The sequence below is a fragment of the Puma concolor genome, chromosome C2, assembly GCF_028749965.1.
Source record: "Puma concolor isolate L17-30 chromosome C2, mPumCon1.1.hap2, whole genome shotgun sequence".
In the NCBI taxonomy this organism is placed as follows: domain Eukaryota; kingdom Metazoa; phylum Chordata; class Mammalia; order Carnivora; family Felidae; genus Puma; species Puma concolor.
Window position 1 is genome coordinate 611234 of NC_141675.1, and position 144179 is coordinate 755412.

General features: G+C 47.9%; 1 long non-coding RNA gene across 11 annotated transcripts; it reads right to left on the reverse strand.

Moving 5' to 3' along the window:
- Window positions 1-28988: 28988 nt before the first annotated feature.
- LOC147577027 (uncharacterized) lies at window positions 28989-88759 on the reverse strand. 11 transcript variants are annotated; one of them, XR_015255895.1, is made up of 10 exons: window positions 82764-88759; window positions 81757-81830; window positions 77698-77884; window positions 68192-68428; window positions 46433-46532; window positions 35756-35861; window positions 33289-33455; window positions 32808-32927; window positions 30843-32605; window positions 28989-29574 (listed from the first exon to the last, which is right to left on the reverse strand). It is a non-coding gene; the product is annotated as an uncharacterized LOC147577027 (long non-coding RNA). The 11 variants fall into 11 exon arrangements; XR_015255900.1 differs by adding an exon at window positions 30496-30549 and having other exon boundaries at window positions 33289-35861; XR_015255897.1 differs by adding an exon at window positions 30422-30549 and having other exon boundaries at window positions 33289-35861.
- Between the last annotated feature and the right edge of the window lie 55420 nt (window positions 88760-144179).

Sequence of the window (144179 nt, forward strand, 5' to 3'; positions counted from 1 at the left end):
AATGAAATTAGAAAAGAAAATCAATAGATAAATCTGTGAAATCAAAGGCTGGTATTTCAAAAAGATTAATTAGCATTTAGCAGGACCAAGAAAGCAAAGAAGAAAAAAGACACAAATTATAGGAATGAATGAAAAAGTGGCTATCACTACAGACGTCACAGGCTTTACAAAGAATACTATCGCAGGAGTTTTTACCACAATACCCGGGATTCCTTGTTTTGTTTCTTCGAAGAATGAAGAGGTGGACACAAAATGAGCAGCAGGCAAAAGTTTATTAGAGTATAAGATTAGAAAGTTAGGAATAGTAGGAAAACTCTCCTTACAGAGAGGGGGCATTCGAAAGTGAATGGCCACTGACAATAGACAAGGGTCCTTGTTTTATAAGGTTCTGGTCACCACCCCCCCATTGGCTCGTTTCCATTGTATGAGGACTGGTCTATGGCCATAACATTCCCTGTGGGTCATAGGTTTTATGGTCTACTATTTATTTTTAGTTAGGTCTTTAGTCAAATTCCTGAGGGAAACTGAGGGGGCAGTGGGTGGTGTCTGTTACATTCTTAAGAGGAACCTTTACACCTGCCGGGGGTGGGGGGTGGTTGCTGTGACCAGACACTCCCAGCATTCTTCCAAAATATGTTTTTCTCTACCCAGGGACCTCAGGTCCTAATCTTTCCCTTTCTGCTTTTTTTATCCAATTTTTTTCCTATCATAATACTACCAACTGCTCTAAACAGTTGGAGAACTTAGATTAAGTGGACCAATTCCTCAAAATCCACAAACTATCAAACCTCACCTTAGATAAAATAGAGAACATGTACCATCCTGTAGCTATTAAAGAAATTGAACTTGTAGTTAAAATCCTTCCAAAAAATAAATCTTCAAACCCACATGATTTCATGGGCAAATTCAATGAAATACCGATTTTGAACAGTCTTTCAGAAAATAAAAGACAAGGAAATATTTCCCAACTCATTTTATCCCAACTCATTTTGAGTCCAGCATTACCCTGATACCAAAACCAGACAAAGGTAGTACAAAAAAGTACATATCAACATTGCTCATGAAAGTAGATGTAAAAATGCTCAAGAAAATATTAGCAAATTATAAAAGGTAATATATAAAAAGGTTAATGCACTGTGATCAAATGAGGTTTAGTTTGGAATCCAAGCTGATTCGACATTCAGAAATTGATCCATGTAATTTACCACATTAATAGTCTAAAGAAAAAACACCCCATATGATAAAATCAATAGATACAGAAAAGATATTTGACAAATTCCAACATCCATTCTAATGAGAACAAAGGCAAGAGAAATGTAGATAAAATTAAATTTCCTTACAACTTGCAGCCCACTGATAAGTATCTGAGACATGCAGAGTGTGACATTCCTTAAGGTACTCAAGGCTGCCTTAATATTGATGTTTTGGGAGAGACTAAAAGCAACCTTAACTTGACAATAGCCAGACCTCCAGGATCCTGTAAGTGTTCTTTAACATATGGAAATCCCTTTAAAGACTTCCATTATCTCCACCCTTCCCCAACTTAAAAAGTATATAATCAATTGCTCCTCACAATCACAGGGCAGCTCTTTCTGCCCATGAGTCCTATCCTTGTGCCATAATAAAAGCACTTTTTGCACCAAAAGATCTCAAAAATTCTGTCTTGACCGTTTGCTCTGCAGCTCCATATCACATTCTTTATAAACATTTTCAACAAACTAAGAATAGAAGGTATGGTCTGTGACTGATGTCTCAAGTGGGAAGGGGAGCAGTCTTGTGGGGCTGAGTCTGTGGGACCTGATTCTATCTCCAGATAGTGTCAGAATTGCATTGAAATGTAGGATACCCAGCTGGTGTCAGAGAGTTGCTTGATGGCATAGGAAAAACACACATTGGGTGGAGAATTGTAGAAGAGAATTTCCTCAACCTGATAAAGGGCGCTTACAAAAAAATCTACAGCTAACATACCTGCTAGTAAAAGGCAGGATAATTGCCTTCTAGTATTAGAAACAAGGCAAGGATGTCCATTCACCACCACCATTCAATATGACACTGGAACTCTTAGCTAATGCAATCAAGAAAAAAGAATCAAATAAACAACAAAAACAAACAAACAAAACTAAAAAACCATATAGATTGCAAAGGAAGAAATAAAATGATCTCCTTTCACAGACAACACGATTTTCTGTGTAGAAAATCTCAGGGAGTCATCAAAAAAAAACCTCCTAGAACTAATAAGTGAGGCAAGCAAGTTTGCAGGTCAATATACAAAAACTAGTCATATTTCTATACACTGACAGTATATAGTGGAGATTTAATATGAAAATCACAGCAGGGGATTTTAGCAAACGTAGACAAAACTATTCTAATATTTATGGAAAACAAATAATTTGGAATAACTAAAACAATTTTGAAAAAGAAGAATATAGTTGGAAAAATTGCATTACTCAATTTTAAGACTTACAGTAATCAAGAGAGTATGATATTGATGAAGAGATAGATATATCAATCAAAGAAACATAGATTAGAGACTACAGAAATAGATTCATACAAATATGCCCAACCAATATTTTACAAGGACCCCAAGTAATTCAATGGGAAAAAGAATAGTTGTTGTTTTTTCCAGCAAATAGTGTTAGAATCAAACAAACCTTGACCTAAACCTCATACTATATATAAAAGTTAACTGAAAACAATAAAAATCTAAGTGTAAAACACTAAACTATAAAACTTTTAGAATTAAGGCACTTGGGTGGCTCAGTTGGTTGAGCGTCTGACTCTTGATTTCAACTTAGGTCATGATCTTACAGTTCATGAGTTTGAGCCCCACAATGGGCTCTGTACTGATAGCATGGAGCCTGCTTGGGATTCTTTCTCTCTCTCTCTCTCCCCTGCTGGCTCTCTTTCTCTCTGTCTCTTTCTCAAAACAAATAAACTTAAAAAAACCTTTTTAGAATAAAACATAGGACAAAGTCTTTGTGACTTAAACTTAGGTGAAGAGTTCTTAGACATGAAACTACAGTATGATGCATAAAGGAAAATATTGATAAATTGGGCTTCACTAAAATTTAAAATTTTGGTCTGCAAACAACTGCTGAAAGAATAAAATAGAAGCTAAGACTGGTAGAAAATAGTTACAAATCATATACCTGACAAAGGAATGATACCCAAATATATAAAGAACTCTCAAACTCAACAATAAAAAATTAAAAAATGAGCAAAAGACATGAACAGACATTTCATTGGTGATACCATACAGATAGCAAATAAGCACATGAAATGATATTAGACACCATGAGTCATTATTAGATAAATGTACTTTAAACTATAGTGAGATTTCACCACATCTACCAGAAGGTGAAAATGAGTAATACAATTCTGAGTGTTATGAGAATGTGGAGCAATTGAAACTCTTTACATTTCTGGTGGGAACATAAGTTTTGAAAATAGTTTGGCTGTTTGTAATAATACAGTTTCTTAAATAGTTAACCATATACCTATAGTATGACTCAGCAATCCCACTACTGGTTATCTAAAGAATTGAAGGGATGCCACCCAAAAATAAATAAAAACGTTGAAAAAAAAATTTTTTTTTAAATAAATAAATAAATAAAGAATTGAAGGGATGCCTGTGTGACTCAGTCAGTTGATCGTCCAACTTTGGCTCAGGTCACGATCTCACTGCTCCTGGGTTCAAGCCCCATGTCGGGCTCTGGGCTGGCAGCTTGGAGCCTGGAGCCTGCTTCGGATTCTGTCTCCATCTCTGCACCTCCCCTCCTCGCTCTCTGTCTCTGTCTCTCAAATATAAAATAAAACATAAATTTTTTTTTAAAAATTGAAGACCTATGTTCACATAAAACCTGTGCACAAATGTTTATAGCAGCTTTGTTCATAATTACCAAAAACTGTAAATAACCCAAATATAATTTAATTAGTAAATGGATAAACTACAGTACATGTATACTATACAATGGAATGCTCTGCCAGCAATAAAAAGAAACAAATTATTGATAAATGCAACAACTTAGATGAGCCTATAAAACACATTGTGTTGAGTTAAAGAAGATTACATACTATGATTCCACTTATAGGACATTCTTGAAAAGATAAACTATAGGGACTGAAAAACAACTCTATGGTTTCCAGAAATTGTGGGGGGACAGGGTAACTATAAAGGAAGAGCATAAGAGATTTTTTAATGTATACTTATTGTATTGGTGGTTACCGGAATCTACATAGGTATTAAAATTCATTAAACTATACACCCCCCCAAATTTTCTAAACAAGATTTTTTTTGAGGATCAAAGTACATGCATATATTTAGTCTTTTGAAACATATTTGGCTTTCAGAAGTGTTGCAATAATTTGCACCCCACTCAGCAGCACCTAAGAGCCTATGTTCCTGCACCCTCACTCACCATCACCAGTATTTATTGCTCTTTATCATCTTTTCCAATTTAATAGGTATAAATGATGTTAGGAGGGTTCTTTAAGAGAGAAAAAGAGAGAGGGAGGGGGAGGGAGAGGAAGTGTGTGTGTGTGTGTGTGTGTGTGTGTGTGTGTGTAGCAATCAATCATTTGACACTAGTGTGTTTTGAATTGCATGTATCCATCTCAGGCCATATTGTCAAGTGCTTTTTTACATTATGAAATGCCTGTACTTGTTCCTAATAGGTATGGAATAAATCTGGTCAGTATCATTCCAAATTCAGGAACCAGGGAGATGATTTCTGCTGCTGGATATTTTGAGCTGTGAGTGGGGAATAAAGGGTCCTGTCAGGAACCAGAATAAGTTTGTTATTCTTTCTGTTAGGACTTGCAGAGACCTATGAAATGCAACTGTGTCTCCTTGTGGCTGCCACAAAAATGCCATCTTAGGCCCTTGAAAACATAAGATACAACTAAGAGCAATGTGCAGGTGAAGGTAGGACTTGTTTCCTATGCAAAGGATCACACGAATTAGTGCCAGAAATAATCATGTGGGAACTCCAGGCAAAAAGTTTAGAAAGGGCTTTGTAAGCAGACCTTGTCAGCACTCTGGCCCATGTGCCCATGGATTCATGTACCATTTTTATGCACGTGGTCCCCTCAGTGTGCTTTCGCTCCCAATGGCTAACACCTGTCCACAGAATGCCGGACCCACTCTGCACAGGGATAAGTGGAAGGGCCTCAGAGATGAATGTCCGGTGCCTGTGGCAAAACTGCTTCAGGAGCTCCAGCAGTCTTTCCAAGAGAGTCATGGGTACAGGCATTGAGAGGCTCATAGAGGGGCAAACAGAACCAGTGGAAGGGGGTCTGAGGGGATCTGGGAAGAGCAGATCTGGGGATCTGAGCAATGTCTAATACAGGAGAGGTTTACCGACCAGCCATTCACCAATGCTGCTGTCCAGCATCATGGGGCTGGGGCTCAAGCGTTGTGGCAGTTCCTACATAGTCTTTTCAGGCCCAGATCGGGGTCTTTCTTTCAGACCCCTCTTGCTTACTTGGAAGGAGTAAATTGGGATGGATTCTTGAAAACCAGAGACCTGTGGGTTATAAGGAATGGATGATTTCATTCTCCACCCTCAAGGTAGAAGCAAATGTCATGACATTGGCGCTCCCAACCCAGGCATATCCCACCCAACGAAGCGGGTGGTTGATGCAGCTTAAGTGATTCTCCCATGTGGCCATTTCTAGGTACATCTTTTTAAATTGGTTGTGCTTAAATTAGCAGCGCTTTACTGTTAATATTCCTCTCTCGAAGCAGCCAGCATAGTTTCAATCAGGAGCCTGATTAATATGCAAAAAATGATTTGTTTTGATTTCAGTCTGGTGTTTTTTTTTTTCTTTGCCAGGCAACTTCTTTATCAAATTCCTCTGCTTTCAAGGGCTAGAAGAAACGTATGTTCTTAAAGTCAGAGGGCACAGTTTCCTTGAATTTGGAGATGGAAGGCCTCTCTGGGAGCTGGTGTGAAATCTCAACAGTGTAACTTTGCCAGCAGCAAAACCTCTCTTCATAATTTTCAGTGTACCTTCAGGTGGCATCAGCTCCCTGACACTGTCATGCAAAGTCTCGTTCATTGGAAGTCACAACTGACATAGTCATCCTATCAAAGTTTATAATATTTTGCTGCTTATTGTGTGACTTTGGGCAAGTTACTTAACATCTCTAAATCTGTTTTACTATCCTTAAAATAAAAGATAACATCTACTCCTTGGGGTTTCATGCAATTGTAAGTCTGTAATCCCTTATCCAAAAACCTTGATATATTTCTGAATTCAGAATTCTGGGGATCTTTTACAAAGGTAATTCAGCACATATATTATTTAACACCCCCAGTGGAGCCTGGGAAAGCACCCTGTAATCAAACACATTAATATTTCTGCAGCCAGAACTATGAATATTCATACTGAGTAGCATAAGACTAAAAATAGTCTTTCATCAGTCCAAGGTAAGTTTGTAACTAAGTTACAAATAAATCTTTCTGTTTTCAGGGCTCTTTGGATTTAGGGATTGGGAACCAGAGGCTGTTGTCCTCTGATCAGATGATCTCTGTGTCCATCCATCCATTTTCCCACTGGTTCCAGAAAGGACTGAAGACAGTATAGTGATACATGTGGAAAGGCTGGTTCCTTGATGGTTCTGTTTTCCTCCTTGTTTGCGATGTGAGTGGGCTCTTGTGAACTTTCTTTGACTTTTTAAAAAATGTTCATTTATTTATTTTGAGAGAGAGAGAGAGAGAGAGAGAGGCAGAGAGACAGAGAGAGAACAAGTGGGGGAAGAGCAGAGAGAGAAGAGAGAATCCCAAGCAGGCTCTGCACTTCCAGTGCAGAGCCTGATGTTGGACTTGAACTCACAAACTATGAGATCATGATCTGAGCGGAAGTCAGGAGTCAGATGCTTAACCAACAGAGAGAGGGAATCTTAAGCAGGCTACCTGCTCAGTGAGGAGCTGACATGGGTCTCAATCGCATAACCAGGGGATCATGATCTGAGCCCAAGTCAAGAGTTGGACACTTAACTGACTGAGCCACCCAAGTGCCCCTCTTCTCTGACATTTTTAATCCTGATTTGCCTCTCCTAGCAGTCTGATTTCAGGCACGATTCTACTCTTTTGACACAAATAGACAAGGACATGGTTTAAACATTTTTTTCTAGGGAGGGAAAAACAATAATATAAACACTTAATTGGTAGCCTCATGAAGCAATAAATGTCTAAAAATTGGTAAGGAGTGCTAAGAAACTCCTCACGTGGCAAGTGTCAGGACGTTCAGAACTACATATACAGCAAGTCTGTCAATAAGTGCACCGGGCTGAAAGTCTTAGCAAACCCTCAAAACTACCATGACACCATGTCTACTCCCCACACCCTCAGCAATCCCTGCCTAACATTGCCATGATAATATTTAATTTTTATTTACTATGTCAAAATAGACCATATTATTACTTAGGATACTAAACCTAACAAGACTAATCTACAAAATTTATTTTCACTTTATATGCTCCTGGGATTTTCTTGTGAACATTTGTTGGGGTAAAAATTTTGCCAAAGGGATATTCAGTCAGTGGTCTTGATCACTTCTGGGGGTGTTTTCTTCTTTTACTGCATTTTTATTTTAGTAGAAAATAATAATGGTTTGCATATTTTGAGGGGGGAGCAGAAGGAGGAGGGACAGAGGCAGAGGGAGAGAGAGAATTTTAAGCAGGCTTCATGCCCAGCACACAGCCCAATGCATGAGGCTGGATTTCATGACCCTGAGATCATGACCTGAGCCGAAATCAGGAGTCTGACACAACCGACTGAGCCATCCAGGTACCCCCAAAACTAGTGACATTTGAATGGTCACTAGTACCTACATTTATAGCCCACAATTCTTTATCCAAGTACCTCAGTATCCAAATACCTTTTGGGTTTTAGAAAGGTGATATGTGACAGATGCTGATTATACTGTTACACTCCAAGGGGTGTATCACACACAGAGATATTTCTGTAGGAAAATGAAAATTCCCACTAACTGGGAAGTAAGTTTTGCCACTAAATGATTTATGAGAGATTTCCAGTTTTCAGAGTATTGGGGATTTTGGAATTGCATTGGGATGCAATTGGGATGGTTGACTTGTAGTAACTCATTTAATAAGTGAGTTCACAATAAGCCCATAAAATAAAAACTGTTATTATCCCCCTGTGTATTGAAGAATGAACCTGACCCAAAGTCTGGCTCTTGGAAGTTGATCTTTAGACTCCTGGAATGTCTTGCCTGACAGGAGTGCCTTTGTTTGCCTGTGGACATTGGCCACGCCTTCCTTCCTTCCTTCCTTCCTTCCTTCCTTCCTTCCTTCCTTCCTTCCCTTCTCTCTCTCTCTTTTTCTTTCTTTCTTTTTTTTTAAACTTTTTTTTAATGTTTATTTATTTCTGAGACAGAGAGAGACAGAGCATGAATTGGGGAGGGGCAGAGAGAGAGGGAGACGCAGAATCAGAAGCAGGCTCCAAGCTCTGAGCTGTCAGCACAGAGCCGGACGCGGGGCTTGAACTCACCAGCTGTGAGATCATGACCTGAGCCGAAGTTGTACGCTCAACTGATTGAGCCACCCAGGTGCCCCTCTCTTTTTCTTTCATACCCATTTCACTGATTCCCCACCTCTAACAACCACCAATCTGTTCTCTGTATCTATAAGCTCATTTTGTTTGTTTGTTTAAATTGTGCACGTAAGTGGGATCATACAGTATTTGTCTTCCTCTGTCTGACTTATTTTACTTAGCATAATACCCTAAAGTTCCATCCATGTTATCACATATGGCAAGATTTCCTTCTTTTATTATGACTGAATAATATTTCATTGTGTATATATATATATATATATATATATATATATATACCACATTTTCTTTTATCCACTCATTTATCAATGGACACTTAGGTTGCTTTCATATCTATTGTAAATAATGTTATAATGAACATGGGGTGCATAGATCCTTTTAAGTTAGTGTGTTTAAGTTAGTGTGTTGGTGTGTTTGTTTCCTTCAGATAAATACCCAGAAATTGAATCACTGGGTCATATGGTATTTCTATTCTGAATTTTTTAAGGAAACTCCTTACTGTTTTCCATTTTGACTGTACCAATTTACATTCCTACATACAGGGCCTGAGGATTTCCTTTTCTCCATGTCCTCACCAACATTTGTTATTTTTCTTTTTTTGATAACAGGCATTCTAACAAGTGTGAGGAGATACCTCATTGTAGTTTTTATTTGCAATTTCCTGATGATTACTAATGTTGAGCATCTTTTCATGTGTCTGTTGGCCATCTGTATGGCTTCTTTAAAAATATGTCCATTTAAAATAAAATTATTCACAAAGATAAAAAAAATGTCCATTTAGATCTTCCTCCCATTTTTTAATTGGATTGTTCGTATGTGTGTGTGTGTGTGTGTGTTTTGCTTTTGCTTTCTATGAGTTCTTAATTGACCTCTTATTAGGTATATGATTTGCAAATATTTTATCCCATTTGGTAGGTTGCTTTTCATTTTGTTGATGGTTTCCTTTGCTGTATAAAAACTTTTTAGATTGATGTAGTCCTACTTGTTTATTTTTGCTTGTGTTGACTTTGCTTTTACTGTCAAATAAAAAAAAAATCATTGACAAGATATTATCAAGGACCTTATTGCTTATGTTTTCTCTAGGAGTTTTATGGTTTCAGGTCTTACATTCAAGTCTTTAATCCATTTGAGTTAATTTTTGTGTATGGTATAATATTTTAGTTCAATTTCATTCAGTTGTATATGGCTGTCCAGTTTTCCAAATACCATTTATTGAAGAGACTGTCCTTTCTCCATTTTATATTCTTAGCTTCTATGTTGTAAGTTAATCGACCCTATATATGTGGGGTTTTTTCTGGGCTCTCTATTCTTTTCCATTGATTTATGGGCCTGTGTTTTTTTTTTTTTCCCAATAGCATACTGTTTTGATTACTGTAGCCTTGTAGTATAGTTTGAAATCAGTAAGCATGATATTTCCAGCTTTGTTACTCTTTCCTAAGATTACTTTATTTGGGGTCTCATGTAGTTCCATACAAATTTTAGGATTGTTTGTTCTATTTCTGTGAAAAATGCCATTGGGATTTTGATATGGGTTGTATTGAATCTGTAGATTGCTTTGAGTAGTGCAGATATTTTCACAATATTGATTCTTCCAATCCATGAGCATGGAATATATTTTCTATTGATAAATGTCTTCTTCAGTTTCTTTTGTCAATGTCTTATAGTTTTTAGTGCATAGGTCTTTTACCTCCTTTGTTAAATTTATTTTTAGTTATTGTATTATTTTTGATGTATTTGGAAATGGGTTTGTTTTCTTAATATCTTTTTCTGATAGTTCATTATTAGTATATAGAAAAACAACAAATTTTTGTCTATTGATTTTGTATCCTGCAACTTTACTGAATTTGTTGATTAGTTTTAACAGGTTTTTGGTGGAGTCTTGAGGGTTTTCTATGTATAACGTCATCTGAAAATAGTGACAATTTTACTTCTTCCATTCTTATTTGGATGCCTAAATGCTCTGGCTAAAACTTCTAATACTATGTTGAATAAAAGTGCCAAAAATGGGCATCTTTGTCTTGTTCCTGATCTTAGAAACCAAGCTTTTTGCTTTTTACCATTGAATATGTTGTTAGCTGTGGATTTGTCATAATGACTGTTATTATGCTGAAGTACATTCTCTCTATACGCACTTTGTTCGGTTTTTATCATAAATGGATGTTGAATTTTGTCAAATGCTTCTTTTGCATTTGTTAAGATGATCACATGATTTTATCTTTCATTTTGTTAATGTGTATCACATTGACTGATTTATAGGTTGAACCATCCTTGCATCTTTGCATGGAATAATTATCACATGATCATGGTTTACTATCCTTTTAATGTACTGTTGAATTCGTTTTTCTAATATTTTGTTGAGGGTTTTTGCATCTATGTTCATTAAGAACATTGGCTTGTAGTTAGTCTTCTTGTGGAGTTCTTGTTTACTTTTGGTATCAAGGTAATGCTGGACTAATAAAATGAGTTTGAAAGTGTTCCTCCTTCTATTTTTTGGAAGAGTTTGAAAATGTTTGGTATTAATTCTTTAAATGTTTGGTAGAATTCTCCAGTGAAGCTGTCTGGTCCTAAATTTTTATTTCTTTAGAGGTTTTGATTATTGATTCAATCTCCTTACTAGTAATCCATCTGTTCATATTTGCTATTTCTTCATTATTCAGTCTGGGAAGATTGTGTTTTTTAGGAATTTATCTACTTTTTCAAGATTGTCAACTTTTGGCATATAATTTTCCATAGTAGTCTCTCCTGATCCTTTGTTATTTCTTTTTTTTTAATGTTTATTTATTTATTTTGAGAGAGAGCAAGCAAGTGGGGGAGGGGCAGAGAGAGGGAGAGAGAGAATCCTAAGCAGGCTCTGCATTGTCAGTGCAGAACCCACTGTGGGGCTTGATCTCATGAATTGTGAGACCATTATCTGAGCAGATATCAAGAGTCGGACACTTAACCAACTAAGCCACCCAGGTGCCCCTGATCCTTTGTATTTCTGTGGTATCAGTTGCGATGTCTCCTATTTCGTTGTCGATTTTGTTTTTTGAGTCTTCTCTATTTTTTTGGTCAGTCTGTCTAAAGTTTTTTCCATTTTGTTATCTTTTCAAAGAATAGCTCTTAGTTTCATTGATCTTTCCTATTTCCTTTTAATCTCTATTTCATTTATTTTCACTCTGATGCTTTTTTTCCTGCCTTCTACTAACTTTGGGCTTTGTTTGTTCTTCCTTTCCTAGTTCTTTGAGGTGTAAAGCTACGTTGTTTACTTGAAATTTTACTTGTTTCTTGAGGTATTTATCATTATGACCTTCCCTCTTAGAACTTCTTTTGCTGTGTACCATGAGTTTTGTTATATTGTGTTTCCATTTTCATTTGTCTCAAGATATTTTTTAAATCTCTCTTTTGATTTCTTTGACCTATTGGTTGTTCAGAAGCATGTTGTTTTATCTCCACATATTTGTGAGTTTTTCAGTTTTCTTCTTTTAATTGATTTCTAGTGTCATGCGACATGGTTGAAAAGATGCTTGATAGGATTTCAATCTCCTCAAACTTATTTAGAGTTGTTTTGTGGTCTAACATGCAGTCTATTATAGAGAATGTTTTATGTGTACTTGAGAAGAATATGTGTTCTATTGCTTTTTGAATGGAATGTTCTGTGTATATCTGTTAAGTCCATCTTGTCTAATGTGTCATTTAAGGCCAATGTTTCCCTATTGATTGCTCTCTGAATGATCTATCCATTGATATAAATTGGATATTAAAATCCTCTGCCATTATTGTAATGCTGTCTCTTTCTCCCTTTAGTTCTGTTAATATTTGCTCTATATATTTAGATGTTCTACTTTGGGTGCATAAATATTTACAAATTTTATATCCTGTTGTTGGATTGATCCCTTTACCATTGTGTAATGTCCTTCTTTGTCTCTTATTACAGCCTTTGTTTTAAATTCTTAAATAAGTATAGCCACCCCAGACTTCTTTTTGTTTCAATTTTCATGGAATATTTTTTCTCATTCCTTCACTTTCAGTCTGTATATGTCCTTACATCTGAAATGAATCTCTTCTAGGCAGAATATAGATGGGTCTTATTTTTTCATCCATAGAATAGTAGCTCTTTATGCCTGTGTCATGATTTTTAAAACATTATGGCATTTATCATTTTATTTTTCCTCATAAAATTCTAAAACAGAAGGTAGTACAGAAAACAGAGATGTTGGAGCCTGATGGAAATTGAGCTATTTCCTTGCTGCATAATGGGATTTGTTACCCAAGCTCTTTGGGCCTCAGCTTCCTCAACAATAAAATGATACTGATGGTAACTCTCTTAGGGGGATGGGGGTGGCATTGGCATGTGTGAATATCACCTGACAGCATCTATTTAGTAATGATGTCAGTATTTTGCAGATGAGAAGAGTGATTCAGAGATGTTAGGTAGCTCCCAAAGTTTACATACTTCTATGAGGCAGGAACCAGATTTTGTTCTAGTCCCATAGACTTTCAAAAGATAAGGATAGAAAAGGCCTTAAAAATAATCTTGGGTATAAGTTTTTCAAATTTTTTATTTTAAGTTTCAGAGAAAATCTTGGAAAACATTAGAATGAGAATCAGATAAAGGTGGGGTTACTCTAGTTCAGGTGGTCCTGGCCTCCTCTCCCCTTTCACACTTCTCAGTAACCTCTAAAAAGTCTGTGCACCCTAGGGTTCCTTGGAAAACTGTTTGAGAACCTCTGACCCAGCCTTGCCTCTGCTAATTAGTTTGCTGAGACTCATATTACTTGCCCAGGTCACACATCTGGTCTCCAGCAGGGGTTGACAGAATCCAAGCTTAGTATTCTCACCTTTCTACCTCACCACCTCTGTGGGGCAAAGACACCTGACCCCACATGAGACTGTGCCACCTGATGACGTTAAAAGGTTGCCCTCCATCCCAGGAGTCATCTGTGAGCCTTCAGCCTCATTCATATACCTCAGTAACTCTTCTTTCCAGTCTGCACTTTGAAGGCTGAAAATATGGAGCTGCATTTCTAGTTAATCTTGCCAATTGGGTTCCTGCTAGGCTTTGTTGATGTAAGATATTTGTAGGAAGGTGGCAATCAGAATGGTAGAAGCCACCTTACTTCTGGTTTTGGAACTTTGAACAACTGAGAGTGACTTTGCAGATTTCAGCAGCATTCATGTTTCTAGGAACAGCACCCATGGAAACTACTCAATGTGGTCTTGTGGCAATCTCCTCATTTTATACCTCATGGCATTTAAATAAGTCTTTTGAAAGTACCAGATACTTCCTCTGGCTAAGGATAACCAAGGGAATATGTTGCACTATTTAATGGTTTCACAACTAGGGAGAGAGAACACAGATATATTTTGTTCCTGTATCTCCTTGGCCTACTTCTGATTTCAGCACCACAGCCCTGGACAGCTCCACACCAACTAAATAGGGTTTTGAAAGCTTTGTGTCACTTCAGGTACTCTTAGAGGCTGATGTCAGAGCAGGGTGAGATGAACAAAAGGTTTATAAAGGGAAACTTCTGTTTAGGATAAAGGGGAGGAAGCAAAAGTAGGCAGGGAGTTCCTCAGACCACAGTGTAGTTCTGAGAGAATCTTGGCAAGGGCAACGGAGAGTCCATGTGCAGAGATTGCCCTTTAGACAAGTCCTGCACTGGGTAGGAGCGACCTGATTCCAGTGCCCCTGTTGTACTCTTGTTAGATGGAAGCAACCAGGGAAAGTATGGCTTTGGGGTGAGTGTCATGGCAGATCAGAGGGTGCAGCAGCAGGAGATGCATTGCAGCAGGTTCATTGAAGGATATCTGAGCAATGAACCTCCAGGGATGCCATGAGTGGACCCCACAACTTCTTTGTGCTTTTCTGCCTTTGAGCTTTCTCCAAACCTGAGAGGCCTGTAGGAATTTCACTTCCAGTCAGTCCAGAAGTGCAAAAGAGCTCATGGCTCTGGGGGACAGGGACCTAGGAACAATTGTGCAGCTTTCATCCAAAGGGATTCCATATGGTTCCCCAGAAGGTCCCCAGCAGGACTGAGACCAGTTACCCACACTAACAACCTGCTCATTAATGCACCCTTTATTGTCATTTTCTGTTTCCTACTACCTCATTAATGCTTCATATAACTCTACAAATAAACTACCCTTAAACAGACCTTATCTCAGAATCTGCTTTTAGGGGAGCTCAGAATACATCTGAGAAGCTGAGTGTTTGGGGGGGGGTCAGTACCTCTTGGGGGTCAGACTAAGAGCACCCTAAGAGGGGATGACACTCAAGGGTCCAGGTTGAAGTTCCTTCCAGAGTAAAACCCAGTGCCAGATTTGTTTTCATAAAGGATCCTGGGTTGCCCAACACACTCCACATTAGGGTGTCTTCTTCTTCTTCTTCTTTTTTTTTTTTTTTTTAAATCACAAGGTGGCTCTCATCCACTCCCCCAGATCCTTGGCTACATAGTGTTTAACTTATTGACCTTACTTACACTGGCAGTGTTTTCCAACCTTTTAAAACCTATGCTGCTAATTAGTAACCACCAAACTTCTCAGGATCTTCCACCTGTCCCAAGAGTCTATTACTTAAGGTTTATCAACTTGGAGGTCACTTCTGTGTATAGGAAACAGATTTTCCTGAACTTTTCTTTTTTTCTTTAATTTTTAAAATGTTTATTTATTTTTAAGAAAGAGAGAGAGAGGAGAGGAGGGGCAGAGAGAGAGGGAGACACAGAATCTGAAGTAGGCTCCAGGCTCTGAGCTGTCAGCACAGAGCCCGGCGCGGAGCCCAAACTCACACACTGTGAGATCATGACCTGAGCCAAAAGTTGGACACTTAACCAACTGAGCCACTCAGGCACTCCGCTATACTCATATTCTGAAAAAGCAGTACATTCTAGCTCCATGTGAAATTATGTCACAATGTTTTCATACCAGTTGCCTTGCTACATTAGAAATATGGTGACAAGAGTGGATTTTCTCTCCCTCCTTCCTTTGCTTCCTTCCCTTCATCTTACTGTCCATAGGAAGCAGTCTTTGATACAGAAAAGAGGCAAATAATTCTTAGACTGAGAATCTGTAGCTCTCCCTGCTGATATCCACATCCCCTTGCTCTTACCAGCCAGCCGTCAGACTTCCAGGTGCCTGAGTCTACATTTTGGTACCTGAGGACTCAGTCTGGTGGTAGAAGACATTTTTCCCACCTATGGTCTGCCTGAGTCTACCAGGAATTAACGGCCCTTGGGAGTAGGCTTCAAGTAACAAATACTCCAGTTCTTTCAAGTGTTTGTCCTATACCAGCTCCCAGAGTGGCCTTGGGGATGGCATTAAGCTCCATTGGCCCCCAGGGGTAAACTAGCTTGATAAGGAACCCTTCTGCGTCCCACTTTTCCATTCCCCTAGTCAGTGGAAATAGTATAGTAATGCAGTGCTCCCGGACACCCATCTGATGGGAACTGATGGATACGTGGTGGAAAAGTTAAAGTAATGTGCTCAAATCTTCTAATTATAAGAATGATTCCTTCCTAGAAGTGGGCTGGAACTATGCCTCCTTTAGGACTGAGCAGGCTTAAAGAGAGGTTATCTCCATGTTTGTGTGTGGATCTATGACTCCCTCCATAATTGTGACAGAATTGGTTGGTAAAGACAGAAATGTATTGAAGATCTCTTTCTAACTGGAATATCAGGGCTCCCTGACTCCCTTCCCTTCCTATAGTTAAATCTGCAACATAGTCTACAACAAGCATAGACTCTTGTCCCCTGAAGTCTCCCTCGAGATCCAGTGTGAAGGAGCAAGATTTTGCTTAGATGCTTATAAGGAACTAATAGATTAGCCTCTCTGGATGGTGTTGCTAGACTGGTTCATGATGAAAGGTGATCACCGCATCACTATGTGTGTGTCTGAAATTTTTGAAAAAATTCTTTCATTATTAGCTATTTTGATGCTATTTCGTTTCCTGAGTCTTGATCCAAATGGTGACATTGTGTGTCAAACAAGAAGCCTGGGGAATGTGCAGGTGGAATATTTCTGAGCAGAATTAACCAAGAATATTGGATGGAGGTGGAGATGTTCCCCTTCTGATGTCAGGAAACTTCGAAGGACTTCTCTCTGCAGGATCTATATCTGCCATGTCCATGCCAAACACCTCCAAGGGGCAGTCCGTGTGTTCTTTCTGTTACTATTTGAGGTAATAAATTTCATCTTGAGGGAATGTGCATGATAGGTAGCTCATAGTCCTAGGATATCTATAAATAATCATGGATTGAAAAAATCATATTCATGGAGAATAGAATAGAAATGAACAAACTGGTTCATTTGTGGGCTTTTAATCCTTGAGGTACATGATTCCTTGTGAAGCATCAGATTTTCAAGCTGTTTGTTTGCCTTTGACAGGCAAAGAAGCAGCATTCTCTGATCTGCTGAACATCTCTGGGAGCTTAGGGCAGAGGTGGACGGAGGGGTGTTCTAGGGACACCTCTCTTTGAGAAACTGTGATTTAAAGGAACAAAGTGAAAGTCCAAATATGACCTTTATTGGAATGACCAGCGTCCTGGCTTAAAAAAGAATCTCAAAGCCTAAAATCAGCCTCCTGGAGTGGGACTAAGGAGCTGCATTTGAAAAGCTCCTCCCTTCCCCGTGGCTCTCATCTAAACGAAAGTTTGAGGCTCTCTGCTCTAAATAGGAGAGGGTGCTGTGGGTGGACGAGAAAACCTCTTTTTAATTTTCTGATTCAAATATCCTGTCACATGTGTTCTGATTTCTTTTTTTTTTTTCTTTTCTGAAAACACAAAGCAGCCTGTGGAATTAGAGGACACAAAAGCCAACAGCTTAAATAAAACCAAGAGGTCAGGAAATGTGACTCCTATTCATCATGTTGGCAGGGGTGTGGCCTCAATTCTATTTTTCTAAGATATGGATACATTATGGAGTAGAATTAAAAAGGCATATGAAAGTTGCAGCTGAAAGCAGGATATTCAAAAGAAACGTGAAGCCTGGTGGAAGTGTGAGGGGAAGGAATGACCTGCTTCCAGCTGTCCCCTGGGCAGCCGGGCGCACGCATGCTCCCTCTGCTCCCTCTGAGGTGCCGACCGCGACGGAGAATATCAGTTCAAGCTTGTTCACGGCGTAGCTTTATTTCAGGTAAAGTGAGATCGAGGAAGCACAGGGGCTCTCCTGTGTCAGGGGCAGGTTTCTCTTTGGGCAGCAATAAGGCGCCATGAGCCTGCAGGGTGACAGAAGAGATCAATTACAGTTTTGTCTGAGGCCTTATCGACTCTATGCAACCTGTCCTTTGGGCTATAAGGAAATTTTACTAGAAAAACTGATATAGAAGGTAGTCTTTCCCAGTGATCCATGCGAGGAGGATCAAGAATTTGGTGGATGGTCACCGCAGCCAAACTGAATCCCAGATTAGGGATTTCTAGTTTAAGGAATGTACAGCCCAAAATGTACAAAGTAAATTCACAGCCAAATGCCACTCTATTCCCCAAGTACATATTATATATAACAAGAGATATTAGATGCCATTAAAGTGTTCCTTGTGCTCAGAGCTTGGCATGCATTCTCAATCTTCCCTGAACCACAGGAGGTCGTGTCTTACACTGGGTTCTCTGCAAAGCAGATCCTGAGACAAGGACTCAGGTGCTTTATTTGGGAGGTGGTCCCGGGAAACACGGTGACGGTACGGGGAAGTGAGACAGAGAAGGGAGGAAAATGGATATTTGGGGCATGAAGGTGCAGGTTACACAGTGGACACCCAGGGCTCTAGCCCAACAGGGAGCCTTTGCAAGAACCTTTACCAGCCCCATCCTCACTGGTTGAGGCTGCCTCTAAAGCGTTAACTCTTGGACACGTGTGGCCTGCCCCACACGTCCAGTTAAGCCCACCGCTGTGGCTGGAGGACACTGTCAGGTAGGAAGGAGTGGACTTGGGGAAACCATCTCTAGGCAGCCTGCTGAGGAAGCCGAGTGGCCGTGAGAGGGACACCGGCAGCATCGGCTATAGGCGCACATCACTTCCATTTGAAAGATGAGGAAACAGAGACTTTCTCTGCTTCCGTGCACACCTCTCTCTGCTCCTCTGCCGCCATCGTCCCGGTCAAGGCAGTCCCAGTCGGTTACTTTCACAGCGTGACGTGGAGAAAAAAGCACTTATTGAGGAATCAGATCTGCGTTCAGGTCGAGGCTCTATTGCATAGCAGCTGCTTGAGCAGGTTACTTAAGCTCAGTGATGGGGAACTGGAGGTTGTCATCTGCAGACTGTGTGTTACAGTGGTCCCTTGAAGGTCACTGTGAGGGTCAAATGAGCCAGACGCTCTCATACATTAAGTGTTCAATCAGTGTGAGCTGTTGTTATTATTGTAATCACTATTGAATCGCCTGGGGGAGGAGAAAGGTATGGTGTCCTTTGTCCAGTTGGGGGTCCTCAAGGGTGCCCACATGCACCCCACCCATAGTAATGTTAACAATTATGAATTATGCAAATTACTACACTGACCCGCCACAGCTGCGTGGCCTCTGGCCAGTCCCTGGCAGGTCTTTTGGGGACCCCTGGGTCCTCTGTGTCTCTGAGGGCCTCAGATGTTAACATTGCCAGCCTGGGATTATGCTACCGGGGAGGTAAAAACCCACTAAAGGTGTGCAGAGGCCGAAATGCCGCCCGGGTCAGGGAGGTACGCAGGCGGAGGCTGCTGTAGGATGAGCTCTCCTTCTGGTTCTTAAAAGCCAGCACTTTTCCCATGGTTTCCTTTTCTCCTTGCAGGTGCTCTACACGTGGCGCAGCAGGCCTTGCCTTCCCAACCCCCATTCTTCTGCCGCAGGGCCTATGCACGGCCCTGTAAACTCCCTACAGCCCGAGCAGGCAGTGGAACACTGAGCAGGGCTGGGCGCGGGTCCCCCTGCCAGCATCCCCACCCTGTGCCCAGGGCCCATTCTTAGCACACGTCTTGACTGGTGAAACAGGTCACTCCAGACGAAACTTCTGACCTTCCAGGAGGAGCTACGGCAGGTGGGCAGATGCTAGCACTCCTCACATGCCTTTACGCCTCTTCACTGATGGCGAAGTGAGAGTCCTGGAGAACTCGGCCGGGTGCAGGAGCATGAGCTCAGACACAGGAGCTGGGGTGGCCTCCTCTTGCCCAGGAGCTGCCGCTTTGCTGTTTGAATCCCAGAGCTGCACTGCATTCTCATGGGGCTTCTCTCTCTCCCTTCCCAAGGGTATTTTCTGTGTGACTTAGAATAAGTATTGGGTCATGTGGATGTTACCATGGCAACCGGTGTTTTAAATAAAAATAGTCCTACACCCCCGGTAGTCTGTCAGTGTGAAATACGCCTATAGGCAGTGAAGGGCTGTTGGCATCTGCACCCCTTCTATTCCCAGAAGCAGCCTCCTGGCTCCCCCCAGGCCTGGAGGGCACAACCTGCATCTGTGCTCGGAGGCGGGGCTCCTGGCTGGTGCAGGGGAGAAGGCGGTAGCTTGCGCGGCCGGATTTCCCCAGCTGGTGCGGGGCTCTGCCTAGCGCCTGCTCCCCGCACCCCCGCCAGCAGCGCAGGGGTGCTGCTGTTCTCCAAGTCTTTCTGAGAGAAACTCTAACTGTTTCAAAGACGGCTTTGTCTTGAGGTCTACCTCTAGGGGAACACACACTGAGACCGAGATTTATGTGCAAGCAATGTGGGGGGAGGCGATCCGAGGAGTCACCAGTAGAATGGGGAATGAGGCAGGGAAGGCGAGGCTGGTAAAGGTGAGTTGTCAGAAACGACTGCTCCCGGTAAGGAGAGCTCTGGGCAGGGGGTTGTCCCCCGAGGAGCTTTGGGAGACCGAGTCACCCTCCTAAGGGGCGAGGAGGCTGGTGGGTTTGTCTAGCAAATGCCCATCTTTGGGTGAGGGCTGCTCCCAGGGGTGTAACTCTCTACCTGCAGCTTGACCTGTGAGCGGTCAGAACGGAAACAAAACCCCACAAAAGTCCTTAGGCAGAGAATCGCAAGTGTTGGCAGGCAGCAGACTTCAGCATTTGAACGGAGTCCCTGCCTAGAGGACGTGGGCGGGGCACACATCACCTGCTGCCGGGCCTCCTGGCCCAGCTGGCAGCCTTCTGCATGGTAATGAATTTCCTCAACTCTCAAACATGCTTTAGGGTTGGGATAAGGAGCTTAATCTGAAAAGTTAGAGGAATGTGAAATAGCCTTTAAAGATGTTGTTACTAGGGGCGCCTGGGTGGCTCAGTCGATTGAGCGTCCGACTTCGGCTCCGGTCATGATCTCACGGTTCATGGGTGTGAGCCCCGCATCGGGCTCTGTGCTGACAGCTCGGAGCCTGGAGCCTGCTTCGCATTCTGTGTCGCCCTCTCTCTCTCTACCCCTCTCCTGCTTGCACTCTGTGTCCCTCCCTCTCAAAAATAAATATACATTAAAGATATTACTAAATCCAAGACCTTTCAAAGGTGGCAGAATTCCAGAGGGCCTGAGGATTCAGTTGGTGCTATCAAGAATGTCTTTCAGGGACACCTGGGTGGCTCAGTCAGTTAAGCACATTGGACTCTTTATTTCAGCTCAGGTTCTCCTGGTTCCTGAGATCAAGCCCCATGTCTGGCTCTGGGCTGATGGTGCAGAGCCTGCTTGGTATTCTCTCTCTCCCTCTCTGTCTCTCTGCCCCTCCCCAGCTCAAATGCATGCTCTCTCTCAAAATAAATAAATAAACATTAAAAACACATCTTTCTTCAGGGTGGAGAGTGGAGGGAGGGGTTGCATGGGGAGGGGGTGGTTTTCTTTCAGAGGAAAGGGAGGCAGTTTACTGTATCCCAGGCAAGAATTTTTGAAATAGTTTGCGCAGGCCCTTCTTGACTGCATCTCTGACACTTCGTGGGGATGAAAACGTTAAAATTAGGTGCAATGATATTGAACCCAAGAAACTCAAAAACACTGAGGGAAGGAATGGATGGTGGTTGGGCAGGAGCGAACAGGTGGAGATATGTATTGGCAACGCATTGCTTTTGGGCTCCTGGCATGATTTGGGGCAGGGTGGGTATTGCTTCTTCTCCCATTCAGTTATATCAAAGCTAACAGCCACATGGCAGACCCATTCACCTCCTAATGACACCTTGGTCTTGCTTTGGATACAGAGTCAGTGGTTCTGTCCATCAGTAAGAGAAGAGTTGCTTCTCAAGGCGCTCCACCACCTTTTGGGCTGATTAGACACCTTCTCCCCAGCATTTGAACCCTAAGTAGGGTGTTACAAAAACTAAACTTTGACTAGAACTTCTTTATGTCAACAGTGGTGTCCTGTTAAAAAAAAAAAAAAAGAGCTCATAATTCTAGGAGATGGTGAGCTGTTGGGTCCCTGTCCTTTTGGAGCCTGGTTCTTTATAGCTTTTCCTTAAATAACTCTGAGTATTCCATAGCATTCCAATAAACTCTTGTTCGTTTTCCTATTACATTAACTAGGATCTATCGCTTGCAATGAAAGAGTCCTGAGTGATCCTAATTTTTTTGGAACCAAAAGACTAGAGACCTTCACATGGAACCCTATGAAAGCCTCTCTTTGTTGCTATTTCCTGTAATAGGTCTATTCAGAAATGAGAGAGGAAGAGAAAGATGCCCTACCATCATCTCTTGAGAGGACCCACCTGGGAGGGAGTAGGAGTGAGAGACGTTTTGGGGGGTAGTGGCTGGGGGAGGGAAGGGGGTGGATAACTGTGAAGGGTAAAAAGGGGAGGCAGCAGGATTGGGCAGGAGAACTTCTGACTGTCATGCAGGTCTGATGGAGCTTCAGCTGGTCTAATGAAGAGCTCCTGAGCAAAGATTTCTCCTCAGAGAAATTCTATACCACAAGGAAAGTGCTGCCCTCAGGACTCTGCTGTGCTCAGTCATGGGCTGGGGGGCTGCCTGGAAAGGGCAGGGCCTCTGCTCAGAGACTGAGGCACAGCCGAAGGCACTACAGCTGGTTGCCGTCAGCTTGCTGTACTCCTAGCAACAGAGCAGTGAGTTCTTTCTGGAAGCCAGACCTGAGCAGTACAACTTCATAGCTGCCTCAGAAAGAAAGGGTGGCTTCCTTCTGCCGAATGCACACTGTGGGCCGGGCTCTTTTCCCACATTATCTTCCTCAGGCCTCTCATCAGTTCTGTGAGGTTGGTGTTATTTCCACTCCCACAGTTGATGATGTGGAGACCTACGTTGGTGTTTGCCCTGAGACGGCCCTGCTAGTGAGAGGCAGACAGAGCTGGGATTTGAAGACTCCTGGTTCAATGTTCTGTGGTGGTCGCCAGTGCTTCAGCGGCCATCATCCCTGTGATAAGAACTTGGGCTCTGCAGCTACAGTGCTGTTCGTTGTCCCCAAAGTATACGTTCTATCTCGGTAGTGTGTATGCATATGCACCTAAGAGGCCTGAGAGGCGATCTCCGGGAGGAGGAATTACAGAGAGGAAGAGTATGAGCCAATAAAGAGGCATCAGTGAGCCAGTCAACATGTGCTTGAACCTGCTGGGGACTGTCTGAGGAACTGTGCAGAATATTGGGACCATTTTGACTTCTATTCCTCGTTCGTGGAACACAGCCCCAGGGGCACTGGCTCCCTGCCGCCTCCTGGCAGATGTGGCCCGCATAGAGGCTGAGCAGACTCCAGGGGTACCACAAAGTACAGAGCTTGAGAGGGGATGTAGTCACCATGCAGGGAACTGCCCATGATGGCCACGGGAACCAGAGTCCATCTGGATAATGCATGGGCATCCGCAGCATCTGTCACACCAAGTATTCAAGGTGTGGAAAGACTCTCCCTCCAGTTTCAGGGTATCTGATACTTGTGACTCAGAATGAAGGAGAAGCAGCATCAATCCCGACGCCTGTGGGGGCACCATCTTAGTCAGCTTGGGCTGCCCTAACAAAATAGCACAGATGATGGGCCTTAAACCACAGGAATTTATTTCTTGCAGTTCTGGAGCCTGGACGTCCAAGATCAAAGCGATGGCAGGTGTGGTTTCTTCTGAGGCCTCTTGGTTGATAGACAGCCAACTTCTTGCCATGTTCTTGCGTGGCCTTTATTCTGTGCCTGGTCAGGAAGAGAGATCTGGTGTCTCTACCTCTTCTTATAAGGATACCAGTCCTATCAGATCAAGGCCCACCCTTACGACCTCATTTAACTGTAATTATCCCCCTAAATGTCCTATCTCCAAATACAGTCCCATTCTAAGGCACTGGAGGTTAGGGCTCCAACATAGGAACTTTAAAGGAGACAATTCAGTTCATAATAGGCATGAATGGCTGGCAAGAGGACCCGGATATGAGCCCTATTTCTCCATTTTACTGGTCCCAGAGACAAGGAAGTGAGCAGCTTAGGGTCCCACAGCTCGAGTGGCACTGCAGTGCTGAGTCAGAAACAAACCTATCTGCCCAGGGTGACTCCCAGACCCAGGACTGCCCACACCCATGACCTATGGGGCACTGTGCCCCCAAGGCCTCCTGGGCTTGGCCCGCCCTTCTTGACAATGCTTGTCACACTTCCTGCCTCCTGAGACCCCGCAGACTCTCCCGCATCCCAGTGCTTCTCTCTACCCCATGGGTGCTCTAGGAGGGGGCACAATGCAGTGCCAAGGCCCGGGTTCCAGGGCTGGCTGAGCCGTAGTGCAAGTGCTTCCTCTGGGAAGAGGGGGCTGTGTCTGGCTACCGCCCCTGTTCCCCCAGTCTATCTTGTCAGTGTTGGTGAAAAGTGTGGAGAGAAATGGGTGTTGGATCTGCTGGAAGGGGGGTACATTGGAACAACCCATCCAGGGAGGCCACTTGGCAGGGGCCCTCAAAGCTCTCAGGACTGTGCATGTCCAAGACTATTCTCTCCTGACCCCTTCTGAGAAGGGGGGCTGCTGAGCAGAGAGTTAGCTATGAGTGTTGGTTTGTCACATCGCACCCTTACAAACCCCAAAAGGCGCCACATGAAGGGGCCAAAGAAGCAATCACGGCACCTAATTCAATGGACCACACAGACATAGGATGTGATTCTGCAAAGCATGTTTAATGATTTGGAAGGACAGTTCACTGTATCAAGTGAAAAGGCTAATTACAGAGCAACCCATAGTGTGGTTTTGTCCATGCTGAAAGATACAAAGGACTGGAAGAATAATAAGCCAGGCATAAGCAGTGGCTACTTCTGTGATGGGACTGTAGACATTTTTAAATCTTTTCTGAAGTAACAATGTGTACTCATCGCTTTTGCAATAAGAAAGCCCACAGAAACGGTGATATTAAAAAATAACTTCGTAGTCTTGGCAGACGCTGCTGGCTAATTCTACAGCTGTTATACCTATTTTCCCTCATTGCTTCAGCTTGTCCACTCCCAGTGGTTGAATCTTTACCTCCTCTAGGCGCTCTGCCAGTGCGGCCACGTCATGCAGTTCCAGCCAATGAGATGTAAGTGGAAGTCAGCTCTGCGGAGGATTCTGGGAGAGCTGTCTCCTGATAAATGGAGGCGTATTTCTGGTCCTTACGCTTCCCCTTTCTTCCTCCCGGAACGTGGCAGTGATGCCTCGTGAGCATCAGGTGATGGACCAGAAAGGTATGGCCTGGGTTTTTGAAACACTGCATCAACCCTGGACTCCCCACCTCCAGGCTTCTTGTGATGGGTGATAATTCTGCTGTAACAGTTCTGGTTAGACAAGTTATGAATGCTTTTGGCTGCTACTAACAGAATTTAGGTCTCTTCCCTAAGTCCTAGGTCACTCCTCCCACTCCACAGAGAGAAACAGGGACGTCTTCACAAAGACACCTTCTTCCCCAGCTGATGATGTCATCTATTTGGCGGTAGTGTCTGAATTTGTTTGGTGGCTCTGGGAGGAGGGACACTGGATGTCTTTTACGGGATGGAGAAGGTGTTAAGGCACTACATGAGACAGCAAGTCAGCTGTCCCTCAAAACGCCTACTATGTGCTGGGCATTGTGCCAGGTCCTGGGGAGGCCAAGAACAAATTCGACCCTGAGCCTAGGCTCCTGAAGCTTACTGCTTGGTAGAGAGAGAGGATATTGCAAAGTCATAGTTGATTCTTTGCTACATTACGAGTATAAAGGGTTTTGAAGTAGGAGGTACCATGTGAGTAATGGGGTAACCTGATCTGGTCAGCTCAAGGAAGGCAGCCCGGAAGCGATTTTCTGTGTCCCTAAGCTTGGCAAGATGCACCCAAAATTCCTGGGCTTGTCCACGTCAGCCTCTGGACACAATGCCCACGGAAGGCATTCTTCCCCTTGGCAAGTGCCCTGGCCTGTGGGCCTCATCACCCTTATCGGTAAGATGAGGGCACCGGACTTGATGAACCTTGAGTTTCCCAGTGCTTAAAGGCCATTTGGATTCAGCTGGGAGGAAGCCACTCATGTGAGCAGCGCAGGGGGGCTGGGGTGCAGGAGCTGGGGGCCAGAAGGGCCCTTTACTCCTCAGCCTTGGCAAAGGTGGCTCCCACATTTGCTCATCTAACACGTACTGAATACCTAGTGTGTGCCAGGACCTGTTCTGGGTGCTGGGGATCTATCAAGGAGCAAAGCAGACAGTGATCACTGCCCTCAGGGGGAGTGGGAGATCAGATCACAGGTAAATTATGTCAGAATCTGAAGGTGATATGGCTTTGGAGACAAGGCTGAACAGGGTAGGAAGACAGGAGGGAAGGAGTGTGCTGTGGCCAGTGGCACATATTCTGTGGGAAATTCAGGGGAGGGAGGGAGTCAAGCTGTCACCTGGGGAAAGAGAATACTCTGGAGGGAAGGGAGCCTAAGGAAGCCCTACGGGCAGGCAGCAAACTGCAGGATGGTAGGGGAGGGGCGGGCTGGGGAGAGGAGGCAGATTCCAGGTGGCCCTGGGCACTGAAGGTCAGAACCCAGTGATTGATTTGTTTCAAAAGGATTGCAGGTCAGCCCTCGCCGATTCCATTTACTCGAGTCAGAAATCAAGGGGCTCAATGGTGGGGAGACCTGGTGACCCATGAGGTAAGCTGTATGCGTCGATGTGGTCTCAGACCTGTGCCTGTCAAGAAAGTCTGAGCAATGAAGCATGTATTTTTTTAATGCTTACTTATTTTTGAGAGAGAAACAGAGCACAAGTGGGGGGGTGGGGGGAGAGAGAGAGAGAGAGAGAGAGAGAGAGAGAGAGAGAGAATTCGAAGCAGACTCCAGGCTCTGAGCTGTGAGCACAGAGCCCAGCAAGGGTGTTTGAACCCATGACTGTGAGATCACGACCTGAGCTGAAGTCAGAGCCGTAACTGACTGAGCCACCCAGGTGCGCCAGCATGTATTTACTTTTAATTCATTCTGATGTACTGATAAATGTGTAGGACTTTTGTAATAACTAAGAAAATAAAAAATAAAAATCATTAAAAAAATAAGTGGTTATCTCTGGGGATAAGATGAGAAGGGACTTTCATATTCTATTCCATACATCTGTAATACTTCTGATTTTGAATGGTTTGTTCCTGGAACAGTGTTTCCTTTTTTCTGTTATTTGTTTTGTGCCTCTAAACATTGAAGGGTATTCCCCCAGGCGATGTACAAGAAGAAACAGTACAGGCAGAGACAGAAGAGAATGAAGTGAGTTTCACAAAAAGTCAATTACACACACACACTTCTTCCACTTGAGTCAGGCCTGAAGGAACAAGCTTGGAGGTTTGCCCCAGGAGGGCACGGTTTTTTTTCCCCCAACTTCCAGTGCCTTCTCTCCCCAAGCTCCAGTGTTTCAGGCTGAAGACAGCTAGAACGTTTGGAAGGCAGTCAGTCCCACGTTGCAGCCTGCGGTGGGGTAGAGGGGAGGAGGGGGCCCATTAGCAGGGTCAGAAGAAGACATCTTCGGAGCCTGACTCTTCACTCACCAGCTGGGAGAACTGGCAAACTTCTTGACCTTTCCAAGCCTGCTCCTCACCTGAGAAACAGGAATGACACTACTGCCTCCCTTCCTGGAGCTGCCTGTACCCAACTGAGAGGACACCCGCCAGCCCCCCCCGCGCCCCCCCCCCCCCCCCCCAGGCAGTAAATACCAGCAGGGGAGCGGGTCAGGGTCTTTGTTCTGGAGCAGAAAGGCCTGTGGCTCTGGAAATACAGGGCTGGGCTGTGCCTAATGCAGGTTACTTGACCTTGAACCTCCACCTTCCCAACTATAAAAAACAGAATCACGATGCTGCAAAGTGTAACCCTTCCACTTGGGTTCTGTCTGGGAGAGTCTTCCTGAAATCCCAGCAAAGGCGTCCACACGGCCTTCCTGCAGACAGGCTCACTGCAGTATGTGGGGACCTTTGCCTTGTTACACAATGAACGGAACCTTCAAATCACTGTTATCTTTTTGTTTTTTAAGCCACTTCCATGGGGCCAGTACCTACCAAAAGACAGATGCACGGGGTGCAAGTGTCCTTGGCCGTGGTTTGCACAAGGCCTACATAAAACACCATCCGTGGGGCCGAAGGTAAACATCTAGTGATGACTATAAGCAAGACGAGACAAGCGAATCTACTCTCATCAAAAACAAAACAAGGTAAAAGAGTAACAAATTTATTTGAAACGACTGCCCGGAGGGTTTTGTCTTCATAGCATGACATTTTGGAGTCAGGGGTTCCCCAAGTTAGCTGCCAATCATAAATGGCTCTTCACTGCTCAGACACAGGGTACTGAGCTGCATGGCTAGTCTCTCCTGGTCCCAGCTGTTCTTAATGGAGCTAGCAAATCAAAAGCAGGTCTGACCATGGGTCTAGGGACACCCTGGGTTCCAACCTCTGCTCTAGCAGGCGTATGCCTCTTACTCCAGGGGAGATGGGGAGGGGGGCTGCTTCACCTCCTGTTGCCTCCAGTTCTCCTGAAAATGGGGTGCTTGTGAGCTCGGATTAAAGAAATAAAAGCCTTTAAAATTTGCCCTACACTGCGTGAAGAATTTAATAATCATGGGAAAAAACCCAAAACACAAGCCTTTAAATCAGTGGCAAATACCTTACCTTCCGATGTCCCTGCCGGGAGAAAGCAAAGGACGTTCTGGGCATGTTAATTACGATGAAGAAGGGAAGGGTCAGATTTCCACAGTCCAGAACACCTGAGGATTCACTTTTAAAAATCAGAAAAGTGGGTTTAAAACACATTATTATTTGACATATAGTCAATGCCCTATTTTTCACACTGCTGTGGATGGCGGGCACGGGCACTCCATTACTGTGCCCTTTTATCATTTGGTACCGAAAGTGGGGTGTCCCCCCCCCGTCTTTCACTGTGTTTTAGTGGTTCTCAAACTTGAGGCACGTCAGAATCCCATAAAGGCTGGTTCACACGCCGATGGCTGGGCCTCAGCCCAGAGTTTCCGATTCAGCAGGGCTGGGGCGGGGGGGGGGGGGGGGTACATGGAGGATTTTCAGGTCAAGTTCCCAGGTGAAGCTGACGCTGGTGACATTTTGAGAACCACTGTTTTACTTGATACTAAGTATTTACCCGGAAAATGTCCTTTCTGAACCTGGCTTTCCCCAGAGGCACGGACCGGGGTCAGCAGAGTGGATGTCAAAGTGCGTATCAGACCAGTTCCCTGCAGCTCCCAAGCTTCTGGTGGTCTGCAGAGGGGCCCCTTGAGAGAGTCCCCACGGGAATGTGGTAGCAGCAAATGCGGGACCCACAAGGTAGTTACAAAGGTTCTGAACTCAGAGCTTCGGGTGATGTAGATCACTCAACCAAGGTTTCAGAAGAAGGTGGGGGATTGGACATTCTAGTTTCTTTTTTAATTTCTTAAAAATTTTATTTTTGAGAGCGAGAGAGCGAGCAGGGGAGGGGCAGAGAGAGAGGGAGACACAGAATCCCAACAGGCTCCAGGCTCCGAGCTGTCGGCACAGACCCCGACACGGGGCTCGAACTCACAGACCGCGAGATCATGACCTGAGCCGAAGTCGGACCCTTAACAGATTGAGCCACCCAGGTGTCCTCTTGTTTCTTTCCGGTGGCACAGTCAGGTGGCATCCAGCGTGCTTCAGTGGAGGGTCTGGGATGTTCGGCACGACGGGGAGGCTGTTCTCAGTGAGGCCGCGCGCATTTTGGAAAAGGAGCCATACTGCGGACAGAGGAGTGTAGACCAGGCATAGGGCTTTGCCTGGCGCTAAGCACTGGGCAGACCAGCCGAGGGTCGTACCCCCTAGGCCGGCTCTCAGAAGCATGCAGTTCTCAGAGCACATCCATTTGCCTTTGCAGCCTCTGACCTCTGAGGGTAACTGTGCAAACCTCAAATGAATTCACCAGCTTAACAACAAAATTAAGTCGAACTTCCTCTGCTACTTGAACAGTTTTCTCTCTCTGGACTTGACCCCGTTTTTTATTTTATTAGGTTTTTAATCAGGTTCCACTGTGACATGCTTTTAACAAGGTTAGGATCTAACCTTTTAGAAAGGCATAAACAGGGAGAATACTGCCTGGTCTGTCTAAGGACACCAGGGTGGAAGATCTGAGAATGGAGACGGCTTTGCTCGGTCCCTGGGAGCGAGCCCTAGGGACTTCCCTGTTCAGCCCTGTCCCCTTCGTTCTGGCTCCCGAGTAGCACGAAGCAGTGGCTCACGGTGTGGACCGTGGGGCCAGACTGCAAGGGTTTGAAGAGCAGTGCTACCAATTGCCAGCAGCCTGGACGGTGTGGTCTCGGGACCCAGCTAATACAACGCTTATGTCACCTGCCCGTTACGAGGAAACCGAGACGAGTAAACGGCTAACTGTACACAAAGTGCTCAGAACAGTGCCTGACATGCTGACTCGACTCTGTAAGTGCCTGCTACCATTATTTCAACGTCACTGAAGGGCAAAGACAGACCCAGGGCTCCAGTGGGCAAGAGAGAGAGAGAGAGAACGTAACCTCGAAGGACCCTCACATTTACTGAACAAATAGATCGCTGAGCTACTACTCTATGCCGGACCTGGAGCTGCGCTGGAGGTGCAGGGGTGAATGAAGCTGAATGTCCCTGCCCTCAAGGAGCAGGGGAAGACGCACCCTCAGCGGAGAGTCCCAGAAATGGATGCACGATGGCCGCGTGAGAGGAGCGTTCTGAAAAGGCAGAATTCAGCCTGCTGGGTGCACCCGGCCTCCAGGCTGCGGCGCTGGCCCACAGGAAGCCAGGCTCTGTGTGAAACCCGCAGGAGAGTCAGACATCAGTTACGGGGAGGCTGGTGAGGGCTGGGAGCATTGCGGCCAGAGCTGAGCTGCACAAGGGCCCAGGGCCTGAGGGAGCTCAGTGAGTGTGAGGGGTCTTGAGTCAGGTGTGCCAGAGGGAGGGAGGGAGGGTATGGGGGGAGAGGGGTCTGGCGACCACATGCCGCTCATGGGGTCTAACTACCTACTGTCAGAGTGAGGCCAACTCTTGAAGGAGTTCCAGGCAGGGTGGAGGGATTCACATGACGCAGGCATGCATCCTGAAGAGGGCATTCTGGCTGCGACTGCAGAAGAGATGGGGTTGGATGCAGGCTGGAAAGGGTGTGGGGAGACAAAGGGGTGGTTGGGGCTCTGGAGGGCCCCCCGCAGGGCCCGTTAACACACTGTCCTTGCCCCCTGCTCGGCAGCCCCCGCCCCAAGATGGTGATGCAAAGGGTGGGCGGTGGGGCCCAGGGCTCGGCCTTTGCCGCCTGCTGACGTTGCCACTGTGGCCCACGCCGTGAGTGGCGCTGGCCTGGGTTCTCCGGCTGGTAGGGCACTGGGAAGTGGGTGGCTTGTCAGAGACTTGCAGCTGATACGTTTTGAGGAGAAGGCAGGAAGACCTTTCTGAACAACTGGGACTCTTTTAACTCTACGACACTGTCCCAAGCATAACTGAGTACAGGCTCAGAGATACCACAGCAGTTTGGGGATGGGTGAGGGGGAGAACTTAGCCGAGGCAGTGGACTCAGCTTCTGGAACTCCGAGGTGCCAGAGACCCAGGGCCGTTCTGCCTGACCCGGGCTCTACGTAACCTTGTCCTGTGTCGTCCTTCCACCGGGCTGGTTTCCGTCCGGCCCTCTGCTTCCCAGGGGACAGCGGCACAGCACTGAGGTCACATAGAGCCTGGGTTGAGCGGAGTGGCTGTGGACACTCTCCCTGTCCCACAGAAAGCCAGAGAGATAGACTTCTTCCTTTACTTAGCACTTCGGAAAGGACACCGGCCAACCCAGCCACTCCATCTCTAAACTTGCCCCCCTGGTGCTGAAATACGGTGGCGTCACATGTAAGGTTTACGTTAGGCATGAAAACACATGGACTCTGGAGACCTCCATTGGTTTCCAGCTCTGCCAGGTCCCTACCTGTGAGGTCCTGTGGAAAGAGAGCCCACCCGTCAGTGCAGCTGACAGGTCACATTACCAGCATGGGAGTGTCAGACAAGTCTACGCTCCAGGGAGGGTCCTCTTGTGCTTGGCTGTCATCCAGCCAAGCTGGGGACACACGCCCGATGGAGAGCCGTGGCACTCTTGCACTCAGACCAAGGCATTTACACTCCGGGGACCTGGGGCCATCTACAACATAGATGTGCTCCCCATCCGTGCGGCTGCAAGAGGCCTCTGTCTCCCCAGGAGTCTCCCCCGGGGCCACCATCTGTAACTAGGGGTCCCCTCCCCTCCACCTTGCCCTTTTCAAAGCCACCACCTCCACGTATCAAAACCGAGACCCGCGTTCACCCTGTGTGTTCCCGGCACCCAGCAGGAAACGCTCAGTTGAGGGGCACTCAAGCCCCCCGAGGGGCCAGAACGCCGTCTGTCTCCCAGTGGGCAGCCCGCAGCACGGTCTCCTCTGTGGACGCTAATGCCGTGAGGGCGGCTGCTTCCTTACCAGTGGAGGGGGACACTTGTGCTGGGGGGGCAAACAGCCCCGGGCACCTGATTGCGGTGGAGTCCACGCTGCGCACAGGACGAGCCACAGCCACGTGCAAGCTGGGCTTCCAGAGGCCCTGGGCGAGCCCCGGGATGAGCCGCCGCAGGGTCCTGGCGGCCGGTGCCTGTGGTGGGGTGTGACCCTGGTGTTGTGAAGTAGCCGTTCTCTGAGTGGCAACGGCCTGATTCACAACACCAGCTGCCCCACCGCACCGTGCCGGGAGGTCGCTGGGGCCGCTGGCGGTGGTGCGGTCGCGTCCTCGGTGCTGCTGGCACGGGGGGGGGAGGGGACAGAGAGCAGCCGCGGGTTAGACGCGAACGCGAGCAGTGTCGACATCTCATCTCCCTCCACCCTCGTCCCCTGGGCGTTTCCTGTTTGCCACGTCCTCGGCCAGCCCTCCCATCCCCCGGAGTCATGGGTGGCGTCGGGGGCTCCAAGGAGCCCGGGGCCTCTGGACGCGGACGTACCTGCGCGTCGGTGCTTCTCTGGGGGGGCCCTCCTGCCTTCAGCAAGTCCTCGTTGGGAAATAGAGCCCCCCACAGCTTGCGCATCCCCGCCCTGGGAGGCGGCTCGGTAACCAGATATTCCTAAGCCAAAGTGGTGAGTCAAGTTTTTTCCTCACTGAAACTTACGTGGCAGGAAGGCAGGGACCCCCAGTCGCTCTGCTGCCACACGCGGAAACCACACTCGCCTCGTGTCCTAAGTAGCGACTCTGCCAAGACCCCCTACCTCTGCCCCTTCCATCTGTCCGTCCTCAGACCCCGAAGGCTGCGCGGAGCCGCTCCCTCGTTTACTGAGGGTGACCAGGCTCACAATGGAATCCTCCAGCGACGGAGAGTCTTTCCGAGTCATCCTCCAAAGGGGGGAAACACATTCCAAGCACAAAGTAGGGGTGATCGCTGAAGATCTGAGGCTGTCACGCAAACCAACAAAAGCCGTGAGACTGACCGAAAGGAAATCGGGCGGTCGGTGTGAACCCCGATGAGCCGTCACCGTGCTCTGCCTTTCCACCAGCAGGTGACCCGCCGGGCTGCTCGGCTCTCAGATTCAGCGGGCAGACGCGGAGGAGCGTCTCAGCAGTGAAATGACTTTGGAATTCTCGTTTTGGTGTTCGCCTAGGTTTTTATCAGCATTAGGAAATTATGCAACATAAACTGACATGAAAATAGCATTTGAAGCTGAATCCCTATTTCCAGGTGTCGATAAACACTTTTAAATGAATAGCTTCTTTGGCCAAAAATGGCTCCTGCCTGCTGCATGGTTCTTAGTTACCCGATCAAGAAAAATGTTTTCCACTTTCTGCCATCTATCTTGGAACCTGCTTTATTTTAAGGACGCAAAGTTGGCAAGTTCCTAGCACTGGATGTGGCACAGAAGTTCTACCAAAGTTCTTGCCAGAGTTGGGGGAGACAGAAAGTTTGATAATTCATCAGCCACAGTGGAGCCACGTAAACCACTGTGGCCTTGGAGTTCAGAAGCATCTGAATTTTTATGTCTACTATCGAAGAATCCTGGCTGGGACAGTAGGGCATGATGTCTACACTCGGGCCTCCATGGGCCACAGCACTGCTAAGCTGAGAGTGTCTACTGTGCATGGGCTGCTGCGCCAGGCCCCAGGGTGTGTGTTCAGGCTGTCCCTTCCTATTTGTGTTCCCAGGGCCGGTTGCAGAACCTTCTGGGCCTCAGTTTTAGTATCTGCAGAACAGAGTAGTAAGATTGGAAAACCTTGCATACGGCAAACACTTGATATACACGTGTATTCGATAAGTGTTGGCACCAAGTTATGTGGCTGGCTTGCTGAGCTTTGGGTACAGAGACATCCCAAAATTTTTCTGTCCAGTGGATTGTCTTAAAGGCTAACAATCACCCACTCTGAGAATGAGCAAGTTCTAGAAAGTGAGATTAGTTCCTTGTAAAAATAAAGCAGGGGGGACTGTTAATTGCCAGTGCTGAGTGGCCAGAACCTTCAGCAAAGTTAGTGCCCTTTTTTGGCCAAGACCGTGTACGTGGGAAGGTGGTACTGGTACCAAGTTCCTAAAACTGAAACCTGAACAGATTCCTATGAGGGCAAAACATCACGAACCTGGGGACTGGTATTCCTACATCGGAGGGGCAAAAGGAGACTGGGGAATAGGGGAGAAGCTGAGGCCATGGACACAGCTATCCATAGCCACCTCTTCTTGGTTCTGTCTACAACTCACCAGTGCTCAGGGTGTCAAAGAGAGATAAAAAATGATTGTCTAAAAAGTAACTTCAGGGGCGCCTGGGTGGCTCAGTCGGTTAAGCGTCCGACTTCAGCTCGGGTCATGATCTCACGGTCCGTGAGTTCGAGCCCCGCGTCGGGCTCTGTGCTGACAGCTCAGAGCCTGGAGCCTGCTTCAGATTCTGTGCCTCCCTCTCTCTCTGACCCTCCCCCGTTCATGCTCTATCTCTGTCTCAAAAATAAATAAACATTAAAAAAAAAAAACTAAAAAAAAAAAAGTAACTTCAAATGCTTGCAAGGAGTCGGCACTGTGCAAGGCAGTCCTGGCCCTCTTTTTTTCCCCTTATCCTTCACTGACCTCCTCCTCTCCCTCTCGGTTTTTCTAACTTCTCAAATATGCCATATTCTTCCCTACCACAGGGCCTTTGCACAAGCTGCTTCCTTCACCTAGAATCCTCCCTCTCCATTTTGTGTAGTTTAATACCAAGTCCTCCTTCAGACTTCAACTCCAAAGTCACCTCCTGGACTGACTCCCATCCCCCAGACCAGACTGGACTCCTCATGACATGCTTCCCAGGCATCTGGGACTCTTCCTTCAAGGCACCTGTTATACAGTGTGCATGACGTCTCTTCCACTCAACTCTAAGCTTGCCATTGGGTCCCCAGCATTGGCCACATGGGGGATGCTGGATTAATACTGGCTGGGTGAATGTATGATTTAAAGGAAGATTCTTGTAGTCCAGTGACTCTACTGCAAGCATGTAGATGAATCTGTGACATGAATCAAAACGGCACCAAGAACCTGAGGGGCACACACGGTGCTATTTGTAACAAATGATTTTATATGAATAGATGACTGCGGGACCTAACTCAGCTCCCTGCCTTTAGGCTAACCCCACCCTCATCTACAGGGCATCAGAAGGATTCTCCCAGAGGGTCTGTCTAATCTGGCTGAACCTCTCCAAGGCTCCTTTCGTGCCCCCGATAGAGTCTCACATCCTAATGCACTTCCCTGCTTGACCCCCGCCCCTCACTTACGGAGGAGGAGTGCCCACAATACACCACGTGGGCATGCTTCCGTGGACTGCATGCCCCTAACCCTTTCTACCCAGTGCACCCCTCTTCCTGCAGTCGGGCTCCAGGGTCAGCCCTCAAGAAGGTCCTCTGGCCCCTTGCAAGCTCTTGACCTGGTGGCATCTAGGGTTTTTGTACCTTTTGCGTCCAGTGTCGTTCCAGGCTTCAGTCCTGTTTTAGGAGACAGTGGTCCCAAGGGCAGAGGCCATTGTGGAGTCACCGGTAGCTGGGATCTGCACGGCACCTGAAACACAAGGGCTTTCAGCTTAGATGTGCTCTCAATCGGCAACAAAGTCCTGCAAAGCTGGGGGGCTGCGGACACCAGCGGGTTGACGATTTGTCCTCACTGCTCCCCATGAATCATCAGTGTCCAGAAAGCCCAATATCTTGCCATCGAATGGCACTTCTTCATCTCCACGGCCGCCCTGTACCCCCAGCCCTCTCACCAGGACACAACACACACACATCCAACTGTCCCTTTGTGAGTGACTCTTCACTCTGCAGCCTGAGTGATCCTTTTAAAATATGAATCAGAGCGTGTCCCTGCGTTGCTTCAAACACTCGCTCCCTTCCCATCATACCCAGAATAAAATCCAAATTCCCCGCGAAATCCCCCAGGTGCTGGTGACTCAGCTCCCTCCCTGTGCCTGTCCACCGTCACCTCCCCTCCTCATGGACTTAGCTGCACTCCCTCGCTCCGATCTTGGAACACAAAGACAGACCATATGGTGCCTTCTGAAATTAAAGAAGCAGGCCTTTCCTGTAGACGGAGCATTTTGTGGGCTCAAAAAGGCACCTCTTTCCCTGGGCAGAGACGGAACTGTAACAGGGCGTGTGACCCGGTGAGTGGTTTTGGTCTTCACCGCAACCCCACCTGCCAGAGGGCTGGGGGCTTTAACGTCACCCGGCCACACTGGAATGGCAAAGCTGGAACCCGCCCTGTCCTCTCCCACCTCGGGGCCTTCCTCCCAACTTTTGCCTCCCTAAGGACCTCAACTGCCCCAGGAGCAGTTTTCAGGGAATGTAAGATTTCTGGTGTTCCAAAATCCTGCGTCGATTTAAACCAAAACCTTTTATCTCGTTATTTTCTACATTGGCCTGCTTATGATCACTACAGACTTGATAGGGTCAAGCCAGCTAATTGTTTAGTTTTGTTTTGTTTTGTTTTGTTTTAAGTCCCATAATGGCCACTCGGTGCTGGCAATCCCAAGTACATGGCATTTATCTAAGCTGTATAACATCAGAGGTCTCAAATCAGCAAACTGTCTCGCCGCCTGGTACTTCTGGGAAAAGATGACGCAACAGGAACACAGGGGGTTTCCTCATCAACCACCTCCCAGGTTGAACAAGAGTCAACACAAACTCGTTCAGCCTCGGACACCAGCCCTCAGTCTGGCTGGCTCCGTGGGGGGTGGGAGGGGGGCTCAGGGCTCCAACCCCACTCCAGATCCTACTCCAGTCCGTCTGGGAGTGAAGCTCAGGAATCTACCCCCCCCCCCCATCCCAGGGACTCTGATAAGCCAGATTTGGGGACCACAGCTTTAAATCCAGGGCTCTGTTAAACACTGACATTCCTAATGAGCCTCAGAGCAGCAGGAGTCCCATGTGGCTTCAGCATCTTCAGAGGCAAATTCCATCTTGCCCACGTGGCGGGTGCTGCTGATGTCCAGCACCACTGCTCCCACGTACAGAATGTCCTAGGCCTGGGGGCTTCCTCGGGTCAGGAGCGGGAACAGGCGTGTGTCAGCTCGGTGTCAGGGAGCTGACATCCTCAGGAGCCCCCACCAGCGGCACAACGGAGTTGGTGGACAATACCTTGCTCTCTTGCCCCACAGAGCAGGACCCTGGTGGACAGCACAAGCCTTATGGGGCCCCTCCCCCCTCCCCTCCCCCCCTCCCCTCCCCAAATCCAGCTGTGCTTTGGTGTCTGTGTTAAATGGATGTAAGGGTACCCACGTGCTGAACAGGAGTATCTTACCATGTTCCCATGGTCACTTTCAGCAGGGCGGGCCCAAGGCGAGGGGAACGAGTCACCTGCTCTCAGATGCTGACCCCACTCTTGCAGGAGCAGGACTGTGAGCGCCTCCCGAAATTTTGCATCCTGGGCCTTCTCATTCGCTCACCGTTCTGATGTGCAGGGAGTGAGAATACACAAATCAGGCAAAACAACCCACTCCAAGTAGGTGTTTATTCTAGAGTGTGTCGTACTTATGTTTCTTCATTGCTTTTTCATAGACACTAACCCTCTAAAAGGAAGACCCTTTGGCCCCAAAGCTCCAAGGTATTAGGATCATTCTGCACAGTAAGTAGTCACAGATACACAGATACTGTTATAAGCATTTAAGACAGCATGTCTACTCTAGGACAATGGCAAAAATAAACCTGAATGCAACCTGGGAATTCTGCTCGCTTTAGCCCATCTTGGCTGATGCCGTCCAGGTGGACTTCAAAATAAAAACTCCTGGCTCAAGGAGGGCTGCCTGGCCTGCGGAGCACAGCCTCGGAGTTTATTAGCACAGTTAATATTGCATGCAAATAGATTTCCCCGCTTCTGTCATGCCAGTCCATTAATTCAGCCCCTTGTCTGCTACATCTTTATCCTTGGCAGGTTAATCCTGCCAAATGCCTTTGCTGGAGCACATGTCACGCTGTGCCTATGTCCAACAATGCAATTTTGCTAATCCTGTTGTCTCAGCTTTGTGGCCCTGTCTGGTCCATCCAACGGTGGAAAAAGTGCACGTGAGGTTTTTTTGCCAAGATCCTTCTCCTAGTCTGGCACCCACCCCTTCCTCTTCCTCTTCTTTATTAATTTTTTAAATTTAAATATGGTTTCAATTAAATGGTCTGAAAGTCAACCACAGTGTTTGGACAGCTGCCATTGCCAATGTCATTCAGCAAGAATGCCGAGGCTCTCAGCGGGCCTCCAGATTCCTTCCGGTAGCTTCGCCCGGCTGCCAGCCGAACGTGGCAATGGGAAGGGTTAAACAGGAAAATCTGCGGAGCGTCTCTTCTTTCTCCTAGGTTCTCCAAGGCCTGAAGATGACTCAATGGAGCAAATGCATCTCACCCACCATCTTTGATGCCAACCTCGTTACGGCGCAGTGGGGTCGCTAACTTGGATTATGAGGAGAGGTGCACCCCTTCCTGCAACCACCTTTGTCTGCTACGCACCTGACGTGGGGACAGCACCTCCAGGCCCCACAGTGGACTGCTCCTCCTGCCCATGGCCTAGTGGGGTTCAGAACATGGGCTTTAGAGTCACATTTGCCCAGGTTCAAATACCAACTAGTCTACTGTCTACCTCTGCAGCAGCTAAGGCACATTGTATCACCTCTCTGGACTCACGTGTCCTCATCTGTAGAATGGGCATGACCACAGCACCCAAGAGATACAACTGCTGTGAAGATTCAGTCACTTGATATACGTTAATCCCAATGAGTGAAGCTGGCACACACACATATGTAAGTTTATCTTGGCACAGATTGTGAAATGTGTCAAAATGGACTGCCATCTGCAGCTTACTATTGTACGTATCCAAAGTGCAGGGTCGAATTCCGCACGGCATGTCTTTTAGGGTCTCCAGATGTAAATTCCACTCCCTTGCCTGCTAATTACAGAACTCTGGCTCTACGGAGACCTAAGTGCCCCTGCCGCTGCTCTCTGTGTTATCCCTGGCCGCCGTGGCAGGTGTGAACCGTGTTCCAGGTGGAGGAACAAGGGTCTGTGGTGAGATTCCCAGTGACTCAGTCCTGGCTCTGCTCCCACCTGACCCTGGGCGAGGCATGCAACCTCTGAGACCCTTCCACCACAAGTGGGAGTGTCGGTTCTACAGTGCAGGGTTATTGTGAGGGTTACGGTCAAAAGCACAGGTGAGCCAGTCGGCAAGCGGCTCAACACGAGCTCAGGGCCCTCGTCGTGGCTGGTAAACCACAGACCACCCTGGCTCGTTTCTTTTCCCGAACGCCCTCAGCTCCAGAGTCCCTTCTGCGTAAGTGTGCACTTAGCCTTCCGGTCTGAGCCCTAAGACTTATGAGTGGGTTTTCCTTCTTCATTTACTTTTACTTATCTGATGAAAAAATGCTTTTATCACATAGGTAGGTACCCCTAAGAGAGAGAGAGACAGAGAGAGAGAGAGAGAGAGAGAGAGAGAGAGAGAGAGAGAGAGAGAAAGGATTCCCCTAAACAGTTTAAGGCCGTTATAGGAAATACATACATTTCCTCAGGGTGTTTTGCTTTATCTAATGATCCAAATTCAATGGCCATAGGGTGTTTAAAATGCTCTTCAAAGATTAAAAATAATTCATTAAGTCCAGCTGGTACACATATGAGGAGACTGGCATTTTCACTTACTGTTTTGTAGAGTGTTAACTGCCTTCTTTCTTGAAAATGATTTAGCAATATGAAACAAAAGTCCTTAAAAGAAGTAGAATTGACTTGGTAATTCCTCTCATAGGATTTTATTCAAAGGAAAGAATAAGTACGCAAAGATGTTTACACACACTAACTGCAGAGTTGCTGAGAGCAAAAAGGAGAAAAATCTAAATGTCCCAAAGTTATTGGTTAAATAACTATGCAGCGATTTAAAATGAGGACAGTGGGGTGTCTGAGTGGCTCAGTTGGTTAAACATCTGACCCTTAATTTTGGCTCAGGTCGTGATCTCAGTCACAGTTTGTAGGTTCAAGCCCTGCATCGGGCTCTGCTCTGAAAACGCAGAGCCTGCTTGAGATCCCCCCCCCTCTGCCCCCTCCCATGCGCGCTCTCTCACTCTCTCTCAAAATAAGTAAACTTAAAAAGTAAACTGAGGAAAGGATATGTATATTACAGCGTGTGGGGAAAAGGCAGCTCCACGTGTGCTGACCGTCCTGTGCGTAAGAACGAGTGGTGTTTGAATGACGGTGCGTATGTGTAGGTTTCAAACCGCCCCTGTGTTTGGACAAAGCTGATGTGCACTCTGATGTGAGCACTTAGACACTTGCATGGTAACCTCGAGAGCCGAGGGCTAACCCTGTTTGGTCCTGATGCATCAAGACAGGGTTTTGCTCTTGATGTAACTACCGAGAAGAGCTATACGCCTCCCTCGGCAACGAGGCCCCAACCACCACCTATTCCTCCCAGATCCTGCTGGATCTTCTAGTAAATTAAGTCCAGTCATTAGTGGAGGACTTCCTGTGTACCCATGACCAGACCTGACACTTCACATTCATTACCTGGTTGACGTGAGAGAGTACTGTTTCACCAATTTCCTACTTTAAGAAAACGGAGAAATTAAAGTACTAAATTATTAAAATAAAGTAAAATGGAAACTTGGAAACCACAACTAATTTACCCAGCAAGTGGCCGCACAGCCCTGGTGTGAGCCCAGAGCTGCAGGCTCTCGGGGCCCTTAGGCTACGAAATACATGTCTGGCATGATCCCAATTCTTCTGCTGGCATCTGAGTCAAGGTAGACCTCCTGAATTAGCAACTCTCTTTCGCATTTATTTGTTCCAAGTTACAGCTATGCCAAATGCAATGTTTTTCCTTTTCATTTTAGTCGTTCACAAATCCTATACTTAAGTTTCAAGGGGGGTGAGGAGAATATGGCACAAATCCCCCACAAAACCCCAAGACTCTTTTTCTGCAAAAATTAGGAAATTCTAGCATCCAGCACGCTCCAGTGATTCATTAGAAAAATCCTGTATACCTCAAGTCCACTGCACAGATCTTAATCCGGTTTTCGTTTGCCAATCTCTTGAATGGGTTTGTAACACTTCACGTGATTCAAACATGATGGAATCGTGCCATTTGCAGAATGAGCACTTGGGACTCTCTGGCCTCCGTGGCTCCGACAAGGCCACGGAGGCACAGCCGTGTGTCGCCTTGGTGAGAACTCCTGCTGAGCGGGCAGTCCGCGTAGCCTGGGTCTCGAGGCAGTCATGCTTACCCAGCAGAATGCAAACGTCCTCGAGCTCTGCTTACTGCACAAAAGGCAGCACCGGCTTCCTGTTACGTTTCCTCTGGCAGGATCGATCCCACATCCCAGCCAGACCTGGGGCCCCCGCTGGCGATTAACCTCACAGAGGCGAAGCTCCTCCTTGTACTGGACTGCCGGAGCTGAGTGCAGGTAGGGGCTGAGGGGCTGGAATAAAGGCCGGGAGCAGAATTATAAGCACCTGACGTGTCTGAGGAGGCCGCTCCCTGCCGTGTGCTGCAGGAAGCTTTTTTTAGTGGTGGAATCACTGCCAGAACATTCACTTTTGCCATGCACGCTACTTAGCATCATGGAGGGAGTTTATGATTTCTTCTTTTCTACGGTGAGAATGGTTAGTGGTGCTTCCCTGCCCCCCCCCCCCCCCCCCCCCCGCCATTCCTTTTTAGCTAAGTGAAAGTTGGCTGCATCCAGGATCTGTGGTGGCTCTAGGGACGTACTCAGCACTCACTTCCTGTCAGAGGGATAGAGAGTGCTCAGGTTTCTCTAGAAGATTTAACTGACAATCACATGATTTAAAGAGGCCTGTTCTTGACTTTGCTCTTGGGACTCTGCTTTTGTAATTCTTCACTGAATTTGAAGATGCTTGAAGGCTGCTGGCATTTTTTTTTTTTTCTAAGTTGGGGTCATCTCATTTACCAGGTTTGTCTCAGAGGGGTGTGAGAGGATGTGATCCAGGGAGGTGAAAGTCCACATGCATTCAGCAGAGGTGGATGCGACTTCCCTGAGACACTAAGAGTTTCCAAAAGGGTTGTCAGCTCCTTGTCTTTCCTAAATGATGCGGCTTGTAACTATTTTAGGATCCAAGCAAAAGGCAGAAAACCCTTGCTCTAAAGAATCCCTCTATACAGAAGCCTCTACTGATACAAAAACCACCTAAGGAGTGACTTCAAGAGAAGAAGGAAGTTTCTTCCTTAAAAGGAAGTTTCCTCCATACCTTAAAGACCACGTTCGCGGCACATTTCATTTTCGGGCCGTGCCCGTTGTATAAAGAGAAGTCCATCTGCATTTATCTCTGAAAAGGGATTTCTTTTGAAAAAGGACCTCCCTCCCCGGCAAGCCCCGAAGACATATTGACAACAGGAGGATTAAGACACAACGACAATAGGGGGATTATTTCCTAACCTGGTGTGTGACAAACGCCTATTAATAAACGAACAAGCCGGTCCTGTCTCCGTTTTCTCTCAAACACAAAGCCCCATCGCCCAGTGACCAGAGCCAAGGCGTGCACGGAGTCGCTGAGCTCTCTCCCCGTCCTGCCGCTGGCCCAGGACCCGGCAGAGGCCCCCCCGCCCGCCTGCCTGAGCACCCCCGGCCCCGACGGAGGTGGCCGTGCAGAGGGCCGGCCCTGTCACCCCGGGCAGGTGGGTGCTCTCCGCTCCTGTGTGTCCCTCCTGCTGTCTCGCCTCCTGTCATTTCTGTGGCAGGCGACGATGTTTCTTGCCGGACAAAACATATGTTGGAGAAGCTTGACCAAGCAGCTTTTTCTCAAGGAAAAACGGAAGCTGCTGTCTGAAAACCCCGACCGGCGCGTTGAGGCTTCAAAGGCCTGGCTGGGCAGTTCTGGTCCTCAGCAGAGACCTACGTGTTTCGGGAAGTCCTGCTCCCTCCCACAATTCCTGGCCTCTGTCACACCAGCTTTGCATTCTCTTCTCTCCAGGACGTCTCCCAAGAGACGATCTCTGAGAAAATGCAGCAACTCACGCAGTCTTGGAGGAAGAGAATGTCTTAATGAAAGGCGGCTTAACCCAGGAGCAAGGGGAGGTTCTGCTGGACGGAACGAGCTACCTGTACACGAGCACCAAACGCTCCGGAGAAGCTAACGGCAACCGGCTTGGGAGAGTGATGAGTCACCACCCGTCCTGCGTGCAGCCCTCAGGTGGGGACATACTGGCACACACAGCACACCTGGGCTTGCCCACCTGTGATGGCCGGCTGCAGCGTCATGCACACAGTCTGTTAGGAGACCAGCCAGCCGCCGTTTAGAGATCACTAGCAAAATCGAAGGACAAATCACAAGTCTGAATCTTTCTGTGGCTGCTAACAGCTTCCGGGGGCTGGGAGCAGTCGCCTCCCGGAGGGTCCACTCCCCCAGATTCCAGGCCTAGGCACATCACTGGCATGACTTTTGTAGTGTGCCATTATCGGAGTAGCTCAGGGACCCACCGCTGTTAGCCCCGGGAGGAGCCTCAGATCAGCTGGATTTGGGAATTCCTGTGGAACTCTGGGCCCTGGTGCCACACCTCTGAGTCCTGGGGGCAGGGACAGCTTTCTTGCAAGTGAAGGGGCTCACAGGCCTGGGGTAGGGGCTTACTCAGAGGAATAGGAAGGTGGGACGGACCAAGGCAGAGGGTAGAATTCAGGGGGGTCCGTGCAACTTCCTTGGCAACACCATTTAAAAAAAATTCTTTGTATAATGATTTACGGATGAAACCGAATGAGGAATACTTAAGACAAATATCCCGGAAACTTCAAATAAAGCACTTCTGAAACCCTAGGTATCTTAATGCGCATAGTTAAAGATACTGTGAGAAGAGGTCCATCCAGGACATGGAAAGATCAAGAGCCCCCGCCCCTGTGGATGTGGATGCCGTGGAAAGGTGGATGTCAGCATGGACACAAGATGCAGCCCAACCCTCACAGCTGTGGCCCCATCTGACCTCGCTGCATCCAACAGCCGTATGTCCACATGCTTTCACACCCTGTGCCTCAGTTAAAAAAAATTTTTTTTTAATGTCTATTTATTTTTGAGAGAGAGAGTGAGAGAGTGAGTGCATGAACAGGGGAGGGGCAGAGAGAGAGAGAGTGACAGAATTCAGTGCAGGCTCCAGCCTCTCAGCTGTCAGCACAGAGCCCAACACGGGGCTCGAACCCAAGAACCGTGGGATCATGACCTGAGCGGAAGTCAACTGAGCCACCCAGGTGCACCCCACCCCCTAAAAAATTTTTTTTGATGTTTATTTAATTTTTTTTTTTAATTTTTTTTTTCAACGTTTATTTATTTTTGGGACAGAGAGAGACAGAGCATGAACGGGGGAGGGGCAGAGAGAGAGGGAGACACAGAATCGGAAACAGGCTCCAGGCTCTGAGCCATCAGCCCAGAGCCCGACGCGGGGCTCGAACTCACGGACCGCGAGATCGTGACCTGGCTGAAGTCGGACGCTTAACCGACTGCGCCACCCAGGCGCCCCTTTTGATGTTTATTTTTGAAGGAGAGAGACAGTGTGTGAGCAGGGGAGGGGCACAGGGAGAGGGAGACACAAAATTCGAAGCAGGCTCCAGGCTCTGAGCGGTCAGCACAGAGACCAACGTGGGGCTTGAACTCACCAACTGCGAGATCATGACCTGAGCTGAAATCGGATGCTTAACCATCTGAGCCATCCGGGAGCCCCTGTGCCTCAGTCTGCTTACCGCTAACATGGGAATAACAATACTCTTGAGCCCCCAAATTGGACATCATGTGTCTTGCCCACAGCCAGGCTGCAGCCAATGCAGAACGCCTCGTCATAAGGCACAAAATAAATCCTGCTGACCTGTAGGTACTGCTGAGCTTCTCCATCCTTATTCTGGACACAACACAGGACGTCCAGCTTCCTTCATTCTACAAAAAATTCCAGAAAATTGTCACCCTCATACTCACTCAACTACAGACTTAGCAAAGGTAACCTTGGGACTCAGCTGAATTTCACGGGGGCTGGCTTTCTTTACACCACAGGAGGCCCACCTTATCATTCATTTGCTGTCTTAAGTCTGGGCTGGAAAATTTTGGGAGGGGTGGTGGGCACGACTGGCAGGGAATTCTCCCCTGCACTCGCGTATTTTTTAAGACACACTGACAGGGTGCAGCTAACATCACAACACCTTCAAGAGCCTCTTAGCTCTCATTTGACGCGATGCTTCTAGAGGCATGCTTTGATGGGTCTTTCAAGCCTGGATGGCAAGAGGATGAAGAGTTTCCTGTTTCAAGGCCCAGGCACTCTCCTCCTTCCCTCCTCTCCTCACCCCCAATTCTCATTCTTAGAAAGACAACAAAATAAAAACCAGGTAGGGTGACAACACAACACTCTTTAGACAAAGCACCAAGCCCACAACCTAGCTGATGCCATTCCTCTGTCCCCTCACTCTCAGAGGCAACAGTCTGGGGGCAGAGGAGGAGAGGGGAGGGCTTTCAAGGGAAGCCAAAGAGAAAGGCCTGGAAAGAGAAGAGCCTCTGCAAAGCTTGTCTTCTCGGTCAAAGATCCACCCTGACTTCTGCTCCTCTTGTCCTCAAAAGCACCATGATGGATCGCAGTTTGTCCTCACGTTGCCGATAGGGAAGACTGAGATAGTGGGTCTTAAAGCAAACTTTTCTGGGAGCAGCCTATTTATCTTTACAAAAATTGCAGGCTGGTAGGGGCTAGACGTACTTTGTGAACACTCTTAACTTGACTCTGAAGCAAATTTTGCTTCATACTCAATGCTTTTTATTTCCTTTACTCCTACAATGGTTTCAGACCAGCAAGGTGATGGGGTAATGAAAAATGGCAGCTTGTCCGCTGGCAAACATTTCCAAACACCACCTCTACTACCTTTTCCAGCTTATAGAACCATGGGCAGCTTATGGAGGTGTAGGAGATAAGGGGGGAGCCCTGGAGTCAGAGGTGAGGGTTATCATCACTTACTGCTGTACGACCCTGGGGCACGCACTCATCTATCCCAAGCCCCAGCTGCATCACGAAGAACACGGAACTGGATTATTATAATTGACCAAGACAAGATGTCCACGTGAGGCTTTGCCATTTACGAAATCCACCCCCCTCGGCCCCCACCAATGACTAAGTACATTTAACTGTAAAACACTGCTCACCTTTTGTGGTTGCATCTGAGTGTCTGACCACCGAGTACTCATCGAGTAGAGGGCAGTGTGGCTGCAGTTCAGAGGGGACTCCCACAGAGAGCCTGGACACCTGGGACGGAAGGGTAAAGGTCAATGAGACAGATTGCCAACAACTGGCTGACAGTTTCCTCATCGGTAAAATAGGAACTAGAATAACACTTCTCCTCCTTGGCTTTAAGAAGGAGTAAGAGGTAATCCACAGGCTCAATAAATATTCACGGCCATCATCATCACCATCATCACCATCATTGGCAACTCATCAATATGCACCTGAAGATCACAGAAATAACCCAAATGCCACAGTGGGGAGGTCCTACAGAGCTCTGTCTTAGGGAGCCCTGGAGGAGTGATGTACACTTTGGAACCTTCCTTCTACATAACGCCCCTGGACTCAGAGTTCATTAAGCCAAAGGATAATAAGCATGTTGGTCGAACCCATTATGTTCTTGGAAGTGTTTTTCTCCAATATCAAACATTAGGAAGAAAAATTAAAAAGGGTCAAAGTAGAGGCATCCAGTTGATTCATAGCCAAGGTGGGCAACACGGTGTTCAGGTGTTTCTATTGTCAGATCACAGAAAAATAATGGAGAAAGGAAACATTATACAATTGATGTTGGTAGGAGAGCTGGACGACAATATTGAGAAAACACTCTGATGCGCATGAGGTAACTGTGCCCTTGTCCCTGGAGGTTAAGTGCTGTCCTTCGTTTCTGCCACACACTGACCCCACCATCCCCACTGAAATCAGGGGCAGGGTCCCCACCAGCATGCCTAGCCTACAGAGCTGGCCACCACACAGCTCTCCAAGGCAGTGCGTCCTGCCTCCCTACCATATTTCTCACGGCCTCAGCAGAGTGTCCCCTGAGCCTACTCTGGGGATGGTGAGGAAGTAGGTGTGGGGGGCACACGTGATAAGTCTACTCCAACCTCCCAGCCTTCCTAAGCCTTTGGTTCCTCCCTTCTGCATTATGCTAGGGAAGTTCTAGAACCTTACTCAATATAGAACCATTGAGTCCAACTTACAGCCAGTCAGCAAAGAAATCTTTTAGAGCCACTTCCAACTGCTTGAGCTAAAACACATGAATTCAGAATTTCTCTATTCTACCCTCCTTAGTCTAACACCCTTAGAATCCATTCGCGGACATTTCTCAGGCTTTCATCAAAATATAATTCAGCAAAATCTTACAATCCTTTTGGAGGAATGTCCCTCCTGGGCTCTCCCCACTCCTGGGCCTTGGGGACCCGATGCCACTCTGCCCACCCCATGGAGGTGGGGTCTCGGCTGAGGCAGGGCTCCCAGACCCCACCTCTTTCTGCTTCCCTAGTTACCTCCAGTGCTTTCCACTTGTGGAGACTGTTCTTTAGGAAGCAAAATTTGCTGACTGAGGTGCTCAGTTCTATGTTGGTGTTTTGCCGGGGATTTCACTTTGATTGTGGAATTAAAGAGTCCTTCTGATCATGAAAGGGTCTCAGAGGAATGAGCCTGAGGAAATGCCCTGGAGTTCTCTGGCCTGATAGTCCTGCTTTTCAGAATTTCCTCTCAAACTGTCTTTTGCAGCCCGGGCCTCGATAGTCACCTCCCAGCACCATACGCTCCCCCCTCTCTCTTCCCTCCCAATGTCAAAACATCGTGAACTGTTATCAAAAAACAGACGATTTCAGGTCTGCTGAGGAGGGACAGAGATGTCTGGACAAGCTGGCACAGCTTCTGGAATGCCACCTTTTCCCAAGCCTGACTGCTGGGTGGTCCAGGCGCCCTCCGCACCTCTCCAAGACCCCTGGGGAGGAAGGTATCATGGCCCCAGTTTTTTGTGTGAGGAAACGGAGACGTGGCCTCACCTGAGTGCTCCCCCACATCTGTATGTGCCCCAGGTGACTGAGAGGGGAGAGAATAATGCATTCCTCTGGATCCCGGAGGGGAGTGAGGTGAGGAGGGAGAAGGGGCTCTGGGTCAGGCACGAGGAAGAACCTGGGCTCTGGCCACAGACCTCCAGACCCCCACATTGTCAGAAGGCTGCGCCCTTCCTTCTCTGGACGATTGGCAATGTGCCTACTCTCCACGGCTTTTCCAAATTCCCTGGATGCAGAAGGGAGGCCGACTTGGGCCATTCCCTTTATTTCTGCTTTAGAAGCACCTCCTTAAACTTCAGTTTTTTTTTTTTAATTTTTTTTTTCAACGTTTTTTATTTATTTTTGGGACAGAGAGAGACAGAGCATGAACGGGGGAGGGGCAGAGAGAGAGGGAGACACAGAATCGGAAACAGGCTCCAGGCTCCGAGCCATCAGCCCAGAGCCCGACGCGGGGCTGGAACTCACGGACCGCGAGATCGTGACCTGGCTGAAGTCGGACGCTTAACCGACTGCGCCACCCAGGCGCCCCTAAACTTCAGTTTTGAAAAGCCTGGAATTGGCAGTAAAATGGGCCTTTCAGATTATCTAAGAATTTAAAAACTTAACTGCTTCTGAAATGCACTTGAGAAAGTACGGGCTTCCTACAGGCAAAGCAATCCTCTATGTAGACTCAGCTTTCGGACATCACGTGTGACACTTTCAGACTAGTTACTGACCCAAAGGAAACAAGGTTAAAACTTTCAGCACCAGTATATAAGTATAGTGAGAGTGACTTAGCAAGTAAGCTCAATTCTGAGTTATATTGGGAAACTTTCTGAAAAATAAGGCTTTGGTAAGACAGCTGGGACCTGGGGTCAGGCGGAGGCTTGATTCCTCTCTCTTGGGAAAGTCGTGTGGGCTCAGTCTCTTCAGGGTAAAATGGGAAAGGTGACCCCCCACCCCCCGCCAGAGTTTGATTGCGGGTCCGATCCAGACACGCACAGGATGTAAACACTACTGGCTCACGTGAAAACGGTTGAGCCTGACACATCTGGTTTTATTTTCCTTGCCCTTGGGACTCACCTAGGTCACAGGAAGAGAATCTCGTTTCCACATGTCCCAAGCATTCCCGCACGAGTTCCCTTCTGAATCAGCGAGTGTCTTTCTGAGCCTAAGAAGATTGGTTGGGCACTACCAGATTTGGTAACCAGTGATTTCAAAACAAAAACAAAAACAAAACAAGCACAGACCACGTAAGCACCAAAGTCGAGTTAATCAGCTGGCCTCTGCTACCTTGAAGGGAAAACCAATTCAACCCGCTGGACTTTGAACAGGCACACTTCCTTCACAATCACTGCTGGACAGAAAGAAGTGTCGTTACCTACACAACCAGAAAACCAGCCAGCAACCTTCAGTTAAAGCTCCTCTTCTGAACAATGAGGGGGTAGCTAGTGAAACCAAATCCTCCCAATCGAGCTGAAGAAAGGATCTTCGTGAGGAAGATGAGGACCTAAGTCCCTGGGGGACAGAACTCCGCTGGTGCTTGTTTTCGTCCTGCTCTTCAAATTCACCCCCCACTGGGGCTTCAGGATGCAAAGCTGCAAGGGCAGCGACATGCAGGGAGAAATGAGAGAACAGGACTCAGCCTGTGGGTTCTGCGGTGTCTGGTTTCTGTCAGGACAGGACCGAGGAGGAAGGGGACCGACTCAGGTACAACTGTCGAGACCTGCGGGAAAGACGTCAGCCGGACCAGAGGCTTGGCCCCAGCAATGCAGCTGCCCCCTTCCTTCCCACGGAAACAGAATCTGCCTGACGAAGCATCTGGAATGCACACAACTCCTCCTCTGAGCCGACTCAGCTCTGGAAATCATCTTTGATGCTCTGAGCCTCATTAACAACAAAGGGTCACCTTATCTTGGCCTGATTTTGTCTTTGGTTCACTTTCAATTTGGGTTGTCATGAACCGAATCAGTCAGAAAGGGATTATGGAAGAATCTTCCCTGTCCCTCCTCTCTCCACACACAGACAGCCCCCCCCCACCCTGTCCCCCATTCCTTAGTCCTTGCTGCTGTGACTAAATCTATAAGCGCACAAGTGCCATTAACTGACATTCATCAAAACATTCTCCATTGTTCGCAGACATGAGCGGCCGAGAGGTGGAAATTACTTGGCATTTCATTTTAATCTGTATTGAAGACTTGCCTGACAAAACATATTAAGTGTAAGAATTGCCAGCTTGGGAATGAAGCTATGTTTATGGCTCACCCCGTATTTTTCTTTCCTAAAGGAAAGGAAATGACACTTCCCCATCCCTCCCAACCTTCTGCAGCTCGCCGGCCCCCACCCCACCGTCATCTTCCACGAAACCTTAACGTTTAATTTTCCTTCACGAGTGAAGCTTTTGTCGGTGGTGTCAGTAAAATTATCACAAACACCCTGCCTCTGTGCCGGCGTCTGAGATTAAAAACACCAACAAGCAAACACCAACAAAACCCAAGCGACTCCGCCTTTCATACGGTGTTATCGGCGGCATCTCCCAGGGGAAGGTCCGTTGTGGCGTCTGACTAACTGCAGACCACATGAGCTGTGCGTTTCTCTGCAGAGACTGTCCCCGAACGCTTCTGACAAAGAATGGATGCCATGCTAATGGATGCGCATAATTACCAAGGGACAACGACTCTCCCTGCCGGACTGGGACAGTCGCCATTGCCACGCGGGCATGTAGAGTGCACATGCGGGCCACTAAGGTTCGTTTTCGTCGGATCCTCCCTCAGGTTGACACTTGGATCTTTCAGGATGCTTCCACACCGTATCAGAAATAGATAACCAAAGAAGTAAATAAATAAATAAAAATAAAGGCTCTCAGAGATGGAGCGTTATTTTTTCTTTTCTTTTCTTTTTTTTTTTTTTTTTAATTTTTGCTCTGGTCTGTCTCCCTGGATTAGTTAGGAGGCTGCCTTGGGGGGAGGCACAGCGTGAGCGGCCCACACTCTCTGTGCTGCCGCTGGCCCAGGTCAGGCACGGGGATCCGGGAGAAGGAGAATCAGCAGCAGACCTGTGCAATGGAGGCTGGGGGGGGGGGGGGGGGCGCGGAATCCGGGTCAGCAGGGACTCACAGGGACACTTCGGCTTCGTTTACCAACCTCCCGACGCTGCAGAGTGCGGCTGTCCGGGTGTGAGGAGGGTAGAGAAGCCCTCTGTGCTGCGTCGTGTTTTACGGTGATTGGATCTGCACCCGGGGCCGTTTCAGAGTTCTGCTTCTTGGTGAACCTTCTGTTTCCAAGCTTCTGGCTTGGCTTGGCTGAGCTTGGTGAGGGTCAGGTGGACCAAAGTGTCTCCAGAGAGGCCTCCGTTGTCCCCCATCTTGGCTGATGTTCATTTCAGCCCTTCCACCGGCCTCTGCCATTCCCAGGATTTTGGAATCAGGAGTTGAGAGCAGAGGAAAGGAAAGGAGAGAAACACTGCATGTCCTCCCTTCGTGTCCTCAGCCAGCGCTTCTCCGGGTGGCTCCGACCCCTTCAAACTGTGAATCCTGGGGATTCTGGTCCCAGGCCACAGCAGCCCACAGCTCCCATGTCAGGGTAAGGGTGCCAAAACCTTGAGGTTCATGCTGGGGGCAATGGGGAAGCCTCCACCTCGTGAAGGCAGGTGGACCAGTGGCCTGGCTGGCTGTGGTTGTTCTGTCCCACCACAGGTATCAAACTGGCTCCACACTCCCACCCCTGTCCCCCACCCCCACTCCCAACCCCCAGCCAGTGAGTGGCCCAGGTCAAGCACGGATGCCCAAGACAAACTTGTCGAATGAGCAGGTGCATCAATGAATGGGAACAAACCATCCGTCGTGCAGAGCTCCCCACTCTCTCCTTGATCTCTGCAATACCCTTGGCTTTGCACAGAGCAGGGTGAGGAAGGGTTTGTGTTCTGTCCTGTCACATATGCTAGAACACTGCTCACAGCTACATTTATAACACAAGATCTCAGGCTGACACCAGAGGAGAAGAACCAGTCAGGCTGGCCTGGGGCTTGTTACCAATCAAGCCCTGAACAGATGTAGCTCTTTCTGCCTCATTCCCAGTCCAGGCTACCCTGATGCACTCCCAAAAACTCACACCTTAGTAGCCCAAAGGTATGACCTTTTTCATAAGGTGTGAGGAAAATAACACCTACCTGGTTTCCAGTCATAATTTCGGTCTGTCACCTTTTGATTTGAAAGATAAATACTATAAGAGAGACTTGCATACGGTCCAATTTTAGGGGCAGATGTGAACAGAATGGTAATTACTTGCCAAGAATTGCAGCAAATCATTTGAATGAACTACACAGTATAGGCACATAATGGCTAGAAAGATAAGTATCTGTTCTAAATCTGTTCTACATAGTTCTGATTCTTTGTCATATAAAAATGACGTTAAACAAATAACAATGCCCTATTAGCTTCCGCTTGAACAAACTAAAAGTCTTTTTCTTCAGGAAGTAAGTAATTGGTCAGATTATAAAATGAACTCTTTCTCAGTTCTTTGATCCAGTTCTGCTGATAAGATGCACACAACTCTGTTTTGTCTCCCGGAAACTCCAAATGACCTAGCCTGTCTTATGGATCATCATTAAGGAGCTCTTGGGGCCCTGTTGGCACCCACCCCCCATACTCATCTTGGATCCAGCCCAAGGGAAAAGATGGAACAGGCAGGCAGCCCGGGCAGAGAAGCATCAGGGCACAACCCACAGTCAGAGAGGACATTCACCGGGGGAGCTGGGTGAGCGCCCGAACCATTTCCCACTCTTTTTCACATTAGCCTGTTTGATTCTCATTACAGCACTTGTCACCAGCTGCAACCATGCGCCCGCAGCTTTATTCACCAGTCTGACACAGGACCATCCACTGGCCGTAAGCCCCGTGAGTAGGGATTCAGGTCGGAGCTGTTTACCTCTGTGTCTCTAGCTCCTGGCATATAATAGATACTCAAGACATACTTGTGGGAAGCAACGTTCTATAGAACTGCCCACGCTCCCCCTTGATGGCTGCAGTACCCCTGGCTTTGCACAGAGCAGGCATGAGGAAGCAGGTTCGGAGATTCTCATCAAAGTTGAAAAAGAGCAGGAGGGAACCTAAGCTCAGAATTAGGGCTAAGATAAGAGTTGTAAGTTAGAAGGATGCACTAAGTATCACGGTTAGAAGCCTCAAGACCCTGGCATCGCAGCCTAGAGACAACTGCTATCTATCTATGATGATGTCCCAGGTCTGCATTGTTCCAGACGGGAAGTGACTGCAGAAAGACAGGAAGGGGAGGAAGAGAAGAGAAGAGACGCTGAAAGGAATGAAGCCAGGCACTAAGCAAAGAGCTCACAGAGGCTGCAAACTGCGTGGTGCTGTTCAGAATTTATAACGTGCCTGTGGGAACAGGTGAGAATGGTGCACGCCAGCGGAAGCCTTGTGCCCTGTACGACAGACACAAACCTCTTCAGTTCCAAGGACAAGAAGCCGTTCTTTGAACACTTCATCTTCCAGATCCAACCACGTGTAAAGAACATAAACTGACACACACATGCTGCATTTGCCACAAAAGCTTTCCCTAACCTGACATCACTGACGACCTACGTATGCACCAAGAGTCAGACCTAAGACGGGCAGCCTTTATCCCAAATTCACTGGACTGAATGTGACCATCTCTTCTAAGTCTTGTTTACAAATTTTTTTTTTTTTTGCATCGCCAGTGATGTTCACTCATAATTCTCAGTCCTTCAATTCTTCAGCCAACGTTTCAGTTTAAAAATGTAACCTGCTGGGGCGCCTGGGTGGCTCAGTCAGTTGAGCATCCCACTCTTGATTTTGGCTCAGGTCATGATCTTCTGGTTCGTGGGATTGAGCCCCGCCCGCATTGGGCTCTGTGCTGACAGCATGGAGCCTGCCTGCTTGGGATTCTCTCTCTCCCTCTCTCTCTGCCTCTCTCAAAATAAATAAATAAACATTAAAAAAAATCAAAAGTGTAACTTGCTAACTATCAGCGATGGAAGAATGTTTGGATGGCCTAAGTGATTTTGTTGATGTAGTGGCCTTTAGTCTCATGAGTTTTTACATCTCTGAAACACTTACAAAGGGGAGGGACAACAGGTTTCAGGCTGAAATGGCTGCTTTCCTATTCTGAATGAGTCCCTGTGTCAGAAAATGCCTACTGTGTGCTCAGTGGTGACACTAGAGAGCGGAGGCCGAGCCCTGGCACACACTGCTTGGGCAGTGAGGTCTGCCAGTCACTTTCAGCCAAAAGCCATGCCTGACGCAGCCACACTGTGGGGTGACAGGGCTCTGAGCTCTGTTGGCCATTTGCCACTAGATGATCCTGATCCTCTTAAGAAAGATTATCCAAAAGAAGGCTGCAATTATTGATCGAAAACTGTGTCTTCACCTAATCATGACGACACATCAGCAACACCCAAAATGAGAGACCTTTTCCGTTCTCTTAAAAATGCCAATGCCAGGAAGGACAAGACAGGCTGAGGAACTGTTTCAGATTACAGAAGATCAAAGACACATGACAGCCAGACACAAGGAGCACTGCTGGACTGGATCCCAGATGAAGGGAAAGAAGTTGCTCTAAAGGATATTACTGAGACATACGGCACAATTTGGATACGTATTGTATCATCTTATCAACACAATACTACCACAACTGTAGCGATACAATGACATTATATCAATCTTCAATCTCCTGACTTGGATAACTGTATTTGGTGATGTTTTGAGGAAACACAGCCCGAAATATTTAAAGATAAACTAACTCTCAAATGGCTTGGGGAAAAGACGTGCATGCATATATGTATGGGTGTGTGTGTACATGTGTGTGTTGAGAGAGGAGGGGAGCAAAGGGGTAAAGCAATCAGTCTGGGTCCAGAGTATCTGGGGGTTTCATTGCACTGTTCTTACAATGCCGCTTTAGGTTTCACATTTTTTATTTTGGAAGGAATACGTTTTCATTTTCTTTTTTGCTTTCTGTGTTGAACTATGTCACCTGTAAATAAAGGCAACTGTGAGATCTTCTTTATCATTTTTTCGAGTCAGAAAAAGTCATACTTGAAGTAACTGACATCACATTTAGTGTCAATTTATTTACCAGGGTATTTCTTTAAACTCCAATATTATACAATCCCAGTAATTACTTCACGTACAACATAATCTTGAACTGTTTTCATTTGCTCTGTCTTGCTCAAAGCTGCTTTGGGAGGAAAAATGGTATTTTTGTTTTATATGGAAATGGGTAACACAGATGGTTTTACAATGTGGCTTAAATCACACAATGCCCTTTGGCTTTTTAACTAAGTCAGAAAGATAAATTCCTAGTAGTTAATCAGAGCCACTTCCTGCTCCCGCCCCTCCTTGGCAATTTTGGGGGCCCGTGTGGCCAGAGGTCCTTGGGAAAGCCTATCTCTCATATACCTTTAGTCGCCAAGGGGTATTCACTTTTCGCAGGCAAGGTCAACACAAACGTTGCCTACTTGACACGAAAATATCCTTCCTTCCATTGAAATGGCAGATGATCAAAAGGATACGAGCAAGAATATTTTGCTTGGCACGTGGCCTAAAAGTTCTAAATTTATCTCTTCTATTTTTACTTCGTTCTCAGATTGGATTAGTTACTAGGCAACTGAAGTATTTAATTTCATTTGCTAATAGTTACATTTTAATAGAGGCGGCTAGTGGACACGACCAATCCTGCCAATGCAAACGCAGCCCAACCCCCAACCTCCGCCGGGCAGTGGGCCTGACTACATTCGTGCGGCAGATAAACACTATTCATACGCTCACGTTTTACTGACTCGACGTTCGCATACAGGAAAGGGGGATGTCTCTTTTGGAATTACTTAGATTAAAAATATTTTAGTTACTTGTTTTTCTCACTCCAAAAGCCACCTGTTTGTGGCATCCTAAACCCTCTTTAAACTTGTGGTTCACAGCGGCACACCAAGCACATAGGTCTTCTTCCCCTCACCAAGAAGGAAACGAAATCCTTAACAGCAGAGAAAGGGCACCATCAGCACCCCAGGTGTATTGATAGGCGGGGTAGGTTGATAGAAAAATGAAAACAGTGAAAACTACCCCAAACAAACCTAGCACTAGGCTTGGCAGAGGTAAGACAGTCTTCCAATAGTGAGCTGGAAAAAATCCAAATGTGGAGAGACGGCAGGTTGTTGGGAACACTTATGATGGAAATTAGTTTTAAGATAGCCGCCACGCCCTCAGACCCGGCTTTTCCCCAGTAGGTAGAAGGCTGGATGTGGGATGCTATGGGAGTGACTCCTAAAGAAGGCTGGAGATTGGTCTAGGATGGGGCTGTCCTCTTGGATACTGAGTCTAGAACATTAGAGCACAGCTACTCAACAGACTGAGTCGGGGAGAAGGAGAGGAAAAGAGACAACATACCACTCTGCCCAGACGTGGGCTGCGGGGAACTGTTCCACCTCAGGGCGAAGCTTCCCTGGGGGCCCCGGCTGGCCCGGCTGCCTTCTTCCCAGGCACTCTGAAGGGCAATCTGCTGTCACGCCCCTCACTAATGGACATGAGCTTCTTGGCCATCTTTCCTTCAGAGAAGGGACGTGCAGTGGAAACACCAATCCACATATAATTCTGCCCTTAAAATACGAATAGGCAGGCAAGAAGTATGGGACCTTTGAGGAAATCATTTGCACAAGAGAGGAAGATCAAAATAACCTGAACTGGACTCCAATGCAGAGAACAGAACGTACAAACACACACACGCGCGCGCGCACACACACACACACACACACACACACACACACACACACACACACAATTACTATCACCGGAGAGGCTACACTGATGAAACCGAAATAGGCTACTGTGAAAACAGAGCCATCCGAGAGCAAGAGAGAGTCCTTGGAAGTTAAAAACATACAAAATTGTGCTACAGATTTTGTCCTGTGGGGAGGAGTTACAAATTCTGATTAAAATTGTATTTTCCTGTCAATGGTGAGAACTCAACGCTGTAAACAACTAAAGAATAGGATGAAGGGGGCGCCTGGGTGGCTCGGTTGAGCGTCTGACTTCAGCTCAGGTCGTGATCTCATGGTTCGTGGGTTCGAGCCCCACGTCAGGCTCTGTGCTGACAGCTCGGAGCCTGGAGCCTGCTTCGGATTCTGCGTCTCCCTCTCTCTCTCTGTTCCTCCCCTGCTTGCACTCTGTCTCTCTCTCAAAAATAAATATTAAAAAACAAATAGGATGTAGAACTTACAAAGCACCAAAGGTAAAGAAGAAAATGTTGTAACAACAAAGAAAAGGAAGACAGGGAGAGAAACTATGAGAAGCATGTGAAATAGACAATGAAAATAAATGATGGGGATGAGCCTAAATATATACATATTTATAATAAATACAAGGAATTTAATTATTTTAAGAGATAGACTTTCAGATGGGAAATATGTAGAACTGAGCTGTTAGTTATAAAACATTTTTTTAAAATGTTTTAATGTTTAGGGGCCCCTGGGTAGCTCAGTTCATTGAGCGTCCAACTTTGGCTCAGGTCATGATCTCACGGTTTGTGGGTTCGAGCCCCGCGTCAGGCTCTGTGCTGACAGCTCAGAGCCTGGAGCCTGCCTCAGATTCTGTGTATCCCTCTCTGTCTGCCTCTCCCCCACTTGTGCTCTGTCTCTCTCTCTCTCTCAAAAATAAATATAAAAAAAATCAAATTTCTTAATATTTATCTTTGAGAGAGAGAGTGGGGGAGGGGCAGAGAGAGAGGAAGATGCAGAATCTGAAGCAGGCTCCAGGGTCCGAGCTGTAAGCACACAGTTCAACACAGGGCTAAATTCACGAGCCGTGAGATCATGACCTGAGATGAAGTCAGACACTTAACCGACTGAGCCATCCAGGTGCCCCAGTTACAAAACCTTTTAAATGGCACCAAATTGAATGACTGGAGATAAACCTAGTAAGTGCTACCAAAAAGAAAGCAAAAAGAAATGCAAGTCAAAACCACAATGAGATATCACCTCACACCTGTCAGAATGGCTAATATCAAAAAAGACAAGAAACGACAAGTGTTGGCAAGGATGTGGAGAAAAAGGAACCCTCCTACGCTGTTGGTGGGAATGCAAACCGGTGCAGCCACTCTGGAGAACAGTATGGAGGTTCCTGAAAAAATTAAAAATAGAACTACCATATGAGGCAGTAATTCCACTACTGGGTATTTACCCAAAGAAAATGACAATACTAATTCAAAAAAATATATGTATCCCTATGTTTACTGCAGCATTATTTATATGAGCCAAGATACGGAAGCAGCCCAAGTGTCCGTTGATAGATAATGGATAAAGATGTGGTGTGTGTGTGTGTGTGTGTGTGTGTGTGTGTGTGTGTGAGATGGAATATTATTCAGCCATGAAAAAAAGGGGATCTTGACATTTGTGACAACATGGATGGACCTAGAGAGTGTTATGCTAAGTGAAATAAGTCAGACAGAGAAAGATGAACACTGTATGATTTCACTTATATGTGGAATCTATAAAAAGACAAAACAAATTAGTAAACAAAAAAACAGACTCTTAGATACAGACAGAGTGCAAACTTGTGATAGCCAGAGGGGAGGTGGGCAGGGGGAACAGTGAAGGGATGAAGAGTTACAAGCTTCCTGTTATAAAATAAATAAGCCACAGAGATAAAACGTACAGCATAAGTAACAGAATTAAAATATACTGTAATAATGTTGTGTTCTGATGGATGGTTATTATACCTCTCATGATGAGCACTGAGTAATGTACAGAATTGTCTGTACACCTGAAACTAATATACTAATATACTTGTATGTCAATTATTCTTCAATTAAAAAAAAGCAAAAAATTCAATATTAATACCAGGTAAAAATAGACTACAAGGCCAAAAGCAAGGGAATATTTTATGTGGATTAAAGATTCAATCCAGAAGATAATAATAGTCACAAACTTTTTTCACTGAAAAACACAGCATGGATCTTTGTAACAAGTGTTAGAAATGCAAAGCAGAAACTATTAAATTCGTGATCATAGGGGGAAACTTTTGCACATCTTTCTCAAAAATTGACAGATTGAGTAGACAAAAATATAGGCAAGGCTTTAGATGATTTGAATACACAATCATCAAACTACATTAATTTCATAATTAAACTCAGTTCTCATCTAAGAGAAAACATGCTTACATTTCCATGGAACACTTAACAAATCTGATCAAGTATTTGGCCACAAATAAAATCTCAATAAAACCTTGAACAGATACATGCTACAGGTCTCTCGGAACTCTAACCCGAGAGTAATTTATAAAAGAAAATCAAAGCTGAAATTAGTGAGTGTATGGCAATGAATCATAATGAGGGCACTCAGCTCAAAATCTACAGGGTGCATCAAAGAGGGGCTCTAAGTTTAAAATGCATTTGGAAATCAAAGATTGAAAATGCACCAAACAGTCATCTCAGTATTAAAAAAAAAAAAAGGCTAAACAAAGTAGAATAAAGGGAATCAATAAAGACAAAACCAGGAATGGTGAAATAGAAAACAAGTCAGTCAGTTTGATTATTGAAACCAAAAGATGTTTAAAGACGGATAAAAGAAACCAGTCTGATAAAAAAAAGGTAAACAGAACAAAATTATGAATACTAAAGAGGATGTAACTATAGACATAGATTTTATTTCCAAATTACTAGAGAAAATACACACGAATTCCAATAAATTTGAAAAAGTTTTGAAACAAAATCGAAAACAGAAATAATATTCTAGAAACATATAAACTATTAAAATGACTTAATAAGTCATTTTTAGGCAGAAAACCTGAAAAGATCAGTAACTATAGGAAAAGAAAATTAGAAATGGAGTCAAAGGTCCCCTACTTGTTTCTAACCCTTATCAGCTGGGTCCCAGGCCCAGATGTTTTTACCTTTACATTTTGAAGTACATATTAATCCCTGTGCCAGATTTCTACAGAACACAGAAAATACGCAAAGATTCTCAATTTATTCTATAAAGCTAGTGTAACCTAGATGCCCAAAAAATGGATAGAATGACACTAAAATAGCAAAGTGCAGACAAGAATTCAGTAACTCAAAATGCCTATTAAAGCCAAGACATTTAATAGTAAGAAATATAATATTTAATAGGGAACTTGGTATTAATTTGGTGGAATGACCATCGGAAGTGGTCGAAGGCAGTGTGGGATGGAGAACACGTGTCCCACCTGAAAGAGGTCATCGGTTTGGTGTATAGCAGGAATTAGGAGCACAATCTTATTAATGCATACATAAGCAAAAACTCTAAACATAATAACAAATCAAAATGAGTAGTGTCTTAAAAGAGTAACACACTATGACCTAGAAAGAGGGTTTATCCAACAAATGCAAGGAAGACTCAATGTTAGAAAAATCTATTATAAAATTCAATTCACTAACATTTCAGAGGAGAAAAAACACATGAGCATCTTGATAAAGTCATAACGGCATTTAATAAAACTGCACATCAATTCCTAATAAAAAGTTCTTAATATGCTCAGTTCAGAGAAAATATTGATAAAGGATATAGAAACCTACAAAATAATCTATTAACACTGAGCAACTAGAAGCAAGAGAGGGACGCTTGCCCATCGTCATCACTGCCTTTCCGCACCGCACCAGCAGTCCTGGGCAAGGCAGTGACTGGAAAATAGAGAGAGGTATAAACACTGGAAAGGAAGAGAAAACTGTTTGTTTCAAAGTATGTGGTTGTTGTCATTAAAATCCAAAACCATCGACTTGAAAATGGCTAAAACTATGAAAATCGACCAGCAAGGTGCCTAGATGTAAGGTATCTTATCTGTTCTGCACCTGCACATCTCAGAGATACAGATATGAGAAGTGGGTAAGGAAGACCAAGGAAATACAATGTGTAGCTCCTCTTAAGCTCTTGAATTTTCTAAATTATGTTTAATGGTTGAAGAAAATTCTAACAGTGTCAGATGTGGTGTAAGTGTACATAGAGGAAACATTTAAGACAAATTCCAGTATAAACAGGGGAGGGTAAAGGGGGGCCAAGGAAAGTAAGGTTTTCTACTTCTCTCAAAGTGGTAAAGCGTTAGCATCAACAGACTGTGATAATCACACACAAGTGCAACACAGACACAACAGACAGGGACAACACATACACACACACACACACACACACACACATAGCTACCTGCAATGCCATATCTAGCCAGAACACTACAAAACACACAGCCCAAATCACTACACATAAATCAAAATGAAATTCTAAAAAATGTTTAAGTAACCCAGAGCAAGACAAGAAAAAGAAAACAGAAATAAAAAGAGAGAGAGTAAAAGCAAAAAAGAAAAATAAAACGGCCAACTTAAGTCCTAACACACCAATACTTAAGTTAAATAAAATACACCAATATAAAGAGATTGGCTGAGTGAATAAAGAAACATGACCCAACTATATACTGTCTACAGGAAATTCACTTCAAGTATAATAATAAAGGTAGATGAAAAGGAAAAGGATAGAAAAAGATATATCATGCAATAAAGCAAGAGCTAGCAGGAGTGCTATATTGATATGAGATCAAGTAGGCTTCAAAGAAAAGAAAATTACCAGAGACAGAGATAGATATCACATGATGATAAAGGGTCTAACCATCAAGAAAATACAACAGACAAGAGGGCTGCAAATATAAGAACCAAAAACAGATAGAACTAAAAGAAGAAACAGAGAAACCCACAATTATAATTGGAGGCTTAAACATCCCTGTCTCAAAAGTTGATAGAAAAAACCCAGAAAATCAGCAAGGACAGAGAGGACCTCAACAACATCATCCACCATCAAGAGCGAATCAACATTTATAAAACACTTCACCCAACAATAGCAGAATACACATTCTTTTCAAATGCCTGTAGAACATATTCAAAGAAAAGCAATACCCAGAGCCAAACCTCTCTCTCTCTCTCTCTCTCTCTCTCTCTCTCTCTCTCTCTCTCTCTCTCTCTCACACACACACACACACACACACACACACACACACAGGAAACCAGAAATAAATAACAGAAAGGGAAGTCTAAACACTTGTAACTAAACAAAAGATTGCCAAGCGATACATGGTTGAGGGGAAGTCTCCAGGGAAATAAAACATGCTAAACTGAATTAAAATGAAAAAAAAAAAAAAAAAAACAACAACAACGCAGCATATCAAAAATCTGTGAGACAAAGCTAATGCAGTGCCAGGAGGGAAACTTGTAGCACTAAAATGCTTGTTTTAGAAAAGACAAGTCCTAAATAATAATCATCTAAACTCAAGAACCCAAGAAGAGTAACAAACCTAAAGCAGGCAAAAGAAAGGGTATAGGAAAGAACAGAAACCAGTGAAATTGAAAACAGAAAAAAAAAGAAATGAAAAACAAAAATCTGGTTCTTCAAAAATATCAGGCAAATGAACAAATCTTTTAATAAGAAAAAGACTTTAATAAGAAAAAGCAAAAGAGAAAAAAACCCCCACAAATTACCAACGTTATGAATTAAAACGGGATATTACTATATACCCTGAAAGCACCAAAAGAATAGTAAGAGAAATATGAATAACTCTATGAATAACTCTATACACATAAATTTGGCAACTAGACAAAGTGGACCAATTCCTTAAGAAACACCGACTACCACAAACTCACCCAGTATAAAATAGACAATTTGAATAGCCCTATAAGTATTAAGAAAATTGGATTTTTAGTTTTAAATCTCCCAAGAAAGGAATCTCCTGGCCCACATGATTTCCTGGGAGAAGTCTAGTAAAGAATTAACACCTTGTGTACATTTTCTCTTCTAGTAAGCAAAAGAGGAAGAAATACTTCTTAATTTATCTTATAAAGCCAATATTATCCTAATAACAACACCAGACAGGGACAGGATAAAAGAGAAAACTAGAAAAAAATATCCTTCATAAAAATGCAAAACTCGTTAACAAATATTAGCAAATAGAATTCAGCACTATAGAAAAGGAATTATACACCATGACCAGGTGGGGTTTATTCTAGGGGTCAAGAGGGTTCAAAATTCACATATCAGTATAATTCATATTAACAGGCTAAAGAAGAAAATTACACAACCATACAGATGCATAAAAAGCTCTGACAACATTGAACACTCATTCCTGATATAAACACTCAGAAAAACAGGACTAGACAGGAACTTCCGCAACCTGATATAAAAAGCATCTACAGGGGCGCCTGGGTGGTGCAGTCGGTTAAGCGTCCGACTTCAGCCAGGTCACGATCTCGCGGTCCGTGAGTTCCAGCCCCGCATCAGGCTCTGGGCTGATGGCTCAGAGCTGGAGCCTGTTTCCGATTCTGTGTCTCCCTCTCTCTCTGCCCCTCCCCCGTTCATGCTCTGTCTCTCTCTATCCCAAAAATAAATAAACGTTGAAAAAAAAATTTTTTTTAAATAAAAAGCATCTACAAACTACCGTACAGGTAATATTATACTTCATGGTGAAACACTGAATGCTTCCCGCCTCAAATGGGAAAAGGCAAGGATGTCTGCTCTAATCACTCCTGTTCAACATAGTACTGGACGCTCTAGCCAGTGCAATAAGGCAAGACAAAAGAAATTTATAAAGAACAGAAAGAAACCAAGAAAACTGTCTCCATTTCTAGATAACATGAGATTGCATACAAAATCCCAACAAATCTATGGGGCACCTGGGTGGCTCAGTCAGTTAAGCAGCTAGCTCCTGGTTTTGGCTCAGGTCATGATCTCCTGGTTCATGAGTTCAAGCCCTGCTTCAGGCTCTGCACTCACACTGTACTATGAATGCAGAGCCTGCTTGGGATTCTTTCTCTCCCCCTTTCTCTCTTCCTCTCTCAGCTAATAGACTCTCTTCAAAAATGGAAGTTAAAAAAAAAAAAAAGGAAATCCCAGCAAATCTAAAAAACAGAACAAAAATGCACAAACAACTAGAACTTGTAAGGAAGTTCAGCAAGGTCATTGAATACTAAATATAAAAACATTCAAAAATCAATCGTATTTTTTTTGCATACTAGCAATGTACATTAGTGAGTGCTAAATGTAACATATAGTACCGTTTACAACTACTCAAAAAAAGGAATTTTACATGTAAATCTAATAAAACTTGTACAGAACTTGGATGCTGAAAGCCACAAAATGCTAATAAAAGAAATCAAAGATCTAAATAAATGGAGAGACATACTGTGTTCACGGATTTGAAAACTCAACATAGTGAATGCGTCAATTCTGCCCAAGTTGATATGTTTAATGCAATTCTTAACAAAAAGCCCTATATTTTGTAGGTATAGACAAGATTATTCTAAAATTTTTTTAACGTTTATTTATTACTGAGAGACAGAGAAAGACAGAGCTTTAACATGGGAGGGGCAGAGAGAGGGGGAGACACAGACCCCGAAGCAGGCTCCAGGCTCTGAGCCGTCAGCACAGAGCCCGACGTGGGGCTCGAACTCGAACAGACCGTGAGATCATGACCTGAGCCGAAGTCGGACGCTTAACCAACTGAGCCACCCAGGCACCCCTAGACACGATTATTCTAAAATTCTTCTGTAAAGGTAAAGGTACTAAAATAGTTAAAACAATTCTGAAAAAGAATCAAATGAGAAAAATCAATCTGCCTGTTTCAAGACTTGGTGTGGAGCCACAGTGGCCAAGGCTGTGGTATCAGTGGGGGCAGAGACAAACAGATCACTGGAAAGAACAGAGAACTCATCTAATTCCATATTATTGCCCTGCTGAGTTTTGACACAGGTGCGACAGTAACTCAGTAGAGGAAGGATGGCTTTTTCGGCAAGTGGTGCTGGAGTCACTGGGCACCCATAGACAAAAACCAAATGAAGCTTACACCCTATATGAAAATTAACTCAAAATGGATGATGGACTTAATTATAAAATGTAAAGCCATACAATTTAGAAAAAAAAAACCCTAAGAGAAAATCTTTGGGATATGGGGCTAGGCAAAGAATCTTTAGATATGGCATGACACAATAAAAGAAAACAAGTTGATAATTGGACTTTAACACAGTAAAATCCTTCTGCTATACAGGTTGGGAGAAAATATTTGGAAGCCATATAGCCTACAAGAGATTATTATCTAGCTTATACAAGGAACTCTCTAAACTCGATATTAAAATAACAAGCAATCCAAGTAGAAAACGGACAAAAGAATGGACATTTCACCAAAGATGATACACAGAGAGCAAATAAGCACATGAGAAAATGTTCAATACAGCTATTCCTTAGGAAAACGCACATTGAGCCGCTCTGGGAAACAGTGTGGAGTGGAGGTTCCTCAAAAAATTAAAAATAAAGCTACCCTATGACCAAGCCATAGTCCTGCTAGGAATTTATCCAGGGGACACAGGAGTGCTGATGCATAGGGGCACTTGTACCCCAATGTTTATAGCCACACTTTCAACAATAGCCAAATTATGGAAAGAGCCTAAATGTCCATCAACTGACGAATGGATAAAGAAGATGTGGTTTATATACACAATGGAATACTACTTGGCAGCGAGAAAGAATGAGATCATGCCATTTGTAGCAACATGGATGCAACTGGAAGGTATCATGCTGAGTGAAATATGTCAGTCAGAGAAAAGACAGATAGGACAGATACCATATGTTTTCACTCATATGTGGATCCTGAGAAACTTAATGGAAAACCATGGGGGGAGGGGAAAGGGAAAAAAAAGTTACAGAGAGGGAGGGAGGCAAACCATAAGAGACCCTTGGATATTGAGAACAAACTGAGGGTAGATGGGGGGTAGGGGAGAGGGGAAAGTGGGTGATGGGCATTGAGGAGGGCACTTGTTGGGATGAGCACTGGGTGCTGTATGGAAACCAATTTGACAACAAAAATAAATAAAAAAAAAAAGGAAAATACACATTGAGACCATACACCTATCAGTACAGACAGAAAAGAAATAGTGAAAGCACAAAATGCTGGAGAGGATGTGGAGAAATCTCTCATACACTGCCTACGAGAACGTAAGATGGCACGGCCACTCTGGAAAACAGTCCGGCAGTTTCATCAAAAAATAAACATACACTGGCTATGTGACCCAGCAATTGTACTCCCGGGCATTTGTCCCAGAAAAATTAAAGCTTATGGTCATGCAAGAACCTGTACACAATTGCTTGTAGCAGTCTTCCTTGTAGTAGCCCCAACTGGAAACCACCAAAACGTCCCCCCCAAAAGTACACAGTAAAACAAACTGGGGCATGCCTGTACCACGGAATACTACTCAGCATTCCAAAGGAGCAAGTTGTTGACACAACAATGTGGATGGGTCTCAAGGGCATTATACTGGGTAAAAAAGCAACTACCAGCTTCACATAATGAACGATTCCATTTATGTTACGTTCTCAAAATGCTAAGAATTACAGAGGTGGAGAACAGGCTAGTGACGGCCAGGGGTTCAAGATGGTGAAGGGGGTGCGGGGTGTGTGGGACCCAAAGAGGTAGCACGAACGAAGGAGACCCCCGGGTGATGCACAATTCTCCATCTGGACTGTGGTGATGGCCACACAATCCACATGTGTGATTTTGTATGGTTGGTTTTAATAATATACTATTGGTTATGTAAGATGTCACCACAGCGGGGGCGCCTGGGTGGCTCGGTCGGTTAAGCGTCTGACTTCGGCTCAGGTCGTGATCTCGTGGTCCGTGAGTTCGAGCCCTGCGTCGGGCTCTGTGCTGACTGCTCAGAGCCTAGAGCCTGTTTCAGATTCTGTGTCTCCCGCTCTCTCTGCCCCTCCCCTGTTCATGCTCTGTCTCTCTCTGTCTCAAAAATAAATAAACGTTAAAAAAATAAATTAAAAAAAAAAGATGTCACCACAGTGGGCGGTGGGGGGAGGGAACTGGATAAAAGATGCCTAGGACCTCTCTGTAGTATCTTTGCAGCTTTCTATGAATTTATAACTATTCCTGAAAAAACATTTTTTTTTTTAAAGTTACTAAAGGTTAGGATACAAGCTATCTGAGATCAGGGAACTTACTGATTCTCGGGTATTTTATCTTTAGCACCCAAACAGTGACTCACTCATAGTAGGCTCTCAATTAATATTTGGGAACTAGATGAACACTTCTGTTAAAGAGTCCATTTTTGTTGTCCAAGGAACATGATTATAAATGGTGAACCTCTGGAAACATAAAGACTACATGGTAAATGATGGCTCTTTCTAGAGATGCGACAGAGATGGGAAGAGAAGTTGGAAAGAGGTGAGAAAACAGAGATCTTATAAACAATGCAGAAACACAGAGTAAAGGGCTACATTTTTCGTTCCTTTCTACCTCCATCATTCCAAAAGAGGTTCTTCCTCATCTTAATGATTTTTTTAAAGGTTTTAATGTTGATTTATTTTTGAGAGACAGAGAGAGAGGGAAGAGGGAGCGGGGGAGGGGCAGAGAGAGAGGGAGACACAGAATCGGAAGCAGGCTCCAGGCTCTGGGCTGTCAGCAGAGAGCCCGACGCAGGGCTCATATCCATGAACCGCTGAGATCATGACTTGAACTGAAGTCGAACGCTCACCGACTGAGCCACCCAGGCGCCCCTCATCTTAATTATTTCTCAAAACTAGAATACATGCGTGATGTAAAAACAAGCAAATATACACATAGATGAGGGAATCTCCCCGATGTCTTGCCTCTGCTGTACTGAAAGACGGTGAGTGGAGGAAGCCTATGGTGTACCCAGCGGTGAGGGGTTTAGGGGGGCAACCCACCCACCGTGTGCCACGGCATGTTCCAGGTTGTCTCTGAACAGATACGCCGACCAACCACAGGGTAGAAATGCATGTTACATAGGAAATAAGTCCAGGTGGCTTTCAAGATTCTGAAATTCTTAAAATACCTTATAAAAATCATATTATGTAAGTAGTACCTACCTACTTGAGAATCCTTCTTTTCCCAACTTCTGTTGCCTTTCTGTAGTGAAGCACCGCACAAGACACTTTTTAACCATCGTCTTCAACGACTGTGGTGTCTCAACTAATTAACTGCCCTCTGCAGCTGGTGCTGTAAACGCCCCTGTCCATCACAGGGAAGACGCACTGAAAAGTGATCCATTTTCTGAATTTCTCTTTTAACTTCCGATCTTCTGCTGGATCATGGCTTGAATGTGCCTATTTTAGTGCAGACATTGTACCCATGTGCCAAAAGACCACAGCAGACAGTGAAAGCTTCATTAGTAACACTTTAGTTTTACATTACATCATACAGCGCTGTAGGCTTTTCAGAGCGCCTCTACCTGTATCTCTTTAAAAGCACATAATAGCCCTGCGAGGTACGGAGTATAAAAACAATCTCAAGGAATGAAATATCATACCTAAGATTTCATGTTTAGACAGGAGATGAGTCAGAAACTGAACCAGAGATTTTTGCCTCCCATTATACCATGCTTTTATGTGTTCTAGAAGGCATGCTATTTGTTACAGTCTTATAAAAACAATGCCTATTTGCAATGATGGCTGTTTCTCTTTGTTCTTCCTGCTTAACATAATACCTCAACTCTACATGTGTTCTCCCTAAATGCAAATTTAAAACATTGGCAGATATTTATTAAAGCCCAGCTATAATTTAGAGACCCAACATTCTAGTTGTGGAAGAGCTGAGCTGATTTTCTAAAAAAATTCTGCTGGGAGAATTGAATAAAGGAATCTTCCGCCCCCAAAGTCATCCTTAATTAAAAGAACAAAACTTATGGGGCACCTGGGTGACTTAGTTGGTTAAGCCTCCAACTTTAGGTTAGGTCATGATCTCATGGCTCATGCATTCGAGCCCTGCGTCGGGCTCTGTGCTGACAGGTCAGAGCCCGGAGCCTGCTTCGGATTCTGTGTCTCCCTCTCTCTCTCTCTCAAAAATAAACATTAAACAAATTTTTTTTTTTTTAAAAAAGAACAGAAGTTATAATCTTTTACAAAGCAAAGCCAAAGCACATCCTTGCTTTCATTAAAAAAAAAAAATCAGAAGTACAGCAAAATAACCACAGTGGAATTGTGAGGTCTTTGTTACTACTGTTAAAAGCCAGATTTACGAAGTTGGAAGGGTATAAGGTCACGTACTGCTTAAAGCTTTAAGCCATCTTCTTGGTGAGAAGCGAGACCATCAAAGGTTGTGCCGGCGTGCTGAGGGGAAATGGAGCTGCAAAATGAAATGTGTCAAAAAAAAAAAAAAAAAAAAAAAGGGAAAAGTGTGGAAAACCTGGAGAGTCTACTAAGTAAGTGGGGACTAGGATTCAGGCAGGTATTGTTACGAATGCTTTCTTGGGGAGCGCTCTGACATCAGTGGTTTTCAAACTATGCTGCACAGAGATTCACATGCACTGTTTAGGGAAAAGCCCCGATCCATGCCTGTGTCTCTCCCCAGATACTCAACCCGTGTGGGGCCGGTCTGGGGAGAGGGTTTCGAAAAGCTCCCCCACCCAGGTAATTCTCACGGGCAGCGAGGTCTGAGCCCTCCGTGAGGGAGAGATCTTAAAGACCATCCTGTGGGTGGTGACTGTGGGGACAGAGGCCACGGGAGCCCGAGGGCCAGCCATCCCAAGACGAGGAGACGGGGAGACACGGACGTGTTGGGCAGCCCTGTGGGGTGCCCCACGCACTGGTCATGCCCCCGGGCTTCAGCCGGCCCCTGGGTTCTAACTCAGCGGGCCTGAGGCAAAGGGGAAAACAGGAGGTGCCCTCTGTGTCTCGAGGGAGCCAACCCCGATCAAAATGGGATCCTTAGGGTCTCTTTTTAATTTTTTGACGAGCCCTTTCATTTTCTTTATCAAGAAAAAAAGAAAGAAAATGAGAGCTGACAAGGGTTAGCAACTCATCATTACCCAATCTGGATCTGGGGAAATCAGCCTTACAGTTAATCGGCCAAGAATTACATGTTCCCGCGTTGACCTGGCGAGAACATCTCCAACATCACGGCACAGACACCTTTCTTTTAAACATCAACTGATTTTTTAGGGGCGCCTGGGTGGCTCAGTCAGTTAAGCGTCCGACTTCGGCTCGGGTCATGATCTCACGGTTCATTGCGAGTCTGAGCCCCTCATCAGGCTCTGTGATGACAGCTCGGAGCCTGGAGCCTCCTTCGGATTCTGTGTCTCCTCTCTCTGGTCCTCCCCCTTTCGCACACACACTCTGTCTCTCAAAAATAAATAAAAAAGGATTTACAAAAATAAAAGCCAACTGATATTAAAAAAAAATTATGTTGAGAGAGAGTGCGTGCAAGTGGGGGAGGGGCAGAGAGAGACTCCCAAGCAGGCTCCACGCTCAGTGCAGAGACCGACGTGGACCTCATGATGGAGACATCATGACCTGAGCCAGACATTTCACCAACTGGGCCAGCCAGGTGCCCCCCAAAACCAAGCGAATTTGATTAAGGGCAGAAACCAACCCTTTCTTCTGTTACCACACGGTAAGTGAGTTCGGACACTTTTGGTCAAAGAAACAAAAAAAGCTACACACCCCAGAAACTATATGAGGTGTGGTTTGCTGAAGAGAGCAGACAGAACGGGAAGACAAGTGGATGAAGGCAGTCAAAGCACCGAGCTATCCACGAAAGGCTGCTGGACAAAGTCGCCTCGGGGGCAGACAACCTTCAAACTTTTTAGGTCTCGTCCAAGGGGAGCGGACGAAGGTCAAAGAGAGACAGAGGCACAAGCCTGGGAGTCACCTGAGACTGGCACCACCCGCCTCAATCACCTAAGAGGGAGAAATTAAGCTGTTGATGAGGACCTTCGATACAAAGGCAGAAATCTCTCTCCTGCTTTTCTCCCTCCTGTCTTCTCTGGGAGTCATTAAGAAATAGACCATTAGAGGGACACCCGGGTGGCTCCTGGTTTGGGCTAGGGTCATGAAGCCACGGTTCGTGGGTCGGTATTCATTGCATATTAATCCCCTCAAAATTGGTCTTTGCAGGGAAACTTTGCTTTTTAAAAAATCAGTATGTGTTGAATAAAGGCAGTTGGTCTGGGTGTTGCTGAGGGGCCAGCACCTCCAGAGAGGCAAAGCCGCGGGCCTCCCGCTCCTCTCTGTGTGGGCTCCCAGCCCCCGTCCCTGCCACTCGGTGAAATGCATTTTCTGCCTCTCCCGGCTAATAGACTCTCTTCAAAAATGGAAGTTAATCCTTGGGCAACGCAATGTTAAACCGCCCGAGGAAGAATTAAATATTTCAGAAGAGAACATGGTAAAAAATGGCAACTGCTATTTTAGATTCTTTGAAAATTTAAGTAGGAGAGCAAAAAATAGAAAGCAGCTTGTACTTGGTACAATGGATCTAAGTTCACTTTTGTGAGATTCTCAAGAACGTGCAGGCAGACAGAGACACCGCAAAATGCTGGGACACGGAGGGGACCGGGCCGCTCCGGTCAGAATTTCAGAGGCCCCGAGACTGCTTCAATCCCTCAGGAGTGACAAGCACGTGCGGCTTAAAAAAAGAAAACTGACCCATTTCCCTTGTCCTCGCCGGAAGGTGGAGGCAAGTAAAACATGCCCGCTTGAGAGGAGCAGGCTCTGGTGTTGGACAGCTTGGGGGGCGGGGGGGGGGGTCCTGGCTCCCCAGAGGCGGCCCCTCCCCCCTGGCCTGGAACAGTGCTTGGCCTCCTCTGAGAAGAGCCCAGAGAGCCTGTGGGCCGGGCAGGTGTGAGTCCCGCTTGAGTGCTGAGCAGTCAATACGGGCCGGATTATGATGACACAATCGCGAAGCAGACCGAGGCTGGGTCCATTTTTACCGCAGAAGTACAAAGAGAAAGCACTCTTTCCTCCGCAGACCCAGGCAAACCAGGTAATTGTAAAAATGCTGCAATCATTTTTCTACCCTGCGCTTTTACAATCCAATTTATTGCCCTGCTCCTCACAGCTGCTTTCCAGAGCCCGCACACTGCGGTTAGAACATATTAGCCGGAGTCAGAATAGCAGGTTCAAGCATTTATGTATTTATTGCGTGCCTCAAAGAGGCACAAGTGATGTGACTTCAATTGTTTTAATTTGCTATGCCTCGTCTCCCTCTGCCTACTCGTGTAGGCAGCCAGCGGGGAGGGAATGGGCTCTTCTTCTGCCCCGAACGTGCCACCCAGGCAGGGGCCTGGGTGGGTCCCAAAGGCACCCCCACCGCCAACACCACGCACGGTGTGGGCTCCGAGCCTGATCCAGCCTGAAGACACCCCAATCTTGCCTGCTGAGGGCCAGCTCTCAGGGCTTCCAACCTCTGCTCTTGTGACCAGTTTTGATTCCCCATGATGGGGCGGGGGGCAACTACCATGAGGACTTCCTGTGCTTTCTCTCCTTATTTTGCCTGAGCCAGTCCCTTAGCCCCTCTGGGCCTCAGTTTCTCCATCTGTGAAACGGGGATGAGGAAAGCTGCTTCCACAGGTGGGGGGCAGGCTAAATCAGGTAATAAAGTGCTGGGTGGTTTACGAAACGTTGGCTCTGTTACTCCAGAATTAAGATGTCTGCTTCTCCCCAAGCCCACGTGGAACACAGCTCCAGGCCCCCAAACGCCCCAGCCCGACCTTGTTCAAAGTCCTAAAGGGGCCTCCCTGCCTCCCACCTGCAATACCCCTCCGCCGAAGTCTTTGCCCAGTCTGAGTCCTACTGCTCATTTCCATCTTGTCTCCAATGCCACCCTTTCCGTGAGGCCTCTCCACACGTCTGCTGGCCAGCTCTCCTCCCTTCCTGGACCTTCCATCGCATGTTATAAAGCCACAGGCGTGTGTTATGGATCGACACACGTCGTCAATGCCGATGCCCTTCAGGCCCTAGGCACGGGCTGCATCTTACTTGGTCCTCTCCACCCTGTCCACGGCTTGCACCTAGCTTTAGCTAATTGTCAGTCTGCTCAGTTGAACTAAACAACCCAGCTTTCCGTGATCCTGACTCAGGGTCTCGCAGTTTTATGTATCAGGTTCCCAACTCGATCAGGCCTAAATGAGTGTCCTAGATGCAGAGGCGCCCAGAATCTGAGACAAGCTGTGCTGCTGAGGGCACCAGGGAAGGGGGCCCCAGCGTCCCTGAAAAGCCTCGTGGTGGCCTGGGACAGGAATGGCACTTTTCACTGAAGGAATGCTTCTAGACAAAACCCCTGGATATGGGTGTCGTGAAACACACAGTGGAAGGCACACAATAGCACATTGACATCGTTACTCTGCATTGCTCTTTTCTCTTTTTTTACATTTATTCTTTTTTGAGAGACAGAGATTCAATTTTGAGAGGGCAAGCAGAGGAGGGGCAGAGAGACAGAGGGAGACACAGAATCCGAAGCAGCAGGCCCTGAGCTGTCAGCACAGAGCCCAACGCGGGGCTCGAACTCACGGACCGCGAGATCACAACCTGAGCTAAAATCAGGCGCCCCAAAATGTGCAATGTTCTAATTAAGGGACTGTTGGAATTTGGGTCCTCTGAACTTCTCCTGAGCATCTCTGGTTAGGGTGGAAATAGCCCAAGCTGGCTCACGCACTAGACAGCCGTTAGGAACGTGGGTGCTGCGGCTGGACAGGCCTAATCCCACCATTCCCATCTGGGTGCCCGTCATCAAACCTAACTGATCCGTGTATGTCCCAGCCTCTTTCTCGCTGAAAGACGTGGGCAGGGTGACAAGGGGACCATACTCCCACCTCAGAGGCCTCTGGCACGGCGACGAGCTACGCGGATCTTGGTGCAGTCCCCGGCATACAGTAAGTGCTCAGTAATGCTTTTGCTGGAATGCTGCCATAGATGCATCTGGACCTGAGGTGAGGGTGCGATTCCACTTGGAGTAAATTAAGTCCCCACAATCTATCGCGAGCCAGAGATTATGGGTGAACCTGTCTCGCTTGGTGAGCTTGAGTGGAAAGAAAACAATCCAGAAAGAGAAAAGAAAGTGACCAGACCCAGGTATATCTACACCACGCATGCTGGCAGATGTGGCACTCGGATTTTTTAAAAAGCAAGTTTAAGAAGAATGGGGTGGGGGTGGGTTGGATTAAGTTGAATGGGTTTTTCCACCTCATTGGCTTTAACTTTCAAAATAAACTGTCTTGTGACAATAACTACATCCCTAGCTCTCAGCTCGTCACCCAAAGGTAAGAACGACATAATAACAGGTAACAGGGAAAGGGGGGTCCCAGCTGAGGACCCTTGGGAGTGGAGAAGCCAAGATACTGCTTGCTCTCATATGGCTTACTCTTAGCCAGGGAGGGCCCTGAGAGGGGGGTCCAAGAAACCACCATCCCCAAAGCCCTGTGCTTTTCAAATCCAGAAGCACTCTAACAGCCCTCTTCAGGTGATGAGGAAAAGGGACACTGGGGACCTGCCTTTTCTGAAATGTACTGGTGCAGTCAGAGGGGCGGGGCGGGGGGGGGCAGCCTTGCAGCCAGCAGCATCAAGGAGGCTTTTAAAGGGGCTCACGAACTATCTGCCTTCATCCAGGACTCAAACTTCCCCAAGAAACGGAAGGAAACCACTTTTAGTGTGTACGGGGGGCAGAGAGAAGGGAGTGGTAGTGAAAAGCATCTAGCACAGGAATCAGAAAACCCACTTCAAGAAGATCTGAAAGCCACGGGGCTAATCTGTTTATGGTACACTGATCCCAACAGTTAATCTACAATGTGCAAGAGAGGTTTTGCCTCCAGAAGTGTCTGCTTTGAAGCAGCCATTGGGCTTACGCTAAACCCAGTGGCTGGTACACTGTGGGCACCAGCAGAGAATGTCTCCTGAAGATGTGTTCAGAAGGGCGGCGGAGGGTGACGTGCTGGGGTAGAAGTGAGCTCACTGCTTTGGGCCACATTCCTTTTTCTTTTTTCTTTTCTTCTGCTGCAGCTGTTGCTTTTTCTCCCCCTCTAATCACTAGGAAAGGCCTCCCTGGGCCTCACTGTCCACACTGGGCCCAGAGACCAACAGCACTTGGCTGCAGACCCTCGGGCCCACTGCGCACCTGCTGGCTTAGAACCTGCATTGAACGGGGTGAGGGAACTCTAGGGCGAACTTTACTAACATGAAGGTTCTGGTGACTGGAAGAGGAAGGGGAAAGGTGGACTCCTACAAGGCTACTTGTTTAAGAATATTAGTCTCAAGCACCAGTTAGGGAAAAAAATTTTCCACGGAAAAAAATTAAGGGAAGGTACCGTTTGGAAATTCTGGTTTCTGCTAATTTCATAAAAGCAAATCACAGGCTAGAAAAGGCTCACCAATCGCTGGGAGCTCACTCTGTATTCATCGTCATTACTCAGCCTACATGGGTTACTAAGATGATACTTTTTTTATTATTATGCTTTCTTCTGGAGGGAAGAGTGACCAGAGATGTATACCTGTCAAACCCACTACTGGAGTCAAACCCACTCCTTCCCCCCTCGGCTCCTCCCCAGTAATGTTCCATGTCCTTCCGGATGTGGGCACGTGCAGCTGGGCTCCCAGCCAACTATCACCTGCTCAGGCTGCCCAGTGCCCGTCTCCGTCAATCTGCCGCTGTGCCTGCATCATTTCTGGTCTCCCTCGCCCTGCAGCTTGGCTGTGAATGTACTATGTCTTTTTCTTGCCCCTTCAGACCCCCTCTTCTCCCTTTGTTGCCCAGCTCCGGGACTGGGGAGATTGACACACGGTAGGGACTTCACCAATGGTTCCCAGCTCTCCGGGTGGGGAGGTGAGTGAGGCTGGGACACTGTTTTGGGCTCACCTTCTGCCAGCTCCCTCCTCGAGTCCCCACAGGCCGGCCACCAGTCCAGGGACTGCCACCAGTCCAGGGACTGCATCTCTCTGGTTCCCCCACCCGCTGCCCATTTCTGTGCACCACCACTTAAGCTAAACTCTCCTCAGTGACCCAACCTGAGTGTGCCATCTGTCCCCTCCTGGGCCCTGACCACTGACACACAGGTCTGCTACTCCCCACACCTTACGTTCCTGAACATCCCCACAGCTTTGTAAAAGATAAACCCAGTGGTGGTTTCGTCCCCCTTTGGCCTCTCTCTATTGCATCTGATAGTTCCCCAAACACATCACATTCAGAATATCTGAAATAACTCCTTTTTCTCCCCAAATCTGCTCCCCCACCCTCTTCCAGGGGCGTCACCACCTGCCCCACCTCCCCTCCAGGGGGAGGGATGGCCTCCCACATTGCACCCGCCCCATGCCCCAGCATACGGTTTGGTGCCTCACCACCTTTGCAGCCGGAGGACAGCCTGCATGCAGCCTCCCGTCACCTGTGGAAATCAATCCTCCAGCAGGACTCCAGTGCAATGCACATCGCCGCCCAGCCACCACACCCCTGCTCTTGTTCATGGCTCCCATGGTGAGGATCTGTCCCAATCCCGGGCATCTTCTAGAGTTCAGATCTGGCTCAGGAAACCCTAAGGGGCTCTCTCTTTCTCTCATTTCCTACGGTCCCTTATTTTCTGTCCCATTTATCATTAAACAATCAGTCACGTCCTACTTCTGGTTGCCCTGATCTGCTACGAAAGACACACGTTTAACTCTTCACCTGCACCTACCTGCCCCAACCAGACCTAAGTGCTCCGGAGCTGTGACTACTTGCATATCTCGACACCTCTGTCAGCATCTAGCAAAGTGTGATACAAATAGAAGGTGCCAGAAAAGCAGAATGTGACCCTCCAGTTTACGGTAGGGGACGTATGAATAAAAGAATAAACAGAAATAAAAGCTAAAGGCCATTTTGGGTTCTCCGAGTGCCCTGTGAACCAGAGAAGGTGCAGGGACAGTCACCCCAATCACTTGTGCTCCAAGCTGCCTAAAACGAGGTTCCCAATTTCTGGTTTCCAGAAATTGGTTTCTATGTAAGTCTGGTCTCATTACAACCAATGTGTCGCAAATTCTATTGTAATACATATTATGGCTTACAGATGTTCTTCTCCAAAGATGTTGAAGTGTTGCTGCATCCTGACCCTCACGTGAGACCCCCCGTGCCTGCTAACCTCACCCCTGCTCAGGCACAAGCCACCACTCCTTACCGTGACCCCGTCTAATCCACGCTCCCTACAGCAGCAAGAGAATGAAAAAATGAGCAAAGCCGATCATGTCATTCTCTATCACCCTGACTTCCAGTTCCCCAAGGCCATCCCTGCCTGCTGTCCCTGCTGCCCCTCCCTCGACCCCTGCTCAGCCCCCCTCCACCTGGCAGCCTCCTTAACCCATCCTTCAGGTTTGTGCCGAAACGTCCCTTAACACCTGTTCACTCTCCCTCCTGCCCATACGACATAAACTCAGAGGCAGCGAGTCTGGTCTGATGCCCTCCGCGTCTGGTAGACCCTGTGCACAGTAGGCCATCAAGATGTCAGTTTCACTTTCTGCAAGAGAAAGCCACAACAGAGCGGGATTCGAGATGCTACTTATTCCAAAGAGTCACTCCCTGACGTGCCCCCAAGTGTCATTCTCGTCTCAGACTCATCAGGGCTATCATACCCAGAGAAACTCACTCTGTCCCTGCTGTGGAGTCCTTGGTTGGTGAGGAGGTGACAGGCCGAGTGAGGGTCCCCCGTGCCTGGGGCAGATGCGTCTCAGCCTCTCCACTGGCCTCTTCGGAGATAGCTAACCGCCGAGCGGTTCTGGAGAAGTTACTCAGATGTTGGCCCCTGGTTTCCCTCTTTGTTACTGTAGTAAAATCTACATAATGTGAAATTTACTGTTTTAATCATTTTTCAGCGCATAGTTCTGTGGCATTAAGTACATTCACACTGCAGGGCCACCAGCACCTACCTCCAGAACGTTTTCACCTTCCCAAAGTATAAAACTACCCATTCAGCGCTAACTTCCCCTGTGGTAGCCCCGGAGCCACACAGAGAGGGTCTGTTTCGGTGATCTTGGCTACTCTAGGGATCGAATGTGAGAGGAATCACACAGCTCCCGTCTTTTTGTGCCTGGCTTATGTCCCTTAGCATGTTACCCTCACCGTTCACATGTGTTGCAGCCTGTATCCGATCTTCCTTCCTTTTTTAAGGCTGAACAGTAAAGTTCCATTGTATGCACAGACCACATTTTGTTTCTTCGTCCATCTTTGCACCTGTCCATGGGCACTCGCTTCCACCTTTTAGTCTTCCTTCCAGTAAATCACTGTAATCACTTCCAGTAAATCCAGTACAATCACTTTCAACCCGCCAGAAACGATAAAGCAAACAACCCTTCCCCAGTCGACTGCAGCAGGTAGGTCCCGCCAGTGCCCTGCCCACAGTCCCCTGGGACCTGCTGGGGCCACCCAGGGTTTCCTGCCCCAAGCTTGGAATCTTTCTGCCTGAAGGTGCAGAGGGAAGGCTGGAAGTGCTGGCACATGAAAGCCCCGGGAGCACCCTGCAGCCCGTGACCATGAGACTGGGGGTGAATGTCTCGCTCAGCTTCCTCACCCCTTGGTGGCTGCAGCCACCTACTCTGGAATGAATATGCCTGCTGTCCTGGCTCCCTCCCCTCCCCTGTCTCCCCTCCCCTCTCCCCTGCTGTCCTGGCTCCCTTCCCTCCCCTGTCTCCCCTCCCCTCTCCCCTGCTGTCCTGGCTCCCTTCCCTCCCCTGTCTCCCCTCCCCTCTCCCCTGCTGTCCTGGCTCCCTCCCCTCCCACATCTCCCCTCCCCTCTCCCCTGCTGTCCTGGCTCCCTCCCCTCCCCTGTCTCCCCTCCCCTCTCCCCTGCTGTCCTGGCTCCCTTCCCTCCCCTGTCTCCCCTCCCCTCTCCCCTGCTGTCCTGGCTCCCTTCCCTCCCCTGTCTCCCCTCCCCTCTCCCCTGCTGTCCTGGCTCCCTCCCCTCCCACATCTCCCCTCCCCTCTCCCCTGCTGTCCTGGCTCCCTCCCCTCCCCTGTCTCCCCTCCCCTCTCCCCTGCTGTCCTGGCTCCCTTCCCTCCCCTGTCCCCCCTCTCCTCTCCCCTGCTGTCCTGGCTCCCTTCCCTCCCCTCCCCTGTCTCCCCTCCCCTCTCCCCTGCTGTCCTGGCTCCCTTCCCTCCCCTGTCTCCCCTCCCCTCTCCCCTGCTGTCCTGGCTCCCTTCCCTCCCCTGTCCCCCCTCTCCTCTCCCCTGCTGTCCTGGCTCCCTTCCCTCCCCTGTCTCCCCTCCCCTCTCCCCTGCTGTCCTGGCTCCCTTCCCTCCCCTGTCTCCCCTCCCCTCTCCCCTGCTGTCCTGGCTCCCTTCCCTCCCCTGTCCCCCCTCTCCTCTCCCCTGCTGTCCTAGTTTCCTCCCCTCCCTTGTCTCCCCTCCCCTCTCCCCTGCTGTCCTGGCTCCCTTCCCTCCCCTGTCCCCCCTCTCCTCTCCCCTGCTGTCCTAGTTTCCTCCCCTCCCTTGTCTCCCCTCCCCTCTCCCCTGCTTTCCTGGCTCCCTTCCCTCCCTGTCTCCCCTCCCCTCTCCCCTGCTGTCCTTGGCTCCCTTCCCTCCCACATCTCCTCTCCTCCCTCCCCTGCTGTCCTTGGCTCCCTCCCCTCCCACATCTCCCCTCTCCTCTCCCCTGCTGTCCTGGCTCCCTTCCCTCCCCTGTCCCCCCTCTCCTCTCCCCTGCTGTCCTAGTTTCCTCCCCTCCCTTGTCTCCCCTCCCCTCTCCCCTGCTGTCCTTGGCTCCCTTCCCTCCCACATCTCCTCTCCCCTCTCCCCTGTTGTCCTTGGCTCCCTCCCCTCCCACATCTCCCCTCTCCTCTCCCCTGCTGTCCTGGCTCCCTTCCCTCCCCTGTCCCCCCTCTCCTCTCCCCTGCTGTCCTAGTTTCCTCCCCTCCGGTCTCCCCTCCCCTCTCCCCTGCTTTCCTGGCTCCCTCCCCTCCCACATCTCCCCTCCCCTCTCCCCTGCTGTCCTGGCTCCCTTCCCTCCCTATCTCCCCACCACTCTCCCCTAGCCATGGTTGCCTGGGCTTCCCTCCCAGATACACTATTTGCACTCGAATCCTCTCTCAGTGAAGGCTTCTGGGGGAATCCAAACTAAGGCCCGCACCAAGTTCTCTCATGCACAGAGGTAATGACGAAGGAGGAGACAGACACACTATGTGTACTCTGCTGAGAGTCCCATTATTCACTCCTAGTGGCCTGATCTCCACCCTGCAGTCCAGGGAGACATGGGGAGGCTACCTCAGTGGGGGGGTCCTGCCCTGAATCAGCCTGGAAAGCCTTTTGGAAAATGAATGAGAAGGATCTTTTCTGACTGCTCCACGCTCCCAACGGCAGCTGTCGGTTCCTGCTAAGACAGGCCAAGTCACCTTTCAGGATCACGGCTGGCCTCCTCCACCCAGGGCACCAGGTAGCGTCTCCCCAGACACGGTGATGCCACAGCTATTCCGAGGCCAGCACCTCAGAAAGAGACCTCAGGGGCGGTCATGCCCTGTGCGAATCTCACTCCTGCAGACATGCGCCCACTTACTTCTGGGGGCCCTGTCAGCCCCTCAGTGCCAATGCAACGGCGTATCACGTCTCACCGTGTTTAGACAGCTAGGGTAGAGGCAAACCTAGGGGAGGTGTGTGTCTGGACCAAACACCCCGCGGGCACCCACCTCCCCCCCACGGGAGCAGAGGACCGAGTGTTTCTTGGAGGCACCAAAGCTTCCTGGCTGCCATCCCAACGCTTTTCTGTCGCAAGGCTCGTTCTGCCGAGCTGACGCTTTCCCGCAAATTGCAGAAGATTCCATGACTTAGCTACACGGCTCTGGTAACATCAGAAAGGCGAGAGCCAGAGTGTGGGACGTTTACAGGAGCAGACGTCCTCCACACCATCTGCTGTCGCTGTGTCATCTAAGTGGACTTCATGTTGCTAATGAGGTCACAGGCCATGTTACCCTCCATCCCGACTCAGTGCCTGGTGATTGGAGGATGACTGCTTTTCACCAATTCAGCTGAAAATCTTCAGCAGGATCAGACCCACTGTGGTTGCAGGGCAGGGCTCTCAACCCTTGTTTGTTTGAAGAAAGAGCCACTGATTATAAAATGGAGCTTACTAAATTCCACAGGGCCAACTGCTTCTTCCTGTGCTCATAATACGTCCCAACCTGCCCACCAAGGCCAGGAGCGATCCCTGTGTACTCCACAAATATCGACTGGCTGCCTCCTTCTCTCTGACCTGTTGTACGGGGGTCTGTGACAGCACAGAGAAGCCTGGGACAGAGAGGGGCCTGCCCCCCCTGCCCGGGAGCCTCCAGTCTAGAGGCAGGTGGAGTAGGCATGTCCCAACCAGGAGCACCATTGGCCGCTATTCCGGGTGCCTCACGTCCATTAACCTTTCAACCTTTCTGCAGCCCTTTGAGGAAGGCATTGTTATCTGCACATCGCACAGAGAGTCAAAAACAGAACCCCACCGCCTCGACTCGCCCAAGTCACCTGGCTATCCAACAGCAAGCCGGGATCCCACCCCGACAGTAGGCCCCAGCACCCACACTCTTAAGCACTCTGCGACACGAACTCCCCAGAAGCCCGAGGACGACCTTTGCATTTTCCAGTCACTATGTCGGCCGTCTCCCTTTCTGAGCCTCGGAGCAGGGTTGTCTCCCTGTGACAGGGAATCCACGAGGAAAAACGAATGGCTGCTCACCTTTTTGAACATGCCAAGCTCTGCTGACCCCTTCACAGAGCAGTTCTGCATGAATAATGGCTGAAGTCAGGGTTCTGATGGAGAGAAACAAACCACGACATCTTATGAAATGTTAATTAGGGTGGCCAGGTCGCTCAGTTGTGACAGAGGTTTCCCCTGCCACAGAGGGCAGGCCCTGATGAGGCCTTGCCATCCTGCTTTCACGAGTCACCGGAACTGCCTTAGCCCCGTCTGCCCTGCCGAGTTACAGGTGCTTTAAGGTGTGACAATCACAACAGAATATGGCTCATGTATAGAGAAACATCCATGCGTGTGTGTCCCCTTGGACTGTTTTAACACAGAGTCCTCACGTCCCTCATCTTATAGAGATAAAAAAAGGGACATCTGTGCCCGGTACTGTGCTGGGGACTTGGAAGGATATGATGGGCTCTGACTCGAGGCTCTCAGAGTCTGATGAGAAAGACCATGAAGAGTTCACTGCGAGGCACTATGATAACAACAGCACTGGTTACACAGACACTGTCATGAGTGGGGTGGGGCGACTGGGAGTCCGGGAGGGCTTCCCAGAAGCGGAGACTTGGAGCTGGGTCTTGAACACTAAGACTCATTTGTTCTTAAAAAAAAAAAAAAAGTGGGGCCCCTGGGTGGCTCAGTCGGTTGAGCGTCCGACTTCAGCTCAGGTCATGATCTCACGGCTCGTGGGTTTGAGCCCCGCATCAGGCTCTGTGCTGGCAGCTCGGAGCCTGGAGCCCGCTTCAGATTCTGTCTGTCTCTCTCTCTCTCTCTCTCTCTGCCCCTCCCCTACTCATGCTCTGTCTCTCTCTCAAAAATAAATATAACATTAAAATTTTTTTTAAAAAAATTAAGCAAGGCAATGGTGTGATGAGGAAGCGGCATTTCCTGGTCAGAAATGCTTGGGGTGAGCAGTAGAGCCAGGACTTGGATCCTTGCCCACTCTTGCCGGGCCTGGGACCCTGAGTCATTTATTACTTAACCTGTCTCCTCACCTGCTGAATGGGGACTGCACGCATCAACTCATGTGATCCTCATTACCAAGAGCTTAGCCCACTCAGCACCTGTTCCACCAACTGCTTATTAAAACGGTTCATGGGCAGAGTCGACACTTGGCTTGTTTTCTACCATGACTATGTCGCCTTGGTCTGAAGAAGTTTGGGAAGTGCCCTCAGTCCAATGTCTCAGAGTTCTGCAGGGTCCTTGGCTCCTGGATTAGGCCTTGAAACATGAATAAAAGATGATCCTTTGGTTTTGATGCACAAAGGGCCCATGCTTCCTGACAGAGTAACGTACAAGAATACATAATAGCCAACATGCTACCGTGAGAGGCAGGGGATACTCAGCAGCCTCCAGGAGGGCACAGGAAGGTAGATCTTCTTTTTGTTACCTTTAGGGGCCTGCCGTTTAAATGGTCATATCCTTTGCAGGAGGTACGATGGAGTGGAGTGGGATGGGGCGCTTGGCTTGAAGGAAAAGGGAATTTCCCCCCAAACTGATGGTTCATTATAGTGAACTGGAGAGAACCAAGAAGAGAAGCCATTTCGGAAAGCAATTCACAAATAAATTGCCAATCAGCACAGTTCCAAGTCCTCGGCAAATTCCCCTTCAAAACAGCAAAGGAACGGAGCAAGGGAAATTTATAACCTCTTTTCCTGGGCATACACCAGCCTGTATTTTTGACAAGCAGTAATAGAAAGCAGGTTTCCTGCATGCTTCTATTCTCCCTGCTGTTGGTTCTCTAACTTGCTTTCTGTTCCTCCCTGCTCTGGTAACATTCAATTTATTTTGTGATCCTGACATGTCTAGTGACCCAGACTTGCATGAGGCTTGCTTGGAATTTTAACTACAGCTCTCTTCTTGACTTCTCATGGCTCAGAAGGTTCTTCGGTTTTCCTGCCTCTTGGTCCTTGGCAAGAGAGAATCTGGAACCTGGCAATATGAGTGAGCTGCAATGTGGACTATGGTGGGACCAGGGACCAGCACCATCTTCAAGACAGGCTTTCACAAAACGAATTGGGGGAGAATAACAGGGAAGGCACAGGAGAAGACAAATGGTTTCACAGGGACTGAATTCGAGGCTTCTAGAAGCTACCTACAGAAAATGGCGATGTGAGAGACACCAGCCTCTCTGTCCCCCAACAAAGATCACCGATTAGACTGCCACCCACAAAGAGGAGAGCTCTGGGGGAGCTCCAGAGTCCACCTAAGAAAGTTTAGGAACACAGTAGAACAAAAACCCGAGGAAACCTACACAAGAAGAGAAGGAAGCCAGCTTCGTTTTGCCTGCATCATCCTCAAGCCAGCATTATTCACCAAGAGGACAGAAGAGGGAGCAACTAGCTTTCCAGCTTTTGGGGGTGTATGAAGGTCCTGCTTTGGCTTCGCCCTAGAAGGTACCTGATAAAACAGAGCTTCTCAAAATTCAACGCTTTCAGGTATTACCTGCAGATTAGGATTCAGCAGGTCTGGGGTGGAGTCTCAAATTCTGTTTCTAGCAATCCCCCATGGACCACACTTTGCATGGCAAGATTCTAGATAACTTAAATCAACCATCTCATTTTTGGATGAAGACACTGAGGTCCAGAGTTGGGGGGTAACTTGGGGAAGGAAGGCCAGAGCAAGAAATGAGTCTAGAATCTAGGCCTGTGATTCCTGGCCAGTGGTTCCCAAAGAAGCTTTCTCACCAGCTCTGCCCTTAAGTCATCAAGGCCTGCCAGGAATCTGAACTTGGAGGTTCAATTCCCCAGATGATTCTAATGCTCAACCAGTTTTAGGGACCAAGAGATGAGCTGGCTCCTCAAACGGTCTTTCAGCTAGGATAGTGCCCCCAAGGGAGAAAAGGATGGGGCCCAGGTTACCCGTGGGGCCACCTGGTGGCAAGGGAGATAAGGGCACATTGTGGGAGGGTGAAGCCAGGGCCCCTTCCCAGAGTTAGCGAGAGTTACAGGGGTGCCTGGGGACCCCATCCTTCATCTGTTTGAAGAGAACCAAAGCCACCCAAGATGAGGAAGGGTCACCGATGAGCAACCCTCACTGTGAGGAGGGTGATCTGGATGTTTCAGAATCTATCATAAAGTTTAGCAACACTGAAGCTGTGATCTCAGTGTGGAGGGAGGCATTCATTTCTAGAAAAAAAAAATCCCTTTAAAAAGCTTTTGAGAATCGAATGGAAAACATGTGATGTGGGACAGACTTTCTCTGAAACTGTGAGTGGCCTGCTGGATGGCTTCTGTGCCATGTGAGAGCGTGGCTATGCGGGCGGGGTATTGGGGGCAGGGGGACAATTTCTAGGCTTTCCCACTGCCTGCAAGAAAGAGAGCAGGCAGGAAGAAGATTCCACCAAATGAGCCTCCAGGGACGAGGCGCTGTGGTGGGGGTACTACTGGCCTGGGTTCTGACCCTTGTTCCCCTGTGCCTGCCCCGTGGTTTGCAATTCCTCTCACTAAAGAGGGGACAGGGGCATGCTTCTCTGCCCCTTGACTTAGGGTTGGCTGTGGAACTGAATGTGGCCAGGCGGCCAGGGGCCTGATGCATTTTCACTTGCTTCACTGCCCCTCTGACATCGCCACGAGCAGACGGTGCCCGCCACCTCGCCCGTCCATGGGCCCCGAGGAACACGAATAACACAGCCCTAGCGGCCACCACCTGAAGCACAGGGGCCCCACCGAGCCAACCCTGGGTCGGCCAAACCCCGGCAGCCTTGCAGACGTGGGTACCACAGAATTGTTCCCGAAGCCCTGAGTTCTGGGGTGTTTCCGGACACAGCCATAGCTAACCCGCCCAGGAGCCGAGGGGCCAGGCGGTGAGCACACGTGCACTCAGGGTAACAAGTCAGCGCGGGCTCGGGGCGACCGCTCCCTCCAGAAGACAAATTGCCAAGCTGCTAATTGAGAGGGCAGGACAACTTTTTAGGAGCTGGTCCTCACTGACTCTGATTTCATGATCCCTTCTGAATTTCAGACCCGTGCTCACATTCCTACACATGACGAAAAGAGAAAGAGGACTTTTTAAATCATGGTGGTTGGCCTGCAAAAAGTGATACGGTTGCTAATAATAAACATGCGATCATAAACGCTTTACCACATCGCACGCCTTTTGCTCAGGTCTCCCGGTACTTCATAAACACTTCCTCATCCATCATGTGGAGGCCTGAGGCTTCTGCTCACTCCCATCGTGAAGAGAGGCAGCTAACACCTGGCCCGGGGGGTCTTTCCCAGGCTCCTGAGTTAATAGGATTCTCAGAGGGAAGAAGGACGCGGAATTACCGTGGCCTTGTTGCAGAAGCTAGGCACTGGCTGTAAATAATTTCCTATCAGTGCAACCGCTCGCCACATCAGTGCCTGACTTGGGTCTTAATCTGGTTCAGCTTCTGACTGTTGTTATCTTGGGGAAATCAACTTTTTGAGCCTTAACTTCCTCAACATAAAACCTTAAGAGTTTCTGTCAGGGTTCTTGGTAATAACTATGTAAGAAAAATTCCTGGCCTTATGCTTATACGTGTAGGTACTCAAGGATACCTATTTGCTTTATCAGAGCACAGAGGAAGGAAGGTTGTCATGTGTGAACGTATAGGTTGTTAACTGCACAAAGACTCCTGGCCAAGGAGACAAACGGGGCCTCCTCTTGTCCAATCCTTGCCTCCTCTGTGGCTTAAAGCTACCCAGAAAGAAGGGTCCCTGTTTCTAATCTGCACACGAGGTATATGGCAGGCCTGAGGACCCAGCACACTGAAAGGTAAAGATACGTTTGTGTTGAAATTTCTCTGAAAGAAAGTGAAAATCAATCGCTTAACTGAGTAACTTACAAAGAATTACTCAGCTTTGATTTGATTCAGTATATCTAGGGAGAGGCCTTGGAATCTGTGCTTTCAGTCAACCTCCTGGATGTTGGTCCATACCAAGGTTCGAGAACCACCGGGAGGCTTCTGGTCTCCTTGGCCTGGGCATGGGCTCCTGAGAGACAAGAGCAGGTCAAACAAACAGGAAATAATCTACAGCAGTTCAAGTTTAAATCCCAGGGTTAAAAATCCAGAAATGCCCGCTGTGTCTTGTTAACAACAGCTTCAGTCAGCTGGGCCTCCCAGAGCGGTTGGGGCAGGGAGAGTCCGGGCACGGAAGGGGCACGTGGCAGAGGGCACAGCTTGGGAGGTGGCCGGGTCTCTGACAAGTAGCCTCTGATGCACACTAATGATAGGAAAGAGCTTGGCCACCGAAGGCAATTACGGAGGATGAGACACTGTGCAAGCCAGCGAGTCGGGGGAGTGCAGGGGGATCTTATTATCTCTCTGTCTTGCTTAATAGGAGTTAATAGTTGGAAGGGAATAAAAGAATGGTGTGTGAAGTTTAGTGCCAATACAGTCTAATACACATGCTACGTTTCTATTTCAAAGAGGATAAAGGCCCAAATTTTATACTGAAAACAAATGTTAAAAATTAATTATAAAGAAGACACCAGAGGGCCTCGAGCATGTTCCCTGGGTGACTGATTAAATGCCTGCCTCATTTAGACTGGTATAAACCCAATCTCTTGGAAGAAGGCCAAAACTATTTGCCAACGTCCACAGAGACTCTCCAAGAAAATGATCCCGGTGCCAGGAAAGAGAAAAACATAGTCACCACTGCTGCCCGGAGCCAGCCACCGCCATGGGGTGGGATCCAGTCGTGGGCGGGAAAGGGAATGCTCCTGCCAGAGCAGCGCGGGTGGAGAGCATCCTTCCCCACCTGCCACTGGTCACCGAGGACCCAAACGGATGACACTGCTCAAGCTGGTGATGAAGGTGTCCTGAAGAGTCCCGGGTCTCTGCAGGCTTGGAGGGGATGGGACCCTTTTTTGTTCAACCCCTGGATTTCGTTTGGTTCCAGAGAATATCTTCCCAATTCTCAGAACGTGCGAGCTCTAATTGAAAATTTAAGAGGTGGGAGATAAGCCAATGACTGTGTTATCTTTTGAATTTTAGAACTGTATTTTAGTGGCAAGATAACATTTTCCTTGTTACAACACAACAGAAAGATCACCAAAAATGCCGACTGTCTGCCTTCAACACTCTGCACATCCCTAAACCCTAATTTCTTTTTGCCTCAAAGGTAACCACTGTTATCAGTCTGGAGTGGGCCCTCTCGGAACACAAACACACCGAATAGCTTTGTGTAGTATTCTTCCACCGGTGACACACACTGGGCGTATCTTTCCGCATCGCGCATTTTCCATTAAATGACAGGTCTGGGAATTTGATTCATGTTGGTGCATATGCTAACCATGGCATAATATTCTAGAATATGGATACAGGCACTCCATGGTCAACAGAAAAAAAGGTCTGTGTTTCTTAGGTTGATATTTTGGGCCATTCACGGTACTTTCTACTTCATTCCTCACGGGTCCCCTCCCCTCCACGTCCAAGGAAACTAAACAAACAAGAGGACCCATTTGCAGTTTCCTACAAGGAAAGAGCCACGCTTCAACGAAGAGCTATCTGTGCCATCAGTTCTTCCCCATCTTTCAAGGGCAGTCACGGAACCTTCCTGTCTCCTTTCTATGCCCCACTTCCGCTGAACATTCAAGTAATTAATGGGCTGTTCTCACTGTCCCTTTTTAGCAGCAAGTTCTTGTAGGATAAGAGTATGGTCCAGGGGTAGAGTAGGTGCTCGACAAACTGTTGTTGAATTAAAGAAAGGGGAAAAAAAAAAAAGGAACAGTGTCTTACCGATTGTCTATACTGCTAGGGGAGGAGGAGCAGAAGCTCAGCTAGAAGCTGGACTATGGATACATTTTCCTCCCTTCCACCCATCCAGCCTTCCTCTTTGGTGACAGCCATGAAAGGATGCTCCATGACCAGTGTGGAGCCCAATGTGGGGCTTGAACTCAGGACCCGGAGATCAAGATCAAGACCTGAGCTGAAAGCAAGAGTCTGAGCCACCCAGGCACCCTGCGCCTTCAGACTTCTGACTGCACCGTGAAGCCAGGGTGGATTAACTAATGAGAAGCAGGAGACGGTGGCCTGGCATGTAAGCACTTGACCCCTTCCCCCCCGCCCCCCGGTCACTGCAGACGGGTGGCGGAACGGACAATGGAGGCACCTGTTGGCTGGGCTCCCCTCTCACGTCCCAAGGCCGCTCCCATCTCTGGGGTCCCCGCACGTCGGCAAGGGGTTTCCACTCTTCTTGGTGCTCTCATTTCATCCCCCTGTGACCTGACATTAGACAACTCCTACTTTAGAGTTAAAGGAAGTGACTGCAAGAGAAGCCGGGGGTTTGCCCGAGAGGCCACCGTCGGTGCCTGCAGGAGCCCAGTCGGGTGCTCACATCTCTATGAGCTCCTCCAGCCGGAGGCAGCGAGGGCCAAAAAGTCCTGGCCCAAGAGTTGCTAGAAAGAACTGATTCCACGATTCTCCTCAACTCCGTCTGCAGGAAGGTACGATACGCCCAGTACACGTTAAAGTAAGCTGAGGCTTGCTCGTCGTCGTCGTTTTTAAACCAGACTCCGTCATTCGCGAAAGACAGGCTCCTATCCGCCTTGAATTCTCTAGATCCTGAGATTCCGCAGCCTCCCTCGTGCACCCTCTTCTAGTTCCGCACAGGAGCTGGTGGCCCAGGGTCGGTCTGGCCGGCCCGCGGGCTCATGCTGTGGCTCCCTCCCCCCGGCAGGGGTCTCAGCCTGAGCGGCGGCAGAGGCTTCTTCCTCAGCGAGCCCCTGGCAGCCCTGAGGCAGGCCATGGCACCCCCACACAGCGGGGCCCGAGACAGGGTGACCCCTCACAAGCCACACCGCGAGCGCCGATGGGTCAGCCGAAAAGGCGGGTCCAGCTAGGCCGTCTCCGAACCGTCGCCCCAGGTCTGCTCTGCTCGCCTCTTCCTCTTAGCTGCCTGTGCCTCCCGGAGCGGCCCCCCTCTCTCGGACAAGGGCAGCTGCCCCCCCCCGGGTGTCTGCCAACCCTTCCGGGCCTCTGCAGGCAGACCGCGTGTGCGAGCTCCACTTCTCCACCGTCCACATTCGCTTGGGCAACAGCCTTCTGACAGCCTTCCAGTGGGTCAACATCCTCGCAATCATTTTTCCGGCTGGCTGCCTCCTGTTTTCTACAATTCCATTCATGTCCTCTGTGTCAGGGACTCTGTCCCCGCTGCCCACACATCCCCTGCTGTCTCTCCTCGGCTCCTTCGCCTTCTCTTACTGCCTCCTCCGCACGCGTGCTCAGTCTCGGGCCTCTGTGCTCCTCTTGTCCGAGCAGACGGGCACCCGGGACCAGGTGCCCACGACCCGTCGGGGCGGCTGCCCGCTGCGATGCGGACTGTGACGACCTGGTCCCAGATCCGGCAGAGCCCCTTGGCAGCTCTTAACACACCACCAGTTTTCAGGGACGCACCCAGCGTACTCGGGCAAACGGGCACCTGAGAGCCAGCTTGGGAGTCACCGGGCAGGGACGGCAGGGCGAAAGGGCCGACACAAAACCAAACAGGAGCTTCCCACGGTGTTCCGGCTGCTGGAACCAGTGAATAGAGAAGGCAGGTCTGGAGAGGGAGGCCCGGTTCATCGCTTTTGTCTCTTACGCCCCAGCCAACGAGCAATGCGTAAGAAGAAAGGTTAAACCTGTGAATTTAACTTTTAGAAGTCAGAGGACTATAACTACCTTCCTGTTTTAATGGTTAGAAGATAAACCAGAATCTAGGAGAGAGTCTGAAAGTCAGCAGCCCTTGGTGCTGCCTTCCAAAGAAAGGGCTAAAGAAAAAAGTATTTTTTATAAAAACAGAATTACAGTTCTCCAAAATAGGGTTAACTTCTTTTTTTTTTTTAATTTTTTTATTTTTTTTAACGTTTATTTATTTTTGAGACAGACAGAGAGAGAGCATGAACAGGGGAGGGGCAGAGAGAGAGGGAGACACAGAATCTGAAATGGGCACCAGGCTCTGAGCTGTCAGCACAGAGCCCGACGTGGGGCTCGAACTCACAGACCGTGAGATCATGACCTGAGCCGGAGTCGGACGCTTAACCGACTGAGCCACCCAGGCGCCCCAAAATAGGGTTAACTTCTAACTCTTCTAATATTTGTCTCAAGCATACAGAACTGCACAGAAGTTACTTGGATCCTGCTGTGGAGAAGACGGTCAACTGTTTCCAAGTCTGTTTGGGGCTTCTCAGGTTGCTGCCGCATTAGCCCCGACGTCACGTGCAGGGCGCGAGGAAAAGTCCGCCCTCGCCTTTCCTTTTATCCTTCTCTGAGGAGACTAAGACATCACGTGCCCCCCAGAGGAGGAGAGGGTGACAGGCCCTCCATCATTATCACTCCAAACGACTGCGTGTTAGGCGTGGCTTTCTCTGTCAGTTAAGAACTCAGGTTCTTCCCACGGGGAGATAGGGCTACCCCAAACGTGTTCCAGGACACGAGTTAGCAGCGCTCGCTCCTGCCCGGGGTGAGTGGGGTCTAGTGGGAACCCGCCCCTTCAGTCCCAGTAAATGGCCATCCTTCAAACATGTCAATCAAATAGGGTGATAACTGGTTCCAGGTAAGTTGACGCTCTCCACTCCCCCCCCCCCCCCCCCCCCCCGGCCACCCGTTCTTGGTATTCTTCTTTTCTTCCAGCCATTCATTCCACACTGCCCTTCCGCCAAAGGGCTCGCGTTACCACTCTGGTGCTTCTTGGGAAGGTGTCCCCCTGTTCTAAATCAGCATCCTGTGACGCTGTGGCAGAGGGCTGCCCGTGTGGCACGTCACTGCCAGGAAAATCCGAATCGTGAGCGAGCACAGACCGACAGTGGGCACGCACTGACCTCCTTCAATCCGCACACGTCGTCTGGGCTGCATGGGGGCCACAGTTGTATTCACGAAGGGCCTTCCGTGTTGTCCCAGCTTCCCCACTCGTTACATTCGACGCGTGTGCCTCACAGAGCTATCTGCGCTCCTGGTTCGTGGGGCGCGTAACTTAACCTGTGCACTTTCCCCCAAAAGCGTGGGCCCGGTTCACACACACTCTTCCTCAACTTCCTTTGTGTTTCTAAATTAGAAAACCTAAAGGTCACTTTTCTCGGATATGTAACACTCTCACGGTCAATGTAAAAGGAGAAGGCAATTAACTTCCTGGGTAAATTGCAGCATGGTGGCTAAAAACACCACACGGGAAACAGTGGTTAAAAGAGAAAATCCGTTCCACAAAGGCCATCCCTCGTCTAGGACCAAAATGAAGAGTGCAGTTCCTGAGGCTCCCGTCAAGTGAGCAAGGTGGAGGGTCGGTTTGCTCCCCCTCGGTCCCTACAGGAACGTGCTGTTTTTATGAGGCTGGGTACACTGGCTGTTTGATGAGGCCAATTGGTGGCGAGCGTCTCTGCTTTTCTTTCTCCTCCTTTTTTGATACCTTCTCTCAAGTTTTCTAATAAAACAAGCTCCGTTTCTGAATTTCCAGTGGGGCCATGATGGCCTAACATATAATGGGCACTGTAGGCACCAACTAAATACGCCGCATTCTGTTAGCGAGTCTGGTAATTACAAAGGAACAGACCCGTGCAGAAACAAAAAGACGGAGGCAAGGCTCCAACTAGTTGTTCAAATCGTAAGAGTTTCCTTCCAGGTTTGATTAAAATTGTGCCTCAAAATTTGCCGTCTCCCGCTTCTGCAGAAGCGAAAGTGAAAACACATTCTGACTTGCACATTTCTTTGTAAGAGTCACACTGTGACCCACAGGGCTAAAGGGACATGCTTAACCATGTTTGACTGAATCTCCAGACCACAGTCTGATTGCTGCGTCGCTGGCTCAGAGCCCCAGAGTTCCCATAACCACGGGAGGTCAACCATCTCCCCGTGACTGACTTTCCCAAAACCCGATCCAAAGCGTCACTTGGTTCTCTGCAGGGGCCGCACCTCAGGGCAGAGAACAGCACGTGGAGCACGGCTGCACCCGGTACCTCACAGGAAGGCATCGGCGGGTCCTGTCCCCTCAGCTCAGTAGCTGCGGCTTCGGTAATAGAAGTGGGGCTCGCGGGGCCGAAGGTGCATGGGGTTTCTGTCCTACTCCCGCCAGCGCCATCTTCCCAGGCCTCCAGATGGCCACGAGGGTGTTCACGTGGCTGTGACCGCACGTTCTCAGCGGCCTCTGGGGAAGGGCAAGCCGGTGGCTCAGGATCCCCTTTCGCTAAGGCCCTTGAAGAACCGGTGACGGGTTCTACAAAGATGTGGACACACAGACAGCAGGCCCGGCCAGCAGCTCTCCCGGACCCCTCTGGGGGGGTCTCAAGAGCTCTCTCGGGCTGCTCCCCGTGGGATCCCCATCAGGTCACTCGTTTCCATTACCCCCTAAACACACCTCCCACCCAATGTCTCGCATTCTCCCCTCCCACAGGTGACAACCCCCTTCTCATTCCAATCTCACCGCTGAGTCCTGTATTTCCTAAATCAGCTCGCGCATCACGGAAAGACCTCAAAAAGCAGCAGGCCCTGCAAACATCCTGGGCTTTTGCTGTGGTGATGTGCCCCCCCCCCCATAGTCCCCAGTCCCCTCCCAGCTCCTCCAGGGGCACGGAGAACTCCAACTCCGAAAACAAGGAGGGGGTGGCAGGAGGGGGTGCTGCCTGGTGCCAGGAACTGGAAGGCGCCGCGTGGGTCTAATAACGACAATCAGCACCGCCAGCAGGCTGGTGCCACGAGCCCGACCTCTCCCAGTCGTCCTCAAGTTGCAACTCCTCTTGGCCATCTCACAGGCACTTTTTGAATCTCTCCAGCCTCTCCAGGCAGGGCCACATCCTCCTGCTGATTCCCTATGCTGTGATGAGTGCCACCGAGTGACAAACAGCCACCGGACTCAGGTCTCAGAGTCTGGGGCAGAAGCAGCAACCCCCCCCCCCCCCCCCCCGCTGGATCCTGCGGGTGGGGGGGGCGGTGAGGGGGAGGGGGGTGGCTGGCCAACAGACCCTCTGGGATGGGGAGGAGCCCAGCCCAGCCCAGCGGGGGGCGTGCAGGGGGAGGGGAGCCGGGCTGGCCTGCCTGCACTGGGAGGCGCATGGGAGGTGGTGGGGCCGAGGGAGGGGGGTGATCGCACCCACCCACGAGCCCCCGCTTCCCACGAGGTGTGAGCAAATGAGGAGCCGGGAGTGGAGCTTTGCAGCCCGCTGCTCTCAAAGGCTGGCAAGCCCGCTCCCTCCATGACTCATCTACTTTCACTCTCAGGACTTCTTACTGCCTTTTATCTGCCACAAATGTTCCCGTCAGGGAGCTGGTAGGTGTTAGATGTTCAAGCAGACTCAGGGGTGTGAGCACACACACACCGTCTTTTGAAAAGCACATTTGTCTCTCTTAAAAACAAACAAAACAACACACCTGCCTGCCTGAAGTACTTCTCTGGGAACGGACGGCCTGCCTCTGACTTCCCAGCTCTCAGTTCACTGGCTCTAAGCGCACGAGGACTGTGTGCGGGAAGGGAAGGCGGCCCCTGAGACCTGGGCCAGCGTCCCACGGGAGCGCCTGCTGGAGGCAGGGGGGAAGTGAGCCGTGCAGGCAGCAGCAGGCCAGGGCAGCAGGCCACCCCGCAGCACGGGCGTCAGGGACGCACCTGCCACAGGGCCAAGGTGGGGAGGCAGGAGGTTGGCAACCGGCACTCTCCTCAGAAACGGCAAAGCGAGAGGGACAGAATGCAAGTGGAAGTCAAACCTGATTAGCAAACAGCACTCTTCTCTCTAACTTTCCCCCCCGCAGCTGCTAACGTAAGGTTGTTTCTGGAACCTCCAAGTCCCATCTGAAATACTCTGCGAAGCCATCCACCTTCCCACAGACAGGGAGGGATCCAACCCCTAAGGACAGCTTCAACTCCACTCCACAGATGCCCAGGGAAGAAAGCAGTGGCATCCCCGATCAAGCTGCTGGCTCCGGGAGCGGGCAGGTATATGAAAGGGCAGAGGCAGGTGACCGATGTTGAGCGGGGCCCAGAAAAGGCTGTGGAGCACAGAGGTAGGCCGTGCTCCACACAGCAGAGTGGGGAGAGCTGGTGGTTGTGGGGGGGAGGGGGAGGCCTCGAAGGGCAGGGCAGTGGGGACACAGGATGGGGGCAGGCAGTGGTGGATGGCATCCAGACATCCGGGGCGACCACTGGAGGCCCGCGGGCAGGCCTGGGCAGATGCGTGAGGCTAGGAAGGGAGCTGGTGGCCACCATGTGGAGGGGCTCACATGCTTCCCTAAAATCCCGTTTGGAGAAGGTCATCAGGTGCTTCCTGTAGGGAAGTGACTGGCTCTGGTGTAGGGGGTGGCTGGGGGGTGGTCAGGGGACGAGCAGGGTGAGAACAGTGAGGTGGAAGGGAACGGCCAGAGCAGGCAAACATTTTGAAGGCAGAAATCACAAGACTCCACCAAATGAAGGAGGCACAAAGATGTGTCTGCCAGCAAGAGGTCAAGGCGAGGTGGCTGGAATCCAAGGTACCGTGGATTGGGGGGGGGGGGAGGGGGGCAGGGGTCGAACCAGGGCAAGAGCCACACAGAAGAAAGAGAAGCATCTTGATGCAGAACTGGGTCTTCCCGTTTCCGGGCCCCCAGGAGCAGGCAGCGGTCCCTTCCCAGTGCTCTGCACACTTCAGCACCGAGGTGAGGGTCAAGAAAGGGTAAGGGAGAGGCGGACATCCAGCCCTGGCAAACATCGCCACCTCATCCAGCACTGTGGGCGGAAAAGTACAGGCCTCAAATGAGCCTGAAACAAGAAGCCGTGTGGGGCTGCAAAGGACACGGAGGCACAAGAGACGGTCGCAAAAGCCAAAGAGAGCCGAGCGCCCTGTCAGCCAGCCTCCTGACTCCGAAGGCTAGCATTGTGCCACTGCGGGTGGGGGGACAGCTCCGGGGTCCAGCAGGGCCGGGCCTCTGGTCAGCCTCAGCAGAAAATCTGTGTGCTGCTCTGTTTCCGGAAAGACCGGGGCGGGTGAAGGGAATGGGGTCTGTCTCCAGGAAGTACCAAGCACTTCCCAGGCCTCATTTTTAGATTAATGTGCGGATGCTATTACTGGCACTGGATTCCCAGCAGGCCGGCACTGGAGATGCGAAAGCATGCTCGCCGTCTGTTCTGTCACTTCAGCCACAAAACTTTCACCCTTGCTATCCCTCACAGATGGGCCTCGCTCCTCCATTTTATTTTATTTCAGAAAAAAAGATTTTTGATTAAAAAATCTTAATTTTTTCAAAATTTATTTTTTTGGTTTTTTTCCTCCCAAGTACAATGAACATACGTGGCTACGTTAGTTTCAGGCTGTAGAAACATTTCTCTGGATATGTCTCCTGAGGCAAAGGAAACAAAAGCAAAATTAAACTATTGGGACTACACCAAAATAAAATAAAAAGCTTCTGCACAGCGAAGGAAACCATCGTGAAACAAAAAGGCAACTCAATGAATGGGAGAAGATATTTGCAAGTGACAAATCCGATAAAGGGTTGGTATCCAAAATATATAAAGAGCTTATACAGCTCAACACACACAAAGATAATCCAATTAAAAATGGGCAGAGAACCTGAATAGACATTTTTCCAAAGAAGACATCCAGATGGCCAACTCACTCCTCCGTCTTAAAGCCGAGGCTCCAAGAGGCATCCTGCATGGGCCCCCTGGGCCTTGAGGCCTGTCCCCCCTCTCTCCCTGCCCTTCACAAGGCCCCGAAACCCCCACGATGTACCCTGGGGCACACACCTTCTCGAAGGAGTCCCACCGCCATGGCACTGGGTGATCACACAACATAAGATGGCGAGACTTTTCACCTCACATTACAAATTGCACTTGAAAAGGAGGAAAATACCAGAAATGTTCCAAACATACTCTTCCTGGCTGCTGCTGAGCTTCGTGCTGACTCGTCCTGCTTGTCCTCTTTTCCACAGAGGGAAGGGGGAAGGTGAGGAAAGACCACAATTTCACTTCATAAAGAGGCTTGGTTTTCTGACATAAACACGTCCTTACTTTCCACTGGAAACTTTAGCCCATGTCATCAACTCCACAACTGCAGGGCGTTCTGTCTCAGGTTACTGCAATTAGGTAGATACTGCTTGTTTTAAGAAATGAAATGAATAGCAAACAGTGCAGAGACTCTATCCCTAAAGTTACAGTTTCTGGAATACTGGGGTCTCAGAACCATCCAGCGGTTTCAGAAAAAACAGCCCACACGTGGTATGGGTGTACTGGAAACTTCTGTCAAAGGTCTATCCACTTAGCTGAATTTGGTGACCCCTCCAGACTTTTCTCCACATGCTTCCTTTACCAAAAACGTTACTTTTTTGCTTTTTGAGGGAAGAAGTCTAGCTGCTTACAAAACAAAATGCAAAAGCAAACGACACTTATAAAGCGCTCATCCGGCAATGAACAAGTGTCTCCCACACCGAGGATCTCAACATCCTGCTTGTTTTATCTTGTCGGTGTTGTAAGTGGTGACAACTTGCACTCTAATCAACTACGTCTCCTACTGTCTCTGGAATTCCATGGGAAGGGGTGTGAGGCAGCGAGTGAGTGACGCGTGTCCTCCAACGTATCCTCCTGGAGTCTTCCGCATACGCCTTAACTTTTTGAATCAACAACGAACAGCTAAGTGAATGGCCAAGTTACTTTACTGTAGTTTTAGCAGGACCCGCTGTGCGTTCCCTTCTTGCATTAAGGAAAATCTTCTCCAGCTAGGGTTGGAGGCAGTGGCCAGGAGGATTTGGAAGGGACTGGTGGGGAAACGGGGCAGATTCAGAACACTTGAACCAACGCTCCTTAGGGTGCCCTTGGCAGACATTAATAATCAACCACAACTCTCGCTGAGTGTCGATTAGGTCTCAGATTTCACCTCCGATGCCAGATCAACCACCCTAAGTGTTATGCAGAGAAGGGTCTGTTTGCCTTTTCTGTGTTGGGCCCAGATTTTTAAAAGCAACACTTTACTAAAAATTAAAAAAGAGAATAGAATGCAGGGTTATTTCTCCGGCTTAATGTCAACTCTCTTGTTTTTAAACCCCTTCTCCCTCCCTGTTTGGTTTGGCAGGTATTCTGCCTCATCCTCTTTAAACAGAACTATGTCTGATAATCCAGCTGGCCTGCCTTGCGGTCGCTCTTTGCTCCTGCCTGGTGCCTGGAACCCTCCTCCAAATGGTTCTCACCACCTTGCACACCTGCCAGACCCCTGACATCAGGGAGCTGGATGTTACGGTGAGAAACACTGGGGGCGCCCCGGTGGCTCAGTCCGTTAAGCGTCAGACTCTGGTGTCGGCTCAGATCGTGACCTCACGGTCGTGAGATCGAGCCCCAGATCGGGCTCTGAGCTGACAGCACAGAACCTGCTTGGGATTCTTTCTCTGTCTCCCACTCGTGCTCGTTCTCTCTCTCAAGATAAACACACATTAAAAAAAAAGAGAGAAAAGAAACACTGGTCATTTTCCTCAACCTACAAATGTTCCAATGTGCCTTGGGAGCTTTCTTTATAGTGTACCCCAAGCTTGATCCTCACCAGAGAGGAGCCAGGTGGCTCCCACAGGACCCCTGGGCCATCACCATGCCGAAAGCCCCCCCTGCCCGCTGCCAACTATCTACCTTTCTCTGAGGGAGGGGCGGCCTCACCAAGCAATTGAGAGTGATCTTAGAGGGACCCGAAGGCTCCCGTGTCTGCGGTGGATGCAGATGTGGGGGCTGCCGTGAGACCCCTCAGGGGTGTGCTCAGTCAATATGAAGGACAGAAAATAAGACCTGGTTCCTGCCCTCAGGAGGCTTATGATCTCACGGGGTAGGTGCCACCCACGCGGCAGGAAGACCAGGTGAAATCTCGAACACCGCCACTCTGTGTTGCCGGCAGAAAGATCACATTCCCCTCTCCTGCGGGAAAGCGGGACAGCTGGAAAGCAGAAGGTGTGAGGCTTCTCTGGTGTCTGGAGAAAGAGGTTTTTGACCCCAACAGGGGAAAAGCCAGACTGGGGAGAGCAGTGGGTCCTTCAAAGACTTGAACGGGCCCAGTGAAGCCTGGGGGAAGGGGTTCTGTGGTTGGAGAGGACGTGGGCTCTGCTCCCCCACACTCACGGAGGAGCCTGGGAGTTGGAGACCGAATTCTGGGGGCTACTGCCCCGGGGCTGCAGGGCAAGCTCTCTTGGCTGTGACTTACCAGCGTGTATGGTTTTGCTCACATAAAAAGTACTGACTGCGTTGAATTAAAATATTCTTACAAGTCCTGATACTAAAGTCTGGGGTTGGGGGCCATGGCTATCACCGAGAGTACCAACCATGGATTCCATCCATTATCCCTGTCACGACCCCATATGGAGGCATTACTGTCCGTGCTTATAGATAAGGACCAGATAAGAAAGTGGGCTCAGAAAAGTGGAAAACCTTGCCCACAGGCCCGCAGTCCCACAGCCAGGAACACCTGGAGTCAGGCCTCACACTCAGCTCGGTTACAGCTCGGCTTCTCCTTTCCACCTCACAGGTCCCCTCCTAGCTTCTGAATGGCCCCCAAGTTGGATGTGCGTAGAAGGGTCTTCAGGAAAATCTTCTTACTTAGGAGAACACCTGCCCAGCTGTGGAAGGAGTCTGTGGTTCACAGCAGTGTCTGGGATCAGGTCCCCCGGACTCACTCTTGACCTTGTCTCCTATTCACTGTGAGAAGAAGCCTCTCACAGCAGGTCTCTCATCAGTTAATCAGGAAAGGAAAACCCCCCTCCAGAGTGGCTGTGACAAGGGAGAGCCCCAGGCCCCCCCACTCCAGAGCAAGGTCAGCAGTCATAAACAAAAAGCGGCTGGAATTAGGAGTATTTGTATCTATGTGATTAAAATCAGGGCGGGTCACCACACAGGCTTTAGTTCATCTAAGATGTGGATTGTAAGTAGAGTTGCATTTATGTTTCATTTCCTAAAGGTGTGCCCCCTTGTTGAGGCAGCTGTCCTGGGCTGCACATGCCTGAAGCACCCTGGGAAGGAAGGAAGGTGAGCCAAGGCCTGCGCTGCCTGAGGGTCCCCCAAGGAGGCCTGGACCCCCCCGCCCCAGCACATCTGCTGTTCCGGCCCAAACGACCCGGACAGGGGGAATACACTGGCCACCTAAGAGCCAAGTCACCCTTACAAGGGGAGGACTGGAAGGTGACGGTCAATGAGGTTGGTAGGAGTGTTCCCGTGCTAGAAGGACCTTCGTACAGCAATAGGCCGTGAGCTGGTGGCCCGGTCCTGCAGAGGGAATGAGGACGAGGCCAGCTCCGTGTAAGTGACCGGGTGTTCCTTGGAGGGGAGTGCAAGTTCTCACCACAAGAATGGGGTGCAAACAGTGAAAGACAGGAAGAGTGTGCCCTTGGGTTCGGGGAGGCGTCTCCAGAGGCTGGCCATCTCTGCAGATGGGGGAGAAAGTGAGACAGACATCCTCCACCTCTCGGAGTGCAGGAGCTGGGACAGGGGCTCAGGAGGGGGTGCCTGTAGGGACAGGACTCTGGTGAACACTTCTTCTTTCTGTTATGAGTCGCTGTGCCGTTGACCCGGGTTTAAATGTGGCAGGCTAACTTCCACCGCGCTCGGGGAATGGGGTCAGAGTGGAAGGAGAGACAGACTTCCCAGGCCCCCAGGGCCACACAGTGACAGCAACCTCGGTGCCAGGGAGGCTGGCAGTCACGGCCCCGCAGACAGACGGATGAGCTGGGGACAGGCAGGGACCCTTGGGCAGGCAGGAGTCAGGGCAGAGACTCAGCACCAGGCCCAGGATGGGTATGCAAATGTGCCCCCAGTGGCACAGAGACTCCCAACTGGGGATGCTGGTCAAGTGGGCCAGGGTGGGTGGTATTAGAGGAAATGAGGTCCCGGTCTTCCCCCAGGCCGGTGGGGTGGGCGGAGCCCCTGGGCAGGGAGAATACGCTTCCTGGCCCGGCTTCCTGGCTTCCTGGCCTGCCTAGCAGGCCGGGACACAAGAATGATGGCTCGAGGGCTGGCAGGGAGGAGGGGCAAGAGTGTGGAACTCACCCCACACAGGGAATGCTCCCTGGGCCCCAGGCCCCCTGAGCCACAAATATGCACGTTCTGGCCTGTGAGTATTTCATCACAGACAAAACTCATTTGGATAAACAGAGGTCTCCAATTTCTCCCTCTGTGGGTGTTCTGCGGTCACCATTTCCTCTGCTACCCTTGGGGGGATTAGGAGCCCCCTGACACGTTAACCCCCAGGGCTCCCATCCGGGGAACTCAGAGCCAAATCCAGGGGAAGGTATGGCTGTGTCACCTTCCTGTGCAAGCTTCTCTCCAGCTTCTGCCCCTCCTGCTGCCTTCACTCCAGGAGGACACTTCTGGGACCTGTGCTGGGGACCTAACACACTCGGCTTCCTCCACCCTCCACACAGCCTGGCACCCCCCCAAACCTGAAGGCCTCCCCTGCTTCTCCTAATCCCCAGCACAAGGAAGAGCCCAATAAACCATTTTAGATGCGTTAGCAAGGAGACCAGGTTGCGTTTCCCTGGTTCCTTTGAAACTCAGAAAACACAGTCTTTCTCCTTCAAAAAAAATCTAATTTCATTTAGGATAATGATTCTCTTTGCTTCCCTGTAAAAGTTAAGATCCAGACAAGTCTATAAGATACCCTACAGTTCCAAAACCAATCTCACACACCATACACGACAGAGGCCTGTTAAAGGAGAGCTACAAAAGCCGCCTGAAGCTTGGGGCTCAGCACATTTAAGCAGCCGCAGACGCATCAGCAGCACCACACAGACAGTGGGGGTTTGTTGGGGACGGTTCTATCAGACTCAACCAGGCCCCAGCCCCTCCACCGGCTCTGTCCTTTGTGCCAGTGACAGTGCAGATGTGCTGACCGGCAAGGGGTGCTGGAGACGTCTGAGGACGTGCTAAGGACTGATTCAGAGCTGTCAACGGCTCCATGGAAAGCCCTTTGTGACGGGTCCATCCCCAGGGGCAAGGATATAAGGACCCGCGATGAAGGACCCATTTCAATTCAACAAGGATGCATTGAGGTCCCACCAGCTGCAAGGCCCTGCGCTCAGCTCAGCTCGGGAGAGGCCGGCGGAGAGGGACAGAAGACAGACAGTGGGAGAGGGACAGAAGACAGACAGTGGGAGAGGGACAGAAGACAGACAGTGGTGTCTCAGTCAGCCGAGCCCCTGGCATCACGCTGCACCAACTGAACAGTGGGGATCTTTGCTCCCATTGTCCTTGCGCGACTCACTCCGAGTTGGGGGAGCTGTGGACACAGAGAGTCACCGAGGAACGAGGGGACACACTTTCGCTTCCTCCTCGGGATGGTCTGTTCCGCAGCCTCTCGAGGTGACTAACTGCCCTCCTACAGGTGGCAGTGTGGAGGTCACAGAAATACGAAGACACCCAGAGGCGCCCACACCTCCACCAAATGCTTTCTTCCCCACATGCCTGGATCTCCACCCAGCGCGGGACACAGACGGCACCCCATGGCGGGCACCCGTCCCATCTGCTCTCAGACCGTCACACGTGAATCTCAGTGGTTTAACGATACGTTGATTTCAATGAAATGAAAGCGGACTTTTCAAATTGGATTAGGCATCCGACACTTCAGAGTTAAATCACCCTCGAAATGTGGAGACTGAAAAATGGTATCTAATGAGTCTGTAGAAAAAATTCCCTTAGAAGTAGGAAAAATCTTTCTGTCATGAGCCAAAAGGGCTTTCATACAATGATGTATAAAAATACCCACAGCAAAGAAGGAAAATAAAAATACTCTCTACTTATTTACTCGTTTTTTTTTTTCAGAATTTTAATGCAAAGGCATGAGTGGGCCAAAATCATCAATGAAATTCTATCCCCAAATCAAATCTTCTTATAAAAACGACTACCAGAAGATCTCTGTTTAACACTGCAAAGCCCCAGTCAATATTTTTATGCCATCGTGTTCTGGTCTAAGCACTAAACCCAGACAGTCTCCTGGAATTTGGTGCTGTGGGGTTTAATCCGTACTAAAAGTTGTTATCGCTGATAGGGAGGTTTGTGGGGGAAGCCCTGATCAAACTACACAGTCCTGCCTACAGAACAGCCATCAACAGATGTCTGTATCTGGAAGATACTTTGCAGAGTCAAAGTACCCTGAAAACACATGAGCAGACTCCACCGTGGAAAAGTCACCTTCCATTTCGGAGAGAAGAACTGCTCTGGTCAGACAATGCTCAGCGCTCAGAGGCTGACTCCAGGTGGTCTCAGGAAATCCTTCGCAAACAAGACCCCTCGCGCAGGTGTAGTGAAACCCCCAATGGCTGGCTTCCAGTGTTGGCAGGGAAGAACCCTATGCTGTTGGTTACCGCTCTCTGCCTGTGCCCATGGAAGCCATTACTAACCAGCCACATGCAACTTCACGTCTCCTAACACTGACCTCAGTCCCCCTACTGTAACCAGGACATCCCCTAGTCCACACCCAGAGAGCATGTCCCTCATTTATACAGCTTTTGGACCACAAGTCTAGGGACACTACTCAGGAAACGGATCACAAAAGCTCAGTGCTTAAAGACAGCATTCAGATGTCTACCACAGTCATGTTTAGAAGTCCAAGAATGGACTGGTATGAAGAAGGCTGGCTCAACCAGCTTGGTCAAAATACCAACAAAACCCAATACACTGGACCCTTTGTTTATCCGGGCTGTTCATAGAGAAATGTCCCAATTCAGAAGTATTTACAAAGAGCTGAAATGACCATTCACCAAAGACCTCTCAGGGTTGCTCTGGACTGATTAGCACTGGAGGGCGGGCTCCTAGAGAGAACATGAACTATCTGGAAGCCAGAACCTTCCTGTCAAACTTCATTCCAAAGATAACAAAGGGACTCGCCCAGGCTGTGAAACTGCTCTGTGTCGGCCGGATCACCTGCTCAACGTCCATCGTCCATCGTCCATCGCTAGCCTCTGCTGGCTCATAAAGGCAGAATCCACAGACCACTGTGAAGACGGCAGAACGCTCTCCTGCCCCTTTCACCCTGGGAACTTGGCGCCCAACAGAGGGATAGGAACCAAGGGCCTCCTACAAACGTTGACTTCATGCTGTATAAGAAATGTGGATGCTAAAGATACCTTTGGACCCTGACTGGGTTGCAAGACTCCAAGGAAGTGCCTGCAGTTCCTGCACCCTCCTCGGTGGAAGGGGGGGGTCTCACCAGTTGAAGATAGTCAGAAGCAGGGCCTGGTGACCTGGAAGGGACTGGCCACAGGCAAATATCTGAGGCCTGGTATCAGAGCATTCCATAACTCAAAAGTAAGAAGAGTTAATAAAGTGTTAAAAACTTCAGAATAAGATCTGCTTTTAAAAATAGCATTGTCAGGTTTATCCATATAATCACATCCCTTGCATTCAGATGAGCTGCTGGGGGGCGGGCGGGGGGTGACTTTTGGCAACTGCCAGGGAACTGCTCACAGCTGTCAGCCTGCTTCGCCTGTGCCACTGCCCTCTGTGAGGACCCATTAATCTCGTCCTGTCTACAGTGATGGCAATTACTAAGCACCTTTGTGTTTCACTCCCCTGCCTGAGATTGTGCTGCTGTTAGTTTTGTTGGAATCTAACATGTGTCGCTATTCCCTAACGCCCGTGTTTGGGGTAGTGGGGAGGGACGAGAATTTTCTCGGAAGCAGTCGGAAATATGATGGAGACCTGGGAACTGGGTAAAGGAAGTCGGTGCTGGTAGCCAAATGGTTACAGGTCAGACAGGGGAGTCTAAGGACACCACCTTGCTGGAGGGATTCGAGGCTCAGGTCAAGTCTTTGCGCCTTCCACAGGCTTCTCACCTCAATAGGGTTTTCTAAGGTTTTTTTTCAACTCTGACCAGCACTCCCTGGTCTACCTAAAGCCTGGTGTGCATGGAGACTGTATTTCTCACTGCAAAGCACTTGATGAGTTTTGGGATTTACAAAGAAAGTGTAAGCAACCAGGGTAGATTTTCCAAGGTCTGAATCTTAGAACCAAGAAGCCAGTCACAAACGATCTTCAGGAGCATTACCCTGTCCCCCTTACCTCGTTCTCACCCCGGTGACAATAAAAAAAATACGTCTTACATGAAAAAAATGGGGTTATAAAACATTGTTCGACGTAATCATAATTTGGTTAACCAAAATGTATGCATATATTTACAGAAAAAATACTAAGACATAGAACAAAACAGTAGTAATGGCCCCTCTACGATCTACCTCTGCAGTTTTTGTTGTACAGAATGACAGCATTGACTCTGCTGTACCCCCTCTAGAAAGATCTTCATCCTATTATGCACATACAGAGGCTAACAATATATGTAAAATATGACATCTCACACTTTCAGATTTCTGCAGGAAATAACCCAAGTGCTATTAAGTGCACACCAACATACCATATGACGCTGTGAGGAAAATTACTGCACTTGATCTAAACAATTGATGCTTAGTTTGAAATCTGTTAGCATTTTCATCCATTCAGCTGAAAATTGACCCTCTGTTCTAGATTAATAGCAATCAGCTAACAGCAGCCTCCAAACTTTTCTGAGCACATGACCCACTAGTAAAAGAAAAGCTGTGGTCATGCCAGCTGATATATGCATGTTTATCAAGTAGGTGCAGGCACTACTATACTAACGTATCAGGTCCATTATCAAATGCAGGAGAATAGAACTTTTCTAGTCTAATCTGCATTCTTCTTACACCACAGTGCGTTCTCTGGTGTGTACCCCACTCTGGAGATCTCAAGTTTGGACATCTAAGAGAAGAAAGTGGTCATGGCTGATGTTAATTTCCTGTCCCCAGTTGCAGGAGCTCCAAAAACTCCCACCATTCACCTCTTCGCATGCAGCGGGGATCTGGAAACCCCCAACCAGATGAGCAGAGTGGGCTCGACAACTGGCAGGTCACGAGCAGGAACTCATTCTTCCCTGGGCTGAAAGTCCCTTCCCACAGTGAGGCTCATAGCAGCTATGACTGGGGACTGGGGGCAGGTGGCTGAGGTCCAAAGAACCTCTGAGAATGAAGTGTTTCCCTGTTTTTTTCAGATGGCTTTCTAGAAGATGATTAAATAGAAAAGTTTCAGTGATTTCTTTTCTGCTTGGAAATCTATAAATATAGACAGCTGTCAGAATAGTAACATCAGAGTCTTCTGAATTTTTAACAAAAATCTGATGTCAATTAGGACATTAAGTCAAGACACCTTGGTACAATGCAGATCTGTCCCTAAGATAGTTGGTAAGAAATGCTGAGGATCTGCATGGTTTTCTATTTCCTCTAAACAAGGTCTGAGAGCCATGGAAGGACTCTTTCAAATTCAAATCTGGGGAATGATGGAAATTAAAAGTTAAAAAAAAAAAAACCAACCCTGAACTACGTGAACCCAAAACAAAGTCTCATGAAGTATTTGTTAACCTCAATTCCACCTTTGCCACGTCGAGTGCCTGAAGAGTCTAGTATTTCCGGCACCTGGTATAATTCTCCAAGAATTAACGGAAAGCAGGAACGCAAGACTTCTCTTAAGAACGAATGAATGAATGAACAAACGAACAGATGATCACTTGATATCCTACGTACATTGCTGAGGCGTAGATATAGACCTGTGTGCTCCAATGATTGGTTGACCCACTTTTCTTTTTACAAAAGTGGTATCATTTTGGGGGGTTGCCCAACCCCCTCAGTCATGAGAACAAAGTTTATGCTGATACCACTGAACGAGAGATAATGGCAGCATCTGTGGAGTGCAGCGCGGGGCCTCTCTATACATGGCTGAGAAGCCACACTGGTGAGGCCAAAGGATCACAGCACGCCATCCTTTGCTCACCAGAGGAGCACCCCAGTACTGTCAGGGCGGGCGGGAAGGACCCACATCCCAGCCCCTCCTCATTGCACACACCTTGGGACCACCCTCCTCCACACCAAAGGTTCTAAAGCAGACCCGTAGCTGCAGAAGGACATTCTCTGGATGGCTTGGATCACTAACACTGCTATCGGTGTTGCTGTGACTGTGTTCACTGGTAAAAGGTGCTGATATTTGGACAAGCAATTTTGGTCTGGATGAGCAGAGAGACACATGACTACGAACAACCTCCTGATTCCTTCTTGGTTGACATCTTCTGGCATTCTTCAACCTCTCCTGCTTGTGATATGTGTAACCGGTGCCTTGCTGTTTTACCATCAAACGCTGGCCCTGATGTCAAGCTTTGCTTTTACAGGGCTGCTTTGGAAAGAAATAAAGTTCTGCTGTATGCCCAGAACCACAAGCTCATACTGTATCCCATACGGAGCAACTCTGAGCAGTGAGGGAAGGCTGAAATGGACAAAGGCTTGGTCTCTTGGCTAAGGAATCCAGGAAGGGACAAAAACCCAACCAAATGCCATAGATTGAACTGAGGATCCTGATCTGCCCAGAAAGGTGGACTCTAGTCTCAGAGATCATCTTATCCAGTGAGGGATGTGCACGAGGTAGGAGGGAGAGACCGGGACTTCTGGAGAGTCAAGGGCAGACCAAGTGTCTCCAACTCTGTCTATAAGAGCAGCACAAAGTGCCACAACTGGAAAGTTCTTCACAAATAACCATGCAGCCCTTGCATTTTAAAGTTTATTTATTTATTCTGAGAGAGAGTGAGCATGAGCACATGAGTTAAGGAGGGGCAGAGAGAGAGAGAGAGAGAGAGAGAGAGAGAGAGAGAGAGAGAGAAAATCCCAAGCAGCACAGAGCCCAATGCAGAGCTTGGTCTCAGGAACCATGAGATCATGACCTGACAGGAGATCAGCAAGTTGGAGGCTTAACTGACTGAGCACCCACGTGCCCCACCTTGCATTTTATATACAGGTTACATTGCCTCCTTCTCTGGGCCTCCGTCTCCCTGGTGGGATACCACAAACACACAACTGGGGTAGAGCAGTGGGGACAAGAATCTTGGGTATCCTGCCTATTGAGTAATTCCTATTATGAACCTACCAAGCTGCTTCCAGAAATGCATAATCACTTCTTTTCTCCTCTGAGCCCAGAGAATGTTTTTAAAACATATTCAAATCTTATGCAGTCTAAAAGCTTGATGACAAGAACTCTTACTTTGGCAAGCAGTATGAATAGACAGTTCATCGAAGAGCACATTCAAATGGTCAATAAACAAAGGAAAGATGCCCAACCTGAGGAGTTGTCAGGGAACTGCAGATCTGGGCAACAAATCAGCTTTCACTTATCACTCCTGGTTTTTACCAACCTGAAAGGTGAGAAATCCCACTCCTCCAGGGTCAGGCGGGGTATGGCTCAACACCACTGGTGGAAATGTAAATTAATTCAGTCTTTTTAGAAGGCAATCTGACAACACAGATTCCAACTTAAAGGGCACATTCCCTCATACTTAAATCTTCCTCCTGGCAATCTTTTCTCTGGTAGACATTGTTGGGTTGGTTTCTTACTTAGCATTCATTTCCCCCTTCCTCTTTATGATGGAATGCTAGGTGTCCTCAGGTATCCACCCCTGCCCCTACACAACTCACCTGATCTACACCCACAGCTCCTTTCAAGGACGCAGCAAGTCTAAGAGCAATCTCAACCCCAGGGCAAGTTGCCCCAGGGAGTGGAACACAGACTAAGCAATGAAGTCCTGGCCTTCTCCTGGCCCCATGGTTTGGTTCCTGAACCATTTGGTTCCTGGACATGTAACCTGCTGGACCAATGAGACTAAAGCGGAAGTTGCCCAGGGCCTTCTGAGGAGAGACACGGGAAGCCTTGCTCTCCCACTGGCTGTTGTAGAACGCCGTGACCAGGCCAGGGGTGACACACCCAGCTGGCTTTCAGCCTGAGAATAAAGCACAAACATGGAGGAGGGGGGGCCTGCTTGAACCACATCTGCCACTGACCTTTCTCGCCATTGAATCCCTTTTGTTGGTTTTCTTCGTAACTTATGGAGAAGTTTACACACGGAGAAAGGTACAGAGAATAAGATAGAAAATATCCAAGTGCCCACAACTCTGATTTCACAAATGTTCACATTTTGCCATATGCTCCAGTTCTGCATGTTAAACCAAACTTTACAGACACATCTGAAGCTCCCTGGTAGGCTTTCCTAACTCAGTAACTCTCTCACCCTGTTCAAAAACAACCACTACCCTGGAGATGGCAAGGATGCTTCCCTTTGCCTTTTAATATTTATATTATATGTACATATATACATATACACACATGTATATATACCTACAATGGGCTACATGAATTGGTCAGTATCAACCATTTTTTACCTACATATCCTACATGTATACCTTGTATGGTCCAATCTAAAATCTATATGCTCCAATTTTTTCATAAATGGCATCACTGTACATATATGTAACAACTTTAGTCACCAATATACTTTTGAGGTTTATCCACATGGACCCCTGTCATTTTAGCTGCCACTCAGAATTGCATTGACTGGATGTATCATAAAGTCTTTTTTCGTCTCCTCTAGATGGGTGTTTGGCTTGTTTTCCATCCTATCGCAGGTGCGGAATCTCCTGGAGCCCATGGAGGAGGTCTCCAGGGTAGAATAGCGAAGTGCAGTTGCTGGGAAGGGCTGGATCTTGAGATTCACTAGGTGCTGCTGCATTTACAACCCCGCAATCCAGGAAGACAAGTTCTACTTCAATGCTTCCTCTCCCACCTGGCTCATTTTTGTCAGACTTCAACATTTTCGCTAATCTGTTGGCTGTGAAATGGTTGCCTTTTGAGGTTTTAATGAGCATTTCCCTCATTATTAATTGAGCATCTTTTCATATGTTTATGAAGTATCAGTCTTCCTGTTCTGCAAAGGGCTTCTCTAAAACTTTGACCATCTCTCTAATGGCTTTCCAGTGTTTTTCTCATTGAGTACTAGTAATTCTCTAGGTCGTCTGAATTAGTTGTTACATGTTGCAAACATCTAGTGAGGGTCTTCGTCCATCTTCTAAAAATGGTTTCTATTGTCATTCATAAGTTTGAATTTTTATGTTGCAAAATTTATCAGTCTTTTCCTTTGTGTTTCGTGTGTGTGTGTGTGTGTGTGTGTGTGTGTGTGTGCATGTGTGTGTATATCTTATTGAAGAAATCCTTCCCGTACTTCAACATAATAAAGGCCATAAATGACAAGCCCAAAGCTAAAATCATACTTACCGGTGAAAAGGTGAAAGCTTTTCCCTTTAGATCAGAAAGGAAACCAGGATTCCCACTCTCACGACTTTTGCTCAACATGGTATTGGAAGTCCTAGCCAGAGCGATTAGGTGAGAAGAAATAAAAGGCATCCAAATTGGGAAAGAAGAAGTAAAACTGTCACTATCTGCAGATGACATGATTTTTATACAGAAAACCCTAGAATTCCACCAAAAGATGTTAGACTAAATACATTCACTACAGTTGCAGGTTACAAAAATCAATATGCAAAAAACTGCTGCATTCCTATACCCTAATAATGAACTACAAGAAAGACTAATTAAGAAAACAATCCCATTTACAATGCATCAAAAAGGATAAAATACCTAGGAATAAGTTTAACCAAGGAGGTGAACAACCTGCACTGAAAACTACAAGACATTAACGAAAGAAATTGAAAATGACAAATAAATGGAAAGATATTCTATGCTCATGGATCAGAAGAATTAATATTGTGAAAACATCCATACTACTCAAAGCAATCTAAAGATTCAATCAATTCCTATCAAAATTCCAATGGCTCCCAAAAAAACAAAAGTCCTGGACCAGATGGCTTCACAAGTGAATTCTACCAAACATTTAAAGAAGAGTTAACACTTATTCTTCTCAAACTATTCCAAATATTTGAAGAGGCATCAAAACTTCCAAATTCAGTCCATAGGCCAGTATCACCCTGATACCCAAACCAGATAAAGACACCACAAAAAAGAGAACTACAGGCCAGTATCGCTCATGAATATAGATGCATAAATCCTCCACAAAATATTAGCAAACCAAATCCAAGAATACATTTAAAAAAATCATACACCAGAATCAAGTGGGATTGATTCCTGGGATGTAGGGCTGGTTCAATATTCACAAAACAATCAATGTCATATATCACATCAAATAAACTATTGGGACTACATCAGAATAAGCCTCTGCACAGTGAAGGAAACAATCAACAAAACTGAAAGGCAATGTACTGAATGGCAGAAGATATTTGCAAGGGGCATATCTGACAAAGGGTTGGCATCCAAAATGTACACAGCTTATACAACCCAACACCCCAAAAGCAAATAATCCAATTAAAAAATGAGAAGACATGAAAACATTTCTCCAAAGAAGACGTGCATTTGGCCAACAGACACATGAAAAGATGCTTGACATTACTCATCATCAGGGAAATGCAAATCAAAACTACAGTAAGATACCACCTCACACCTGTCAGAACGTCTAAAATCAAAAACACAATAAACAGTAAGCGTTGGCAACAATGTGGAGAAAAAGGAACCCTCTTGTACTATTGGTGGGAATGCAAACTGGTACAGCCATTCTGGAAAACAGTACAGAGGTTCCCCAAAAAGTTAAAAACAGAACGACCCTATGATCCAGCAATCACACTACTGGGTATTTACCCCCAAAATACAAAAATACTAATTCAAAGGGATATATGCATCCTTATGTTTATAGCAGCATTATTTACAAGAGCCAAGATATGGAAGCAGCCCAAGTGTCCATTAGTTGATGTGTGTGTGTGTGCGTGTGTGTGTGAATATTATTCAGCCATAAAAAGAATGAAATTTTGCCATTTGCAACAATATGGATAGAGCTAGACAGAGTATAAAGCTAAGTGAAATAAGTCAGAGAAAGACAAATACCATACGATCTCACTCATATGTGGAATTTAAGAAACAAATGAGCAAAGGAAAAAAAAGAAAAAGAGAGACAAACCAAAAACAGACTCAACTATAGAGAAAAAACTGATAGTTACCAGAAGGGAGGTAGGTGGGGGATGGATGAAATAGGGGGGACTAGAGAGTACACTTATTACGATGAAATGATTATGGTGATCATTTCACAATATATAAAAACACTGTACACCGAAACTAACATAATATCGTGTGTCAATTATGTCTCGGTTAAAAAAAAAAAAGAACGTAGAATGAGGTGGCTTCCAAGGTCCATCCAGCTTTCAAGGTCCATAGGTTCACACCTTTAAGGATAATACTTTGTTACATTTTACTAGAGTTGGTTCTCAGTTGTTAATGAAGAAACAGAAAAGAGAGAGGAGGGAGGGAGAAATCCTTCTCTTCTGGAGGTCATAAAGATATTTGCCTGTTTTTCTTCTAAACATTTAAAAACTTTGTCTTTCACATTTAGGTCTCAGAACCATCTGGAATTTATTTTTGTGTGAGGTGTGAGAAAGCTGTCTAAGTTTATATTTCCCTGTATGAAAAAATCAGCCACGCTAGCACAGTATATGGACTCGGCCCCCTTTCTCCACTGATTAATAAAGCCACCTGTGAACTGTAAGTGTGATAAACACAGAGACCAAAGGGACAGACTAGAGAACCCGGAGAGTGCCTATCTGCAAATATCGCATTATTTTAATAACTATGTCCTTAAGAAAACCTCTCTCACTGTGAAGGCTAAATTCTCTCTTCTTTGTCTGGGGTTTTCTTGGACCTTCATTCTTCCACGTGGATCTTAGGATCAGCTCATTATATTTCTGTGGAAATTTTTATCGAAGCTTTTGTTGAAATTATGCTGAATTAATATATTAATTTGGGGAAACTATTAGTTTATGTCTCCATTTAGATACTCTTTTGTCCTTCAATAAGGTTTTACAGCTACTCACATACACACCTCATACTTGTTATCAGAATTATTTCTGAGTTTCTTAGTTTTCATAGTTAACAGAATCTTTTAAATTTCACTTTCTTCTCATGAATGAACTTTTACTTGGCAAACTTTCTGAATTCACTGACCGGTTCTAATCATATAGATTATTTTGAATTTTCTACACTGATTACCATATGGGTTTCAAAAAGTGATTCATTTCTCGTCTTTTCAACCCTTATGCCCCACAGGACTGCCAGTAAAATGTCAAAGTGGTGGAACGGGGCGTCTCTGCTGTATTTCTGCACATAACAGGTTGTTTGGTTGCTGCTCCTTCTATCAGGCCCTCTATTCACACTGGTCATATTTTAAAAATTGGGAATGAAAATAAGATTTGTATGAAAAGTTTTCCACGCATTTATTGCATGACTGAGCACTTTTTCTCCTTTAATCTGTGATCACGGTCAATTCTTCTGACAGATTTTTGGATGTAGAGCGGTCCTTGCCTTGCCTTGTACTGATGTGTTCTTTACTAATAAGTTGCTGGGTTCACTTTGCTCATATTTTATTTGGGATGGTTTAAGCCAGTGAGAGTTTCTCTCTTACAGCAAAAAGCTGGCACAAACCCAGGGAAACAAAAGCGGGTGGGCATTGCCGATACGCACATGCGTGTCTGCTATGGCAGAGCCTGCTGAAGAAATGGAGGGGAGGCCCTTGGGGACACATGTGGCTGCACTCCATGGATGTGGTACATCCAGCCTGCGGACTCTGCCGCCACTGACAAGGACGAACGAGGGCTGGCTCGGACAGCTGACTGTAGCGACTGGCCCGATTTATCAAGTGACATAAGTTGCAGAGAAGCACCGGCACATGATCTCACACAACACAATGACCAAATCGCATTTTACTCATGTTATACATGTGTCAGCGGATATCCAACGAGGAAACTATGGAAGGAAACCGCCAGGCTCTAAATATTGGCTGCCCTAGTGGGAATGGTGCAGATGGAGAAGAGAAGGTCGAACAAAAGAGGAAAAAGCCATGTCCCTCAAAAAATAACCCTGCAAATTTGTAATCCCTTTCATGTAAGTTATCTTATACGCTTCTGCAGAGCCAGAGAATCCTATGGTAAATAGTATACAAGGAGAAAAAGTTTAAAAACTATCTTCACGCTAGGTTTTTACAAAAGAGACCCTGCAAAGATGCACTTATTTGATTTTGTCTGAAAATGTCACTTGCACATCAGAACCTACCCTCACCGAACCCTGAAACCGACTCGACCCCGCTACGGTGACAGCGGTGGCCACTCGCGTTGCTCACGCCTGAAAAGGAGGTGGTCTGGGCTGTGAGGGGCTTGGGTGGGCCCGCTCCACGCGGATCCCACAGCGCCCGTATCCCTTATTCTAGCAGGCGGTTTAACAAATAAGAAATGTTGACGTTCTGTCCACTTCTCACAGATGCCACATACGGCCAGGCAAAAAGTCTTGAGCTGGTTTCTCACCACCTCCAAGCCCCAGGCAGGCAACAGAAAACAGATGTCCTCAAAGGAGTGCTTTGCTCCTGGCAACTTCTCCTCGCTTTGCTTTCACAGCAAAGGAACAGAGGGGATGGAACAAGAACATAAAAGAACGTTATTGTTATTATTATTTTTTTTTCATCTGCTCCAACAGAAAGCCACTGCAAGACGGGGAAAAGAAGGCAGGGGTGGCAGCTTTAACCAATATGATGCTGCCAAGGAGCGTCTCCGTGGACGACCTGAGGCTATCCACCCACCACCAGGGACCTTCTCTCTCTACAGCTTTTCTGTAAGGAAAATTACTGACTCAGCAAACATCTGAAAACACTTGCTCTGGGACAGAATCTTGGCTACGCCCTGAGGATCCGACTGTCCCTGCCTTCCAGGAGCGGAGAGTCTGCTGAGAGACTCCAATATCTAAAGAATATTTAAGTCCTATACCAGGAAAATGCAGTATTATAGAAAACCACACACATAAACACACACAAAAGAAGAAGCTTCTAACTAAAATAAATCAGTACAGAGTTCACAGAACAGCACAGCTGAAGTCTTTTGTCAAAGACCCAGGCATAGAAGTCTAACACTGTGGAAGGTGTCAGGGATAGAAAAAGAAGGAATAAGTGGAATAGAGAATTAAGGGTTGGAAACAGGGAGATAAAAATCAAATCCAGTAGTTCTCCCCACCGGGCTGGGCACCATTGTAAATGCTTTGCATCCATTCATGCATGCAGTTCTTACAACCTCTCTGAGGTGGTGTTATTATCATACCCATGAGCCCCCAAAAGAAGGTAAGAACCGGCTGAGAGGCACAAGGAGTTCAGTGACCGGCCTCTTAGCCGCCCGGTCTAGAGTCCCAGAAAGAACCCTAAGAAAGCGACATTCTCCTGAAGACACATGGGACTCTGGGCTGGGCTGGGTGGTCTGCTCTAGAAAGAGAAACATGAAGGGGTGTCTCCACATCCAGCTATGGACTGAGGCACATGGCGGCCGTGGACAAGTTGATAATCTGCCACCTGTTTAAGTCAAGGCTTTAAATACCGTCCAGCACTTTTTCGGGGCAAGGTTTCCTGTTGCCCTGAGGGAACTGTGCGGGGGGTGGTGCTGACAGAGGCCGCTGCATTCTCCAGGGTGCCAGGGAGCCGGGAATCACTCTCATCTTCATCGTCAGCACCAGCAGGAGCAACGGCGATCCTTGGACTGACACTGTTATCACCACGTGCTGTTCTAAGCATTTCACATCTGCCTGCTCGTTGACCTTGGGTGCGAGTCCTGCTGTCATTCCCATTCTGCAGATGAGGCCCGGGAGGTGAAGGGCAACTCACCCAGACTTAACAACCATGACTCAAACCCAGCTAGGGTGCCTCAATTTCTAGGTGTAGATGGTCCCATTGCTGTGCAGTTGTGGCCCGAAACTCGTACGCCCCATACAGCAAACCAGAGCCCTGGGATTAACGGGGTTCACACACTTTGGATGGCAACTCATTATTAGATTGCTCTTCAAGGGAGCTGGGGGTCCTCACCCCATCTTACCCTAAGTGGCTTCATCTGAAATTCCTTTTAACCACATACACTGAAGAACTCAGGGGAAAGGTCATTTTCTCCGTTGTGTTAAATTTCTCTATGGTGGGAACCCACTTGGGCTGTGTCCAACCTGACTGCCTTTAATCTGGCAGCATCCGCAAGAGGAAACAGGAACTGTGGCCCCACCTCAGCCCCAGGCCATCCACTCTACTCTAAGTCCACTGACTCACCCTGCGCTCCAGGCAGAAATCCTTGCTTCCAGCCTCAGGCTTACCCCCAACAGGTTCTCTCCCCAGGCAGAGGATTCAGGGCTTAGTGTCCTCTTCATAAACTGGGCAGGTTGGAGCAGACAGCCTGGATGTTTCTCTCCCGTCCCAAATCTAAACTGTGCACCTTAACTGAGGCCTCCTGTCTACCTGCTTTGCCAACCAAGCTGAGACGACTTGTTAACTAGTTTTTATAAGCTGCCGTCCTCAGAACTACTCCTTTACACCAATGGGGAAAGCCTGAGTCTGTGGGAGGGACGTGAGGGGGTGGGTATGACTTGTAACTTGATGACGGCCATGCCGCTTTCTAGGCCCCGAGCAATACACATGAGCAAAACCTAACCCACACCAGAAAGGAGAAGTGACAGTTCTCTCTGATTTTAAATGCAAGCTACAACCAGGTGAGTCAGCGTGGTCAATTACTGACCCCCAACCTTAATGTAAAAGGGAAAAACAAAACAAACCCCAATGGTTTCCTGTTCTATCGAGGGCTGTTGGCAGCTTTGAGGTTTTCTTCTTCTTCTTCTTTTTTTAATGTTTTTATTTATTTTTGAGAGAGAGAGAGGCAGAGAGGGGAAGCAGGGGAGGGTCAGAGAGAGGGAAACACAGAGTCCGAAGCAGGCTCCAGGCTCGCAGCTGTCAGCACAGGGCCCGACGCGGGGCTCGAAGCCACGAACCGTGAGATCGTGACCTGAGCCGAAGTCGGATGCTCAACCGACTGAGCCACCCAGGCGCCCCGGCAGCTGCCGGGTGCCAGCAAGACTGGGATCCGATTCTGCTTCCTTACTCACTGTGGGACTAGAGCAATCTACTCAGCGCACGGAGTCTGCATTTTCTCAACCAGAAGGTCGGAAAAGCAGCATCTCCACTGCCATGTGCCCAATGGCATTAAATAAAATCATATACAGGAAAAGTCCCTGGTAACTGAATACTTGAGACAAACAACTTAAGGCAAAAATTTCGAGAGAAATATAAACATGAGCCGTCAGAGGCAACATAACACACAGGTGCATACATGTGTAAAACTATACGCTAAAGACCTGCGTGTTTTACTTTATGTACAACATACTCAGTTTAAAAAGTTACAGAAATGCATGAGACTGGCATGAAGGTTTATTAACAATGACATTTACGGGGGCGCATGGTGGCTCAGTCGGTTAAGCATCCGACTTCAGCTCCGGTCATGATCTCACAGTCCGTGGGTTCCAGCCCGGAGACGGGCTCTGTGCCGACAGCTCAGAGCCTAGAGCCTGCTTCGGATTCTGTGTCTCCCTCTCTCTCTGCCCCTCCCCCACTCACGCTCTGTTTCTCACTCTCTCAAAAATAAATAAATGTTAAAAAAAATTTTTTTAATGACATTTACAGAAACACTATTCATCGTGGCAAAAAAGAAAGGACGTAAACATTCAGCAGCAGGTGAACAATGGAATAAACTCAGGTACTTCTGTATGGTAGACTATTGTTTATCTATTAAAATTATGTTTTCAGACAACGTTTAATGCCATGAGAACATGCTCAAATGAAAATGGAAAATGGGGAGAAAACAGGATATGAAACTATGTGCAGAGCAGAATTCCAATTTATGGCTCCTAACTGCACAGATCAAGACTAGAGGTATCAGAATATGGCCTAAGCAGTTATCATCCCTGGGGGTATGGTTGTGGGTGGCATTTATTTTTCCTTTATGCTTTTCTGTGTCTCCTAAATTGTCTCAAGTGGACATATATTACCTCTAGAATCGGAGGGGAAAAAAACAGTAAGAAATAAATGTATGCCGTATAGTACTTAAAGGAAGTGGCGATATTATGGAAAGAAGGCATGCGCTAAGGTACTACACCCCCAAACAGGCATGTCCTCACCAGAGAAAACAGAGCCCCAACCCCAAGACAGAAAATCCAGAAACTGGGTTTTTAGACTGTGGAAATCTTTGACTAAAACTACAAGGGATCACTTAAGCACTCTGGGAAATGTAACAAAAGGGAAAGAGAAAAAGCCTTCGGGATTATTTTAGAATTTCAATCCTTAAGAGACAAGGGAAGTTTCTCAGTGAGAAACACCTTGTTTCCAAACAATTATTTCTTTGTGACTTGGCAGTCAGAGACTAGTTCAGGGATTGTCTCAGTGTTGTTTTACTATCATTATTACTATTATAACATCATTTTGTAAAACAGTGAGTTGTCTGAGATGTGAAGATGGCCTTAGATTTCTAATTTAAATGAGAAATTGGGAGTTTATCTGCAAAGAAAGAGAATATTAAATTGCCACGGCAATGAGTACTTTTACTGTGTAGGATTTTACACTCACATCCTTCTCTTTTTAAAAAAAGATCTGAAATAGAAGATCAGCTTTGATTTTTGGTCTTTATCTCAAAATGTCTAATGTTCCTGAAGGGATAACATTGAAAAAAGGCCAGAAAGCGAATTTCCTCTTATCCCAACAACAGGAGTGGCGCTATTTGATCACCGAGGCAGAGACATTGGGGGAGAGAGTGGGTTGAGCTCAGAACCACAGCCACTGACCGGGAAGGGGCACGGCGGAGCCCTCAAACACCTGACCCTTGGGGCCCGCGGCTGCTCTGTGTTCAGCGGCTCTCCCGGAAGGGCGCCTCTGGTGCCACGCTGGCCCTGCCTCCACCCAGACATTGGCTCAGACTGAAGCCTGGCCGGAAGCTGCCATGGGCTCTGGAAGTGGACTTCAGACCCCACTGCTGCCCCAGGACAGGAACGAGAGCAGGAATGCCAAGATGAGGGTGGGAAATCGAGAACGACTGGGCAAAAGGCAAGAGGGGCATCCTGAAAGCCCACGGACAGGGCAGGAAAGGGGCACCAGTTAAAAAGGGCCAGCTGTGCGAGCTGATTCCCCAGAAGGTGACTGTGCAGGTAACAACATAAGTTTCAGCCAAAGGCTTTTGATCTTCCCACAATTAACAACTCGGAGGGTGGTTGTTACATTTCTATTCCCAAGGAGATTTCCAGGATGGGACTACACCTGGCCCCCATCTCTTTCATGAAAACTACAAATGCTTTCATGTGTTCATCTTATGAAAGCCGGGAATGCTTCCATCCACCCCCCCATCTGTTCATCTGTCTATCCATCCATCCATCCATCCATCCATCCACCATCCATCCATCTGTCCATCTGCCTGTCCACCCAGTCGTTCCTTAGGTACCACTCATTGTGCTTGGTGCCTAAAGACACAAAGCTGGATCTGCCAGGATTCCTGTCCGTAAGGATATGACAGTGGAGTGTGGAAGACGGGGATATGCAAGAGAAATGACCCACAACATGAGACATCCTATGAGAAAGAGCTGCAAGGCACGGTGACATCCAGGGGAAGAAGTCACAAATAATGAGAAGGATCTGGGGATCTTGGGTAGCAGGTGAGGGCTAGGAAGGCCAGCAGACTACTTGCCTCAGTGACCTCCTTCCCAACCCTGATAGACCCCATCCTCAGTGAAACCCTCTTTAAGAGAGGGGAATACTCTGGCGAGGATGAAGGTCTGTGAGTGGAGGGGAGTTTGACAACAAAGACAGGCTGGTGGCCCGCTGGCTCCGGCCAGGAGCACCATGCTGCAGAGCTGGGCCACCATGCCCTAGAACACTGGGGGTGGGTGCGTAGTGTTTTGGCTGGCTGCCAACTGGAGACTGGGCCTCCAAGTTGCATGCCCAATGGCAGTGGCGGGCTCCTGGGGTACAGCCAAGGAAGGCTGGGCTGCAGGTAGGAAGGCTGTGCACCACACACTTTCCTTCCCCTGGGAATGGCAAGCCCTTTCTGGGACAACAGAAAGTCATTAATGCAGCATTTCTCGGCCATTTTTAATTCATTCTCCTCTAACTGAAAAAACTTCACACCCCACCCCCTGAGAGATTCTGAAATGTCTCTTCTACCCCCCGTACATGCAGAAGGGAGTTGGGGAAGTGTCCTTTGGCATATGCTGCACAAGCCCACCAGCCAAGATCTGTCCTGTCCCTTCCTCTGTGTTCTTTTCCCATTTCCAAATATAAAATAACAATATTAAAAATTCTATTTCAAACTAACCGCCTTCCACCCCCCAGTCTTCTATAATTCTCGAAGACCGGGTTTCCACCTTCCCCTTAGCTCTAAGAATTGCATTGGAAGGACACAACATAGGGTGAAGACCATCAGATCTGAGGGGGAAGGCAAGGAAGCTAGGCAAGTGGAGACAAGGAACAGGATGACAGGCTGACCCTGGGCAGGGCTGTGGGCACGGCATGAATGGGAGATGCTGGAGAAGGGACAGAAACAGAACAGACGGGCCTTGGGCAGTGGGGCAGAGGGAAAGGTCAAGGATCATGATGCCAAAAGTTACGACTCGGGTAGCCTGATGACTAGCTGTGTTGTTAACAGAGATAGGGAAGCCAGGAGGGCTGGACCTGGTGAGAAAGTAATGAGTTCAGCACTAGAATGGCTGAAGTTTTAATGGGAAACACGAGGTAAAATACACAGTCGAGTGTCCCTGGCCCCCTATTTGGGGATTATTGAATTTTTTTTTTCAACGTTTATTTATTTTTGGGACAGAGACAGACAGAGCATGAACGGGCGAGGGGCAGAGAGAGAGGGAAACACAGAATCGGAAACAGGCTCCAGGCTCTGAGCCATCAGCCCAGAGCCTGACGCGGGGCTCGAACTCCCGGACCGCGAGATCGTGACCTGGCTGAAGTCGGAGGCTTAACCGACTGCGCCACCCAGGCGCCCCAAGGGGATTATTGATATGTCACATAAGGGTCATCTGAATTTTGTTAGGGCTCCTGGCTGTGTTTTCCCTTCCTTCCACACTTCCATCCAACTTTCTTATCCTTCCTCCTATCTGTCCGTCCGTCCGTCCATCCATCCATCCATCCATCCATCCATCATATAATGCATAGTACTGCGTACCAAGCACAATCAGCGTGATGGGGATCCAAGAATGAAGAGACGACATCTTGACCCTCATGGAATTTTGACTCTCACTGGATTTTTTTAAATTAATGACATAAAGGAGGCTCCCTCGAGGTAGTGCTTTTTCTATTATCAAAAAGATATGAGATGGCAAATATTAGCAAGGATGTAAAGAAAAGGGAACCCTTGTACACTGTTGGTGGGAATGTAAATTGGTATAGCCAGTATGGAAAACAGTGTGGAGGTTCCTCAAAAAATTAAGAATAAAACTACCATATGATCCAGCAATCCCACTGGTAACAAAATCACTACCTCAAAGAGATAGCTTCACCTCCGCGTTCACTGCAGCATTATGCACGACTGCCAAGATACGGGAACAACCTAAGTGTCCGCTGATGGATGAATGGATAAAGAAGATGTGGGGTGTGTACACGGTGGAATATCATCCAGCCACAGAAAAGAAGGAAATCTTGCCACTTGCGACAACATGGAGACACCCTGAGGGGGTAATGCTAAGTGAAGTAAGTCAGACAAAAAAAAAAAAGATAAATACTGTATGTTCTCACTTATATGTGGAATATAAAAAAGCCGAACTCATAGAAACAGGGAGAATACTGGTCGCCAGGGATAGGAGAGTGGAGGAAATGGGGAGATGTTGGTCAAAGGGTACAAGTTTTGTACAGCATGGTGACTGCAATTAACAATACCGTATTATGTACTTAAGACAGTGAATCTTAAATATTATCGCCACAACAAAAATGGCAATTTTGTGAAGGAATGAGAGTGTTAACTAAGTTTATCATGTGATCATTCTCTCATAATATATGTGTATGAAATCATGTTGTGCACCTTAAACTTATGTATGTTGTATGCCAGTATCTCAATGAAGCTGGAAAAACAAAATGAAACAGAAGTGTCTTTTAAGCTGAGATATGAAGAATGAGAACAGAGAAAGGAGGACTTCAGCTCCAAGTTGGAGGGAAGCATGGTGCATGCAGGAAAATGAAAGAAAGTGGGCAGGGGTCCAATGGTGCAAGGCCCTGAGCACAGTGTAAAGGACTCTGGTCTTCCTTTTAAAAGTAATGGAAAGTTTTGAAGAGACTGTTTTCTCCATTCTCCCAAGGATGGTTCATAACTGGAATCATCCTAGTTGCACCACAGAATAATTATTCACATGATAGATGCCTCAGGGCTTAATACTTTCAAGGAACTGACTGAGAACTACTGACTATTTCAGCCAACCCCTTTTGTTATTTCAGTAACTATATCTCTCATTCAGGGGTTCTCAGGAGGCTGAGTCGGCTTCATACAAAGCTCGACTATCCATCATGGGAAGGCAGAACAGACTAGCATCACATATACTTGGGTTGAAATACCAACTCTGCCATCCACAGGCCACGCTACCTTGGGCAAACTACTCAACCTCTATGTCTCAGCTTCTTCAGCACTTATTTCCATGACTTCTTCCAACAAACCCTATGAGATAATTCATAAAAGGAACTGGCATACATTTTCTTCTATTGATGGGACATCTACTACTAGATGATGATGATGATTATTATTATTATTATCAGATGGCATCTGAGGAAGGACTTCCCATGTCATGTGAACTGGAACCAGACTCTCATCTTTCCACAGTAGTTCAGAAGCTCCCTCATCAAAACTTACCTTTATTCTAGTTAACAAACTGAACAAAATAGACTTGTTATTCTATCCTAGTTAACTCTAAGAAGTAAAAATAATTTGGTTTTTTTTTTTTTTTTTCCAGGGACTGGTGTTGGTCTTAAAGTTTTCTGGGTGCTCTGAACAAGGAAGGAAGGTCTGGGGAAATCTCCACCTCTGGGCTGTTATGGACAGCGCATGGCAGGAGTATCTCTTAGGGCTGGATGAGAGCCAGCACAGGCCAGTGCTGTGCAACATGACCATGAACAGCCCATCCTTGCCACGTGCTGGATTCGATGCACTTCGAGCTACCAGTTGTCCCATAGGGAATGTTTGCGGGATGAACTGTAGACGTTTCTGACCAACAGCATCTTAAAGGTTATCTCAAAAGTGGCAGAAATCACACACTGTTCTCTCTGCAGAGCAAACCACAGCGTGTCCCCAGCCACCCAGGTCAAGACAGACGGGAAAACCAGTCTCAGATGTGTCCCGGGCACCTAGACCAATGGGTGCTCAATATACATTGATTGAGGGGAAGGAGTTAGGGGGGCAGAAAGCTTTCCCAGGCATGCTGATGTGGGAAGACGAAGGTTGAGGATGGGAGTCCACCTGGAATGGAGTATTTTTCAGCATCCTGAGACCCGTGGGCAGGGCCAACCCCAATCTGGAGTGGAGAGCAGAAACTCCTTTAGAAGGAGGCTGAGAGTTAAACCCACTAATTCAGCAAGTCCTCGTCTGTCTCATTTCACGGTTCCCAGGGCCCTTTCCCACACATTCTTTCAGTTCCTGCCAACAACTCTGTGAAACAGATATTATCCTCTTTTTAGGGATGTGGAAACCGAAACTAAGAGAAGAACCCAAACGAGGCTGCTCGTCACAGGCACTACAGTGGTTGTTAAAAAAGCAGAATCCCAAGCCCCAGCTTCAGACCTACTGGGTCAGAACTCAGGTCCAGGGAGGGGGCGGCCTGGGGATTCTTCTATTATTGAGCCACCCCCAAGTGATTACTTTCAATAATCATTTCCATGTGGGAGCCACTAGGTCCCTGAGTTACCCCAGTGCCTGGGAGCTCCACCTGCTACGCTCCTCTTGTGTCTCTCCGTTGGCCTCACAGTGTTCTGTCCTCTGATTGGCCATAAACTACTCTCAGCTGGTAACTTACCTAGGCCAGATTTAAAGCACCGTCCCGGGGGGGCGCCTGGGTGGCGCAGTGGGTTAAGCGCCCGACTTCAGCCAGGTCACGATCTCGCGGTCCGTGAGTTCGAGCCCCGCGTCGGGCTCTGGGCTGATGGCTCAGAGCCTGGAGCCTGTTTCCGATTCTGTGTCTCCCTCTCTCTCTGCCCCTCCCCCGTTCATGCTCTGTCTCTCTCTGTCCCAAAAATAAATAAAAAACGTTGAAAAAAAAAATTTTATAAAAAAAAAAAAAGCACCGTCCCGGGAAACAAGCCAGCAGATGTATTCGTGGAGTCTGTAAGGGGCAACCTGAGCCAGCCTCCTTCATATCTTCCCATTGACATGCGAACGTGTGAGGTACTTCCTTGGCGTTATACTGGTATCAGTATGAATTTTAAAATCATAACCAAGAGCAAGTGGTGGGTTTTAGAATAGTACTACGCAGGGACGAAGAATCAAACAGAAAAGGGGCAAGGAAATCAACCATTTCACATGCAAAGTGCCTCCTGACAGTGCACAGGGCCAATCCACCTCCTTCTGTCGAAAGTGAACAGGGAATAATCAAGAAAGCATTTGAAGACATTCTGTATGGTGGTGATCATTCTACATATGTGCACTTAGCTGTGGTTACTGGGGATTTTGCGCTTCTAATCTGATGACCAGGTGATGATTTCACTGTTCCCCATTCCCGCTTCTCCTTCTCACCTACACATTTTTAGGGACATGAAAATATGGTTTAAAAAAAACAGAGCAAAAGATAAAAACATTTTACAGGGTTCTCTTGTGGGACTTGAAAACAAAGGGACATTTCCTTAAGACAGAGGATGGAATCACAAATAAACTGGAACTCTAAAGCCTAGAAAAGATAAGGAGTTGGCCTGATCTACAAAGACCTTTAGCCTACATGCAGATTTTTACTCAGATGTTGATCGCTTTCCCTGTGTTCCTGGCAGAAACACACACAGCACTGTAAATGATGTACGTGCTTTAGCAGAAGGAAGAGGGATATGAACACTTGCTTTCGACATCATGTGTCAACTACACTTCAATTAAAAGAAAGCTTCCTTTTGAAAAACATGACTAGACATGCTGCTAATAAGTGAGAGAATAACACAATTATGAACAAGAACTTAAAGACAATATTATATGTTCTTAAAAATCCTCAGAAAAGGGTCAACAAAGTCTTCTATGATACCGAGTAATGGGCTGTTTAATCTAAGGATTTTTAAATTTGTTTTAATGTTTATTTTTGACAGAGAGAGAGAGAGCACAAGCGAGCAGGGGAGGGGCAGAGAGAGAGGGAGACACAGAATCTGAAGCAGGCTCCAGGCTCTGAGCTGTCAGCACAGAGCCCCACGTGGGGCTCGAACTCACGAATCCTGAGATGGTGGCCTGAGCCGAAGTTGGACGCTCAACCAACTGAGATCTATAGGATTTAAAGAGGCTCCCCCCAAAATCAGGATGTTACTTTACAATACTCTCTTCTGGGCATGGCGGTATACTTAGAAGAAGAAAAACTGTTCTGGTCATTTATGGTCAGTTAAGACCCTGGAAACTTCCACCAGAGTTAAGGATAAACATTGGGAGGTTTCTCAAAGCGTGCGTCAGGAGTACAAAGTAACGAGACACCAAAATGATTTAGCCCTTGCCTATTCAGAGGGTCCACGTTTTCATAGAAAGGGGCTGGCAAGAAAAGACACTTTCTTTTCAGTATCAGTTGTTTTACCTGATATTTTATTCCTTGGTTTTGTAAATACCACCACCAACATGCGATTTCAAGCTCCATCTGAAACGCTCTTTACTCAGACGCGTCTGGGCCATGTGTGTGGACAGGAAAAGCATTACCTATCAAGCTAAGAGTCCTATGCACTGCGGGACTCTGCCAGTCCCCGCACAGGAGTGCTGAAACGGGAAGTCTGAGATGTGCCTATCTGTTATAACCACTGACTACTGAGAGTGTCCAGGGCAGGAGTAGGCACTTCATCATTTCTCAGGGCTAACATGGACCCTCTCCAGGCTAACATGTTCCTGGGTGGGCAACACCCTCCCCATAAAAACCAGTTAAAAACTCTAACACTGGGGCACCTGGGTGGCTCAGTAGGTTAAGCATCTCACTCTTGATCTGGGCTCGGGTCACGATCTCACGGTTGTGAGATCGAGCCCCGCTTTGGGCTCTGCGCTGGGCACGGAGACTACTTGGGATTCTCTCTCTCCCTCTATCTCTGTCCATTCCCTACTCGAGTGCACCCTCTCACTGCTCTCAAACAAACAAAACTCTAATGCTGTGTCACTCCTAATCAGGAAATGTGCAGGAAACATAGCCACCTGCACCCACACGCACTGCGAGACAAGAAAGTATGCTGATTTTCACCCCTTCACAGCCCATGGTGGAGAGGTCCCTGTGGAGCAATCCAGGGGCCCGGGGACGGTGACTCCGACCCCAAGCTACCTCTCCCTTCCTCTGGGTGGCTGGGAAGGTGCCCTGGAAGTGCTTCTGAGACTCCGCCTCCAGGAATGTGGAACGCTGGGCTGGCCATACCAGCAGGTCCCACAGCTGCCGAAGCAGGCCTCGAGACAGCGTCCTCGCTTCCCCACCCCCAATGCCACCTGTTCTGCAGACGTGCAATGCGCTCCTGTCCAGGGTTCTAGACGCCAAGAACAAAAGGACGCGTGGCCACAGCAGGCCTAGGCAGGGCAGGAGGGAGCTCAAGAGAAGGAAGGGAAGGAAAGGATGCCTCCTGATCTCACTTCTTCCTCTGTGCCCATCTTCTCTGACTTAATAGAGGTAGAAAGAAGACAAATGGTGTTTTCCTTTGTTCTAATGTCTAATAGAGAAGGTGAGCCCTTCCCTGAATTTGCCCCTCCTCAGGTCCTGTCTTTATCTCCCAACAATCTCTATGGTTTTTCTTTTTTTTTGGTAAGTTTATTTATTTTGAGAGAGAGAGTTCACGTGCAAGTTGGGGAGGGGCAGAGAGAGAGGGGGAGAGAGAGAGAGAGGGAGAGAGAGAGAGAGGATCCCAAACAGGCTTGGCATGGTCAGTGTGGAGCCCGATGTGGGGCTCGAACTCACAAACTGTGAGCTCATGACCCGAGCCAAAGTTGGACACTTAACTGACTGACGCCCAGACGCCCCTATAGTAGTTTTTACAGTGCTGACCAGGAGCTGGGTGTTCTCAGCACTTTACAGATGCTATGCCATTTAATCCTTAGAATAACCAGGGAGGTGGGCACTCTGGCAGCAGAAGAAGAAACAGGGTTGGAGAGGGGCAGTGGCACCTGTCCAGTTCCAATGGCTGGACGGAGTGGTGCAGAAGGTCCAACCACCACACACTGAACCAGAGGTGGAATCCCAAGGATGGAAATAAGCCTACAAAGCGGGTGTAAATGCTAGGGCCAGCTTTGCGGGGGGCTCCTGCCCACGCCTTCACAGGTTAACACTGTCATCAACCAGGAAAATGAATTACGAACACTTGGTCATAGTCTCCTAGCACCCTTGGGAGCCCCTGCCACTTTGGGAGAATTCGCAGAGAGAAAACAACGCAGGGACCGAGGGAGTCGGAAGGAGGGGCTGAAGGCTACTGGCAAAGGCCTGCATCAAGAGCCAGGAGACAGTGGTCAAAGCGGAGGCTGGGAGAGCCAGCCCCGGATGCAGACCGCCTGCACTTAGCCCTGCAGCTGACGGCATGTGATCTTGAGCCAGCTCCTCAATGCCACTGTACCTCAATATCCTCATCTTTCCAGGGGGCAGGAAATGATACCTCCCAGGGCTACAGTGAAGATTAAATGTTTAGACTTACAACTGTATGTCCTTATTAACTATTAGCCGTTACCAAATCAACTGGGTAGTATAACAACGTACTGGGCAAGATTTCTTTTTATTTTTCCAAAGCAAAATCACCACACCTACTGCACCTTCATGAGCCTGAGTTTCCCCTAAGAAACAGGGATTTGCAGGCAGAGTTTAGCAGGAGTGGCGACAGGAAGGTGGGCTGGAGGGGGTCATCAAGGAAGCAGGGGCTGCCTCACAGGGGGTGGCTAGAGGCGGCCCTCCCACGGGTGCTCCCCTGCGGGAGGAGGTGCTACGAGGCAGATGGCCAACAGGGGGTGGTGGTGGAGGCAGAGACCCCTCAGGGCAGGGCATGCCCAGTTGCACCTGCAGGAAGCCGCCCCAAGCTGCTTGCAATCGGGCGCGCAGGCGCCACAAGCCGAGAGAGAGGGTTCCCAGCGGTGCACGAGGTGTCCAATATGTTCGCTCAACAAATCTGTGCTAAGCACCTGCTGTGTACCTACCAGGCAGTGAGGACAGAGCAGAGAACAAGACAGGCAAGGTGCTTGCTCCCTCCTCCACTGTCATGAAGGAGAGGACAATTAAGAGGTAAAAATGGAAATTTCACATAGGGATAAAGCACTTGGGAGCAGCATACAATGAGCTAATGGGGTTGGGAGGAAGGCCTCCGTCAGACACAAGCACCAGGCACGGCCCGTCTGAGGAGGTGAAATCTGGAGTCGAGGCTTGAATTGCAAGAAGGAGCCAGACATAGAACGCAGGGGGCAAATGCAAAGATCTCAGGGGAGTTCTGGGAGCAGCGGGGAAGCCAGCTCAGGAGGACCAGAGGGAGTTGCAGGAGAGCACGGAGAGGGGGCGCCGGCGGGGGCCAGGTCCGCAGGGACCTCCGAGGAGGCCAAGGGGAAGAACCTGGGTTTTATTCCGAGTGCACTGAGAAGCCAGTGGAACATTTTTAGGCAGGGGAATTACGTGATCTGGTTGCTGTGAGAAGTAGAGCAAGATTAGAAATAGGGAATGAGGAACTGCTGTTTTTGTAGGTCAGCAATGGCCGAACACCGGCAGCTTCACGTGGCTCGTCCCGATTCCCGCCCTGCAGCCATCGAGAACAAGAGCCAGGCCTTAATAAGGCTGTGGTGCCCGCACCCACCGTGGCATCCTCCAGGAGGGTGCGGCTGGCCTAGGAGGGGCCTCCCGGGTGTCGGGTAGTGGAAGGACAGCGGTGGGGTCTCCCCACGTCACCGCGACCCACACGACGCGCAGGAAATGACTTCTCAGTTAATGCTTCCCGTCCACCATCCCCCAGGGTGCTGGGTCACTCGTGCTCTGTCCACACAGGGCCGACGCCCCGCCAGCGTCCCCAACCGCACACTCTTCCCCTGCCCCGAGACGGACGCACACCCGCAGCAAAAGAAGGGCCTCCGTGACCGCTTGGCCCCCCGGCTCAGATTCCTCCTCCTGCGTCTCGGTTCCTTGGGGGAAAGGAAATCCTTCCGAGGGGAGAGGGGGGTCTGTGTCAGAGACGGCCACAATACTTGATCAGCACTGTCGGCCGCTGACCGTGACAAGTCCCCATCGGCACCTTGACGGGTTCCTGTCTGAAGGACCGTGTGCTTAAGCAACATGGTGACTGGTGAACTGCCAAGCCCAGATTAGCACTCGGACCAGATTAATACACGTTTCCTATTTTTTGTTCTTTACCCATCCCCATTTACTTGGGTGCACAGGACACTCAGTTCCGCCACGGTGCGAAGGTTAGGTTTTTAAAAATGTGAGAATACGGCACACAAATTTATCCTCAGGCTGCGTAACCGTATCTGGTATCCAGTATTCGCCATGCATTTTTAGATGTTTCACGAGGCTACTATCGCCACTCTTAATTTCAAAAACCATAAGCTGTCTAACGATTCAACAATACCTTGATGCTATCGGACGCTTTGATTTTCATGTTGTTAATCCCTGAAGCACAGGGGGAAAGTGCTTGTTTAACCCTCAGCCACCTGGAAACTGTTACAGAGAAATCCTCTGGGGCAAAGACAGCGAGACTTCATTGGAAATCAAACCCCACATGAATCATTATTGATTATCAGCCAGTGGAGCACTGTATTTGGGATAAAGTTTGAGGAAAGGACAAGAGCTTTTTCTCTTTGAATCTATTACAAACCAGTACTGAGGGCCTTTGGGGCTGCTCAGTCCTTCCTGATTTATTCTTTCCAGGATATGTTGGGTTTGTTCACATTGGTCAACCATCTAAAGTAGAAAAATAGGCCACTGACCTGAAATAAAGAGCTTAAAATATGTAAATTACATAAAGGTGAAACCGCTAAGGTATTTTACTGTCTCCCTGGAATGGAGTTCTACAAAACTACACCAAAATCAAGTCTTTTTCAAGTACACAGAAGATGTAGTTTTTATGGGGGCAGAAGTCATCCCGATCCCCAAATGACAATATTAAAGTAAGCCTAGAAATAGCTTTGACTAAAAGGTGGCCAGAAGTCAGGTCAGCGTGAGTGGGTTTTTTCATTCCGCCTAATTTCTCAGGGGAATTCACGACACCCTAGTGGGGTAACTGGAACATCCTAGTCCCCATGCACTGTAGACCTACACCCACAGCCACTGAAAGAATTCCATCCTACTCTGAGCTGCATTTAAAAATACAAAGAATACATTTTTGATCAGTAAATATCTCCACAAATAATCTCCAACACCTCCCAGTAATTTCATTCCCAACATCAGCCTTGATAAACAAGGGTGATCAATAGCATCCACAAAGTGGAAATGACTCCCCTTGCTTCTGGAATAAGCTACAACAGACCGTGAGACAGTATCATGTCGCCTTGGCAGACCCGTTCCCTTCCGATTATCAAAATGAAGAAATACATACATATACATACATCTATATATTTAGTGAATCCTTGAACCAATCAAATAGGATATTGGTCTCAAATGTTTCTGATACTGAAAAATATGCCAGTTGCTATTCTCAGAACAGAAGCCTAAACAATCAAAAAACCAACCGAACCCCCACCCCCTTTTTAATGATCAAGAGTTTCTGGTAGAGAAAAGGTTGCCTTCTAGGTTAAAAAAAATTTCACAAGCAGTGATCTGAAGGGTAATGGCCTGGCGTGGGGTTTGTCAAAAATCCCCTTACGGTCTTTTAAATGAATTTGAGGAGACGACGCAAACACATGTTCGCATGCGTCACTGTCTTAGAACGATGTGTCTGCATGTGTGTATCCTGTAGGAGCACAAGAGGGTTCAGACCCTCGGTAAAAGGTTACACCCACCATGAGCCTCCCCAGGGATTTAGTGCCAACCCACCTATGATAAACAAAAGGCCACGCAGAGACAGAGCCACTAAAGAGGGTGGGGCAAGTTTCACCATCTGCTTCCTCAAAAATCCACATCTCAAGGCATAATATCTCGTGGCTCGGGGGGAATCGGCCCAGCTCACTTCAATTCTTCCCTTACATCCTCTGTGCTAAGTCTCTGCTACCCCCAGGACCTTAGAAAGCTCTGTGTGCTGCTCACCACGCTGAACGCATCACTGGCGTGTTAGGTCGTTCCCCGCATCCCGGGTGTGGAACACAGTGCCGTGGCTCACAGACAGCGGTAACGTGCCTCCCGTAAAGCAGCACAAACACACGCCAAACGCACCCCACATCTACACGCCAGATTCTTTCCCGTAAGCTTAACAGTCACATCCGAACGCATATCTGCCGTTACGCTTAAAAATTCTATCCTCACGCCGTCTTTAGAACATCAATTCTATTATTATTTTTCAGTAGACAATAAAGGCATTTCAAAAATTTTCACAGTAAACACGTGAAATAAAAACGACATGTTGTCTGGTAAGCGTCCTGTCTTACTTTTGCTTAACCATTCCAATACGAGTAAGATACCACCGGGAAAGGCTTATTTCAGAACTGAAGCAAAAGAAAAGCTTTGGGGCCCCTTTCTGTGCCGGTTACTTATGAGTTATTGACCTGGGGGGGGGGGGTTTCTCTCTCGTTCTTTCTCACAGAGGCAGACGCTTCTTTATTCTCACCCCAGTGGCTGTCGTTTCTACCCGTGGATTAAACCATATACGTACATACACGTAGCATGTTCATCTATTTATATATAAGTTGGCAGCGCATTTTTAAAAAGTAAAAGAGGCATATCAGATAGAATAGACAAGCGTGCAGAAAATATAAGCCCCAAACAAATGTTACTGTACTTTATTCATTCATTCTTACATGGCTCCTTCACCCTCCAGTATAAGAAATGCACACTTTCTTCCTGAGTTTAAAATCAGAGAAATACTTTAAGTGGTGAAATTCCTATTGTTGTTAGATCAGCTCTTTCCATTAAAGAAATTTATTATGATTTAATCATTAACAATATAAACATCTTTTGTCAGAAGCATATTTTACATTGATTAGAACTGGCTGGGTTGAACAGGCTTTTAGAGTACTGAATCTAAAAATAGGTCTATCATGATCTGTAAAGACATTTTGGTTAAGTGTTCACTGGCCTAAAAATATCTTTTAAAAACAATTTAGCTAATTTGGCTGAGGGGTTCATATGGACATATCGACCCACAGGCTGTGATTTCCTGTTTGACAGAAAAACCTACCAAATTAGTAACACAATCCAGGTCAAGTTTATGAGCATAACAGAGTGCCTGAAAAATGTAAGCGTGGCTGCGGATTTCTTTTTAACAATGGGATGTGTATGGATGGATGCGTAGAGCGGTGGGAGCACGGGAAGATGAGAAGCCAAGTTGAGAATAAAATAAGGCTACAGAAAATACAGTGGCAGTGATGTCTCCCTTCCCACGGCAGCATCCTTTGTAGCGAAAGGCGACGTTCCCGTTCATGTGCCTTGGCAGGAACGTGCCACTGACGGTCTCACAGAAGTAGCCTCAATCCCAGAATTATCCCGAAAACTGAAGAAACACAGCACCCTGTGCAATCTTTAGGACACACCCAGAAGTAGTTACTTGTCAAGCGCTGGCCTCTACAAAACGACTGTGTGCCAGCATTTAACGCAGTGACTCCTCTGGGGGGGGGGGGGGAGCCACTCCTAACTAGCTTTCCACAAAACAACAAAGTCTGTGGTCACTGGGGGGGGGGGGGGGGGCGCCGGGGGGCGGTGCCACGACCACCTTTGTCTCCCAACCCTCGCAGTGAACGTGCCTGGGAAGTGCAGCCGGCTCCATGAATCCAGGATTGCCTAATGACTAAAATAAAACGCACTTTACACATAAATCAATAAATCAGCCTGCAGTGGCAAGACGGGCAGCCGCTCACTAGACAGAATGAATATGCATAAGCGCCACCTCCTAGGAGAGCTTCTGCGCCTGGGCGCGATCGCAGACTCAGCCAGGGTGACCCGTGAGAAACGGCGCGCAATTCACCGCGCGAGAGGTCGGGGAGGGGGCGCTCGGCCCGCGGGAGCTCGGGCGACAGCGAGGACGCCCCCTCACCTGGAGGCAGGGGAGGCGCGGGCGGGCAGGGTCTGCGCGCGGTGAGGCGCGCAGGGGCGCCGCCGGCCGAGCCCGGGGGACCGCGCGGCCCGGCCCGCCCGGCGCTACTTACCCCGGCCGCGGCATTAACAGACGCTAATGGCTCCGTTAGGTCGAGGAGAAGCCTTTTGCCTTTTTGTCCTATGGAAATTCCAAGTTTAAAAAAAAAAAATCCCGAAGCAGCAGTGGGCTCCCTGGTGCAGTGGATGCGAGTTCACACTCCGCCCCCAGCCGCCTCCACACTCCGCGCCAGCCCCCAACTTGCTGCAGCAGGGGCCAAAAATCAATCCGGAGCCGGGAGTGAGCCGGCGCGCAGGCAGACAAAGGCTTCACCCGGGGCAGGGCCGGAGTCTGGCTTTGCTCTGAAAGCCGTAACCTGCAATGGCATCACAGGAAGGGGTCCTACACGTCGTTTTCCTCCAGAGGACTGCTTTCTGACACCTTACAGTCCTGAAGTCCTGACGATCCCCAGTCCCCTTTGTGCACGACCAGGAAACACCTGACACACCCACCCTACTGGGGTCCAGTCCCAAGACCTTCCCCAGTCTTGCCACAGGACAAGCCCTCAAAAGCCCCTTGGATCGGGGGTGGGAGGAAGGGAGGGAAGGAAGGAAAGGAGGGATTACATTTCATCCATTCAGAGATGCCGTGGTTCATAGCAGTCAACTCCTGATATTTTGAATTCCAAGACAAACTGTTTTTACTAAATGGGCGGAAAATTAAAAAAAAAAAAATTAAGTCTCGGGTCTGGAGACTTGGTCTGAATGCACCTTAGCAGAGGAAAAAAAACCAAGTGCTGTTACAGTGCCCTTTGGCTGGCTTACCGAAACCTTCAACGGGCCAGGCCATCTTGATTGGTCACACACAAACACCCAGCAAGGCCTGCCACCTTGCCGACGGAAGCTACCCATATCACAAATTCAGCTGGTTTTGTCTGGAGAGGTATGTAGTTCAACTCTATTAAGAATGCACTAATTTTGAAATCTGCAATATATCAATCTGTGGAGGTGGGCCCTGAGTGGGGGAATAGTTGACTTCCAACTCCCTCGATACTCAGGATATTCCGCATTTGGGGGGAGCCGGGAGCCCCTAAACTAGCAACGTGTCTTCAACGCGCCTTCCAGTTCTTGGTCCAGAAATTGTTTACGGGAACTCTGCAGTTAACATAGCAGGCTACGCATGCCTGTTGTGAATTTTGACTATTTTAATTAAGCTACCTGTTTCTATTTCTTAGTACTCATAAAAGAAATAAAACTCCACTAGTACAATTACTATTTTTCAATAAATCCGATTGGCCTTCTTACCATGATTCTCAAGGAACAAGAATTAACAGTACGATGATGATAGACGTTGCAACGAAGTCACAAGTGAGGGGAGGAAAATGGGAATTTCACTAGAACTTGAGAATGATTTTTTCCAGTTCCCAACTCTTGTTCTTCTCCATCCACGCACGGGGCACCACACAGAAGGACAGGACAAAATGTGACAAAGTTTCATAATATTGGATCATTTGTGGAGAGACACACACGCTTTACAACAGCCCGTGTTTCTTTTGTTAAGTTGGCCTTTAATGAGCAGCTGCAAAGTTCAACAACAAGCTATTAACCACTTCAGGGTCTGCTTTATGAGAAATGGGATCTGCCTGCACGACCCAGGGCCCTGCGAATTCCAGTAAACTAGGGGCAATACGGTTTTAAAAATAAATCAATATGCCGAAGTAATTGCACGCAGCATGCACGTCCTGGTGGGTAAGGGTGCTGGGGAGAGGAAGGTGCTCCGAAAGTTACCTTCTTATGGGCAGATAAAGGGCTGCAGCTCTTTTCTTGGTTTCGCCAAAAGAATGAAAAATGTCATTAATTCTTTCAAGACAAATGCAAGCAACTGGCTTTGTTGCCTTTTCTCCCTCCCTCCCTCCCTCCCTCCCTCCCTCCCTCCCTCCCTCCCTCCCTCCCTCCTCTCTCTGCACAGCTTTAGAGAAAGGCTGCCCTGAGATTGTAGCAGTGATGGAATCACAGGGTCTGCCTACATTAGCAGAATTGCAGACAGCACTAGGGTGATGTCTTCGCTCTCCAGCTCTCTAATTATTTACCCAGATCAAGCCTGACTGCTGGAAAATCAGCTCTCCCCAGGAGGTAACCGAGCTGAAAGGTTCTTTTCACTGAGAAATGATGGGCTGGTGGCTGGCATCCAGCCTACAGGCCAGTGTGCCCTTGTGGGCAGTGTCACAAAATAAATACCCAGCCCCACACCATTTCCCTCACTCATCCCCAGGAAAGTACTGGTCAGTTTAAGAAAATTAGGTGAAAGGAGCGTATTCGTGGTGCCGAAACACGCAAAGATTGAGCCCCTAGAAGACACTGTTCTAAAAATGAATTTTGTGAAATGAGGAGAGAGAGCATGCTGAGGTTGTTTAGTATTTTATGGCTGGAGCGTCCATTCAAAGTCCCTACATGCAGACAAAGCAGATTGCTGCATTGTTTCCACTTACGGGTGCTGTTTGCTCTTGCAGGTCTGAAAACAGAAAATGTTCAGGCAACATTTATGTTCTAATTTGCTCGGGCTCTTACAAAAACAGAAAGCCAACTAGCACTCTGTCAGCTCATGTGCTGCTCCAAAGCTTTGGGTCACTCTCTTGACTCCCCAGAATAAGAGGGAAAAAAAAATCAATTTAAATCAATCAATATCATTTCTATTTGTCTATTTCCAAAAGCTTTGTTAGAAGTAACACTTGATTTTAATGCTTTCGGCTTTCTTATTTGCTTTCCTAGGACTACAAAACTATTATCACACACACCAAATTTTTAATTTATCAGGCCCACGATGGGACGAATCACCTTCAGATTCCTTTATGTTTCACCACTCACAGACGAACATGGCTGCCAGTGAGGCTCTGTCGTGAACATGAACGTGTGGGCCTGGCACGCACATCCCCACTGCTCATTTACCTACACCCTTCCGAAGGCGCAATGACAGGGCTCATCCAACAAACATACAATAGCTTTGGGGAGACAATGTATGTGTTTTGATTGGCATTTCAAATTTATACTGTGTTTATTCTAACATTAAAATCCATTTGTATTCTCCACATACACAGCCATCTCTTAATAGTACATTTGAGGATTCTTTTTCCTGCTTCCCGGTCAAGACTGGAATTCAAAATCTGCTGTGGTTGATTAGCTTGCTGATTTTCAAAAACTAATTTCTCTTTTCAAAAATCACTCTTTTTTGGGCAACTGACATTCCAATTTGAGCTTGAGAAGCAGTGGAAATTTATTCCTGCATCGAACACCTAACCAAACTATGGCTGATCCTTCAACAACGTGGAAGTTAGGGGCCCCGACCCCTGCATAGTCCAAAATACCCCTATAACGCTTAACTCCCCTGAAAATTAACTACTAGTAGCCCACTATTAACTGGAAATCTTATCAATAACACAGTCGATTAACACATATTTTGTATTTTATATGTATCATATACTGTTTTCCTACAATAATACCTTTTCTAATTTCTCCAGTATTTCTAAGCTAGGCAGTTCATCTGTGAGTTTTTTTCAAATTGTTGTAAATCTCCAAAAAAAAATGTTCCCATGTATTTATTGGAAAAAACAAAATCTGCGTCTAAGCCAACCCGTGCAGTTCAAGCCCATGCTGTTCAAGGGTCAATTATACTTCCTTTCAGTTAGGATCTGTAATACATTCATCAAATTTCTGTAATGAAAAATTTGCATCCATACTGCATCATCTGTGTTTAAGAGAAGAGACCCAATGAATTCATTATTTAGAAAGGAACTAATCTGGGTATGTTAAAAGCCTATCTCGAGCTTCTTCTTAGACATCATGGAAATACCTGAACTATTCCACAGAACTAAGTATTAATAGAAGAATTAATAGAACTTTGAGGAGGGTATAAATTAATATATATAATATAAACTAGGGGAGACAACAAGGCCATCCCTTTCCAGTATAAAAAAAAAAATCACTGCCCAAATGTCCTGTGACGCCATTGAAAATAGGAGGAAGGAAACATGATCACACCTCATGTGAACAAATTGTTTTATAAGAAAAAAGGGTAATCTACATTAAATTATTCTTCATTTAGAGAACACATACTGATTATAAACAATTTCCTCTCTGGCGTTGAAAAAAAAATTTTAACTGGAATGTCAAGCAATTTCCCCCCAATTCTAAAGGAAATAACCTCACTGTTCTCAGAGACGTCACACAGACTACAGGTTACTGTGTTCAATTTAGAATTTTTTATCTTCTACAGAAAAATGTTTATTGTAGTGATTAGAGTTTTTTGGGTTTTGTTGTGTGTGTGTGTGTGTTTAAAAAACCTCTTAGGATGTTGAGGACTTTTGTACTGCTCACAGGATTTGCCACTGTGTAACCATGTTGCGCTTTTTGTCCCAACTGCATCGGGCTCTACTCAGACCAAATCATTGCTTTGTTCACCTGATTACAAGACAAACTCCATTTTCCTTCCTGGGGCTTGTTAATGATCCCTGAGCCTGAGTTCCCATCTTTAGTTTTTACCCAACAGTGCCAGATATGAAGCTATTGGAGCATTGGTTCATATCCCTAAAACAAACGGATGGAGGCACGACCGCCCCAGCCCAGAGAAGACCCAGCGGACTTGCCTGACGGCCAACGTATGCCGGGATCAAGAGCCAGGAGAGTTGACTGCATGTCACCAGGGGCATCCGAGAAGAGTGTGGACCACTCGGGACAGCTCCTCTTACCACCAACGCTCTGTGCTTTCCTCCTGTCCAGGTTCCCTTGGGGTCCTTTCCTGGCCTTGGCACTAAGCATTTTTGGCTGTGTGCAAGATTCCTGCTTTCGTGGAGGTGGTCCAATTGGACCACAAGCGCTTTGTGAATCACTCAGGAGGAATCACGAGACAGCAATTATAAAAACCAACACTACCCTATACTGTTACAGGGTCAGAGTGGCTCCATTAAAGTATCAGTGTTTGAAAGGAAAATACGGTAGACCCAAATGTGGTTTGCATTTACATAAACTTGGCATTTGCAGCACTACAACACGCAATGACAAACTTTATTTCGCAGAAGGAGGAAAGTGACAGGAATGAGGTGACGTGGCAAGCTAATGCCCCAGTCCAGGATTGTGGCTAGTGATTTCAAGGTATTCTCCCTCAGGAATCTGGATCTCTGAATGTTTAGGTAATACGGGGATGGGACTGTCCCGTGGTTCCTTTTGCAAAGCGCGGCTGGGTACTTTGTAGGGCCTCTTTTTACTCCCTAATGTCTCTGAAACCTAATCCCCACCACCCTCACCCTAAAGGCCCTTATCACTCACTCCCTGCTCCGGCTAGCACCGTCTACATGAGGGGTGCTGCAATTTGAGACTGAATTTGAGACTCGTTTACGTAAGAGCAGGTTAAGGGGTCCCTGTGTGCTGCACTCTACTTCTCGGGATTCCATCTGTGTGGAGAGCATGGAGCTCACATCTGTCTGGCCAACACCAGCACCTAGACGTGGGGCTTGCTCAAGAGTAAGGGCTGAGACCTGAAGGTGTGCCTGGCGTCCTCCACCAGGGAAAAGGTCAGGGACCACCACCAAGTGTTGTTGTTCTCGGAGTTCTTCAGTCTTTCTCTTTGGCCTGTGACTCTCCCGTGATCACACAGTCCTCCCATCACGGCCTGGTTACCAAACCCTATTTTAGCCATTTGTTGTCATCTGTTAAATGCTCATCTCAAAACCCTCGGCGGCTGATGTAGACACAGGCGGAGCCATGCCCATAGGGGGAGATTTGATCCTGCTTTTCCACCCACCTCCACGGCTATTCATTTTCCTGACCCGGTCAGTGCTCCGTCTGGAGACTGGCAACACCTGACCTTATTGTCAGAGCTCAAGAGCTCCAGACAAGGTGAGTCCTTATGCCAGTTACAGACTGCTGAAACTAAGCAGCCCTTTCTTAGATCCAGACAGTTCCCAGATTCTTCGGGTAAAAACTGTCTACGTCCCTTAACAGACCATCATCATATCTGAACGTTCCTCACTGTGAGATCGCACGTTGGCTCTGACCTGGGGATAAAGTGCTTTGATTACATTAAGGCAGATGGGGTTTAAGCCCTTGCTTCTTGTGAGTAGCTTTGTTTAGCTCAGGCTTGGCTGACAGTCTAGGAGTGAAGGGGGAAGGATGGCATGTAGTTTCTCTGAGCCTCAATTTCCTTATCAGTTACCTGGGAAGTAGGTGACTAACCCCCCACAAAGTTTTGATAGAGATGAGCTGAGATGATGTGGGAGAAAGACGGCACCAAAGATACTCAACAAATCTTCACTGATCCTCTCTAACTCACCCAGTATTTCATTCCCCAGGAGCTAGTTCATAGTCGCCACCTCTTTACTGGGGAGAGGACAGCCGTCCTCCTATCCCCCCAGGAGCACATGCACTAGCTTGGGAGTCACTGCCCAGCAATCAGAGGCAGAAATGGCAGGCGGGTAGGGTGCAGGGGCTTCCTTCTCCACCTGCCCGCACCAGCCCAGTGACCTCATAAAGGTCCTGCCAGCTTCTTAGCAAGTGAGTTCCCAGACATTTCTGTCTTTAGATGTTCTCAGACTTCTCTCTTTGCCTGCCCCCAAGCAATGAGTGTGAGGCCATGCTGGGGTACAGAAATGAGCAATCCAGACAGAGTCCTGCCCCTGTAGCCCTTACCAGCTAATGGGGGCCAAAGGAACAAAGCAGACCACCCCAAGTAAGAAGTGAAAGTGCAGAGTGTTAAGAAGAAATAGAGAGGAAGCTACAGCCCATGGCAGGGAGAGGGGAGTTGGAAGCATAATGGCACCAGATTCGTGTCTCTAAGGACCACTCCGGATGCTGTAAGGCCAGGGACAGGGAGCAGAGGCTGGAGGCAGGTAGACCGGATGCAGGTGGGTCAAATGGAGGCCAGGGTGGAGGCCCAAAGAGGTAGGCGGTGGTGACCTACCTTTGCTTTAGCCCTGACCGACCTTAGCCTTTGCTTGGGTGGTGACTCTGGAGGTGGGGTAGATGTGGGCACGAGGGAAATGAAGGCATCATGGATGACAACACAGTTGGGGCTTGAGCAGGACTGGGGCCAATCTTTGGCCTAATCCCAATCACCAAGAAGCAACAGCACACGGAGAGAAAGCAGGCGGAAGATCGCTCAGATCCTGCCTGGAACTCAGCACGGTCTAAATAAATTAAATAAGCAATAAGTCACACAATCTCCCTGAATCCCGTAATGTGGCTGGCAAGGCCTCTTCTGATCTTAGCGGATGCCTCACTAGAGCTTCAGCCATTTCTGCCTGTATGAAACAGGAATTATTACTGGTGTTTGTTGGATGGCAACATCCCCAGCTATCATTCCGCACAGTCCTTTGCAGAAATGAGTCATTCTGTTACTAAGCACCTACTGTGTGCAAGGCACTTTCTCCAGGTGCCACACACACATACTCCTTGGTCCCAACAACCACCCTCTGAGGTAGTACCATTAGTTTACATATTTGGAGGCCGATGCACAGGGAGGGTAAGTAACTTGCTCAGAGGCACACAGCAACAAGCAAGTCGAAGAGCCAAGATGTGAGCCCAGGCCATGTGAATCCAAGCCTGTGTGTGCTCTGTCACTTTTATGAACAGGTTCAGGTGCCCGGCCCTGTGTTGAGGGTTTTCGTCCAGCCTCCTTTTCCCTCTGCCCCTGAAGCATCTGCCTTGGTTTTGCTTCCTGCTAACATGGATCTCCTGGGGAATCAGGGATGACAGGTTCTGTGTACCACTGAGCACGAACCCATTCCCAAAACTCATAGCATTTCTCCAGCAAAGGTTTAGGTTGCCCTGAGACAGAACATTTGATTTGTATCTGGGATAAATATATATACATACATACACGGAGCGGACACTCCAGTGAAGCCAATATCCAGAATTGATAGCATATGGCTACACACTTTGCAGAGACAGAAATCTAACATTCAAACAAACAAACAAAAATAGTTCTGAAGGTCTTTGGAACGCTTCGACAAATGATCTGCAGAGGCAGACATAAGTCACCGTGAAGAAAACTTTTTCTTCTAATAGAAGAAAACTCTAAGAAAAAAAACGTTGAAGAAATGACTCACTGATATGTATGGAGGCTAGGGAAAGTAGGCCCTGGGGAGCCACATGGATAGATTACAGAGGCCTCGAGGCTCAGCTGCGAAGAGAAGGCTGGGAAATGAGGTCCCTGGAGCATGTCTGGGCTTCTGATTTGTTCCTTCTTTTTCGTCTTGCAGAGCTCACGACTCAAACACCTGGGGTAGGTGGTGAGCCGGTCTAGGAGCCCGGCCTGAGGACACTCCGTGCCTAGGCCCCAGAGAACACGGCTGGCCTCCACCTTTTCCAGCTGCGTGACCCTGAGCCACTGGCTTGCCCTCTCCAAGCCAATTTCTTCATTTGCAAAATGGTAATCAGAACCCACTACACAGGTCGTTGTGAAAATGAAATAAAAATCTCCACATCAAGTGCTGAGGAACCGCTCCAAAGTTAGAGTTATCAATGGAAGTAATACTAAATCATGGGGCTGAGGAGGCAAACAACTTCCTTGAGGCCCTAGGGGGTATTGCTCAGGGCCCAGGGGGCCAATTCAGGTCTAGCCCTGAGGGATGGAGAGCACATACCTGGGTATTTCTCATTCAAATGATGCCCTCAGAGCTTGAGCCCTTGCAGTGTAGGATCCTGACCATCCCCGGCCCCTCAGGGCAGAGCACCTGCTGGGAGGCAGCCAGACTGGGGTGGGGCTGGGGGGAGGGGGGTTGGTGACCAGGGAAGTCTTCCCAAGCACTGTGGATCCTGCACACTGGAGGTATCTCCACCTCTGTGTCTGTCCAGACAACTCCTTCAGGCCAACCTATCTGTCAAAGAAGGTCAGAAGGAGTCTTTGGATGTCCTCACTAGTGGACGGAGCATTCCTGCTGACAAGCAGGGGTGGAAATGCCGTTGTCCTTCCCATGAGGTTAGCTTCCAATACCGCAACCTTCAATCAGTGGCGAGCCCAAGCCTCTCTCAATCCACGGGAGCCCCAGAGAACAGGTCCCGCTGCACACACGCGCTGCCTGCCTGTCACTCCGCACAGGGCTCCCGGCTGGGCCAGGCCCGCCTGGGGCCTGCTTCCGGGAGGCGGCTTCTGCCCAGCCCGCCGACTCCTGCCAGCGAGACCCTGCCTCTGCGTCAGCACGTACACTGTCACCCACTCACAAATCCGATCAAATCTCCGCCGTTGGCCCGGCCACGGCGCTGCCTGGGGACAATGGGCCCTCTCAGTGCGCTTTAAATCGAATGACCCAACAATTTTCTTCGAGCAATGCCGTTTGACCACTCTCAAGTACAGTAACTCCTATAAATAAAGATATAAATGGTGCTAATCTGGAGACTTGGGCCATCCTGCACACAAAAGGACTTCTCTGTGTAGGCTTGTTGCGGATTGTCCTTTGTCAGTGGCTTAACTGTGAGCCAGAGACGGACAGCAGGGTGGAGAAGGTGCTGGCCTTGCTGGTGGGAGGCGCTCACAGGGGGGCCTCCCAGAGCCGTCCAGTCCACTCATTTCAGACGGCAGAGCCCACGGGGTGGCCGAGGGACGGGGCCTGGGAAGGTGGCACGCCGCAGTCCAGAGCCTGGCGAGCTCCCGGCACTGAGTGGGGCTGTGGCAGGGGGGAGACCCGAGGAGGGCAAGGGAGACTGACCATGCTTCTTCCCGGAGGTTGCCAAAGGGCCTCCTGGCTGAGATTCAAGTCTGGAGGCTTACAGCCATCTTCAGGGCCACAATCCACGGGGGCTTTGCAGCCCTCTCCCTCTGGGATCAGTTCTCCTTGCCCACATAAGGCTGTTGGTATGTCAGCCACTACCTACAGCAGGCGGAGAGAGCGCCCACATCAGCACTACCACCGACTCCGGGAAGCGCGGCAAAGGCTCTGCCCCCGCACCAGGCAGCGCGGCTCGGCCAGGAGACAATGACACAATGACACGGCTGAGGGGGACCTTGCCCCATCCCAGCCAGCCCAGCCTCAGTGAGGCAGCACCAAGATGGGCAAATTCGAAGACAGAGGTGGAATGAGGACAGCGGAGGGTCGCCCCCGCGGGGATTTCCTGCCTCCCAAAGACGGAAGCCAGAAGGTGAGCAGGCAAGGCAGGCACTCACCTCTGCCTCTCCCGCCTGCTCCCCTACCCCACACTAGCACAGCCCACACCCCTGCACTTCCATCCCACACCCTGCCCCCTCACATTCACATCTTCTCCCTCCTCCCCCTCAGAAGACTGGAAACTTCTCCAACTTCCCCGGGTGGGTGAGGCCTCTGCGTACCCCGGATCAGCTCCCTCCCACAGCTTGCCCTCCCCTGCGGGGAATGGGGGGGCAGAGCATACACCGTACACTCGTCCGGAGGAGGGGCCCGGCTGCCTCCACATTCTCTGGGGGATCTCCAGGACAGGAGGACTAAAGGGGCAGCCCCAGAAGGGGCCTTCCTGGGCATGGCCAGGAGTTGCACAAAACGGAGGTGCTGTGCCCACTGGACCACACTTCACAACTTGTCCCGGCAGGCCGGCTAAGCTGCAGACTGGGGGACGGGCACGCAGGCAAAGGGCAAGAGCAAGAGGGTTACTGCCATTGTCCCCAGTACAAATACTTGCCAGCCAAGTTTCAAAATTCTTGTTCCTTCAAAGAAAGGGGTAGAGGAATTTCCAGAAGTGCCACCAAAGTGCTGGGCAGCTGCTCTGAGAAGGCAGGTATGGGTGAGCAGCTTGACGGGAGGGAGGGAAGGAGGAGGTAACAGCAGGAAGGAACAGAGTTCACCAGGGGGAAAACAGTGCATGCGTGTGAACACGTGTGCACGGGCTTGCGAGCGCGTGGGCGTGCTTGTGTGCATGTGCGCGCATGTGCCTGTGCGTGCTTTCGAGCATGTGTGTGCGTGTGCACGGGGCAGATGCAGTGACAGGAGCAGAAGCTGCAGGCTGGCAGGCCCAAGATGAACGCCTGGCACATCCACTCAGGGGAAAAAGCAAAAGCCTGGGTCACTGCCAAGAGCATCCAGTCAAGGGCACCGGAAGGTGATGCCACAGGCACCTCAGTAGGGTTGTGTGATGCAGACAGAGCCTTTGCGAGGCCCTGTCCTGGGAGCTGAGGGGCAGGGCGGAGTGCCTGCAGGAGGGAGCTGGGGGTGGCAGTGGGGCCCTAGAGGCACTCAGCTAGGAGCAGGGGGCAGATGAGGAAAGAGAGCCGAGGACCAGAGGTGTAGGAGAAAACTGGGGGGGGGGGGGGGGGCTTGGGAACGAGGGGTGTGGCCACAGGCATCGAGGGAAGCTTGCGGGCATTCCGCGAAGCAGGCCTTGAGGGAGATTATTAGGACAAACGCAGAAGAGTGGGCAAGTACAGGGGCTGCGGGGCGGGGAGCCCTGCGTGCAGCTTGTGGTGGGGGGCAGGGTCCCTGAAAGCAC